The sequence below is a fragment of the Megalops cyprinoides genome, chromosome 22 (assembly GCF_013368585.1).
Source record: "Megalops cyprinoides isolate fMegCyp1 chromosome 22, fMegCyp1.pri, whole genome shotgun sequence".
NCBI classification, from domain to species: Eukaryota; Metazoa; Chordata; class Actinopteri; order Elopiformes; family Megalopidae; genus Megalops; species Megalops cyprinoides.
Genome location: NC_050604.1, coordinates 16,595,805 through 16,716,011, shown reverse-complemented (window position 1 = coordinate 16,716,011; position 120,207 = coordinate 16,595,805). Strand labels below are relative to the sequence as shown.

Below are 120,207 nucleotides of genomic sequence, written 5' to 3'. Positions count from 1 at the left end.
GTCAGCTCCTCTCGCTTCCACGACCGAACTGAACAAGCTCTTTTTGTAGACATTTATCTGAATTCAGAAACATTCTTCATTGCGTTTAAGTTTTATTAATGTCGTCTTTGTTGTTGTTGTTTTTTTTTTCTTTTGGTCCTATTCAATGGCGTCTTATATTTTACCAAAGGTATTTAACACTTGTTTTGTTTGCCATGCCAACATTGTGATTTTGTTTGTCTCTTGTTCTTTGTTACCTGCTCTTTGTAAGGAAAAACTTGGAAAAGCCAAATCATATGGATGAAAGGGAAATGAGAGACATCTGAGCGCTTTTGTTTTTGAAGCCCCCACAAGCCTACACTTCTGCTGTTGGTCAGAAACATTAAGAGTGATGTCAGAAAGCATTGTGTTATAAGTCTGGCATTTTAAAAGTAACACTTCACTCACATGGCATAGCGACAAATAAAGCCACACTGGACCTTAAACAGAAAGTGCTATTTAAATAACATATACTGGAGCAAAGACCCCATTTTCATATTTTCAAGTGATCTGAAATTTCTGCTAGTAAGAACTGACACAACATGAAATGAAAAATGGAACCTCACAAATAATTCTGTAGCTTGATGTATTACACCAAAAATGGTGTGTTCTTTTCTGTGTAAGAGTAGAGTGTGGAGACTAGACAGTTGAGTTGACAGTCTGTACCATCAGAATTAATATTTTTCCATTCTTTAAGCATTGTCTTGGCACAAATGATGGTTTGAAAGCCATTTGATTTTGGTTCCATTAAAGGTGAAAGTGGTCATAGTTATTTCCTCACCGATATCAATATTTTTTAATATAATATCCACACTGTTGCCTACAGTAATTATAGTTATTTTTTAACTGCAGTCATATCACAATATAATGAGTCTACATTTAATGTCATTTAAGTATCTACTTTCAATCTTCACAGGTGTAAGGTGAACCTCAAATCATTTAGTGCGGTACTGGGTCTTACAGAAATCTTTTTAGATAATTTTCTGGTTGCCATTAAACTGCAGAATCATTTAATGCAGATTCTTTGCAAATGAATCTGAAACTAAATTAATTTGTTTCAAAATTAGATGTTATTTGTCATGCAATATTCACCTCATATTTCATGTCTGTTAGTATATGATTTGACAATGTTATCATAACTCATATTAAAAGGAAAATGAACTCGATAGGGAACTGGCCTGTAACCCATTATACTTTCTTCAGAAATGATTCAGACTTGTTAGAATTTTTGTGCTCTGAAAACATCAATAAAATACTTTAGCTTCAACGTCCATTTCATGGTGTGCTTTTGAAAATGTCTGTATTTATGAAAATCATTTCACAATCAAATCATCATCAAGGTATTTTTCAAACGTAACTTACTGGAAAATGCAGTAAATTGTAAAAAATGAGGCAAGAATTTTGTATTATGTATTGTATGTATACAGTACATAGAGTACAACTGCAATAATCTCTGATTGAGGTTTATTTGTGCACTCTGACTGAGGGTTACCATTCACTTACCATTCACCTAAATGCCCACGCACTCTCGTCCAAGTAGATTGTTTGCACAGACTCAAGAGGATATAGTAGTATACATCTTTAATGTAATTCAAAATTTGAAATTACTGCCTACCTACTGTGTCAGGTAGGTGCCAAAAATGTATTTGTTGAAAAATGGAACTGTCACAATCCTACCAGGGATCAGCGGTACCTTTTACCTTGAAACAATTTTATCCATGACCTGTTTTTTTCCAGAGGAAATTTTTGTATTTTAACAGTAATGCGTGTATCTGGAGAATGCAAAGGCAAGTATGTGTCTTTAAACACCAATCCATCTCTCTAGAGAGGTACTGGAATTGTTCTTAATATTCTTTAATATTCAAAAATAGAGGGCCATTTGAAATAGGATGGTATATGCAAGTTTTCAAGAATTAATAAAAGCAAAACAGATAGCTGTGACTGCTAACTAATGAACTAGTTTAAAGTCCAATGGTCCTACAATTGAATAGTGGTAATATTACCCTGTACAGCAACAAGCCAGGTGTTCTCATGAATAACACACAAATTATATTTCATTTTCCACAAAAAGCTTTGATAATTGGTCAATGTCTTCACTGGGTAGAGCTGTAAAAGAGCACACATGTTTGTGTGTTTACTCATTTGCTATGCACGTATTATTTTTACCTTTCTTCTACATGGTAAAAGATTACAAAACCACTGATAAAATTATGCAGAATTGGTTTTGGCAGCACCAGCGTGTTAATTGTTTACCCACATGTTAAAAGTTTTATAACTGTCATGCAACGGGTTGTGAAAGTTATCTAAAGGGCTTCCCCTGATACCAGCGACAGCGGGAATCCAGTGACACCACCTGGCAGGAGGAACAGGCCCACAAACAAAAACTGAATGCCAAATAACATACACAATGCTAAATTTTCATCTCGTGTAGCGATAAACTCTTGATTAGGATGGGCTAGTATAATTTTTTGGTAGATAAACAGCCTCTGAAAATATGATGTCCCCTTGTACTCACTTTGTGACCAAAACTATTCAATATATATAATGAAACATTTATTATAAACAGGTAAGATATACCTACTGTACAAATGCCAAATATCAATGTTTGTCATTATATTTAAGAAAAGAAACCAAAAGGAAAGAAAAGAAAAGCAGAGTTTGTCTGAAGTAGCAAATAAGTAGTACTTTAACTCCCTGTTTTTTTCCCTAGGTACCCCTCTGATTACATGCTGTGTGGTACATTTGCTGTAATCACCCCAGTACTCAAAAGGTTAGGACTGGGTTGTGGTTTGGGCTTCATCCAATAATCTGTCTGCGATCTTTCCATGGTAAGTGCAATAAGAGCGTAACAAGCATCTGTCAGCCCCAGAATGTGATGGTAATGTGGAATAGAACTGTAAACTCTGCTATTCTAGCTTGTATACCAGAACGTTTCTATGGTGTTACCACCAGTTACATTGTAAAATACACAGGATTTATGCACATAATAATTCTGAACCCAGCTGGTACTTATTGGCAGTAAAAACCATTTGAAAGTACATCAAAATGTTTTATATTAGATATTTTCTGGGCAAGCCAGATATGTGACATTAATTGTCCCACAAATTTCCTCTGATTCTGTACTTACACCTAACCATCCAAACAATATAAATATGAATGATTCCAAATGAAAAAGGAATATATCATCTAAAAAGAACACAGCTTAATACACTTTTCAAGTTAGTTTAACCTTTGCATTGCAGTTTTTTTTTTTTTTTTTGCCTAAAATCGATTCTGTGCTTAAGATCTGGAATTGTATTTCACTTGAAAATCGTAAAGTTAAAGAAAACAAATGATATTTCAAAACCTTAATAAAATTCACAAGTTAAAACAAAGCTTCTGTGCTGTTGCTGCTTTGAAATAAGCATGATTATGGTTCCTGACGCTTTAGCCACAATCCTTATTAGGACACTAAAACCTGTCTTAAAGGTATACATATATTCTGTTGGAGGGAATGGAAGTATGGCCAGGAAATGGAAATATGGTCTTCTATGTGGCAGCATTTTACTATATGACTCTCCTCATGGCCCTGATGTGACCTGAAAAGGGCTGAGAAATGACCTTCTCTTTTCCGCGTTTCCTAAGAGAACCTAAAGAAACTATGAATTTTGAGAATACGTTCTGGCTTCATCTGGTGGTAAGAGAGGTGACCTCTTATTCCCAGAAAACCATTACATATATAATTTTATCATCTGTTTCTATAATTTAATAATTCAGAAAAAATGTTTTGTATCATACAACAGCAATCACTTTCCTGCCACTGGACCCACTTGGTGAATTACACGGTACATGTGGTGTGGTTTCCAGGAACTGACTGCATTAGCAGACAATTAAATGTCTCAGGGTTAGTGTCACAAATCGAATGGCTTCTCTGCAGAACTCCACAGAGCATTACATATAAATTAAAGCAGTGGATAGGTGTCCTTACTCTGTGAAATATTTATGCATTTTTTTTTGCACAGCATTGAGACAGCAACCACATATTTTGCTCGTGCTGGGAAGCATATTAACCACCCAGTGAGAGAGCTCAGCTACAAGATAGAAGAGGAATCTTCCTGGTGTTTTTCAAGAAATCCAAGAGTTTTTCTTTTGTCTTTTGTGATTGGTTTTTTGATTGCTCTAGTTTGTTTTTTATTGTTTACTTGGTGGTGTTTTCAAAGGCCTACTAAAAGATACTAAAAGATGCTTTAAGTAATAATCATTAGTGGTAGGAATGCCAAGTTTGTGGATATAATTCAGCGATCTTAATTTTTAAATACTTTTGACCATGACCTTCCTTTGGACCAAGTGAGGGCCTAAGGACTCAGAAACTCCTCACAGGTGATATCACAGAGGCTGAGACCAGCATGACAATGCATAGAATACTACACAATACATCCATTTCAGTGTGAACCTTAACATGAAGCATCATTACAATTTCACCCAAGAGGAAAAACCGGTTGAATAAATGAGAGATTGTGTGAACAGACACCTATTCTATTGTCCGGCCGTACCTGTGTCAATGCAGGTGCCCTCCCCCCATTCACCACAGCAGCCAGCCAGAGCATGTCCTCCAGCTGTTCTCCACTTGCCAACAGTCGCTGTGGTCCAGTTTAGTATGCTACAGTGGAAGCAACTAGAAGAGAAACAACCCAGATAATTCTCTTTGTTTCCTCTCCAGTGTTCATATATAAACCACCTTTGTTTTCTTCAACACTAAATAAAACAAAGTTAGGGAATTTTTATGTTGGCGGTGCCTAAGCTTTTAACAGGCTACCCACGACTTAGTATGTGCTTGGTATGTCCAGCTGAACCCATTCCCTGGGTTCATTTTCAAACTGCAACTTTTTCCATAGGCATTTCAAGCTTCAGTGAGATATACACGTTGAATGATATTTTAAAATTAAACTTTGAATGATTTTCAGCGAATCCTGGGTGCTTTTTCAAGTACGCTTCGTCTGCCACAGGGGAATGGACAATAAATAAACCAGACACGTACACCCATCCTCAATATTCATGATATTCATGATATGGGCATGTGTTAATTGGATTTTGAACTGCAGTATGAAGTAATACTTAAAAGGAATATAGTCTAAAATGGATTCCTGTAAAGTACTATCCCAAAAAACCTATGCATATCTCACATTTCTCTAGCAATGAGTGAAGTGAGATATAAACAACCTTGGGTCTCTAATTCATTAAGTGAAGAGAGCTGGATGAAAATTACACACATCAGTAGACATATAGGACATTGTTCAGCGAGTGTGACTCTCTTAGCGTAAAAACTCATTTCCCTGCATAACTTACTGTAACACATTGCCAATTTTATATTTAATGCTATTTTCAAAACACAGCAAACAAAACAAAGATGTGATAAGACAACCAAATGAAGTAGCCTTTGTCTTGAAAACAAAGAGTGACTCAGCTTTGAAAACAAAGGACAAGAAAACATTTTTCTCTGTTGCTTCCCTCAATTATGGAAAGCCATGCCTGAACACATCAGGGGCCATCAACAGTTTTAAGTCCCATCGGAAGACATGCTTTTAAAAAGTGTTGTTAAATCCTTTTTAAAATCTTTGCTTTATCTGCTTTTACACTTCTTGTCTTTTTTATGTGCACTTTGTATTATACTTTGTTTATGGCAATTCACTGCAATGTAAGTGCCAGTATGATATTACATCACAGTTTATCAGAGAAGTGCTCAGGAGTCTACAAACCTCTTTACATTCCTTTCCATTGTACCTGCAGATCCAAACTATCCTTTTGTTGCCAAGACTTCAAAGATGTATCTCATGTCAAATAAAGCCGTTAATCCTTGTAACAGCTTTCTAGCAACAGAAGATGAGCACAATGAAAAGATAAACTCCCTGTGATGTTTGACAGAGTGAAAGCACAACACATGGTCCGTGCAGAATTCTTTTAAAGAGAATTACCGCAGGGAGGGAGGGCTTAGGGGCTCTGGCCCTGCTGCTATGGTTAAATGGACTGACTCATGAACACAGTGTCTCCGACTCTGCAAAAAAAAAAAAAAAAAAAAACCTACAGACTACGGGTTAAAAGGGCCATATGTGTCTATTTTATGTTATACATTTAGTCTTTGGTGACTATTTGGTCTAAAGAAAACATCCCCTACATGTGATCATCCTAATTCTGTTTAATCAATTGTGAGTTTTTTTTTCTTCCAACATATCCAAATCATGATATTGTGTAAGAAATGGAGCTACTTTTCACTTGAAGTCAAGGACAATTTGCAGTTGGTTCAAGAGAAGTCCTAGTCTTTCAAATCCAGCCCCCATGTGGACGACAGAGACAGTTTCAATCTGCAGGGATTTTGTTACACCTAACACATAAATAGACCCAGTCTGCCATGGGAAGCTTATGGTTTTGTCCCATCCAAGTCTGAAGGACAGAGAAGAAATACAAATACTTTGGGGCTGTTGCTTATTTGTACACTTGCAAGGGAAGGAAATTGGCCATAAACATTAGGGCCTTGGGATTATAATGCTGTTTGCCACCATGAAATGCACTATGTGTGTACAGAAATGGCTTGAAATTGGCCAGCTTGCCAATTGAACCAGTTATGCTTGCTTGTTAAATATGTAAAAAAGTATGATGTGGGGCACAAGGTGACAAGAGGTCAATTTTTACAGTAAACTAACCCTAACCCTTTGTGACTCGAAGTATCCCCTTATCTAACAGAAACTGGCAAACTCTTTATACTTTAAGATCAGCTGATATAAACAAAAATGTGTTATTGCTTATATAAAGCCTAAAAACAGAAGTCTAAAATGTGACAATAATTCTCTCAGCATGCTTTTATTATAACCCATGATTGGAATGTTTCTTGGATGATTTGAAGGGAAAACGTAACTGTTCATAGAAGAATGATGTGTACAGACGATGCCAGATTCATATTATTCTCATAATAAGCCACTACATCAGCATGCATTTATGCATCTCTAACCATTTTACTACGCATCTTGTAACAAAATGCTCCAGCTGGTACCATTTAGGTACTAAAACAAAAATAATGTATGCGGCTTGTGTGTGTGTGTGTGTGTGTGTGTGTGTCTGTGTGTGTTTGGGTGTACATGCATGTGTGTGTGCATGTTTTCACATGCAAGTGTGCGTGCTTGCATGCATGTGTGAACACATGTGGAATGATGGAAAACTATAACACTAACAGCAGAATAATTAGTGACCTTACTGCACAATTCTTCCTTCTTGTAAATTTCCCTGTAATTTTCCAGCACTGATTCAATGTCATTTCAAAACCTATGCAATTTTTCACAAAACTAGGCCCCACCAGGTACAGAAGCAGATGTCCGTCCCATATGGCTTTAAGCGGTGGAGGTCAAAGTTTTCTTGGGTTGTAAGAATTATCCCACCAGAGTTCCCTCAGGGGCTGGACCAGTGCAATTCAGTCACTGTGACAGATGCACCCAGAAATAGTATTGACAAATCCTTTCTTTTCAGTTTATTCTCTGTTAAACACTGTCAGCTTGGACTTGCTCATTTATTCACCTACCTTGCAAAACGAAACAAAAGTCCCATTAATATTAACTAACAGCTAAATAACATATAACTGCATTAAATGCAACGGGATGCATGTTCATATGAAAACAACTTTGTTTGTTAAAACAATTAACTTTCAGTCTAACTCTCTTAGATAAGTTTTAATGTAACTCCATGCAATAAATCTCAGTGATAGCAATGTATATAACAAACAAAAATCACACCTGCATTCCAAATCTAAGTACTGCTCAGAATCAAAGATGCTGATAAAGATGCACCAATTGCAGGGTAGTGAGTAAACTCCTGTGCCTCTTCTTAGCAACAGTGATGGCAGGAGTGTTTTAGCCGCAGAGTTTACACTGCAGAGTGTTAAACTTGACACTGATGCAGTGGCAAGGATTGCCATCATCAAGCAATTACGATGTGAAATGTCCCCACAGCTTTCTCTTAAATCTTGCTCTAGGTCCCAGAGAATGAAGGCTGTGAATGAACTGCATTGAGATATTTATTAAACCTGGACAGGAGGTCCTTTCAACAAAAGTAATGTCATATTGACACAAAAGGCACTCACATATTTCCAGTTTACATGACAGCTTTGGAACACTTACCACACCGAGGAACGCCCTCTATGATAATCAACCATTTCAAATAGCTACAGGGGTAAAAAATGTCTTGAGATGCTGACACAAATCTCTGATGGCAGCAACATAGCTACCAGACCATCAAACTGCAAAATATTATGATACATCACCTCACACAAGACTGAATTAGGAAATCAAATATCAGCTTAATATTTAAGTTAAATTCAGTTATTATATTCAAAAAACATTCTATGATTCACATTAAAACCTTGTCGCTGTCATTCAAATGTTATAAGTCATCATAAGTTATCTGATGAAAAATTTACACTCAGTAGGTATACTGTTGTATCCATGGTGCATTAACATTCCACAATCCTAATAACTCACTGGTGATAAAACCATGACCCAAAATTAACTATTCCCTACCCCCTTTTCAAATTACCAGTCTATTCTTTTCGAATTGGGAACTATATTTCACATATTCATGTATCATAATGTGAGCTGAGCGTGCTCTTTCATGTCTTATTTACCATACCTACTCAAGTGCTGCTCATTTCTTTTATGTTCACTGAGTTGTCTTGTGCATAGTCACGTACATTCATCAGCAGGGCAAAGCACACAAAATGTAATTTAATGTTAGCTACCTCAGGCATGTAGCTAGCTAACAAGGTATCATGTTATTACAAATCTCCTGAATGTTGGGCGCGTTAAACTGCAATGCTAGCTAGCTCCACAGATCTCAAGAGATGCAGTACATGAGCGACAAGCGAGCGGCTAGCAAGCGTCATTTTTGCGAGTTGTTAGCTTCCAGTAGGTCTTCTACGCTTGGCTAGCTATCGGCTATGTTAGTGATAGCGTTCATTAAATAGCTAGCTAACAACCTGTAATTATTAATAAAATGTAGATGAACCTCTACACATATCCTCAGGTTAAGTGTTTTTTGTACTTTTACATCTCAACATCCCCTTTATGTTCTCCAGGCTGAATAGTACATGCAGGCGTAGGCATCGTTTACACTGGGGACACTGTGGGACATGGCCCCACCACTTTTTGAAAGCCCTTAGGTGTGAACACATTGAACCCGTCGTTGTCCCCAGCACTTTTCAAAACAAACTGACACCCCTGCATGCAGGTGTAATGTAGGAATGTTCATCCTCTGGGTCCTTAGTGGTGGCTTTAATATCAAAAAAAGTTCTTTGAAATTTGAAATTAAACTTCACTGTTCACTATCAAATTCACTATCAACAAGGCCTCCATATCCGACAAATACGCTTTTGCTAGAAGCCAGTGTTATGTCCTAGAGTTCTGGTTTGGAGGGTGATCAATTCCTTGTAATTACATACAGTATTATGGCAAAAATATATTTTGAAGCGAAAAATCATACAATAGCTAACATCAAGTCATTATTAAAGCAAACAACACAAAAGTCTGTAAGATGCTAGGATCACTGAGATTATACTCATCAATTTTCATTGAACTGCAAAAAACAACAGGTTGAATATTGGTCAATCAAACAAGCCAGCATACTTGAATTTACTTTGCATATAATACTTAACATCTATAATTTATAAGATATACACATTTTATACTTGCAATAAAGAAGAAGAAGGAAATAAAGAAGAAGATCGGGTTGAGTGCTGGTGTAGCAAGCTGGTGTGCAATAGCAATGGTCATAACTGAGGGTTGATAGTTACTTGTCACGTAAGGGCTGAAAATAAGATTTACGTCACTGTTTAATAAATGTAAATGTAAATGTTTTTTCAGCTCATGCAGTTCTTGGTGGGCCCTACTTTACATTCGGAGCCCTAATTAAGAACCCCTGTTTTGATGGAAAACTATGCTATAATGAAGGGTAGTAACGAGGGGCTGTCCGTGTTCACCTAATTATGACAGATGTTGAAAAGCTTTACAGCAATTTCAAATTTACAAGCCTCCTGTAAACGATATGAGCTTGAAAACAATTTGAGTGGAAAACTTTAATAGAGACTGAGGCATGGAGATTTATACAAAATTAATCATTTAATTTGCCAGGTGTACCTGAGCATTTACTGTTAACATTGGAGTGTATGCATTTTTTATATGGCACAAAATACAATGTCTGTAATTTCTTTCATAAACTTGGTTTATGTCGTGTGTGAACATATTTAGCCTCAAGTTTAATATATCTCCATGAGAATTCTGGGAAACCGTGGCAGTGAATCCTTTCTGCTGCTGTTGTCTGTCTGCTTTATGCATGGACAAAAATCCATCAAGCCTGAATATACTTCTAAACCAAGCACCAAAACAAGGGAAGTGTCATTGTCCACCAGCACTGACACAAGTTACAAGGCCTACACAAGTTAAAGCTTTAATTACAGACATCAGGAGGAATATCAGCTTGACTATGTTTATAGAAAGCCTGATCTCTGACTCTGAAAGCAACAAGCTTGCACAAAGCCATTAATTTTGGTCCCTCATGCTTGTGCTTGCTTTCAGGCAAAGAGGTGGTTCAAGCCAAGCAGTTTATGAATCTTTTCCGTCTAAACTGGTTGATTGTAAAATTACAGACAACATGTAAGACACTACTCATTGCAAGTCAGCAGTTTGCAAAATATGGTTTACATGTCAAATCACCAGTGGACTGGCCCAAAATCTGCATTTTGCTATGCGGTTACTCACACATAGACACACAACAGCCAGGGTTGGTTTACCTTTTAATAGGGAAAGTACAAGAAATCAGGAAACCAGCAAAGTCTGACGACATGCAGTGATGTTATTTTAATGGACTGAGTCAGTAAAGTTTCCAGCCATATTGAAATTAGTTTCTGAGGTATTACAATTAAGTGGCCATGTAAATAAAATGCCATTCTTGTGAATTCACACATCTGATATTGGCACTGTAAACAAATGAGTCACAAGATTGCTTTAAATTGCCTGTGTTGTCATTTACTTTCATAATAATCTTAACTTTTCCACTTCTGTAGCATATATGTTTGAAATCTGTAAATGGGGGAGACATCTCCATAGCATATCTGGCCATATGCAATTCAACATTCAGTATCTGCTTAGACAAAAGGCCTAAACTCCTTGATATTGTGATAACTAACACAATAGAACCATTAATATTGTATGGCAGCTATGTAAATTCATCTTGCATAGATTTATGTGGGAATAGATCAAGATGAACAGTGAAAATTTAGTCAAGTCTCATTCTATGCTAATAAAATCAACATTTGTGTCGTTATCAATTAGGCCAATGCATAATTATTTGCACAGACATTACATGGGTAAAGTAACCAAAGTGAATTAGCTGGATTATGTTTTATAGGAAGTTAACTGTGCATTGTCTAATTTTTTGGAGTATTTTTTAGTGGTAAATGAAAATAATAAACTAAAATAATAAATAACACAGCTAAAAAGAATAACAAAAAAACCTAAATGAATGCTTGTGACAAGAAAGGAAAGTGCAATAAAATTTAATCGTTACTCGTCACAGTGATGTGCTACATTGTCACATGTTACAGAGGTAGCATGGATTATGATAAGTGATGTGTACAAAGAAGTTCGTGATATCAAAGTTTCACACATTGCTGAATTGTTCGACGCTGAGAATATTTCATCTGTGTTTGTTGTTTCTGATCCGGTGTCATAAGGTGAGATAGTGACAGTTGTCTGCTGTTTGTGTTTGTCTTTATGGCTCCCCATTGCTGTCCTGAGCTTTTGATAGTGATACGCATCTTAAAACAATGTCTTTGGAGCTTCACTGCACATGTAAAGCCACTCTAATATAGTACAGAAATGACTAATCATTGCATGTCATGAGGTCACCTTGGTCTTTTTACTCTGACTCTAGAATCGTGATACAACTGACATAGACATATGGCTCTGTTTTATTGCCATTCAGTTTCTGTAAATAGCTCTCACTGCATTGATGAAAGTTGAAAGAGTTAAATCTCAAAACATGTCTTACTTCAGAAGATAGCAAAAACAAGTGCTAATCTAACTAAATGATCCCTGTAGCTATCACAATACCAAGTGTTCAGCTATTTAACATGCATACTAAATCTGACTTTTTTTTTTTTTTTTGAAAAATGGACTAAACCAATCTAATTACAAAGGGGTATTGCTACATCCATACATCATACAGACACATGGAGAGGAACCCAGGCTTCTAGCTGAGAGATCGGAAACAAGAAAGCAACTACCGTGACTGCGTTCCCCCCTCTCTCCCCAGGAAAAAAGGAACCCAACATTCCACACTTCCAAAATCTGCTACCGTTGTTACAACATTACTCTCCAGTGGTCATAAGACACTGCTAGGGTTTAGGCCTTGGTACTTTGAGCTTTTTTTATTTTATTTTTTTTTTTAAGAGCTCACGGACCAATTTAAAGACAATGTTTTGAAGAAAAGGAAGTCTCTGAAAGTCTTGGCTGAGGATTTAGGCCTCCTGGAATGTTGGCTCAGTCACTGACCACAGGGGCAGACCGCCGCATCAGGCTATTTATCTCCTCTTTTGTCACATCCGTCAGGACTGTCAGCTGGAGTGACAAACCAGAAAAGGAACATCCTGTAATTGTAATTGTCCGTCAAGCCAAAAATGGTGTGTGTGCGTATGTGCGTGCGTGCGTGTGTGTGTGCGTGTGTGCGTGTGTGCATGCCTGCGTGCGTAGGTGTGGGTCGTTACATACAGATGTACTTTGTAATAAGTTGAACATTGTGCTCAGAGGCAAATATATTTTGGCTTTACATTTAACTGTTTCTGTGTGTAACAAGCAATGTTCTACTGAAAATGCATTGAGGAAATGCCTGGCTGTGACTAACAAAAGCTACGCTGTGAGTCACAAAAGCCACACTTGCCTTAGACATTAGTAAGGCCACCACCACTGTGCTGAATTTCAATGGAAAATATCTCTAATACTGTAACATTTTCTATTCCATTCGGGATGAGCCAAGACAGGTGTTACTGAGCAACACTCAGCAAAAAAAAAAGAAAACAAAAAACTAAACACAGTGTCAGAGTTAGTGCTGCAGCTGTGGGGTATGTAATTTGATAGATCTATGTGCTTGCATTCTAGGACTCATAATGCAATCATTTCAAAGATCATGTGTAAAGTGGTTTGTCAAAATACAAATGACAATTGTTTACATATGGGGAAACATGTTTTTTTTTCTTTATGCATACACAAAGTGATTTGTTTTCTGATGATGGATGATCTATCACAGTTACAGATGATATACACAGGAAGGGAAATGTCACTATCAACCATTGGCAGAAAAAAATTGATTAATGTAATTAATCAATTTTACAATGGTAATTCCATTTCAGTTCCAGTAAAACTAGATAAAATTTGAAAATCTGAATAAAGTCCTAAGTTGAGCCTATAGGTTAAGCATTAAGCATGTGTGTGTGTGTGTGTGTGTGTGTGTGTGTGTGTGTGTGTGTGTGTGTGTGATGTCAGCTCTGTTAATGCATTTACATCCATGGCAGATTTTATTTTAGTTTATGAGCACTGTGTCTGCTTTGCCAATGAGATTCCCCTGTCTCTCATCTGATGGAAAAAAGCAGGGAGTAGGCCGTGACTGCTGCTGGTGCAAGCTAGCAGAACTCATGGTTGAAATGTGTGTGTCTTTTTCTCTTAGTGAATCATCAATCAGAATATTTTTCTATGCTGCAAGCACTATATGCCCATTATATGTCAAATTATGCATTATAAAAATGATAGGTACAAATAAAATTAAATTTTCTGGTCATAAAGTTTACAAAAATTGCAATATTGCAACTGATTCTATAATTATGTTATGCAAATGATATTGTGAAAAACCAAAACGAAGTTTGACCAGTTAGATCGGGTCATGACTGGGCTTTGCAAATGACCGACTCCACTCACCTGGCTTTTTATCAATAGTGTACTGCTCCGTGGACCAGTGAAGGAAACTCAGGCCTGTGGAATGGTGCGGTGCAATGGAGGGACACAGAAATGAACAGTAGAGAGGGTGAGGTAGACAGCAGGGAGAATGATCAACATTAATCATGATGCTTAATATTAGTTACACCCATGTTTAGCAGGATATATAACCAAATCGTTTCGGCCAATGGGTGGTTCCCTTTAGGTGTAACCACTCTAACATAGCTGAGACGGATGTGCTCCAGTTACAAATAACTAGTTAGCCCCAGGTGCGAGGAGAAGGGGTGACATCATGGATACTCTGCAACGGCAGAACTCTTTCAAGGGGTGACCAGAGGTAACAACACCTACTACTAATACTAAGTCTTCCTTGAAACCCACCAGGGGAGCAGATTTCATATTCCAATTTATTCAGTGTGTCATTTTACGCTTTTAATATAAAACTTTGTGTGAAACCTTTTTCACCCCCACAGTGGTTGGTATCGATTAAAAAAAAAAAGAAGTACCAATCAGACATTGCAGTTTTGCCCTGACAGGGGCACAGCAATCTGACAGTACTCCATGGCTTCTACTCCAGTTCAGCTCTCAGCATTGTTTGATTTATTTTTTTTTTATCTTTGAAGTTTCTTTCTGACCTTCAAGATCAAACATACCAATTTGAAAAGTAGTGGAATTACAAAACACTTACAAATATAAAGAGTAATCTCGTGGGCATCCTTTGATGTCCACCTCTAAAACCCCTGACATTTCAGGCTATTGTTTATACAATCGACCTATCATGGGGTGACTGGATCCGTGGAGTATTTGCCCTGGTGAAGCAAGCTTTAAAATAGCTGTCTGTGAAAACATTCCACAGCTGATTGCGCTATCAAAATAGCAGACTCACAGTGAGCCAAAAGTAGGATTTCCATTCGGAGAGGACAATCAAAGCAGTAGACCTCCGTTTGTTGTTCATACTGCATGATTTGGCGGGTTATCAATAGCTGAATTTCTGTTTACATTTTAGTTCCTCAATGACCTACAAAATAAGTATAAAAACTGCTTTCCATTTGACAGAGCTTCTTTTGGTTGTGCCTGTTTTTTTTTTTTTTTGCTTTCACGTGTTCTTCTGTCATAAAGCTATGCATTAAAAATGGAGCTTACAGAAGTTTCCCAACAGTTCACGAAAGGCCTATTGCTCCACAAGATATGGGGTAAAGCCATGTCTGACAGTGCTGAATTTGAACAAAAACCTGTAAAAGCTATTGCACATCAAGTTCTACCTTATATCTCCAGTCTGAAAGAAACCAATAAAACTGATCACCAGGACGTGAATATCTGAAGATTTACCGGGATCAACTTTTCATTGTCTCTCATGGGAGGGAAAAAACTTTGATGCTATGTTCAAAGATTTGTCTAAAGTCTCTTGCTGGAACATCTATAGATGAAGGTTTTGTTCCGTCACACATTTGGCAGTGTACTGATACTGGAGGGCTCTGATGGTCTCTGGGTCTCCATCTGTTTGTCACTCCACAGACTGAGGCCTCCACCGGGCGCCCCCCCCCCCCCCCCGCCCTGACCCCCGATGTGCCGTATCTGGCAGTAACTAAGAGATACTCTCTTCTGCCTCATGGTACCAGGCTCTTAACTCAATTTCTGGACTGAAATCGTCTGGGCAAACAGCTGTTTGGAGCTAAATCAATTACGTCTGGGTGTATAATCCATACCATGTTGAAAAAGAAGTTATTGGCAGAATATGAGATGGAAATACAGAGATGACATATGACATGAAGGCAATGTGAGATACTAAGTATTACAGCAGAGTCATTTTATAATGTCAGATTATAATTGGGTTCTGTGTGCACAGTACCATGAGAGAACATGATGTATGTTGTTCTTCAGGTTAATTTCTATGCAGTATGTGTATGCTAAAGCATTTTTGTGCTACTGGTTTTATTTGTACTGATGCTGTCTGTCTTGTTGATTTTGTGATTGTTTTAATATAGCTTGCAGTGATGACTTTGTATGTTACTCTGCATTAACATCTACCAAATGGTAACAAACAGTAAAAAAAAAATACAACTAACCAAACTAACCGTTTTACTTTTCAAATAAAAAAGCAGCATCTAAAAATATAAATATTCACAACACACACTCCATGCTGCTTAGAACATATAAAGGGGAAATATTTGTTTGCATATTTAATTATGTTATTTTTAATTATACATATGCTTATTGTTCAAGCATATGTTCAAATAAAAATGTAAACTTAACATAAAATCATACATTATTCCTACAGACAAACAGGAGTGTTTCTTTTCTAGATTGGATTTTTTCCCGGTATAAATAAATGAGAGGTAGATGAAAATATGCATATTTTATGATGTGACTGATCTGGGTTAACAGCCACCCTGGTCATTTGTATTCTGCAGTGGATCACATGTGACCTCTGCTGTATAGGAAAATTCCCTCCGGATGCTAACAAGTCCCATTAGTTTATAAAAAGGTCATTTCAGCCACCAATTTTGCCCACTCACAGTGATGGATCACACACATTTATGCAGCTCAGGAATTCCAAATTGCTGAAAAGTCGCGAGGGTTTTATTCATTTTTAAATGATGATGACAGCAAGGGAAAAAAATGTTGGTTCTATCTAAAATAAATTTAGTCTTTAAAGTATTATTTATTCAGTGATAACAAAAAAATAACATCCTTCATTAAAATGCCACATTAGGCCATGGATGAATGGCATGATTGTGGGTTATTACTGCTGCTGATAAAGCAGTTGAAGGTTTGTTTTTATTTCCCCCTTAGTACTCTGTGTCCTTTGAGGAGAGAGCTGGCCTGGCATGACTGGCCTCTTAAATATCTGTGGTTCTGGCATCCCTTTCAGCTTTTAAAATGCCAGGGCCCGTTTGTAAACAGTCTTACCAAATGTACACATTAGTTTCCTCAGATTTCCTTCACCCCATTAATAAGGGCAGAAAAGCCAGTAATCACCCACGGACTGGTATGATTCCACATATGTTTTAAATAATCTTTTTTTTTATAAAAAAAAAAAAAAAGATATTTGTGTGAAACAGGACAGCAGCTGAAGCCAGTCCTCCGGCATTTTCGTTTTGACTAAGTGTGGATGTCTTACTGCACATAACCCTCTGTAGTTTGTAATGCTTTGAAAATGAGAAAGAATGAGAGAAATGAAAAACCTCACTTCTAAGAACTGATAAGATACATTTTCCCTCTTTTGTACTGTCCTGTAATGAAGTATTTGTCTGCCCACTATATGCAGTTTTGTACGTCACTTTGGATAAAAGCGTCTGGTAAATGAGTAAATTTAAATGTAAATGTAAGTATTTTTAAATATTTTAATATTTTATATATTACACAAACCACCACAGAAAATTAATAAGCACGGATAGTCGATTAAAGGGATTAAAAATTAAAAATTTAATTTGTGATGTAATAAATCATAAAAAGAGTATATTGGGAGAAAAAATAAATCTGGTGCAAAGTGTACACAAGTTATGATACCATAGCATAAGCATTTATCCTCTTTCACAGTCCTTGTTTCAGTAGTTATAAAGCTCGACTCGAACAAAGTAAAGGCTGGCAGTTGACCTCATGCTGTATGGGATGTAAGGTCAGGTATACCAGAGGATATGACACAAAAAAAACCCTGGAACCTCTTGATTGGCTCTGAGCCAGTATGTCTTGAATGAAGTAGACTTGGATGTGGCCAAAGAAACCCCAGTATCATCTGAGACTGGGCTGTGATCCTGTCAGCCTGGATTTATGTCTTCGGTCCAGATTAGTGGATCGAAGTTCTGGCAGATAATGTTCAGTATGGTGATCCTGCTGTCAAACATTCAATCCAATAAACCCACACCGTTTTTTTGGATGGCTAAATTGTTATTCTGTTTTTGTGTTTCCCTTTAGCCCTGGGTTTTTGACGTTTGTGTGGACCATGCTTTTGGAGTCCCAGCTTGACAGGAAGAATACAAGCAGTTTGCCTAGAAACTATCTATCATCAGTAAAATCTGGAACAGCCACAATCAGAGACTTTAAATGCAAGAAATGGTCCCCTGACATCTGAGCCACTTCCAATAATAAACTGCTTATGTGTATATGTGTGCAGTGACTGGATTTATGACATTTTAATGATTTTTTTAAATGCAGAGTGACAGAGAATATTAATCTACAGCTTTAATATTCTTTTACAGTGTAGTCAGGTTTGATTTGTAAAAGTAATACAACACAAGAAAGCTCAACTTGCCCCCAAAGGATTAAGAGTCTGTATAGCATTGGTGACTGGTCAGAGAAGGCAAGAGAAGCCAAGCTTCCTCTTAAAGTTACATATTGTAACTTTTTGTTACATAATTTTAAATGCACAAATGTAAATCAGCATTGCATGTGCTTACAGCCGGCATTTTGACTTGAAATATTTGGCAAAATAGTGCCAACTACAGAACATTTTAAAAATCCCCTCTTGTGTAAATGAAGTCCTGTGAATGTACTCCTGCCCCTGGTGTCAAGAAGAGGATTTTGCAAAAAGCTTGCAAAAAGGGATGAGAATTTGGAGGAGCATGTCAGTGTAAGTGCTTAATTAAGTTTATTGGACAGGACACAGGCAGAGCATGCACTAAACAAAGGCACTTGTCCACAAGCAGGAAAAAATAGGGCAGCTCTGAAACTCTCGACTGATGCATCCTCCATGCTGGGGTGATAGGAAAAGCCTCTTAGAGGACACAGTGAGGAAAAGGATTTTTTACAATTACAGAGAGTTAGTTGAATTAGGATGATGTTCCATCTAGGCATTTGGAATCTTCAGCTGTGTTCTCTGGGTTGTCAAAAACAACCCAGAATGATTGTTGTTAATTGTTTGCTTTATCATTACAGTACCAGAGGAAATAAAGACCAATGTTGATGTAGCTCCTTCTCTTGCATGGCAGTTATATGAAAATAATGGCATTGTCTGTAACATCTAGTTTTTCCTTGGTACTGTCATTCTGGTTGTGCTTATGTGGACATCTTGAGTTCTGTGAAGCATTTCACATTGTAAGAGAGACTGATTGATTAAATTTGATCTGAATTGTAAGCAGTGAGGTTGTAGTATATTGCATATGTTGCCTAATTAATTGTTTAACTGAATAATATGCTCCCCCCATACTAACTGTTTTAGAGTGATTTTGCCCTCTGATGCCACATGCCACTGCTGTATGAATACAACACTGACCCTCTTCTGAGAGCCATTTTAGGTGATAGAGATACACACAGAATGCTTCTGAGATTTACTCACTGGTCATAATTTTTGGAATTTGCGAAACAAGGTAACAGGGAAAGTAACACCATGGGCATATTCCCTTGTAACATAATCACAATTTCTTTATAGAGTGTTTCTTTACAGTGACTGCATACTTACTTGCTTTCTGTAATAGTCTTAGTCATTTTGCTATTAACTTCCTCCAGACTGTTACAGGAAAGCACCTGCATATTTTTGCATTGTGCTGATGACGTTGGTAAATCTGACCCTGAGTACCCTGAGCATGTTGTAATTCAGCTCAATTGTACAATTACAATTAGCCAATAAAGGTTCAGACAGAATCCCAGAGGGACACACCAGAACCCAGGCACACGAGATTCTGGTATAGAGCTTTAGATGTCTGAAGTTTTTCTATGAGAAGGAAAACTGGTCAACAATGTGCTCTTCTAATTTCCAATGGTAGGGTTAGGAGGGGATAATTACCTGGTGCAATTAAAACAGAATAAGAATGCAGTGAGTGAATTAATACATAATTTTCTGTATCGTCTGAAAAAATATATAATGCTGCTGCAATATATGGCCACACAGTGTGCACTTGAAGCTGGAAAATGCTTGTGTTTTTGCACTGGTGGTATTTTTGGATAATGTTCAGTTTGGAAAAACCCAAACCCTAAAGTGGCACTTACGCACAGCCACATGTTGTTTTTGCAATCGTTTCCTGTAAAATGGCAGCAAAGCAACCACCAGCGAAACAAGTGGCTGCCAAAGCCGCATGGGAACAGAGCAAAGACGGGGGCAGGGCCGAGAGAGTGCATGCGATGGTCCACACACATCTGCAGAAGACATGACCACCCACCTCAACCGCGTCTGTAATTACATAGAGCTACGTTTCAACGTAATATCCTGAACCGCAGAGGTTCGATTCAAGAGTACATTTCAGACAAGGATGAGATGTGTTGAATGCTATTTCCACTGGGCTTGCCGAACAGTCCCAAGTCCTGCCATGATGACCCAGAAGGACTTCGGTGATGGGAGGTGAAATCATTCTTGCTGTGCAGATAAGGGGGGCATGGTCTCGCATGGAGCTTGCCAGAACCGTGTGTGACTACAGGGTCCCATTGTGCTTACAACAGGGCCACAGCCGCGTCTACTTCACAGGCATTCCAGGAACATCAAGGCTGGTAGCATAAAACAACAATAATAATCCCAAGCCACAATGCATCATCAAAAAATTTTGAAACGAGACAGCTTTAACACACCCTGAACATTTCATGCAAAACCAGAACATTGGTAAGCGTATTACTAATTATGAATACATGTATTTGAAGTGCACACATAACATTGTTTAAATGCTTATGGTTAAATTTGCCTAACTGTACATGTTTTTATTTATAGTTTTTTGGACAAGCTGGACTTACAACAGACCTTCAACTCAATGAAGCAATTACACTAAACATAATGAGTCAACGAATAAGTTGAAGAAAGTCTATCATATCAACATGGGTTGCGATTCTCCAGCTTTGCAGTTTGACCTTCACATGGTATTACTTCAGAGCATAGAATTTTGCTTTTCCTGTTTCCAGTTCTCTGACCAGGAAAAAGGATGGGGTGATTAGCACTAATGTAAAGTAAAACCATAGTTAGGCAACTAAAGACATGGTTATGCACAGGGATAGTAGCTTCCCTGCACACAAACTGTAGGTAAAGTAATGTTAAATTCATAGTGAGTGAGGCTTTTTGCCCTGGGGATAGTGCTTGAAAGGTGACTATAGTTTGCAAGATGTGAACTGTCTTTAAAGCTCTTCTTTTCCATAAATCCATACCTTTGCGACCATGTCAATTGAGATTACTTTCCAGGTGGACTGGAATGATGTATCCTGAGTTCTATGGTAGAAAAGCCCACTGTTTGGCCCTGCAAGGGCAGCCTGTAAACTCATCTGCTTCTGAATTCCTCCGGGATTCAGAACACCTTTTTATCCTGTTGTCTAGACAGTAGATTTTGCAAAATCCATCAGAAATATGAGGTAACTCAAATGCCAAATCATAAAAAGAACACTGAAGTTAGAAAGACACGAAAGAGGAGGAATGAAAGCCCAGCTTTGTCAAAATGCATTTTTGGTAATATAAATTTCAGTCATTTCTGATACCTGCATAGTCAAATGCAGCAAAGAAATATTCAGAGAAGGAAAAGGGAGTGATTGACTTTGGCAGCTGTAGTGACCCGTGGGAATAAACAGGTTAGGTATCAAAACCGCTGCTGCTCCCTCCAGAAAAGCACAGGAAAAATAGACAACTCAGAGCCTTAAAACCATATTTGAATCTTAAAATTATTTATACAGACAAAAAGAAATAAATATTTCAGATTTTAAAAATGTTGTTGGTAAAATCCCCTTTGCATGAATGTTTTTATCCCTCATTTACGTAATGTCCTATTTAATATCTAATAATGTCAACCTGGATTTTGTCCATTGTCCTCTATCGGCATGTGTTTGTTGATGCCAGTTACAGCAAATCTATTTAAAAACTTTAATGCTCTAATCTCATTCTTCAGGGAGATTGCTGACTATAACAGCATAATTATTTAATAACAAGGAGTTATGAGTGCTTTGCTGCAATTGGTTTCATGAACTTATGTCAGTTTTACACTGATATGGAAGCAAAAGTATTTCATCGTTGCTGTTGTTTTTGTTCATGGTTGCATCATTTAAAACAGACCTGACTTTTCAGAATTCTTTCTCCTAAGACCTATAGTGCAAAAATAATCAAAGAAGCAATGGGGAAATAAAATAAATGCCTGTGATACAAGTGAGAATGAAATTGTAATTGTGATATTTATCAACACACACACACACACAAATGAGATAAGGAAATTGTATAAGAAATACTAAATACTAAAAACTTGTATTTATGAATGTATTTACTTATACATGTATGGTTACTGTTAATTTTAATAATGAGCCTTAGAAGACAAAAAACAAAATAAAATGCTCACAATGAGCTTTGCTGATATGAGACTCCCTTTTCATTTCAGATTGGGATGAAGCCTGAGATTATACATGAGACATGGTCTTTTGAAAAGCACATTTTTTTTTGATCACACTGAGATCTTTTAGAAATTTCTATCAGTCATTTTTCTGAAGAGAAACACATGAGAAGAATGAGACACTATTCAATGTCACAGTGCAGCCTTTTTTGCAATCTCTAGCTGCCTTGGAGAATTACATTAGCAAACAGAAAAATCTCAATGGCGTTTTTTCCTGTCCTCTGGGCTGTTTGTTTCTTGGACTTTGGAAGTTTTGTCTTCCTTTTTTTTTTACAGTGCACAACACCAAAACAGAAGCTGGCCTATTAAAAGCTGATTACACATAATTACCATTGCTGCATGTGCCTCCACATTTGGAATGCATAAACGTTTATAATGGTTTATTTTCCACTTATATTCCACTTTGGCTTTCCATCAAACACACTGTGACTTTTTGAGGAACAACACTATTATCAATTAGCTGCCACAACCTTGGCTCTTGATATTACAAACCTGAAAACAATTATCAGTTCACTCTTAATCAGCATAACCAGATGAGGTGCTGATTAAGTGACACATTTTTTGAATTTCATTCCAGTTAAAGAATGTAATCCAGTAAACAGAATAAACATTAAATAAAATCATGAATGATCATATTTTCCAGTTGTTAGATGTAGTTTATATCTATTGTCTAATTAATAGGATTTGTCCGCTGTGTTATCGCTATACAATGGATTACACTTTACTGCCTGATAGATGCCCTCATCCATTGATGCACACTCACATTTAATAAGCATGATCCTGGCTCAAGGACATAACAGCAATTAACTGATATACCAGCATGGGTCTGTATGAATATGGGACTATGTATTCTGCTTTTTAGTCTGTATATATTATCTTCTGTTCTACATACTTGAAAAGCTGTAAATTTCGTGGTTTCATCAGCTGGCTCCATCAGGTGGCTTTGAAGTAACGTTGTATTGGTGTTTAACAGATACACAATTGTATATATATATATATATATATATATATATATATATATATATATATATATATATATATATATACACACACAACAGTATACACAATGACAATTGTTTAATTATGAACATTATATTAGGAACATTATTTGCATTGTATCAGATGCAAGTTACTAGGTTTTTTTATTTTGATATATTAAGAATTATATTGTATATGTTCAGTATATTGTTCTTCTAGATTACTCTAGATTTTTATCCTCTGCAGTACGATGAATGGCATGTCTTCCACGTTGCCAAAACTGGGGTGGAAATGTGAGTCATCGAATCTTTCCTCCAATAATTCATATGCGTGCCAAAACAGCCAAGGGCGTAAAAACAAGATTTTACAGGCCTTCAAAACTATAGCAACTGAGCTCTATCCAGAGAAACACAGCGGAGTAAAAACGTCTAATGTGTGAATCAGTTCATCATTGATGAGATATATTTCACCATTATTTATTTGAATTAGAAGTATGGGTAAAGTGACCTTGCCCTTGCAGCACAGCACCCCTCAATGAGGTTGAGATGAAGCGCGTGTCTGCATTAGCAGAACTAAATCTGTGTGCATTGTGTGCCATTTCTACTTTGACCACACCACCTTGCTGGTTTACTGCCAGATCAGCTACCCCATGGCACAGGCAGCGGATGTCAGGCAGTTGATCGATGTCTTCTCATTTGCACCAGATGGTCAGTGGCGATTTGAGGGCCAAAATCTATTTGACCGACGAGATAGTATGGACTCCAGCCATCACTGACCCCATCAGTCTCCTGCCATATAGAAGCCCCCACGTATTGCAAGAGAGCCATAATGTCTTCATCTCCTGCCTCACTCTTTGCCCTGGATTCCATTGTAGACATCTGGAAAAATTCACATGAAAGTATTTAAATGCCATTTATTTTAGGTCTCAGAAAGTCAATGAAAATCATTTCAGCATAGCTTTGACACGTTCTGTGATCAATTGAATGCATCCCAGTTCATTTAATAGAGTCTCATAATGAAAAGTCAGGTTCAGTTTCTCAGGTTATTACCAAGACTGGCGGGGCATCAACAGTGTTTTATCGCCTGCAGCTACCTCAGTCAAGGAAAAGTTACACAACTGCTTGGATGATATACAATATGATTCAAACTTTTTTTTATCATTATTTCTGATGCACCTTGAATCTCATACTAGGAAGACAGTAGTCAAAGAAAACTGTAATAAAATAATCAATTCAGATGCTTCAAATTAATTTTGTACACACCATATATTATGTGTAATTTGTGTAATTTTGCTTTCATACATATATGAATGTGGAAAATATGTTCCAATGTATAGTAAATGTTCTGGGATATATCAGGGATACTGTATCATGCTAATGAAAATAAATGTCAGAAAATAACTGTGAGTTTGAACAACTGCATAGAACTGAGGGACCTTATTAGAATCAAAGTCACTTGGCTTCTAGTCCTAAGAGAGATTCTGTTACACACTTAGGTATCAACATCCTAATAAGCTCATAAAAAGAGCAAGAGTCTTCATAAAAATACAATTTAAAAAGCCATAAAAGGAAGCAATAAATGGATGTCAATAAATCAATAGCAATCTGTAGAGGGGACCACAGGGCCTGTGTTGTGATCATGAATATATCAGAGGCTGTTTCATTCTACACATGTTTTATCTTCAGCAGCAACATTGGGGTGACCTCTAGTACATTACAAACTGACATTGAGTCTTCCAGTTTAACCCCTTTTCTCATGTAGTGCCAAGAGGCTTCCAATGGATTTTGCCACATTATTGCCAATTATTTAGTCGTTTGCTTTATAGCTACACATATCCTGTGTGCAGTGGATACGCACTGTATAGTTGCTTAGGTGCTGCTCTCAACAGTGCTGCTATTGAAATGTTGTTTTGGGAGAACACACCATCATGACATTGTGCAAAGACGTGAATCTTCTATTTTTCAGAAATATTTTTTTCTGAAAAAGAATACTTTGTATGAAATTCTTCTATATGAAACAACAGTGTGCTCTCCCGTTACACAGTTGTAAATATATGGCCAACCTGGTAAGAAATATGCTATGAACTACACTGAAATTACACAAAAAAAAGTTTCATTTTGTTTTGCAAATGGTTGCCAATAATGGCAAATACAATTTGAGGTGAATTAGAATATATTGGTTGAGTCTCTGCTGCATTGTAATCTGCACTACCTCATGCAGGAAATGACATCACTCCAAGACAAACATAAGAGAAGAGAGGGCTTCCAGAAGGAAATCCAGGACACAGCTATGCTTCCTCTTAGAGAGGGATCTATCTCTATTGTGTATCTGTGGGTTACCAGACAAATTAACAGAACTGTGATACATTAACTTATTATGCATTCATACACAGTCAGTCACAAACTGCTTAACCTATTGTCAATATTAAGGCTTGTAAAAGAATCACAACATATTACTAATGGAACCTGGAGTATGCTGCAAATATCTATGCTTTCTATGCTTTTGTAAGTCAGCGTCAAGCATTAGACATTCATTTTGGGAAAAATACATTGAGGTGAATTCAATTACTATGCAGCATTCAGCCTTACAGGTACTCAGTTATTGGCATTTCCAATTATTACAATCTATAGTACATTATTCCTTCTGACAAGATCATATCTTCAGCTGATCTCTTGTCTGGGAGTGGCAATAAAAAAAGAAAACAAATAACCGAGCCCTGAAACCAGACCAATAATATATTGTGTTATATGGTTTGACCTTGCCTTCTCCATGTCCCTGCAATAGCTGAGGCAAGCTGAGGTGTGTAAAAAAAAAAATAAAAAATTCTTAAAACTGCATTTCTTTGAATCAGCACTTTAGGGCATTTAGGATCCATACAAGCGTCTGCAACTGTGCATTTCCTAAGGCAACAAAGAAACATTACTGTATTACTGTGGAGCCCTGGTCAGTTCGAAATTTAGCTTATCATGTTGTTAAATCCCAGTGTCTCTCTCAGAGTTTAAGGCACTGCAGTTATCCCAAGGCCACTGGGGAGTTGTCACCTACCCAGCTCCACAGTGCCAGATGGGCATTTCTTCGAATGACTTTCTTACCACAGAAAATCCTTTGTGTTACCGTGCAGTCCCCTGAGTCACAGCAGACTTTTTTTGGAGGGGACTTGGTGTCCTTCAGTAAGTTAAGAAAGACTGTTATCCTTGTTTCAAATGCTGGCAGTGGAATTTTTCCAAGCGGTAGACCTTCTCCAGTCATCTCCAACGGGAAGCCCGAGCGGACAGGTTTCAATTTGTCGCGAGGACGTCTTTGATGGGACACAGCCAGTAAGTCCTCACAAGAGATCCCCGGGCGTAACCTGAAGATCCGACCTGGCAACACAGACCCCCTCTCGTCCAGACAGCCCCGCTGCAAGGTGAAAGGCAGGGGCTGCTAGTGTTTCAGCCTCACTGAGAGTGAAGGAGGCGCTGGGCCCTAACTCTGAGCAATGAAATGCCCGGAAGATACTGATCATCTGCCTGACATTTAACCGCAAAAAAAAATAAAAAAAACCCTCAGGCTTAAGTGCTGAGAACTTCATTATTTGTACTGAACAGTCTAGACATATAATATTTTTGGATATATATTCTGAGTGGGCTGTTGTTTATGATTAGAGTTTTCTAAGAATCTCCCAGTTGTTGCAACATTTTATTGTATTTATTAGACAGCAGTTTAACAGGAGAAATCCCATTGGGTATACCAATACTGTTTAACTAACCTTTAAAAAATGAACTAGAATTCATACTTGTAGTAAATATTTATAACTGTATGTTCAACTGTATATATTTGTTTTTTAATTTAATATCATTTCAATGTTGCAGTCTAAATAATTTTGGTATATCATATGTCAGCTGTCGGTGTCCCCATTTTACAGGCAGAAAATCATGGTCTAATTTACTGTTGAAATCCTCTGTTCAGTTTTGTTTGGATAAGATTCGTGTTTATGAAGAGAGAAAAAAGTATTTTTGCATATATAAAATAAAATGGCTTTGTAAACTGGATCGAACATGGTTAACACATTCCAGTTCCTATGGAAGAAGAGGTAGGGAGAGGTAGGGAGAAATCTGCACTCTTTTCAAAAGTGTAACAATAAGGCAGGCACTGATGACCCAGGAACCATCATTTTCGCATTCTGTGTAAGACCCTATCCAGGGAGTTTACCACAACAAGGAGAAAATGTGATGACATACTTTAAAGATTCAGGATGAGTCTGTTTATCATAAATTTATTGTTATAACTGTTCTATAATACTCAAATTTCCCCACGCTGGCCTTTAAACACAGGGGAAGGAAATAGCTGACTGGCAATTTTGAACTGATGGTCATCATGCATCTTGTAGGTCCCTTGAACCTAGATTGGTTATTAATAAATCTGAATGAGATCAAATTTCTTATTCATTAACATCAACACAGGAACTCAGCTCGGCCATGAGCCTCAGAAACCCTGTTCTTTGGAAGTGAAAATTCACATCTACTTCGGAAAAAAAATACTTAACTATGAACTAGAGCAAGATAAGGAGAAAAGCAATGAGAATGTATGATATCTTCACTGGACCACTGTTTTAGCCTGTAACATAATTGATTGGCCCCAGTGCAAATATTTTTTCTGCCCCCCAACCCACCCCACCTGCACGGACACACACACACACACACACAACCACTCCAGACAATTGCAAAGCAGACAATTGCTATGTCACCATGGAGAGTGTTATACAGAGGGTGGGAAGGTGGTTTATATAGCTATCACAATTACAAGTAATTTTAGTGATATTGTTGAATGGTTACTTTGAAGACTGCATGAAACGGTCAGAGTGCGAGAGTGCACCTACAATAGTAAAGCAGCAAAAAATCGCCTTCCTACATGGGCCCCTGACAGCTTCTGGGCCCCGGTGCGCTGCACTGGTTGCACCATCGATATTTACGCCAGTGGTATTAGCATACAGTAGGCCGGTGAAGTGGGTGTAGCGTGTGGCATGAGCTAGCAAACCCAGGGATGGAACGTCTCTGACAGGTGCGCGGAGGGCATAATGAGCCTGGCCTCTCTGTCTGCCTCATTGTGCTGGATCAGCTGAAAGAGCGCACCTCCATTGACAGCCTGGATAATGAACACTTTAACTGAGCCATTTCCACAGGGAGAAGCAGAAGTGGCCAATTATCTAATTATATCCTCCCGTCTTACTTCTAAACGAGGGGACGGTCAAGGGCGTTGCATGAGACCTCCGGATGTATGGTCAGCAAGTGAATAAACGGTAGATGAAATCTGAAGTGAATCGATACATGCATGATTGGAATTTAAGCCACGCTTTTCAGGGTGACACAAAGATGGTGATGTACAACCTAAGGGTTTATGAGGACTGTTCATTAATGAAAGAATATGGAAATATGTCAGATCTTCAAATACTGCTGATAACACGTTGCAAAGCAATCTTGTTTAGCAAAATACAGCAATAGTAAACAGACTTACAACACTGAAGCTGGTCCCCAACAGAAAAGAATTATAAAAAGTATGTGTCGCAATTCACCTCAGTGCAGTATGTTTTCTAAAGATCTACTGCACTGTAGGTCTGTATTTCTGCTTTCATGAGTTTCATTCTGGGAATGTGGATCTGAGACATCCCTGTAACCAGCAGAAATGACTCTTTTTTTTCTTTCAGCCATCTGACAGGAGTTGGTCATAAAAGGACATCTGTAGGTTCAGGCAACATTGAGCACCGCCATCCTGAGTAATCCTCTGAGATTCATACATCTATCCATGGCAAACTTAACAAAAAGTAACTTCAAAAACTAATATTTGTGTGTGTGTGTGTGCGTGCGCATCGGTGTGTCTGCTATGTCATAAAGCATGCCCTAATATGAGTGCTGTTAATAATGACTTGTATTTGATTATATTTGTAATTATCAGCATAATTGTGCCTAAGGAGCCATTAATAACATGCAATTAACCTTCATGAATGTTTGAATTATGTTTTAATATGCATAAAAGTGTAAATATTTCTCTAACAGAGATTATGACCCAGACCTTTCCTCCTCTTTCTGACTTACTCTATCAAAATATTTTTACTATCATTTTCTGTGACTTTTATAAAGTAACTTTACAAGCACTCATTCCTGAATAATTGTTATTGCTTTATATTATATCATTGCTTTGCATATTTATTTAATGTATATAATTTATATTGTATCAATAAACAGAATAATTATTGTGTATTAGCTACTGATAAGCTCTCATGAATCCCAAATAAATGCCACCTTACCGTAGAATGGGGGAATAATGCATGTTCATGTCCATGTAAGAGTAGTACAATGATTAAGGGGGTGTGATTGTGAAAGCAATTTTTGGGATGACACCATGAACTATGCACTGCTGCCTTACTCTTCATTGCATAAATTGGTTCGGTAAATATATATTTTCATATAATTGGGCCAAATGTAAAATGTCAGCCGTGTACTTTGGGCTGGATAAGGGCACCAGCTACACAAATAATTTGGATGGAAATCAATGACATGATGAAATAATTACCAGCTAAGCTCTGATGTACTGCACTGAGTCTTCACATTTTGGAGGGTGGTAATTCGCTATGATATTATGCTGATAAAGGTCTTGGCATTCAGGAATTATGAGCATAACAACCTGCTTTGTGCTGGTTCTCTTCCTTGTCCATGTGAAAGTACAATGCTGATCACTGTGGCGGGATGATTGTGTATGTGTAGGTGAAATCTCTTGCAACTGAGATTGTAGCTCTTTCTGTGGGAAAAAAAAATCCACCTGAAAATCAATCCTTACGAAGTGATGAGCCATCTAGAAAGCTTATCTTTGCACAAATAACACAGTCAGGCTTAGCCTGAGGTTATTGGTCAGTGTAGAAAACTCTGCAACAGACAAAGTCAGACTGGCCAAACTGCAAAACCCTGATATTACTGAGACAGTGGAATGTCATATGATACATCATGTAAGATGATACAAGTTTACATGTACACTATTGAAGAAAGTATGAATTGTTTTGCCTCAGGCTTACTAAGACTGCCTAAGATGATGGAATGATAACAAAAATAAATACAAATCATTTAAATTATCGTTCAGTCATTGAATTATGTGTCAGTGGAAAAAGTACCAGGAAAAGTATGCTTGTTTTACATAATAGAATCTCTTCAATCTGAATCATCCAGTGAGTATCACCTCTAGAATAACAGCACTGATGTGAAGATAAAGGTAAGAGATGCCTGAAAGGTATTACAGGCTACCGGCATATCTGTGAATGGAAAATGTGGTGCAGAATGCCAGACTCACTGCGCTTGACTGGGTGTGTTCTGAGGCTGTGAGGCCGCCCTCCCACCTTTGGCCCTGACCGAGGGATGAATGCGCACATGTGTTCCGAGAGCATCAAAGACAGTGCGGACAGACAGGAGGGCCGTGGCATAATAGCGCAGTGGATAAAGTCTTTATCAAAGGGATAATTGCCTTTTGATCTTCAACAGGGCCTGTTCTATTCTCCTCTCCACAATGCCAGCGTGTGCTGTTTACATTTCACAAAGGCTCACCATAGGGGTTTTAAGTTCTTCCTCCTCGCTTGTCCCATGCGAAGGAGACATCACTAAAGAATGAACTTTTTTGATTTTTGTAATGAATCCAGCAACAGTTCTCAAGGTTCGTCAACAAAAAAGACACCACACCTTTCCCCAAATGACTTTGAATGATCCTTACATCCAAACACGTGTTGTAAATATTACTGCATCCAACATAATTAGCCTGTCAACTCCTTTATGGCTATTAAAACAGACCAAGCTCTTTCTGATGTTCCATGCCATTTGGTTTGCTTGGGGCTAATCTATTAAAAGAATCATTTATACCTGCTACAATTTATTTCATTAAATCAAGTTAAACAACAGGAATTCATGATGTCAGGGAGCAATATAATATAGCGAACACGTCAGTGTCCAATTTGCCAGGCCACGACTTTATGGCCTTGCTGAACTCAGCCCAGTTGCACATTACCTCACTACTGGAACACTGGGTCACATTCACCACAGGTAAGTCCCCTACAGCAAGGGGACTTGAACTCCTAATACCATCTCTGTGTCACACAGTCTGAGGCCTGTTACACGCATTACGGTTTACTGTGAGCTAACCTGACACACATTACGAGAGGGCTGCTTCAGAATCTGAGGGAGAGACGCTGACACACTCGACTAGTTTTGAAATCAGAGCCATACGGTGCTGTCTACTTGTTACTGATGCTCCCCTACAGAGTTATAAAGCATAACTTAGGGCATATAGGGCAGTTTTTTTGTTACATATTTTGACACATTACTTAGTTGAATATTGAATGGTTATTTGTCATTGTCTATTGGCAGCCTCAAGCCTCAACACGAGTTGTGGTAAACACATAGCAAAATCGGAAGGGCCACTGAAAGAGTTAAATTGTAATGTGATGTGTGTTAGGCATTAGTACACTGTGTCTCTCTGAGGTGGCTGTGTCTCTGAAGTGGCTTTGTTTATCTGAAGTGGCTGTGTCTCTCTTAGAAAGCTACACTTATCTAAGGACACTATGCATCTCAGAAGGCTGCGTCTATCTGATAGGGCTATATCTCCCTGGGGTGGCTGTGTTTCTCTGAGAAAGCTGTGTTTATCGGAGGAGACTGTGTCTATCTAAGAAGGCTCTGTCTATGTGCTAAGGCTATGTCTCTAAGAAAGCTGTGTTTATCTGAGGTGACTGTGTCTCTATAAGGACATAGTATCTGAGAGGGCCAAGATCATGGTTAATATCAGATCTGATCACTGAAATATTATAACAGCTTTGTGACACCTCCTGAATGTGTTTGATGGATGAGCACTCTTTCTCAGTAACTCCTTCTCTGGGTCCAAGATGATGACTGTTCAAAGGACATGAAAAAGTCACCTCTTACACTCCTTATGCAATACTCAGTAGACTCCAAATCAGTGAAGCATGTGTCATCACTCTAGAAAGAATATTCCTTCCTCATCTGAAACAGGTGAATGTAAGAGAATATTGACACAGAATGTATTAATTAATCAAAAGAGGGATTTGGCTGTCAATACCGCCTCCATATATTTGACTTAAAAATAAGCAATGAATCATCAACGAGAAGGTCAAAGACATACTGTAGGCTGTGTTTCTGGGCAGGACTGAGTGTATCTTTATTTTTTTTCTCTATTATATTGTTATGGCACAACATCATGAATTTCAGAGAGCAAGAGCTATTAATCTCACTTAGTTCTCAAGGACACTTCTTGCAGTAAGTGAACATCAGCACACTTCACCTCACGCACACACACACACACACACACACACACCTCAGATAAACACAGCACCTGTTGTCTACAGTCATACCTTGTCTAGACAGGCTGACCCTTCACAGACACTGCACAGAAAAGCACAACGTTTGTCCTCCTTGAAATAAGCATTTCCCTCAACTCTTTATAAGCATCAGTCTTGCGCTCACTGTAGCTTTTACCCTGCAGAGCTGTGACGGTCCCTGTTATATTTTGACCATGCTTCATGCCTTTAATAATCTTTCATTATCAAGCCATGGTGCTTTGGGGATCAGGTGTCAACAGCATGTGGGATTGATCTCTGAACCTGTCAAACACCAGAGATTAGCCATGTTCATGCTGGGTTTAGCCCCCTGCGTTAAGCGCATAGGAAGCAGGGAAAAATATACCCCGAGAAACAATACAGACCACATACCGAGGACACAGAATAAATGGACTATACTGCCACCCAGAGGACTCAAGTGAGACAAGCCCATATGTGTTTATTTATTTATATGTGTATGTTCATTTTTTCTGCAGCCATTTTGTGCCGCATTGTTGCTTTTTTAAAACTAAACCCGATGCAAATATTTTTCAGCAAGAGAGACAATTAGCTGGCACAGGAATACATCAGACAGAAGACAAAAACGCTCTTAAATTAAGAGTAAAATATGCTTGATTCAGAGTCCTTTTCAGAGGCCTGATTATAAATCCATTTAGTGAACAATCAGCCAACAATCAGTTCCCATGTCCATTATAATCTGCAGAAAATCGCTGTCTTTTTCTCGAGCAGGAAAAGAAGTTGACCGACGGCTTACAACTGATTACAATCAGATTTGTGTTATGGTATACGCTGTCCAGGTGACCTCTGTCTTTCAGGGCCAGGTGCTGAGATCTTTCAGCTGACAGAAGTGACATGCGTTGAGTGTTTCATGTTAGAAACAAAGGGGGGCAGGGAGGGGGAGGATGCGTCTGTTCAACCGCCAGCATTTTCACAGATGAAAAAGGTCCCTCCAGGGGAACAAGTGAGACTTCCTTAAGGGCAGGGAGGGAGGAAACTGCCAGCTTCCTTTGAGCCATGCTGTATAACAGCACATATGACTGCGCTGAGCTGAGCAGCAACAACCAGGATCCCACCCCCGCCACTCTAAAGATTTATGGAAATGCTGTCATACACCCAAGTAAGGCATGAATCAAGCAAAATCTCAACACAAAGACTTTTCCAGAATATTTCTAACATGAACTATAAACTTTCTTCAGCCATGAAAAGCCGAGCAATATTTTAACATTGTCCCCCACACCAACACCCTAAAAGAACAGGTTTAGCCCTGTATCAAGACTTGCTAATGTGCCCTTATTTTCCCCACCTGCGTGCACAGACTTCATCTGTAACCCAGCACAACACTGTTCTTGTTTCATCAGTGTGTCTTAAACCAGGGCTCCCTTTTCTTTGTATATGGGAGGAAAGGATTACAAAATTTCCCTTTGTTACAGGTACAACACAGATATGATTCTGTTTTAATCTACCTTGAATTCACTTAAATCTAATTCCCTCAGAAGTGCCCTTTCTCTTTGTCTTCTCGTATAAAATAACCATATTTTGAGGTGTACGCATTGGCCGTGTTAATATATGGAAATGGATCTCTCAAAACAGGGCAGAAAACAACAGATGGTGTTTACTTGGAGGCCCCCCTTTCTCTTCTCCAGAATATCTTTATGATGTATCACACACCTGTAACAAGTCATCTTTATGATTCAAGTATTCTTCTTTTAGAGGCATCTGTTTGGCAGCTTACTGCACAGCCTTGCATCAATGTTATTCTTTACATAAAGTAAACCTGTCATGCAATGTAAATTTTGTTAGATTTTCTTTCCTGTGGGATTAACTTGTTGTCCATGAGTAACTGTATGGAGATGAAGGACTCATAGGTTTTGTAAAGTACTTGTAAAAAAAAAAAAAACGTGTACTTTTGAAAAGTTTCTCATGACCACATAGTGTGCAGATAACATAATGGTCAGTACAACTTCAAGAAGGGACACTGCTTTTTCTTTACGGTGTACTAAAAAGTACAAGGCAGTAGAAAGCCTTTACTTTAAATGCACAGGCTAAAATAAATTAGGATATGTGTGTTTGTGTGTATTTTTCCTCGTTGCAATGCACTGTTTTCTACGTTACCATTACATTTTATATCAGTTAATTGAAATGTACCTCAGTCCATTGTGGTTTGTATAGGGATGCCTCGGAGATCTCAGACTGTATTTCCCAGAAAAACAAACAATAAAGGAATAAATAAACCCCTGAAACATACCAACGCAGGAAGTGTCACTTAGCAACTGACCTCTTTCTGAAAACATGGCTGAGAGCCAACAAAACATGCAGTTAATAAACGTAATTCAACAAAAATAATAATTCTCAAATGACTCCAGTAATTAAAAAGACATGTATTAGTTGACAGCATTTAAATGTAAAGAAATCAGGTCTACCTCAGTCTCTGGCATAAGATGGAGTCCTGTGTTGTGAGGACCCCAGTGGAGCTGCTCAAGAGGAAGGGGCCAGTTCTGCCTGCAGGATGAGAACACTGGAACCCAAGGAGAAAAAAGTCATCAGATAAATCCCAGGACAGAGATCTGTAGGACAGGGGAGACGGGGAGCGGGAGGCAAAGGGAAAGACGGAGGTGCGGGTTTGTGAATATCTAATGCAACCTGAGGAGGAGGGTTAGTCAGCTCGTATACATACATCATTTGTTAGTTTCACTTGGTTTGGGGAGTATACTAATATGGATACTGAAATCGTCTGTCCTTGTGCCACACTGGCACAGTGTGGCCTGAGAAGACCAGACTTTAGCATTAAAGGCCCAAATTGGTCCCGTCTGAAGATACCCACAGTAGTAGTTGAGGTTGATGGAAAGTCAGTCATAACTCTACATGCAGCCTGACTCACTGTACAAATAAAGTCACTTATTCTATTAAACATCCAATAACTCACTGCATTGTATTATAGTTAACTATTAATGTGAGTTGTGCATACTTAGAATATGAAATTCTGTGAACGTTCCTGTAACATTTCATGGATGTTGTCATTCTGGGCAAGTCAAAGAGATTGTCAATAAAAGTGTGCCATAACTGTTTTTGAAAAAGAACAGGCACTGTTTTATAAACATGAGTCAGAGACACATCTGCCTCATACCTTACTGTCAGGCAGCTTTGTGGAAGGACTGGCTCTCCAAGAGTGGGCTGAAGGTGACACTTAAAGGGTCCTGGGATCCGTCAGCTGTAGCAGTACCGCTAACAGTCACAGGCTGTCACGTGTACCCATTTCCACAGGCAATCCACACAGAGAGCCAGCACAATCCTGCCACCTCAAGGCTCAGAGGGAATGAGGGACTTTCCCTGAGAGCCTGGACCCTGAAACTGAGCAGCAGCCATCCCAGAATCTACTTGGAGCATCTCACACAGAGTCTTGTCAGCTTCACTGCACCCACTTCACTCCTGCTGCAGTAAGATGCTGGGGGGGGGGTTCCTGGCAACACTCCAAAAAACATCTTCTGCGATAAACAACAAGGTGCTGATAACTTTTTGCTGGCTGTTGCTGCAGGAGACACAAAGCAACGAGGCCGTTGGCCTGGTAAAGGAGCTGCTGTCTGTGTTTTTTTTCCCTCCTATATTTGCGTCCTATATTTGCGCGTGCTGCGGTACAAGCGACAGCTTCAGCCAAAAACTGGGTTATAGGTCCCTCTGCAACCGAGTGCATAAATATTTCTTTGTAACGCTGTGCTGGACTGCTTGTCCTCTGTCCTCAGCACAGGATTGGATACTGCGCGCAAGTGTAGACCTTTGGTATGGATGTTCTCAAAGAAGCCCACAGTATATAAAACAAGTCAAACTGAAAAATAGTCAACATAATAAGCTAAGGCAGTTTAGCCACTCCATGCACCGTGTCATTAATAAGTCGTGACCAGATCCGTTGAGATGATGTTAAAACATATTACTGTTCAAGGGGATCTAATCAAAATGATATATTTAATTTTCTATCCTTTCAAAAAAAGACTGGAATATACTGAGGTGCACTGAACAATTTACATATACCACATTTTTGTAGCCCAGGAGAAAAATGAATTCATCAAATTACTTGGGAATTTTGAGGGGATTTGAAGGATTTTAAAAAAAGTACTGAACATATTTTTTTTTTTTTTTAAATTTCACTCTTAATGTTTATTTTGTTCCCTCAGAGGATCCTGAAAAACTTTGATGATTTCCACCAGGATGGTTCATACTTTAAAGGAGTAAACATCACGTCCTGGCAGAATGAGGATCTGCACACATTTCAAAACAGCCCTGCTCCTCAGAGGTTTTCCAGAACACTCTGGGCCCTGTGTTGTTTAAGAGGTGGTATTGCAGCTTTTAAACACGGATGCAAAACCCTAGGGCTGTTATCAAACGGCGTGTCCAAATACATTTTAATGTCCTAATGGCACAAATGCTTGTGGTGCAAGCGCACAAAAGCTGGAATTACTATTTATCCGTAACTGCAAATGAAAGATTAAAGACAAAGCAAAACAGTTGTGTTTAAGTAGAAAATGATCTTATACTGGACTTTTATGCATAATATTTTTACTTTAGCTGTATTTGTGTGGAAGTGATCTGTGTGAGGAAAGATCTGAAATCACAACAGACTGCTGTTACTGTCCACCCATTATGTGTGTGATGTCATCATCAGCAAAGCCTGCCAAGTGTCCTAATTATGTTCTATATCATTGCCGTTTTAATATTTATTCATTTGGCAATTGCTCTTGTCCAAAGCAAGTTAGAGTCACCATGGCAAGAGGCATACAAAAGTGTATATCATAAGAGCTGCAGACTAATCAGCAACAGATAGTAAGTAAAGCATGTCACTAAAAAAGGGTCAGCAGCAATATAAGCATGTAGCCAATCCAACAACTCTGTAATGCAGCTTTCAAACACAGGTGCAACTTTAAAAAGCTCATAAACAAGTAAAACTTTTTTATTATTATTTCATAGCATAGTAGCCAGTTAAAGGTGAAGAGGGGTGACACATGGGTATGTCAGTCAGACAACTGCGCTCTGAATGAGCTGAAGCCTTCTGGCCTGGTGGTACTGGCAGGGAGTTTAAGAAGTCCAGATAGGATAGTGCAAGGGCCTGGACCACACATTTGGTCAAGTAAATGGTGAGAAGTAGTCAGGTGATGTTGATGAATCTACTGGATTGGATTACTGACAGGATGTTCTCTGCAAAGGAAAACGTCATTATGATGCCCGATATGCATTGGTGAATGGAGAAAGAGCTGAATATCATTGTCATAAAATCCATGGCAATGATATCCACGCCCATCAGTGTCGTGAATATAACTGCCATGACAGTGAAGAGAAGAAGAGAACAGAAGCGATAATGGAACCACTTTGTTCATATAAAGTGGGTACAGGGTGAGGACATGGACTGAGCCCAGGGGGACTCATTGTGGGACACTGAGGCAACAGTGGACAATGTCTACAACTGTGTCCTCCAAGAATGCAGAGTCATCAGCAGAGAGGGGAGGAAGGCATGGCAGGAAGGAAACAGGAGAGAAGAGTTTGCATTGGTTAGTAAAAGCAGCTTCAATTCTTTGCCGGTAAAGGCATCTATATGTAACGCATAGCATGTAACCTGTAGAGATGTGAATAACTCTAAATTGTGAACTTTAACATTATATTACATTAGATTTCCCCAACATTAAAGTAATTTTAATAGGCCAAGAAAAGGCTCAGATGAAAAGTGCCTACTTTTCAGTAAACTTAACAGAAACTCAATCAGAATATAATACATTTTACTGCTGAGCTCAGGATTTCAAGAGCAAAGACACAAATGTTCATTTGTCTATAAAGAATTTATCGGCAGATAGACTCCTCCGAATGGCAAAACTGCAGAGCAAACAAATCTTCCGCAATTAGGGCCAGCCATGCAGAAAATCTTCTGGAATTTTCTATCCGTTTTTTAAAAGTCGGGAAGGCTCTAAATTAGCAAGATGACAGTGGAGCATGCGATGGGGAATAGCCCGCTTTATTCATGAGGGGGGTCAGCACTATCTAATTTAACCTGTGGAAAATGAACGAGGCTCAATGTATTATCGCTTATCTCAAATGCCTTCTCCCTCGGGTTGAGTAGAACTGAAATTGTGCAAGGCAAATACAGATGTATGTACAAGCACATATGAAAACATGAGTTATGCCTGAAGTCTGCTTAAATGCCAAGTTGGGATCCAATGGAAAGAAATGGAAACTGAAAATCTGAAAGTCTAAAGATTAACTGATGCACATAATCATTCTTTGTTCTTTAGCAGTTGGCATTGTTTTTTACTATAAAGAATATGTTTCTTCCTGCCTTTTTCAGATATTACTGTACATTTTGCCTCGAGATACTGTAATACTTTCTTCACTTGTAAGATAAGTGTCAGATATTGTTCTTGAAAATACCCGCCTAGTTTAATCACTGACACTGAACAGAGCATTGTAAGTGTTATTTTTGGTTCTAGAGAAATTCCTTTTCTATCAAACTAAAGGTTTGCACCATATTGCATTTTACCTCAAGCTGCAGGCAAATATTTGTCTTCCTCTGCTGTGCTTTGAGTTTAAATACATGTCTGCTTTCTTTGATTTCACCTTGTGCTTTTGCTTGAATGCAGTATGTGAACTATGCTCTCTTTATCCTCAGAAGGTTATTGTACCATTCTGATGCATAAAATAGTTTAAAAATGGTTTATAATTTTTGAAAGAGTAATTGAATGCAATTGTGAAGAAGCTGACTAACACTTCTCCCATAAAACTAGCCAAAAAGAGCAAAGGTTAAAAGAAACAACTTATTTTAAAACCAAACAAAGACAAAGAAACCAGCCTACACACCCCAACAGCAGGAACAGAATCAGCCTCCCCCCTGCTCACCAGCCACACCTGTATTTAATCAGCCTTCACTTAGTCAGGTGTGACTTGTTAACCAATAGGCTGCTTCCCATACAAATTACCAACATGTGCACACAATTAACATTTAGTTTCTAGGGCGAGGTGAAGGCTCCCCTTCACAGTAATATTTATGTATATCTAGGTCCAATGATGTGCAATTCAGAAAACAAACATTATCTATATATTTGAGCCAGTGCACAAATGAATCAGTGTTTTCATAAAAAATGACAGAAGGAAACAAAGAAATGAAACTATGTAGTGAAATAATATTGGCACAATACAAGTTCTAAAATCTTCAAGTTGCATTAGAAATCAAGTCACTCCATTATGAGAAGGCTTATTGTGCCATCCAGTGGTTGAATACAGACATATACTGATAAAATATTCTTAATTAATTAATTTGAAAAGGATAGAGCAGTAAATATCATTTATATTTACCCTTGCCCTAACAGTAAGTTCTTTACTCTGGCTAACCTTTTTTTTTTTTTTGCTGTGTCCATGAAGATTTAGCCCATTGTTTGTGACTTCTTATTTCATATTTTAATTTGAGGAAACATTGAGGGGTCTTATTTAAGACTGTGCATTTCCTTGTATGTTATTACTTGTTTGCCGTTCAAGTTAGTGAAGAATTATATACTGTCCTGTATTGCTCATTGGGCATAAAATTCAAATGCACTCATTTTATCTCTTTACTTTCCACATAGTGACCGATAAAATTGTTATATTATGAGAAGTATGCCTGCATTTGTTTTTTTTCTCATTTGGAAGTAACATTCCTGCTTTGAACCATTCTTGCTTTGGACCATGCACTCATATGTTTTCCGGTTTATTTCTGATTTTGTAAAACCATAACCATAATGCTGCTATGGAAACACAACTTGTTGCTTAGCAACAGCACCTCAAAAAAAAAAAAAAAGTGTACCTCTACAACTGGCCAGTCAGCAGCTCCCACCTTTTACTTTATGCAAAAGCTACATGGAGAACTGCAACATCACTAGCATTCCATGAAAATAATACTGCTTATCTTCAAAGTCATTAACAGCACAATTAATTGTGGACCAGGGGCCTGTTGAGGTGTATAAGCAGTAAATATGCTGAACACAGACAGACAGGAGGGGCGTGTGTCGCGGTCTGGGGTTTGTTTTGTTGACCTCTTGTGTGCTGGACTTTGCACTGCATGCTTGTGGCTCATGGGGCTGCCACAAAAAGTTACTTTTTGTGTAGTTTATAGCTATATTTACACAGGAAAAAAAAATGGGTGGCCCCTGAATTAAACAGCACCATTCTTCTCTGCAAAGAGAAACATAAAGGTGGATGGAACTGAAATTGTAATTTAAATTTTCATGAGGACTAGAAATGCATCCAGGGTACCACCCTGAAGAACATAATCTTCAGAGAGTTGCTCAGGATGCATTAGAAGAAAATGAAAAACAAATTTCAAACATAATATATCAAGAGGATGATGTAATACTTTTTAATTGCTGAGAGTAATGTAATAACTATCAGAAGACAAAGAACATCCCAAGCAGACAGCGCATATGAAATTGAAATACCCGGGTTTTTGTTGTTGTTTTTCAAAGAAGACTTGCTGCCTTTTAAATAAAACCTATGCGAAAGATGCCCTTTTCCGCTAGTACTGTGTAAAGAGTGTACAACAATGTAGGAAAACGCGTGAAAAGTTTTGCCCCCTGTAATGCTAATTTGAGTCGACAATGATTTCCGGTTCAGCTGGCATTTTCATCTGAATAAATATAGCAGATGGCTGAGCAGATGTCACACACACAGCAAAGGCTTAAGGTGGTTAAGCCTGGTCAGAAACTCATCTTCCGTACAGTACATTTTAGAAATCGGATAAAATGATCTCATTGTATTATACGTGAATGTACTAACCTCACACGCACTGGAAAGGAAGCTAAAACCCAAATATAGGACAAATCGGTGGGGGATGATTTGGTAACAGCACAACAGGTTTTGAATTGAATTCCCAAAAAAAAAAAAAAAAAACAGGTTTACGACTGTTTTGATTTTTTTTTTTTTTACCCCACATCCATTTGATAGCATTGTTGAGACGGCTCTAAAACTCAGATTTGAGGGGTTTAGTGTCCCATGAGGATTTTACAGTGTGCTCAACACAAATGATTTTCCCTCATATAACATCTGGCTGTCTGACACAAACGATGGCTTAAAAGGCTTCTGAAGTGTCTTTGATCATGTTTGCTCATCTGAAGTTACTACTGTGCATTAGCTGTGTTGGCTGCATGTGCCTGTCGAATTACAGATTATCTAGTTATCCATCCTTGCGCTATCGTTGCTGTGTTTTCTATGGCAGTCCTGTATTACTTACATGTAAATTCTGTTTAATAACTTTGCAGCTGTTTCCCGACTTATACCACGTGAATGACTCTCAGTGTTCAGAGAAACGGTGAGACATTCAATATCTGCAGCAATACTTAAAAAGAACGATTTCCATATTCTAAATTAATAATAAAAAATATTATCATAATCGAAAGGAAGCTTATAACAGAACATTACTGCAATATATTGCCATGCATGTGGTCTTCGGAAAAAATAGTATTGATCAAGATTGGCATGACAATTTGTTATTAGATCTAGAAAGGCAGACTTACCTTAGGACCTGACAGGTGTTAACTGTGGTATTAGGGTGTTCTTATAATGAGCGTTCCAAATAATGAAACTTCTCAATGCATTTCTGTGGATCTTTGATACGTTTGTCGCAGTAGGTTTAATAACACATTTAATGCAATCCAACCTCCTCTGTGCATGTTGTAGAAATTTTTCTTATGTTGGTTTGCGTCTTATATTCTGTCGCTTGATTTTTTTTTCCACACTTGTTGGTGCTGCACTTTATCGCTTGAGTCTGCGGGTGGCAGTATTTCTCACTGGCAATAATTTGCTGAACGACCGAAAAATTGTAATATCATTACGTTTGGTTTATGCATGCTTTTTTTCTGCACTTCAGCCATGTCACAGATTAACATATTTTGCCATAGTCTGGTTTGTAAATGCTTGGCTTGCACTGTTTACATGATAGGATAAGATATGATATGATATGATATGATATGATATGATATGACATGACATGACATGACATGATACGAGCGAGAGGGCTAACCAGCACAGTAAACAGGAATATCATCAGTCAGCAACATGTTAATTGTCCAAAAACGAGACAATTATCGCCAATTTAGTCAACAGAATAATATGGCTACCAGGTCCACTCTATCACTATATATATATATATATATATATATCAGAGAGTAAAATAAGCAAATATATATATTTTTCCTCTGTCCCTCTCTCCCCCTGCCCCCTCTCTCTCCACCCACCAAAACTCTTCACATCTGCCCACAATAATTGGCGTGACCGATAATAGACGTGAGACTTGTCCCTGACAAATCAAGAATTATTAAACTATATTACAGCTCTATGAATATGTGGGGGAGGTGTGGGCTCACTTGCAGGGCCAGACCAAGACGTTACACTATGATATGATTTGATTAATTGATATGAAGTGTCACTTACTTTAACAAACATCCGTCTTGGCTTTCAGCAGCATTGGGATGCCCCAATCACTGAGACAGCTCCTGGATCGGCAAGTCGCTCCCGCTGCCATTTTTAACAACAGCCTCTGCCATTTAAAATACATGCAAGTATTGTCATTTCCCTCCTTTCCGCTGTGTGGGTGTGCTGTATGAGTAGAGGGGTAGCTTAATTACAGGCCGGTTTTTTTCAGAAGGAATGACAGTGATCACAGTAGCATCACCTCATTAATGTATGTGCTGGATTTGACATGAAATGGCAAGAGCCAATAGGGCTGTGAAAAGCCGTTAGAGAGGGACCAGTGTTGTTCAGGTCTGTCGTGAATAGTCATTCAGTACGACTCTGATCAAGTTGATGTTGAATCAGACCGGGAGAGTTCAGTGTTTGAAAGGTCACCGTCAGAAAACGAAGGACTAAAAGTTAACGTTCAGCCAGAAAAGGTAATCATTAATGCATACTGAACTTTTGTACATTATGATCTTTTTCTATGAATCAATCATGAAAAATAGACTGGTGACACATTGTATTAAAGTCTAGAAATAACAAAGTAACATAGTATGACAAAACAATATTAAGGTTTGTCTGAGACTCTCCTAAACAAGACATGACTCAATTTTACAAGTTAGTTTAGGGGAAGCAGTGAAAAACATTAACTAATGGTTAATAATGTAAATCGATGTTGAATAGACATTCAGAAGTTTATTTACAAGAGATGTGCATTGTTTACTTTAGGACAGGTATTGTTGTATGAGTAATTTAACAATATCAGTAAACTTAAATTGGATCCTCCGTATTTAAGGTAGTAGTCATAGTCCTGTCACAGTAAAGCATTTACTGCAAAATGTCATAGCCTTGCTATTAAATGCATCATATCAACTTGTCACATAAGCATACAGCAGTTTGGCATAGGGACATAGCCATACTGGAAAACTGAGCAGATACTTCCAGAACTATGGGTGCATTGGATGTCTTTCTCTGGTTTATGTGATGTTCCAAACCCATTGCTAGGGAACTATATTAATCCGGGTACGTGACTCTACGTGACTATATTAAAACTGGAGATTTTGAATGCTTATGTTAAAGTCTGAGTTCATTGATCCTTTGAAAGATCACATGAGGTTAGTTTCTAGAACAAGATGCACTCTCCGCTTACACAAGAGGCAAAATTCCAGACTGTCAGGCAGTTCTGGCAAAAAGCGTATTATGCTTACAGGAGCCAAGTAAAACACCATTTAGCCCTGACGGGAGCTAGATATTTTGTTTGTGTTTTTATCTTCAGCCTAATGTCACATGACAAATACGTGGGTGTGTGTATGTATGTGGGCAGGGGGATGGGTTGTGTGGGGGTGGGCAGGTACTATTTCTATGTACTCTTTTCTTTTAATATTTCCATTCCATTAATACTTCCATAATCTACCCATTAATCAAATAAAAGAAAAAATAATGAACATTTTTTTATGAACTGATAGGAGTGATATTTTCTGACTGTGTACAACTTTATAGGTCAAATAGTTTGCAGTCAGTTTCTGCTGTTTATTATTGACTTGAGTGATTGCAGTTAAGCACATTGGTTAAGGTTACAGTGATGTTCCACTTCAAACCAATGACACCCAGGTCAAAGAGTCCTGTAGAACGGTAGTATTTACTTTTTACATCTTCTTGAACCAACAGACTAAGATTAGGACACAATCTATATAGTATTATGTTAACTAGGACAACGAAAGTCCAGCACATAATACCCAATGATACCTCAGCTTTTGTTCAAGTTTCAGATACAGATTTTCAGATACAGCATTTCAGATACACATACATTTCAGTAGCATACAGATAACGTATGCAACCAAAATGTATTTGCACTGTTGTTGGAAGTATTGAATTTACTGTCTATCTCTTTACCTATTTCACAGTATATATATGTATATGTGTATGTTTCCTGGAGACATGTAGTATCAGTCTTTGACAAACAACTTTTTACAATGAAATGTATATTAATGTTTTAAACATTTAATCTCAGATATTCTGTCAAAAAAAAAAACTTCTTGCATCATATACAGTTATTGCATGTAATGGGGGCTTCTCGTATTGTGGCACACATTTGATAGTAATTAATGGACCCAATCCAAATTTGTGAAAATCAAGGGGAAAGTGATGAATAATCTATGTGCATATGGTAAGAATAAAAATGATATAACATTTTCATAATGCAACTCAGCATAAAGAAAATATAACAAATTACAATGATGAAAGACACAAAAGAATTCATGACAAACATTTTATTAACAGACATTCTACAGTGAATAAGATTCTGTTGGTACAGAGACTGAATGGTCCACAGCATATTGCAGATAATACAGCTAACCTTTACATTACAAATACAACTTAAATATACATTACAATGTATATGGATACATTGTAATGAGCATTGAACACGGATGAGTGTATTTACAAACGAATACAGTATATGTGTATGTGTCATATCTCAAATTAACGTTTAAATAATGTTCGTATAAACACTATATACACACGCTACTTGAGGTTTCTTTGTTACAAGTATTACTTTGTAAGACTTAACTCCTGCTAGGTATCAGTCCCAAACCTCCCACCAAATCCAGTGGGTTACAAAAGCAGGCTTTAGCAAAACATATTCTCATATAGTCTGGCTCCATCAGACAACAGACTGACGACAACAGATGCCCTGCCATCTTTCCCTACTGCTGCGTAGGTATGCTATTTTTTCATCACATTCTAATGATGTGGGGATCCAAGAAGAGGTTGGATCACAGTTATGGATCAGACAACCACCCAGCCGAAACACATTTTCTGCACTGACGTTTCCTGACTGGATTGGCTGTCCGGCTTGCCCTGATCAAATGGAGTTGCCATATCGACACGGTTTGAATACTGCTGCTGGGTGTGTCCTGCCCCACCCTTCGCTGTGCTAGTCGGAGTCTTCGCTGCTGCAGTAGGAACTGTCACAGCACTCTGCGGTGTAGGGGAACTTGTGGATATTGGGGTTCAGTTTGGGGACCCAGGCACGTGGAACCAGAAAGGTGGCCAGGTTGAACAGATCGACAAAGACCTTGTAACGGTCACTAAATACACACATACAAAGAAAAGAAAAGAAAAAAAAATGGTTAAATGATTATAAAGATACCCGTTTGCTCTGAAGATGGAAATGCACCCCTGGATAAAATGGCCTCAGTAAAAAGGTGCTGCATCCCTGGACCAGCTCACCTGACAGTGGAGCGCAGGTAGTGATACCCAGATGATCCCCCAGTCCCAGCTTTGCTGCCAATCATGCGGTGCACCATGCAGACATGGTTGTCTGTTACAGAGAGGTGAAGCATTAATTCATACATTCAGATCTCTGCTTTCTTGCTACGTCTTCTCTTGCCAGATCAGAGATCAGAGTATTTCATTGGGTCGTTAATGAAGGCAAGACCGGGGGTTATCAGTGAAGGCTTACATCTCCATTTTGTCATGAGGGTGTCTATGTCCATCAGGGAGGTCAGAAGCTGGAACGGGACCTGGAATCGGGGCTCCTCTCTGGTGTACAAGACGAGACAGGTGTGACATTGAGTTCTGAAATATCCCAGAGTGAAAACTAGAGGATGAAAAGTAGAAGCATCCTACCTGTAAAAGTAGATCATCAGTGCTCCTTGCAGAGCCTTATAGGAGAGCCTCCTATCACCTGGAAGGAGAAGGAAATATCCATGACACTGTCTTTGTATTTTTGAGCTACAGACACACGCCTCTTAGCATCCAATTGGACGATGTTCGTTTGCATATACATCTGTAGTCCCATAAGGTTATAATAAAGTTTAAAAATCCTGATCGCAGAACGGGATGTAGCAGACGTAACCGGACGTGGTGAAGGCAACGCTTCCCACACGCAACACGTGTATCTCATGTTAGATACTACTGCCGGAAATGCACACTGCATTACATCACATTTATTTATTTGCTTAGCTGGCATCCTCACACAGGGTGATTCACATTCTCAATATTACCCCTTTAAACAACCAAATATTTACTGTGGCAATTCCGGTTAAATACTTTGCTGAAAGGAACAAGGGGTTCAAACGCGTAACCCCTCCCCAAGGCCCTCAGAATTACATCACACAAAATCCATGTCTGTGCTGGTGATATTGATAAAACTATGGTGCTTTTTTGCCTTGAGGAGTCTGCCCTGATGTTGGAGACATGTGGGTATCTGACTATTGCCATAGTAACATGACCGTGGAGCAGATGCTGACCTTTACTTAAAAGATGATCATGCCGTTTTTCATCAAATAAGGACGCAAAGAGCTCTTTCTGCTTGTTGAGATCTTCCATCATTTCTTGCTTTTCCTCAGACTCTGGTTTTTGCTGTCAAGAGTCCATGGAACATGGGTCATTAATTTTCAGTACAGCTTGCCTTTAACAAAAAAGGATAGTGGCTTAAGAGGACTAACAGTCTGTACTGGCGGGTAATGAATTTTACAAAGAATATGTACCTCAATTTTCTCCATTTCTAGCTTAAAACCTGCTTCCACATTTGCTTGAAGTTTCCCCCAAAAGTTGAACCCATCTTTTTCAAGTCCAGGAGTTCTCTCCAACCATTTCTGAAAGAGATGAAATAAGACAAATATGAATGTGGTTAGTGTTTAAGCAGGTTACAGACTTCCTGTTGATTGATATCTTAATCACACATTGGACATATTTCCGAAAGAGAAAACACTGGCTGTAAGTGAGCTATATATTTTTTTTTTTCTGGACAAAATGACAACACTGCTGAAGATGTAGCATCATAGTTCCATGAGACGACATGACAATTTGACAATTTTGACAAAAAGGGGAGCATCAAAGACAAACCCAAAATAAGGTGTTAATTGGTGGAGCCTGGCCTAAATTCTTCACCTTGAATATGCTCAATATTAATGAGAATTCATTGTCTGCCTCAAAAGAATTTATTTTTAAGAGAACAGAGTGTTAATGATTAAAATGATTACACCTAGTTAAATCTTTTGAAACACTGACTGGAAATAATCAAAAGGCTTAATTCCCCGCAGCAGGTGAGTTGTTGATATACCTAAGGGCTGTGACCTTTATCAATCTCTCTCAGCCCTGGTCTTGGGGACCCTCCATACATGCTGGTTTTGCCTCCCAGCTGAGCTCTCTTACTGAGCTCTTAGGATTGACCAAAGTCTTAACTGAATGATGATCTGGATTTTAGATTGCTTTTAGATTGCTTAATTCAACGTATATTAACCCATTTCCTGGAGACACATAGTATCAATCTTTGAATACATCGATCTGTTTTTAGGTTCACAAAGCACTCATTCCCATTCCTGGGTAAATATAAGGTAAATATACAGTGAATCAATACAGTAACCCATAAAAATGTACCTATGGTTTTTCCATGAGAATAAGAACAAGAGGGAATGTGCCTTTGGAGGGCACACAATGTAATCTTCTTCCATTGTTTGTCCTGGCTATAAAAATATGTCTCCCATAGCTAGTTATTAGAAGCCTGGAATTAAGCATGTGCAGTACCTCCACCAGCTGAAGCAGTGTAGGCTCCTGCTCAGACCTCAGGAGAACCTCACTCTCCTGACCCTGGAAATTGTCTCTGTAGTGCCGTCGATTGTAGGGCACCCTCTGACACTCGGCAACGCCAATCTTGTTCTCTAGCAGGCGGAACTGAAGACTCTGGAACCCAGAGGCTGGGGAAAGGTAACCTCTGCACAAAGGAACACAAAGAAACCATGAGAACGTCCGAACCACTGATAGAATACACTTTTATTTACTTGAAACCAGTGAACTCTGTGTGATTAAAGAAGATCTCAGGGAAAGTATTTGGACGTAATAAATGCAGGCCTAATCAGTGGCCCTTGCAAAGTAGATTTGTAAATGTTTGGCATGTCCTGCCATATCTCCACCTTGAATTATTTTCATGAATTACACCAGCTGAAATTTTCATGAATTACACATACAGTACCAGTTTGGACACAACTGATTAAGACAATGGGAAACACACATTCAAATAAATTTTGATCTAAAAACAAAAAGTCATATCTTAAAAAAATGTAGACATCGGGATATATGGAGACAACTGTGGGGTGCACTGAGGTCGGTACCCCTAAGCACCCCCATAACACTGGGCCTTCACTTTGGAAAATAGTAAAAATAAATTAAAACCCTTCTATGACTAGGTGTGCCCAAACCTTTGACTGGTACTGTATCTCAAACTGGAATAATTTCTTACAGTAATAATTTTATAATTCTTATAATTTTCCACTTAAGGTGTAATTCAAGTGAGTGTCCAGTGCGTCTCATTCTCAAGATTCCACAAAATCTCACCTGAAGTCAAAAAAGTCTAAGGCAGACATGGTCTCGAGGACTGAAAACTGATCAACGAGGAGCCTTAAGATCATAGTGATTCTGTGGATTCTGGTCACAACCTTCAGCATGTTCCGTTCATCTCGAACCTGAAGAGACATTGCCATTCATTTGCTGCACTGTTTGGACAGTCATTACTTCAACAGTTTGTCTTATTTCAAGCACTGTTCCAAATGACAAGCGAGTTAAGTGTCTGTTTTTCAGGACCAATTATATTTCTAGAGATATATCCTAAAATCCAGAGGACTAAATGCATAGGCTCAAAACGGCCTTTTGATTTTAAATTTATGTTAAGTGAATTTTTGTTTTTACTTGAAATCAGAAATCCATTTAAATTAAACAATGTTTGTATTGTTTGAGAGCAACCTCAAAATCTTTTAGTGAAGAAATCACTCACGTGGCCATTGATGAAAATATCTCTCACTGAATCCAATTCCCACAGTATCTGCTTGAACCATAGTTCATAAGCTGAAATCATAAAAATACATTTCAAAATCTTTCTTCTGTATTAATTGGACATTAACATAAAAACAAGCATTTCTTCCATATGTCACAACATTCTGTAATATTAAAATTTATGAGATACTGACATTTTCACATATGAGTTTCCATTCTTATGTTGTACAGTATATTGACACATACCTGTAACATGCAGTGTACGATTACATTGAAAATATAAATTGGTCATATTTCAGGCTTCATAACTTCTCACTGACACCATACTGTACTTCCTCATTGCACTTCACAGTGCAGCACTTTAGGTTGGAATCTTGTTGCGGATAAAGCGCAAATTAAGCTTCTTCCTTTTCCCATACTCTCACTATGATGACGTCTGGCTTACCTTGATGGGTGATGATAAAAAGGTGTTCATCATGGATCTTGTTTTTCTTCAGCTCGCTCTGCAGCACCTGAGCATTCAGCACCTTGTCCAGCTGTGAATCAAAGAGCCATTCCCTTTCATCTTCCCACTCATTCTCAAAGCCACTTTGCTTGTGCATCAGATGTTTTCCTTGGACATAGATTTTACCGGACAAAGAGTGCTGAATGCTTCACAGTACTATTTATACACCAGGTATTGCTGTCACAGTTATTGCTATGCTAGAGTATTTGTTGTGGTAGCTGCCACTGAATGAAATGGTATTTACTTGTAGGTATTCCCCGTAGATGATTCCGCCCTTGCTAGCTTTGTTGATCCCTCTCTGGGAATCATCCTCGTCTTCCTTCAGAAGCAGCTTGCTTGGGAAAAATCTATTTTTTGTAAGAGCAAAGCAGTCATGTAAAAGCTTAATGCATAAAACAACAAATTGTCAAAACACTTTCACACAAATCAGTATGATAGATAATTTTTAATGATGAGCTGTGTTTTACATGATTGTAAATGTATTTATATTAATATGTTCCGTGCAAAAAAAAAAAGGCTCAAAGCATAAAGCTGGTTTCAGGGGGAGACATACATACTTGTGTTTCTGTCCAAGAAATGGGCATCCACTCATGGTTCATCAAATGCTTGCAGCAACAATTTCTGAGATTTATTTTTCACTGACGTGTTTCTTAGGAGACTGAAACAATCACTGCACGTGGATTATTTAAGGGTTCCCCTCATCCAATCAGAGACGTTGTTTCATGGTCCAGCCCACCTACATTATCTTTGCCAAATGTGCTCTGTGTGTACCTTTTGGGGGCAGATCACACTTTGTTGGTCTTATCAGAGGAAAGTGCACTGGCAGTCAGTTGAATCATGCCAAGGTGAAAAAAAAGGTTTGTACACATTTATCAGACATAAAGGACCAATATCCCATTTCAAAAATAAGTGAATTGTCATTGTATCCTGACCCTTCTTGGCCTTTCACACGAGTACAAAGCATGCTGCCCCTCACCTGCTATCCTTTCCAAAACTACCCTGTACAATCAACACAGGACACTGTTCTGGAATATAGAACACTACTCTAGAATGCACTTCACTATTCTAGAATGTTAAGAAGAGCACCATTCTAGAAAATTTCCCTGATTCAGCATTAATCAAACTCTTCCTATTAAGTCTTTGTGTACATGAGGTCAAGGTAATTTTTTACATTCGCAAGCCACGTTTCTTCCATTTGCATGAGCTCCACACAAGATAAAAACAATTACATGTAAACATTTCCTTTCATTTGACTGTCCTAGCTGACAGATTACCCATGTATAATTATTATAGAATTACAACGATAGTGAGTATATTTACCAATATTTTGAAATATGAAATACTATTCTGTGAGGGATGATTGGGGAATTTCTACTTAATCCCCCAAAGCAAAGAGTGATCGCATAACGTGATAGATTTCCATTTGCTAAGATGAACAAAATAAGAACCAGAAATTCTATACATCCACATTACTAATAAAAAAGGCAGTTTGTGGTTCTGGGACTGACTATACATGCATATTTCCTAATGATTCCTATTAATTCCTTAACGTTCATTCCTCATATTTCATAGTGATTCCTTACCTTGTATTCCACACTCACTTGAAGAAATTACCAATTCATATGAGAGATTATTACATAGCAGCACACATTTAGTTTCTGTGTTACGTAACAATAAATGCTACAATTACATTGTTTGTTGCCAGACCATTGAAAAGTAACACTCTCTGATTCTGTTATACGATATCACTCATTTCATTGGCTCTCCTGAGAGAAATTATGTAAAAACAAATCAAATCAAAACAAAAATACAGATTCAGTTGGACGCTGTGTACTTAGTTGGTCACGAGTAAAAAAACCTTTAAACATTTGAAGTTCAGTTAACAAGTAAACTTATTTAAACACAACAAAACAAACCAGTGTGTATTAGATACACAGACAATGATGAGATCATGTGGTTCTCAGAAACTGCACTTTGCAACATGACCTTGACATCTGTCAGAGTGGCATGATATTTGCAGCGTGTGCATATTGACATAGACATGGAAAAAGAGTAGATCCTAAAGGCTTGGACATGTGACCTGCTGTATAGTGGCTCTTCTCATTCAGTGCTCCACTGCTCCCATACTCAACATAGGTTAATCTTAAAGCATATGTATTTTTATATGTTTAAGTGTCAGCATGCTGTTCCATGGTAGATTTGCGTTAATATACTATAACATAAGATGAAGTATAGAAATTATTCTACACACTCTGTTTGGAAAATGGAAAAGACAGAAATGTGATTACAAGTACATTTCTCAATATTGCTTCCGTTTGGCTTTTCTGTTTGAATTATAAAAGTTCTTGAAAACCCTTGGATCTTTATTTCCGTAAAGCCATAGAACAGTTATGGGAAATTGTCAAATAGCCCATTGTCCTTGAAAAGTCATGGAACATGGCCAAGCTTTATTCAAAATAGCACAAACACTTATTTTACTGCAAGCAAAATATATCCACCTGACAGGAGGGTGTGAAATCTAGGAGAAAGTTCAAATTAATGATTACCCCATTATAAAGTAATGGGGTAATGATTACCCCATTATCACAAATCCACGGCTAATATACCAGCATATAATGTTACCGTTTTACATCCTTAAATGAGTATAGAGAGCACGACATTAGTAAAGGGGATTGACATGTTCACTGTGTTTCCATTGACTGAGAGAGCATTCAGTTCTACAGGTCAGCCATAAGAGGGAGACAAAATATCAGGCTAATCTTCATAGCCCAAGCAAAGCCCTTACCTCATGGTTCAGCACTGCGAAGCTGCACTGTGATTTTCCCGCTTCTAGCTCTGGAACAGAGGCAAGAGTAGGTTTGAAGAGATACATATTTCTTCCTAATCACAGAAATCAGATTTCCTGCAGTCATATAAATCGAGTACAATGAGTAAAAATATGTAGGACAGCTGCAGCAACAATATCTGAATGTACGAAATTATCATTCTGATTTTGATGATGCATTTTGATTCCACGTGATTCATGACTCCTAGAACGTAGGTATTCGAGGTATTCATGGTACCAGGGCGTAATTTGTTTTTATATATTGTATAGTGCGCAGTTGCAACTTTAGGAAGCTCACACTGTGGTGTTACTGAGCCTTACTGAAAACACTTCAGCATCTGACGTATCGCTCTGAATGATGGCTGTCATTTAGTACATTTACATTTAGTTGCTTAGCAGATGGTTTTACACAGATCAGCACAAACAGGTGACAATTTTACCCATGTTTCACTTGTAATCTGTGCATACAGCTGGATATTTACCGAGGCAATCCTGGACAATGTTTTGCTTTCAAGCTCGACTCCTTACCACTACACCACACTGCTGCCCAGTAGTAGTAGCAGGGCTAGACAGGCCTGTCTGTGAGAGGCTCAAATGTGTGCACCCTCCTCAGCCACAGAGGGGTATGCTGGAGAATCCTGATCAAAGGTATTTTTTCTGAGCTGCTGTCAATCCAAGCACATCTGTACCTGACTGAAGAAATTATGCCTAATGGAACCAGCTGATCAGCTCCTTTCTATTCTGAGTGTTCATGGCTGGATTCATGGTTGGATTGCAGCCCTTCAATGTCAAGACTGGACATCCCTGCTCTAAGGTATACTGTACATAACTATCTTATCAAACGTGTTACAAAAACCTTTTAAAATTACGGGTCAAATACACCATGATGAAAATGAATCATACACCACAGACGATTAGCGCTGAACTGTATTCAAAATTACAGACATGCTGACAATAATTTAGACTTTTAAAAGAGTTCTGTGAACAACTCAAAAGATCCTACAGGACTATATATATATATATATATATTTTTTTTTTTTTAATTTTATACACTTTCAAAGAGATAATAATGTCAGTTGCATCGTAATTTCACCTGTTAAAAAGACCCAGCTCTAACATGTTCAAAAGGAAGCTGATAAATGTCCTGCGTTTTGAGATCAATGCTGAAGAGTCACCGATCTTCATAGTTTGTGCATTGACAGATGTAATTGTCTAGGTGAGTAGAATTTAAAATTGGTTGAATCTTAGAAAATCTATCCCTAATTTAACAGAATGACAACATGAAGGCCACTACGTCTTGTTATCCTTGAGACAGCTTGAGAATTCATTTTGTTCTTATTCAGTTCTCAGTTGTTTTATGTTGCAAAATCTATTTCACTAACCATTAAACTCATCATGCTGTCAAGGAAATGGAATAGCAAGGCTTGCTTAAAATCCATCAGAGGTGTGGTCAAAGTGCGCCGTGCTTTGATTTGACAGTCTCAGTCCTCTTTCATGTGCTCATTTTTGCCTGTTCAAAACTAGAAGTGGCTAGAAATGTTTTATTTGATTTGGATTCCTCAATAAATTCACCCTGCAAGGGGATCTTAGGGGAAGCAAGTTAACAAGGACCACAGATGGCCTCTTTCAATTAACTGTTAGACAATAGCTCTCTGAGCTGCCTGGAAGAGAACAAACCCTTTGCCTCTGAGAAACTAAACTCCAGAGAAAAGAGTTACGTTGCAACTAACTTTCAGAGCACCAAAGTAAGCACAGTGTCCTACGACCTTACATTGTCAGTTCTAAGTAGTAATAGTAGTAGTAATTTTCAGTTCTTGTAACTTCCTAACTGATGTCTCCTGTACTGTAATTGAAAACCAAGAAACATGCAGAAAGACATTATCACCAAATGAACAGGCAGGGAGCCAGTTAGATAAAACTACATGAGAGGTGGACATAGATGCAGCACTGCAACCAAAGGACTTAAGATACAACCTCACATACTCTTATACAACAGACCACATGAGGAACAAAATCAGAATATATAATGGATAGCTTGTCCAGCAACTCCAGGCAATGTTTTGAGTATGTACTTAATTCCAGAAGTGTTTAAGTATTCATAATGCAACATGCAGTATAAATACTTTTCCTATTAAAGGGCAGGAGAGTCATGAAAGCACTTAACTTCAGGCATTTGCGCTGAGCACGCATTAAGCCCTACAGATCAGGGATCACTGATTTGAATCTGTGAATGTCAAAAGTTGACAGTGACCAAGCGTTCACAATGGGACAGAATTGTGGATGGGTGGGTTTACGTCGGGCCAGGGTTCCTCAGTTCCCCGCTCATCAGCACCTCTCAGCAGTTCGTGAGGCACCTATCGGTTGCTAAATTTTCATCAGTGATGACACAATCCTTGTCAGTATCAGTGCTCCTGTAGAGAATTATGAGAATGGTAGGGTGTAAAAGCTGTTGGCCTGGAGTGAGTGTGTTACAAGACTGTGCAGTTCTTCAGTGCTTTCTGCACAAGAACAGCCTCTACCAAACCTGTCTAAGAGTTTGTGGAACTCATTAAATCCATATTTGTTCTGCTTCCACACAAAAATAGATTGATTTGGAGTATTACCGTGCATATGTGAAAACTGGCAATTGGACAATCACATGTGCATCAAGACTGCAGCGGTTTTAGTTCACAGAAATTCACCCTTACTGGAGTTAATACAAAAAAGAAAAAAAAAAAGATAAGCTTCTTATAACATATAGGGGAAGCAAAGGAAATTCAGGGACCATAGCAACCCTAACTATTTACATTTGGGTGACAGCACACTGTAGCTGAAGTACTTTTTTTTTCTTTTTCTTGTGAGTACTTGCAAACCCTAAGAGAGGTCAGTGTAAGGTACCGCACCATCTGTCTGAAGACGGTAGTGCCAGGTGCCAAACTGTTGGTGCAAATGACCTAAGCAGAAATTCAGCTGCTGTGATGGGTTTCGGGACATTTAAGGCATACAGCTGTGATCACTCTGAGACACCCAGCAAAACTAACAGCAAAGCTTATAACATTATAATGATGGCAAAGCTAACAGACGTTAAAATGAGTGGGGTTACAATAGTTTCTAAAAGCCCTTTATACACCTGCTCTAAATCGCTAAATACAATATATCCTACAGTAAGATCACGGTCAATTTAACCAACATTAACTTTCCATTGCTTTAAAACATAAAAGTCCTCTATGAAAATCCTTTAAAAGTCCTTGTAATTTTCCTGTATATGGACCTTTCGCTTCAAATTATATTCCTGTGACTGTAGTAGAGCAAATCTGAAGTAAAAACTCACAGCTAAAGGATGTGCCAGAATGTGAAACATTCTGGCTATGTCGCGTTTGGAAAATCAAAGGTAATTATGGAGAAAACTGCCAGTTGTTTAATGCATTGCATTGCCACACTAAACACAATCAGGCTATCTGATCTAAGCTACAATTAATTTTTTGTAGTTCTTAAGACAGCCAGACTGAATATTATGGCATGATAATCTACCAATGTGGTTTAATCATGCTGCCGTGTCCTAACATTTATTTTCAATGTAATCACAGTCAATCTTGGGCAGTGTGTGTAGGTAATGAGTCATTTGGTTTGCCGAAAAAATCGAACTTTATCAAAGTTGGATCCTTGTCCACGCCGTGTTTATGTACGTCGTGAGCCGATGTGTGCCTGTAAAATATTACACTTGTAAATAAATCAAACAAAAATAGAAAGTTTGATTATCTTATGAGTGAGTGCTAAGGAGCGCGGCCAATGCGGAGGGAGGGTAAAAATAGCAAAGCGATTTCAGAAGTTTTAAAGTCAGCCACACTCCATCAAAGCTTGGTCCCAGGCTCGGCCAGATGTCTGAACTCGTCAGTGATTGCCTCTTGTTATCGTGCAGAAGTGCTCTCTCCTCCGCTTCCATCTCCGCGCACCATTACAGCAGAACACGATTATTCTTCTTCAGTCAGGCATGTATCCTCACCACGCACACATGCATGTACATACACACACTGATGAAAGAGAGTCGTGAGAGATTTCAAGGGTAAGCACAAAGGCAAAGGTTGAATGACCTCGTGCAACACTGCTGATGGGAGGCTGCTGATGGGAGGCCCAAAAGTCAAACGTTGCACAATTCTTTGACTTCACCTCTGTACAGCCCCCTGTAACCCTATGCACACCAAGGCATTTTGTCTCTTCAACTGATACCTGCTCTGTTCATACGCTTTCAAGGTTACTGAGGGATTTAAATGAAAGCAGATGTTTATCTCTGAGGATGTCTCCAGTTGGATTGCTTCTAGAATTACAGAGGGTTGAGGGTAATTTTTTTGTGTTGAAGATGCATTCACGGGGATCTTGACTTACTCTACACTTCACAAGAAAAATCGCCACTTAACAAGCACATCGACTGCATTGGGCTTTAAACAGTTCGGCTTCAAAGCAACAACCACAGTCTTCTATGTGTTAGACTTTATTTGTGAGGAAAAGTTATCTGCTCCCTCGACGTACAAAACTACATGGTATTCTGTGAGGCACTTGGCACATTTACATCTGGGGCACACGTTAAAACGAACAGTGACACTAATGATCACTTACACTGCCGGACTACAAAGTGTCCGCAGAGACACTTTTTTACTGGCTCCGTTTTTCTGATGTGTCTGTAAAGTACTACTTCTCATTATCTTATTCACAACAGCACTAATGATGAAATTATATTTCTTATATATATGGATATAAATTACTTTATATATAAATTATGTATATATTTTTTTCAATTATCAGTGGACCCAGATCTAACAGTTGGTGCACCTCACTTAAGAACAGCATTGACTGTGTTCACTATTTAACCCGCACAGGTGAATTAACAGCAGCACAAATATGGTGACAACATTATTATCTCATAATTATATATGTGAAAACTTTAGTAATTGTAGGTACGGCTCTATTAAGGTGATCAGCGTGTGCTTACATTTTACCAAAAAAAATATCAACATTTCAAACACAATACAGAAACAGAAAATACAAAGGGTAGCTTTGAATGAGTTAGGAATTTCATAAATTGCAGTTATTATGCTTCATTATAATACTATTCTTTCATTCTAATAAGACATTAATCAAAATTATTATTAACCCCATATTCATAGTTTACAGGTAGACATAGAGTGCTACATAAAAAATGCAAAGTGTGTGTAAACGTTTTTTCAGGTGAAAACTTATGTTTCATAAATATGGATTTATACACAACAAGGGACAAGACATACAACTGTCTATTTAACACTGTGATTACGCTGCCATACATGTAACACATTTTCTTATGTGTTTTAGGTGACTAATTCAAACACACATAGCTCTTGTACTGTAAAGAAATCTGAAAGGTGGTCTCTGACCCATTAAAGAGATACTTTTCATTTCAATATCAATCATTTACTAATAGTATGTGTCTCATTGCATATTTACCATAAAGCAAATGCTACCGGTAAGTTCTGGAGTGACCTTGAATGAGTGTGAATTTCAAATAACATTCACAGTTCAGTTTATGCTCTGGTGCGGTGCTCCCAGTCACACGTCACTTTCAGAGGTTTTCCTTGAAAGAAACCACACCTTCATTGGCTCTTTTTTGCCCTTCATGGCGACAGGTCCTCGATATTCCAGGTGGAACTGAGGGTCCGCATTCTCAGCTGACTGCAAACACCTGGAGAACAAGGCAGGGCAAGTCATTTGGTGACACCTTATCCACAACATTCCTGCTGCAACCACTACTGCAGCCATTATTACCTGGACCCTGGCGCGTAATTCTGGTTGAGTAAATCTCCCAATAATCCCAGTGCATGCTAGATAACAACTGCAAGCAGACTAATGTGGTAACATTTTGTTGCTAATAAATATTTTTTGTTTTATTCAATCAATTCTAACACACGGAGCATATGAATTTCAAATAATGCCAGAATCGAACATTTGTTGTTTATCTCTTAGTTCTACATCCTGCATTCACCACAGTTTATTACAAAAAATATTGTTTTACTAAATACGCAAAAATAAGATTTGCACAAAACGAAATCAGAAAATACACAAAATCCATCATCAGTAACCAGGATCTAAAATCAAGCACACAAAATATAACTGACAGATATATTCCTTCACCTGTAGGTATACTCTGAGACGTTTATCTTTCCCTTTTCTCCTGTAGTTTCCGTCCGACTTGTCAGGTTGACCGTGTTTCCAAACAGGCAGTAACGAGGCATCCTCTGACCTATGACCCCCGTCACCACCTCTCCTGTGTGGATCCCAATGGTTATCTAGAAAAGATTGATTTGATAAAATGGATACTGATGGGAGTTGTTCTGAAAATACCATACTGCATCTGTGACAGCTTTCTGAAAGTACAACACAGGAGACAAACTGTAAATGTATGCCATGACGCTATCTAATTTGTCCTATGGACATACCGTATGATAGGTAAACAATAAAAAGAAGAGAACATAAAGAATAAACGCTATGCAATGACATTAAATAATGTCACATTTTAAATATCTCCCTCTTGTTTCAGCACAGTCCCGTGCTAGTGAGTGGCTTCTGCAAAGTTCAATGTGATTTCTAGAACATTCCGGTTATAGTCTGGGTTTGTTTTGTTGAGTGCAGGATGCACTGTGATGTCAGTCCCCTCCAGCAATCTCCTGGCCACCCTGCAACGACTCGGCTCGCTCTGTGCTCGCTGGGTTAAAACGATCCGTCTACTTTGATAGAACTGGGTTACGCTCTCCTGCAACGGATCGTCATGTCCACTGCTGCCAATGGTAATTATCGAGACTGTGCTCTTTAAAGCCATGATAATAAGACCCCCGCATGACACGATGAGAGAGGCAGAACAGCAGAGGAGTGGCAAAGCTTTAAAATACAATGTTAATTATCTTATATAATGTTATTAATGTCAATTACTCCACTCAATCAATGGAGCTGAAGCCTCTGTAATGTGCTCATCCATCTCGCCTATTCACCATCCAAGTGTGTCATTCAGTCCCTGCCTGACTGAAATGTTTTTCTTAGAAATGCGTTTCTTTTCTGGTGTTTTCCTGAACCACAAAATAGAGTTTGTTAAAAAAAAAAGCGTAGAATAAAGAGGCAGAGGGAGCAAGGCACTACGTGTTCGGTACAGAGCTAATGGAGGTGGTATTTTTAAACGCCGGACAGTAAGATGATTTGAAGTAGCTCCTGCTGCCAAACTGTGCTGGCTGTGCCATCTGCCTGATAAACACGCCTTTGGTATGCAGACCCGGTTTTTCCAGCGCTCCATCTCCAGCAGTCACTGGCACAATAACAAACTCCGTCCCTCGGTTTAAACAAAAGCACGCTGTTCAAGATCAACTCCACAACAGCTTATTCTCGCAAATTAGGGTTTCACGTCTATTTTGGGTTGAGCGGGGGCATCTATGCAGTTTTTAATTTACCACTACTGTACTGATGTGTATTGAATTGGCTTGATTAATTAGACCCCTAGAATGGAAAAAATGTGACGTGGAAGCGCCTTATAATATGTTCAAATCTAATGAATGTTCGGAGGCTTATGCTTTTTAAACTAAGTCATACAGACTTTGTAGAAAGCTGCTCATATTACGTCATTAATGTTTACTTGGTTTTGAATTTGTCTGGATTACATGGAAACGACTGGCTACAGCAAGCAAAATCTTTGGAAAACTACTACGATTAATAACATATTAGTTACTATCATCCATTAATTGACAGATTTATATATTAATAGAGTACTGTTCCCAGCAAAGAGATGAAGACGAACCTAATATTTCACAGTAGTAAAAACTTTCAGCTTGTTTTTAGATTTTTATTTAGTGTTTTTAGATTCATGCAGATTGTTTCTATCTAATCTAGTAGGAGCTTTGATTGCGTCACTGGCCTGGTGTAGAGAGCTCTGCAGCTAAAATGCCACACCAGTCACTTTTAACATAATCATTTCCTTTTAAACTTTCAGTTTCTCTTTCTTTATAAAATGTCAGACTAAAATTGTATTGTGGTTATTTTGGGAGCGCTCCATTGTGAACTGCCAGAAATATTGTATTAGGTCTGTACAGCAAATGTCATTAAGACTGCCCTCTAATGCAACAAGGCAACAATGCACTGTAAACTAGATCTACAGAAACACTTACAAACACTGTAAAATCAGATGTCAGATGTGTGTTAAGTGTGTTTCAACAGAAGAAACATTTTCACTAGCAATTATATTTTTTCCTACCGTTTTGTATGTCTCTCAATATGCCAAGCACATTTGTATATGTGTTAGAAATAGGGCTGGGCGGTATATCGACTTTTTAAGGTATGTCGATATATTTTAAAACGAGATATAGGATGAGATAATACAGTGTATATCGATATAGTTTGATGTTGCACTACATAACCTGTTTATTCCGTAAAGCCGTGCCAGTGTTTGCATCTCCCCTCTCTCACGCTAGGCTTCCACACAGCGAAACACCTCGAGAATTTCGCCCTACGACTTTTCGCTCCAGGGGCGTGGTCGTGAAAACAGCAAGCAGTTTGGCTATCCTGTTAGTAGCAAGTGTATTTGTGGTGTGGTGACGTAGCTGGCTGGCAAGCTAGCTACCTATTGTAACAAGCGATTCAGCTAGCTTGTGAAGGAAACCAGTCAATTGTGATGAAATGGCATAGACATTGAGTTGTGTATGCTCTCCACCAATTTAATTACCTACCGTTTTTTGCTGTTCATGTTCTGAATACAATGATTTGATTAAGCCAATTAAATTATGTTGTGCACATTGGTATGTTGTACAACAACACCGTGAATAAAATTACGTATAAAATTCTCGTATGTGCTTTTGCTATCACCCACTATAGCCTAACTCCTGCTTTAAAACATAAATACAAAATAAAAAACAAAAATACTGAGATATGATTTTTTTTTCCATATCGCCCAGCCCTAGTTAGAAATACTTTTCTTTGGAAAACACATATGGTTTTTTATTCACCTGTTGTAACAGGTAGCTTGCAACACAGCTTACACCTTACAACTGCTGACAACTGACTACTCAGTTAGATAAATCTGTATTCCATACTCACACACACCCATTCAAAGCTCAGTGCAAAAATGGTCACATTGACCATTTTCTCTGTTCCAGCTGATGAACACAAGAAAAATGTGAACACTAAGAGAATGATATCATCCTTACTGGGCATATTAACGACTGGGCCAACACCGATTTTTAACTGATACAGTTTGTAGTAGGGCACTTTTGATCTGGACTCCTATTTTAAGGCTGAATTTAGTGTAGCCACGATACCACATGAGTACAGCACAGTATCTAGGTCAATATGCTTTTACTGTGAGTTGACAACAAGACCAAGAGAGATCAATGCGTTTTTGTCTGCCAGCCTGAGAGCTGCTTCACTCGTCATATTTATAGTGTGTTTTTTTCCACAAGTGTGCACATGCACCATGCATATAGCTATGGGCCCACACAGTTAAGTTAAAACGTGCACAGAAAGTGAAACCCATGCTGCTTTTAAACAGCTGTCACGCAGAAAATCCTCTATGCTTGCATTAATCCATTTCTCTATAGTCTAAGCTCAAGTGAAGGGAACCACTGTGCTGTCAACATACAGAATTTTCTAAACCGTTCTAAAATCCGAGTAAATGAGATCATCACTTGCTCACCTGTACCGGCTCCTCGTCCACCTTCACCTGACCAGCTATCTCCATCATGTCCAGAGCCAGGTGGCAAATGGACTGGGCGTGGTGGGTGCAGGGCTCTGGGAGGCCACTGACAGTCATGTACTTGTCTCCAACTGTCTCCACCTGTTAGAAGGAGAGGACGGGTTATCGTACTACCTGGATTGAAATCTGAGTCTAGGAAAGGCTGGGCTGCAGTGACCAATAACCGGTGCTGTGAATTCAACTGACTGGTCTGCGAGAGAGTTTGGTGTGAAGAAAAATGATCGTTTTATATTATTTCACTGGACACCTTTACTGTGTTTATCTTGGAAGGGAAAAGAAATGTGACGTTAATTTTCTTCAATAGCTATAGCCGTGTAAAAATCTCCTTTAAATAGGAGATGACCTTGCTGCAAGGTCAGTCTAATTCTTGCCAGAGATGAAAAAATGTGGCCCCTGGACCTCTGTGGAGAATTCTGAAGCTAGCTGATAAACAGCCTCTAAAATCCCTGATAAATTATTAAGTTCTAAAAAGAATTTTCCAGATGCATGAGTAGAGAAAAAAAAAAAATCCCTTCGCTGGAATTTCCAAAGGTCTACTGGAATAGGAATGATATATTACCTCTGCCTTATCTAGTTTGAAAATGCTGGCACGATTAAGGCAGCGCCTTTTAGCCGTCGTCCTGGAGAGCCACAGTGCCTTCAAGGCCACTCAGTGCTTACTCTCGAAAGCTGCTGAGCCTGCAAAGCTACAACCCTGATACTGGATGGAAAGCAGTGTTTGCACACTTTTGTTCCAGGCTGGATATTAACCATCTGAGTGTAACAGCACTGTTATTAAAAAAAAAACTCCTACTATTATCCATTTAAATACAGTAAGGCCCTCACGGATACTTTCTGACCTTTACAATTGTAATAAAGTCTCCTCATGTAAGTACGCACGTGATGCTATTAGCTACCTTTTTTTTGTTTGAATTGATTAAAACTGATTGAGCTGATCAAAACTGACAGGCTGCTACGTCAAAGAAAGAAAGACCAAAAAAGTATTTTAATCCATGCACAGCTTGAGAGAGCTATCATTTCCTTTAATCACCTGGCAACCTGTGTCTCTCGTGACAGTTAACTTCAAATTCCAGTTCACTTAGGGTCGTGCCATTGCTGCTAGCTTCTGCACCATCCGGCACAAACAGTCAAGTCTTTTCAGGGAGAGCTGGAGCTGTGGACCACCCACTCATCGCAGACGTAAGATAAATTTTACCTCTGCGGGTGACGCTTTGTTGAAATTAATGGGATTTAGTAAAGCATGCCTGACTGCTTAAAAGCGCATTCCTGTTTGAAAGCCCACTATGTAAATCTTGCTGTATAACTACAATAAAATACCAACAGAGTAAAGTTCTCTCTTGTTAACTACCCTGAATAAACAACCTGAAATAAAGCCTATAAACGTGAAACAGAACAAGTCACCTCTGGAGCAACAACCTGCTAAAACGTAGGGGTGCAATGCAATGCATCATAAAATCGCACAAGCACATGCAGAGAGAGAGAGTGGCCTATTGCCCCCTCTCCCCCTCTTACCTTGTAAACATAAGGATTCCTGCGGGAGTCGGTCAGGATGTCGAACCTGGTGTACACGTCGTTCAGCAGATTCACGATTTTGATGGCGCCCTCCGCGGAGGCGTGCTTGCTGCAGAAAGCGTTGAAGCCCACGATCCCGCTGAAGAGGATGGTCACGTTGTCGTAGCGTTTCGCCGGGACCGGCCGCTTATGCCGCAGCTCGTTAGCGACGGACGGGGGCAGAACAGAGTACAACAACCTGGGGAAAGAGAGAAGGGGCGCACACGCACACACTAAAATATCTTGTTGCCATGTTGTTTTTATTCAAAGGGTCTCTCATGTTTCCTCTCACGACCGTTTTGTTGTCAGACAGGACAAATGTATTATTCTGGAAGTGTTACACGCCTCTGCTCTGGTTTTACAGTGACATAAAGGCCCCCAATTTGCCCACTTCATTAATGCAAACGTAACAGTCAAGAGCAGGTCGAAACTGGTGGGGCAGCACAATTGTACAAGTGGCGCAGACAGCAGGGTCAGCAGCAAGTGGGCTGTTTTAATGAGTGGGAGGTGTGAGGAAGGTGTGACTGTGTACTGCCCAATTAGAGCAAAGACACATCACCTTTAAAACTGTGCTTCCCCTTGTGCCACAGCACAACAGTATTCTCCCAATTACGTACAGCAGTGACTGAGAAAAGGTTCAGAGGGGGGGCAGACAGCATATTTGGTTACTGCCTGCATTTAGTTCAGTTCGAAAACAGCCAACAGACAATGCTGTGATTATTGTTGTTAAATTGAATTAAATATTAGTGTTCATCAGTAGATGCCTTTGCCACATGTCTGGTACTTTATTGCCACATTTCTGGTACTGTAGAGTTATTTTAAACCAAACGCCCCCTATAAAATCTTCGGGGCAGACACTACACCGGGCTCACTGCCACATCTCAGGTGGTGACAACGCAAGTGCAAAAATGCCCAATTTCTTGGGCCCAGAATATTCTAAATACCACTGCACCCAAAATATTCTCAACCATGGCACAAACTGTCTGACCACCACGCATCACCCTCCTACACTGGGCAAAGCACTAGCGCTATCAGGATGAAAATCTCACTACTGTTGTCAATTTAGCAGGCTGCAGTCCTGACGTCAAATGACAGTAAATGTTACATTAAATTTTCTTTTCAGGCGCTCTTATTCAAAGCAACTTACATAGCTTACAATTTTTGCATGTCATCCATTTCATTTATACAGCTCACCATTTACTGATGCAATTCAGGTTGAGCACCTTGCCTGAGGTTATATCAGTAGAGGCCAGCTCAAACCAGCAACCTTTGAGTTAAAAGCCTTGCTCCCTACCACTACACTGCACTGGCAATGTATCCAAACTGCAGCACATTTTTTGCAGTATCAAAATCAGGTCCTAAATCTTCTGCAAGCCAAAAAAAAAAAAATCCTGTTTTGTTTTCTCCATTTTCTGATTGGCTAGTGTGCAAGCTTCATTTGACTGGCCTTTTCCTCGACTTTAAATATTACATTTGGAAGGCTGTTGTGGCTTACACAACACAGGCCGTCCCTACACTATCTGCTAATATATTCAGACACAGACACAGAGGTCCATCCAAAAGGTGACATAAAATAGGCTCAGTGCAACTGTGCCTTTTTGGTTGCAAGCCGCAAATGCAGAAGGTGCCGTTGCCACGGCAACCGTCTTGAGTATGACTTTATGCCAAACGCAAAATGTTCTAAATAATGCATCAGCATCAGTAGGACAGGACACAAGGCAAGCAGAATTACTTTTGTCGTACTTTAATTTTGCATCACTTACCAGAAAATTTAAGAAAAAACAAAGGCTTGAATCTTCCATCTAGCATGTGCTGTTTTATCATACAAAAAAAGAAGTATTGGTGTATATCGAAGTCTAACTGTGACACATTGGTTCAATAAAAATGCTAAGCTGTTTGCCATTTTCTTTCAGTAACAAATTTAAGGCAGTACTGCATTTGTTTAATTTCCATGGACTTCCATTTGTCCTAAGCTCATCCTGATTAGGACAAAATTTTTACATTATTTCTGCACTCAGGCATAGTTTTAATGTGATGTCTACAGCAGACAAATACAGTATAAAACAGATGGAGAAGATGCAATATTCTATTTTGTATACGATTGATAAGCTTCTTATCTCTTCTCTTCAGCAGATAGATGCACACAATGAAGACGAATGTTCAGAAAATCTGCTCTAAGAAGCAACAAGCCAGCATTATAAATTATATAAAGCAAAGAAACCTAACATGGTTCCAGAGACATTACCCAAGACCATTTCAGTTTTTCCTAGCATAAATATCATGCTCACCTCCATTACTCATTAGGCTAGCTGCTTCCTCAGTCCTAAGAAGTAGGATGAGAGACATACTCCGTGCAACCAATAGAAAATGAAGATTTTAAATCAAGTGTACTGATCAAATTTATACCATGGCTTCAACAAATAATAGATTTTGATTGGCTGAGTGGGTGTGCGGGTGTGAACTGATTTCCAACAACACAGCAGAAACATGCTAATACACAACTATAACACCCATTCTAGCAGAAATGGACTATTTACAGTTCAAAATCAATATAAAACCATGCCTTATAATGTCAACAGACTGACATTTACTAGAAAAATTAAACAGTGACATTATCAGGAAAGCATCTGCAGATAACTATCGACTGCCAAAAGTAAGTGGCTGTTTAATAATTTCATTCAACCTACACTGCTCCAATAGTCCTCAGCTGACACAGCCTGCCTAGAAAAAGCAAGCAAGCATGTCATCTCAAGGTGAAAAAGAAAAAATAATTACAAATAAACAAATTAAAGAAGAAAGCCCTGAAGCTGACTAGCAAGCAAGCAGAAGAACAGGAAGAAAAAACAAGAACAAAATACCAGTGACTTAGCACTTATACAAATAACAATGTCAGAAGTCCATTCCAATAGAGTAAAAAACCATTTCTTTTATTCAAAGCACATCAGAGTGAACTCACTCTGATGCAAAATGGCTGCCAGACTTCTGCCTTATCTGGGTGACAGGAAAAAAAAAAAACAAATAATCTTTCAAATGAATTTTAATAAAAATTAAATTAATAAATCCCACTCACAAAATGCCAGAATGACTGTCATTAACATCCAGACTGCTTAGTTAAAAGTCCAAAAGACCATTTAGAATGTTGCCATCTCACACTGAGGCAAGGCGGCTACTAACGCTTTTTTTCCTCTTCTTACTGGTGATGCAGTCTGTAATGATAGCTAATTTAGCAAGAACAGCAGGAAAAGTGGCACCCCTAAGCTAATATGGACAAGTTCCGAAAAAGAAAGACCCCGCCATCTTCTCCTGAGCCATCACCATCACCGCGACCACGCTGCTGCGGCCCTGAGCGGCTTTATGCCATTTTATGCAAAGCAACAGGAGCTGAGCACTAGAGCTTGTTATTACACACTGAAGTCAGGTGGTTTTCCTGTGGGAATGTTTTGAAGTTACAAACTCAGGGAAGAATTAAAAACCTATACAAAGAATACGCAGAGCTCACCACAAATGATGAATGGTGTTCAGAACTGGCCTACTTGGCGGACATTTTTAAGCATGTCGATGAACTAAACACGGGAATTCAAGGCAGAGCGGAACATCTTCTCTCAACCACAGACAAACTGCAAGTATTACAATCCAAGATCACCCTGCGGTGCTCTGATGTAGAACAGGGCACAATGAAAATGTTTCCCCTGGCCAATGCACACTTAAACGGCGAACTGTGTGACCTTATCTCTCACATCTGAAAATCCCTGAGGAGAAGTTTAACTTACATTCCATCAGTGTCTAATGCACTGTTTGACTGGGTCCGTGACCCACGGAGTTCATCTGTAATGGAAAGTGCAAAGGAAGTGCCATTGCCATCTGGAGAGCAACTCACAGAACTGAGGGGAGACCACGCGTTGAAAATGACATTTGATGACACGTCTTTGGACAGATTAGGCTGACGGTTGCAAAGGAGTTCCAGTATAACCACAAGCAGCGCCCTTGCAGTTCTCTTACCCTTTTCCATGACCTATTTGTGCAAACTCAGCTTTTGAGGACTGAAATACAGTACAAAAAGGGCAAATACAGAGAACAACTGAGACTGGGGGAGCAGGAGCTCCATGTCTCTCCATTCCTGCCAGAACACCTGCACTGTGCTCATCACCACAAGTATTCTGTGTGTGTCTGTGTGTGTGTGTGTGTGTGTGTGCGTGTGTGTGTATGTGGGGAGGGTTTTAAATGATTTTTTTTTTACTTTTTAATGCTTTTGAGAAAGTGGTGTGCTGAGATTTTGTCTTTTTTGGAAGGTTTGCCAATTTAAGATGCTGGAATGTAACAAAACACAAATATATAACAACATACAGCTGCACTGCAACAACGCAGCTCCTTTTGTTTGCTGTCTGAAACTCAGAGTCACTTTACCTTTAAGTACACTGCGACACACACATACGCACAAATAGCTCAAAAGCAGCGGCTCTTTTAGCAGCCTTAGTGGCTTTAGTGGCAGTGGCTTGGTAACACTTGACTGCTGTAGAGATGAGTTGCAGCAAAGCCCCTTCAGAACGGTGGGAGATGGAGGGGGATGGAGGGGGATGGAGTGGGATAGTGGGGGGTGGGGGGACAGGGTGGGATGGGGTCGCGTGAGGGTGGGGTGCAGGTTCGGCAGGGCACCTGTCGGTCTTCTTCTTCTCGTCCTCCAGGGCGCGAAGCGTGTGCTGCAGCCGGTCGGTGAGGATCTCCAGCTCCTGCGTCAGCTTGTACTCCTCGCGGAATTGCTCTCCCAGCAGCACCAGGTCCCGCGTGGCGTCGTGCAGCGGGATGTCGCTCAGGTACAGCCCCCTCCGGGTCAGGTCGTCCAGGTTCATCACGCTGACGCACATACATACGCGTGTACACATACGCACACACACACACACACACACACGCGCGCGGGTGAGACGTGAGCTACTGAATGGCTTGAGTGAATGCCTCACTGATGTGAGAAAGAATGAAAAATGAAAACGGACAAAGAATATTTTCTCTAATTCGGGCACGGACAGCTAATTAGCTGTGCGCGGTATACTTCAAAAAAGGCATCTAAGGTACATCAGCTGAAAGCCTGTGTGCCACAATTTTGTGAGCTTCTGCTGAAAAACACATCCTTTGAATCAACCACTAGAAACGTCTGCCTACATGCAATGGCCACCATACGGCTGGTGAATGTGAATTTATAAGTGACACAGGGCTTCTGTCGTCTCTCACACTCTTACCTCGGAGAGCACAGGAAGAGGACATTCTCCGCCTCTGGCAGGTAGATCATCTGACCCTTCAGCCTCAAACAGCTGATCTCAGTCCCCGTCAGCTCATCCTCGCTCTCAGACGTCTCCACGTTCAACAGGCCTTCCTACCACACAGGCCAGAGAGCCAGTGTGAGGGCCGTGACTGAGGAGCAGAGCTACGGCACCACGGAAACGGACAACGGGTACACCCACAGCAACATAAAGTGGGCAGTAACACATCTACAGTACCATGGAAGCGTGCAATAATGTATTTACAATACCATGGAAATGAGCAATTATACCTCTACAATACCATGGAAAGGCGCAATAATACACCTATAGTACCATGGAAGCATACAGTAATATATTTACAATACCATGGAAATGTGCAATAATACATCTACATACCATGAAAATGAGTAATGATACATCGACAGTAGTAGAATCACAAAAGGAAGGGATGAAACCGTATCGAGTATCAAAATGAGATAACAGGCGCAGTACCAAAAACACACAGTGATATAGGAAGTTTTTACTATGCTTCACTTTTTTTCTAAGGTTTTTTTTTGCCCGTTTTATCTTTTGATACCTTGCTCCGCAGCACGAAGACCGTGTTGATGTGAGAGAGGATCCCGTGGAAGCTGAAGTCGATGTGGGGGCGAACCAGAGAGAACACTGACGGCAGACTGCAGGCCCCAGGCTGGAGCTGAGACATAGGGGAGCAACGGTCAATTAGTGATGTCATTCATTCGTATCGCTCCTGCAAGATCACTTCTACTGTTCACTGTGTTCATTAAGATTACAGGTTGGCTTTGTGCTGCTGTCCATCACTTCAGACCAATTATGCGTTGAATTGGAGGTGAGTCTGACCAGCTTTGAATATGCTCTCAGTATTGCTTTTTCAGACACAGCAGTATGTGCCAGATTGCCACCAGGCTAAAGGATTTTCATCCATTTCCTTTCTGTACTTTTGCTGTTATACCTATCGTCCTAAATACTAAATCTTTATTTATCAGTTAATACACTAGCAGCATTAAACATGAATAATTCTACATTCTGAATATGGAGCTGAATATGGAGTTCCTCCTGCATGCAGAGAAACCCATAGGATCAGTAGTGCGGATGGAATACCCATTAATATTCTGCTATGGATGGTGGCCTCCTTCCCTGAATTCCTCATCATTATGGGTAGGTTTCAGGAATTGCAACTGACAATTAGTGTGATGAAAGCTGAGTATGACATCCAATGATAACACAGTTACTGATAGGCCAGATAAGCAGCCTAAACAAACAGATACACCACCCTATAACTTAAGAAGGTCACACAGGGACACACTTGCACACATACACACAAATGCACATAAAACACACGAGCACACACATATGCATACACAATTACACAGATACACACACAAATGTGCATATACAAATACACAGATACACGCACAAATGTGCATACACAGAAAAGCACACATGCACATATGCAAGCAAACACACAGGCACACAGATGCACAAACACATACACATACACACACACACACACACACACACCTGAGGCAGCACGCGGAAGATGGCGTTCCCACACTGCGTGAGCACCAGGTCTCGGTCAAACATGAGGTGGAAAGGGAAGGCCTTGCAGAAGGTGTAGGGGCTGATCCTGGTCTCCTGAGTCCCGTTCTCCTCAAAGCCATCCAGGTCCTCATAGAATGCCTCCTCCTCAGAGTCCTTCTCTTCGATCAGAAACTTGATGTGATCGCACTCCTCACTCTTGTGCTGGATGACCTGGCAGTGACAGACCACCGGAGGAGGCATGAGGAATCCTCAGAGGTTTACAGGAAATCCTTCTTACTCAAACAATAGGACCATCCATCACCATTTTATAAGGTCAAGGTGCTTTACTTGTAAGAGAAGAAATAAATAAGACAAGCCAGATTTTGTCTCTCACTAAGAACACCATGAACTGTTGCCATTACCTGAACCGACGGAGCTCCAGCAATGGAACGTTTAGATCAACAATGCAGGGATAGAACTTACACACTGTTTCCTTTTGCAGACAATTATCCATCATTTACCAAATTATGCTAGCTTGGATGGAAAACAGCCATCAGTCATTCAAACTGACAAGAAAACGAAAAGAAAATCTAATGTGCCTCAAACTCCAAGTCTGTCCTACATGGCTTCTGGTAACACTCAAGCCTCCATTGACCTATTATGTGTTTTTCTTTCTCTATCCACCTTGTTTCCTCTGTAGCCTACCCATGTACTGGAGTGAAAAGAGAATGGCCCATTCTTTTTTGTAGTGGGTCAGGTTCAGAACAGACAGTGCACAAAAGTGTTATATTACTTGTATAGTAGTATGTGAAATAAGTTGCAAAAACAGCTTGACAACTTACATTTCAGCAGAAATGTTTTTAAAGTGGCAATGAGAAAGGTAGGGGTTATGGAAACTGAATGGACTTGACGTTGTGATAGCATATAACTATTTAACAAAAACCCACAGGCAGAAAGGACTGCATCGGTGGCAATGGCAATACCGGAAATCTATTTGACAAGCTTTGACATTTTACACAGCTATCACTCATAAACATTTTTTGTTAATTTTTAATCCTTTATTCACCCTTCATTCATTAAATAGCATTGTTGCTTTTTGAAACTACCTGCTTGTCCTCTTAGTAACAACATTCTAATTTTAATTTTTCAAATACACTTAATATTACAAAACAACAATCAAGTCTCAAAATTCTAAATTACCATTTTAAAGAAATAGTGGGGAATACAATTCCATCTTGACGGATCATTTTAAACCCTGTCTGTCCTTTGGATGCCTTAAAATTTCTGTTCTGAAAGGCTGACACAGTGTCTACAGACAAACACTCCAACAAAGCACGATGAGCCTGACACCAGATGCAAAATCCACCCTGACATGTGTTCTGCAGAACATACAGGTCGTACAGAAAAGCAATGATATACTACAGTCTTACACTGAAACAACGAGGGTACAAGATGCCAGGTGTACTCAAAGGCTTTGAATATTTGTTCTCTCCTAGTCACCAAATATCAAGTATGTACTATTTTGACTCACTATCCCAATGCGTCTTATCTTAATCACGGCTATGGAAAAGCTTAAAAAAAGATTAAGGACTTTGCTGTTCTCTCTGAACACAGAACTGACTTACATCCTGTCTCCAAAATCATGAGCTTTCCATGACTGTAGCATTTACCATTATAAAGCACATTGGTTTCTGTTCATAGACCCCCCTGCATTCTGACGTTGTGCTGTGCTAACTTAACATGGATTACATTAGGTAAATGACACAGAGCCCCACTGAAAGGTATAAAGCCGCTGTGTGAGGATAAGGAGCGGATCTGAGAAACACAGAGATGCTGTCCAGTGGGGGAGCGCGCGGGGCACTTTCGAGCGCTGACGTCAAACCGCAGTCTCCTCACACAGTCTCCATGGCAACGCAGGCTAACATTTGGATAAATCATGTGTCACATTTGGAAGGAAAGCAAATCCTGCTCTTTCACGTCGTGCTTACTCAGAGAAACAGACCGCATTTTCAGGGAGAAGACGAGGCTTCACAGGAGAGGTAGCCTCTGAAATAACGCAAAGAATGTAACCTTGGCCCCAGCACTGAGCCAGGGATTATGTGTGATGTGACCATTCTTTCTTTATTGCTACATGGTGAATCATTACAAAAACAACACATAAAAGAATTACAATTATGTAACGCCTGAACGTAACAGTTAAAATTACACAAACCATCTAATAATTGTGGTTAGGCAACAGCTGGAACACTGTAGATCTTTGCCAGGTAAAACTTTAGATTTAAACTTACTAGTATTATTATCTTTTAAAGTCTGTCAACAGATGTCAACACTGTCAGTGGATGTGGAAAACTGGGAATCTTTCAAGAGAAAAATAATCTTTCTCATTTAAAAACAGAAAAAGAATTTCCTAGTTGGAGAGATGAATTTATTCATACTGTAACTAGTTATGAGATGAAATGCACATAGTCCAGCACCACAGAAAACATGGAAATGAAACTAAGAAGTACCAATAGGTCACTATTTTGAACAGAGTAATTGATACAGTCAATGTGAATGACAAGACTATGAAGACACTGCCATAGAATCACATGAGATTAACATAAATATAAACGGCTGACAGCAATAAAAAAAAGTTTACCCTTGCTCTAAAGCTATATGCACCAAAGTGTGTAATAACATTTTTTGTTTGGTATAAAAATTTATTATTGTGAGAGCTAGCCTGTCCGTGTAATTCAAATTCCATAGTGCAGAGACTGCAGCTCTATAAATAGCCATGAGATTCCCAGCCTCTGGCCCTTGGCCCCTTCAAAAGACTCCCGAGTGGAGATTCATTTAATAACATCGCTCGAGGGTGTAGCGGGGAGGGGGAGGGGGGTGCAAGAGACCTGCAAACAAATCCAATTACAACTATAAACAAGGGAAATAAGAGACCAACCTTCATTTCTATTTCTGTCCCATGGATCTGCTGGGCCACGGTTTTTATAATTCCAATCACAATGTCCTGCAGGCCCTCGCGCTCCGAGTAGTAGTGTAGGATGAGGTTATTGCCCTTCTCCGCATCCGTGCACCTGAAGGACGGAGCCCTCATGCCGGGGTAAATGGTGCCCAGGTGGTCGTGTAGAGCATCCAGGTTCTAAAAGATGGAGATGGAGCAAACAGCTTTTTGAGTCCTCTATATCAAGGGCCTCTAGCCTTGAACAGGATTCAGTGACACATTCATGCCCTTTAAGGACAATGGGGAAAAATGTGTTTCTGATTTTTCCAAATTTAATACTAACTTTTGTTAGGTTTAAAACTTCCAGAATGGGGCTCCAGGATTCCAGTTGGAAAGGCAATTTTCTTTCCAATTGCATTCCCCCCATTTCAGCTCTCTGGTATGATTCAAAAGATTGTCAGAGTGGGATGAGCCTACTGCCTGGATTTGATTCCGGCTGTGTCATACGCCTACAATGAATAGTAGCCCAAAGTAGAGGAACAAACTGGCTTCATTTTGCTGGGGGAGCAGCTGGTAGGGTCTCCTCATCTCACCACTCTAAGGCACCCTCTGAGTTGCTCAGAAGTAGCACCTCCCCACCAATTGGAGCCTACTTCACTGTAGTTTACTTGTAGTGTGAAAAACACCCATAAAATAAATGTGTCAGACAATTGCATTCCTCCCGTTTCAACTCTCCTGTATGACTGAAACTATTTGAAAAGACTTTGGTGAGTTTAGAAGAATGTTACATAAATTGGGAAAAAAATGAACAAAACTACCAGAAAGTAAAAACAGAATTTGAAATATCAATATTTGACCTAATTTATTGCCAGTCACCAGGACAATTCCAGTTATACTTTTTGAAAGTTTTGGGAAGCAGACCTATACAAGTACAAATCATCCATTGTAGTAGCATACCATATTTATATTTCATCATTTTGTTTGTAGTTTTATTAAGAATTGTTTAATAAATGTTTACACCCATGGGATGAAAAATACATAATGTTCATTTCAACTTGGAAGAGAAACAGCAATGAATACAAAGCCACATACTTGTAGGAACTCTCGGACATTGGATCCTAACACACGCAGAATGGTGTCATAGCCAGATTCCTGGCAGAATTCAAAGAACATCTTTCCAAACATCTGCAGGATGTCACCAGCATCAATCTCTATTAAGGGATTCCAAAACAAATAAATAAAGAAAGGTTAATCATAAGTAAATAACCAAACACCCTACTGTATAAAAAAGTCCACCACCACATTACTGTTTTGAACTTTGTATAATTACACATATTGATTGTCAATATTATGTCACACGAGTATTAAGTGCTACAGTGCAACAAATATGTATGGTGAAAATACCCAAATGCTTTGACCAAAAGAAAAACAAAGCTTCACTCAGTTTAAATGTCCACTCACTTAGTACTTTACTGGCAGCGGCCACAAGGTCATATGTTTTGGCGTCTTCATAGATGATTCTGACCAGAAACTGGCCCTCCACATCCAACTGAGCTTCCCTCCTGAAAACATCAAAGAAAAAAATCCAGCTCACTTACGAACATCACTGGCACTGTGGCCTGTTTTCCCATGTTGTTGTGAATGAAAAGATTGTGCATTTTTCTATTCACCTGATCTTCTATCCAACTCAGTTCTCAATATGAATGCAGGTGCTGGCAAAAATAATATAACGCAGTGCAGAATGATATTAAAACACTAGTATGAAGACTCCATTTATCTTTGACCTCAAAAACAGCGTGCGGGTAACATTATTTTCTGTATATTATTTTTGCAATGCACCTGACCTAACAAACTTAGGACACTAACATAACTTTTTCCATTTTTGTCTTGTTAGCTACATACAAAATTGAATCATAATTAGCATATGCAATGCAAAAATAGTACAATGTGCTGACAGCACTGGATAAAGCATAACTCTAGAGAATGTGGTAGAATAAACCTAATTTGTCCAATGAAGATTGCTGCAGCAGATGTAACTTTTGATCTATCTGACCCGATGACACGGTTGAACTACAAATACAATATTGATTTTTCTAGGCTGGCTAGCAACAGCATTCCTCTGGCAGAGGATTGCACCTGAGTAAATGAATCCAGAAAAAGTAAACATGTAGTATTCATTTTTCAATGGCACGTAGCCCTTAAAGAGCCATGAACACCAAAACTAAAACGAGCCTGAGTAACAATGCCATTAATCAGCCAGAGTAACATTTACGCTCCAGTAGTTCTTCTGAGGTGACGGCACACAGACTACTCAAAACATGTTTATATAAGGAGAGCTGTGGCTGTGTTCTTAAAAGCGCTAGGTAAAGTCAAGTCTGGGATGTGAAAAGATGTAAAAGAAGTAAAATAAACTCAGCTCTTACTGAACGTTTGTGCACTTACTAAAAGGCCTTGTTTAAACAACTCTAAAACACAATGGGCCTCTTCTTGAATTTTGTGGAAACAACGTACTCTCAGAAACTATCCACAATAGCACATTTTGTTTATACTAGCCCTGACTCGGCTACGCCTCACAGAGGCCTGGGTTATTGTTCCATTTGCATATAGTTCAGATATACTGCCAGGACACACCTGTCTCTCCTGCCTCATTTCCCAATATGATACATATTCAAAGCCAACTAGAAGCATGACTGCTTTATTATAGCATGGAAAGAAGAATTTGGGATGTTTTCATTTCTACATGCCTTCCATAAACAGAGCACTAGTCTTTGCATTTTTTTTCACTGAATTACTGCAAGAAACAAAAAAAAAAACAGCTACTGAACATTCCCGCATGCCTTAGGAGAAGGATGAAGCTACCCTCTCAGTTTCCACTGTTCATTTTCAAACTAGATTAATCCACTTGGACAAATATAAATAGTTCACATGCACAGAATAAAAAAAAGTATAAACAGGACTTGAAAAGAACTAAGCATTATGTATGTGCTATTCTCTTGTGCTTTAGTAACACTTGGAGGGTAGGGGAGAAGTGAGGGACATTTGACCTCCTGTGGTCTTTAACATCTCTGAGCAGACATCAGCTGCACCTACTGCTGGCCATTGCCTAAAACTAGCAGTGAACTACAATGTTACAATACACGGAGTGGGAAAAGAAGGAGCAGCTGGTTGCACACACTGAAACAGATAATTGAAGAGGAGGGGTCTCACGTGCTTCTTCTGAAAAAAAAAATGCTATTTTGTGATTCCAAAAGAATATTAAGATGTTTGAAGAGAAACTCTTAAAGAAAAGAAAAGAAGAAAGTATATAAAGGTCTTTTTTGGGGGGGGGGGGTGACGGGGGTTCTCTGAAATATAATGTTCATATTTGTGAAAGCGTTTTACATATAAATCCAACAGTTAAACTACCGATAGCAACTGATTACCATGAAAAATGACAACATTCTGTACATTACGTTTTGCATGTATCAATGTTATTCTGAGCTCATTCACTTCAGACTAAATAAAACACCGGGTCAACCACTTTAAAAAGAAATTCAGACAATGATGTGTTTGTTGTTTGCTGCATTAGAGACACGTCATTTTCAACAGGGTTTTGAAACTCACTTGATGTCTTCCCAGACTTCAGGGCCATAATTTCTGAGTACCAGAAGTTCCAGGGCGTGATTGACAAAACCATACTGCAAAATTAATAAGAGACATGTAGGATAAATAAGGATAAACAACACATTTGGGGACGAAATATTTTTAATGGCTGTGCGTGGATGTGAGAGGGAAGAGGTACGATGGAGCAAGGAGAAAATAGCATCCAGTCGGTAAGCTACGGTTCACATAAAGACATCTTCTAATGCATCCTAGCACAGACAAGTCTCAACCTTAATATTTATGATATTCACTAAATGGTTTACTGTACACAATACTGTACATAAGGATGAAATATATCTTAACAGAGACGATGTATGTTCGTATCACGCGTATCGCTGATAAGTTACCATTGCGGGGTACGTCTGCAAAATGAACACTGCCGCGCATTAGATACAAGCTTAAGTAACTACGATGCTGCGTTGCGAAATGCAATACGAGGATCTTACATACCATGTTTTAAAAACGAATAATTCTCCTTGATTCCCTTTAGCTGCAAGACGATGCCAAAATGCTAAAAACACCGCCAAAGCTCGTCCCTGCTACAAGGGGTACCACTCGCCTTGCAAATATTTCTGCCGTGATTGGCGTCATTTCCCTACAATGGCTGCTCAAGGACGCATAAATGCACTTGGTCGGCAACCAATGAGAGAAACAAGGAGGAGCGTGCAACACTAGATAACGTTGTAAACAGTATGATTAATGTCGACCTTTTTATGTGTATTATTGTGCACATGGGAATAAATTATGTATGTCAAGAACGTAAAATTAATTAAAATTCAGACTGGCATAAATCTCTAAGTCAAAATTCAAGTATATAAGAATGAGATCCGTAAGGAAAAGGTATGTACCTGACGCAAACTGTGACTGTTTTAAGTTTTTGATAAATACATGCTTTCCAAAGCAAGGATATGAGCATTATTGGCTGAGCTATAGAGCTACTGAGTCTGGCTTATGAAGTCAGACCAGCTCCACCTGTGAGGTACGGGAGGTTGAGGCAGAATTATCCCTCTACGTTTTCCCACAAATCACTCTGTTCTGCTTATCTTTTCCAAATTTGACTATGAAAAAATGGATATCCTCTTTGGAGAGGAAAAAAGCACAGGGATGCCTGTAGTGATCACTGATGCACTAACCAACAGCAAAACTGCTATGAAATAGAATATTGTGCACTCTCTGATGAGGGAAGGGCTAACAAATGTCACAGCACCCACTGGAATCCTGTTTTGTTAGACTGTATGCTCCATGCTGTACTTATTATGTCATATCCTATTGCAGATTTTAAATTAGAGAGAGATACCTCATAATGCAACAGGCTATTTTTGGCAGAATTTGAACTGATTTTAGAAAGAAGACACCTGTTTATGTGATGCTTAGGATAAGATGGTTTCATCAAGGAATGTTATACAGTTATGCTTCAGAGGTTATTCCTAATTCAGACAGCATTCAGATATTCTGCTGTACTTCCCTTTGGCAATCAGTTAGTGGAATTTGCTTCAGGGGGAAATAATTTGTTTTCACCTATTTTCTCTGTCTTTTGTCTCATTTATTTATTTATAAGTTTATAGATAGTATAAAGTGGACAAAAATAGATTGATATAGTTGTAAAAGAGAACTAAAATATTTACATAAAGTGCCTCCCGAACAATGGCTCAGTTCAGTCACAGATGGCTGCACTTTTGTTTGATTTATTTCCTGTTAACTTCCTGTTGGAGACAGAGCAGTCATACAGTATGTCATCGTTAGAGTTCACATGAAGTTCTGGATGTTCTGCTGAACTGGTTTTGGATGTATGAAGGGCTTATAGCACACCCTAGACATACAGTCCATTTGTGGTTATGGGTGTATCAGTACAGCTACATTAAATACTTAGAATACCATCACAGCTTATAAACAAGTGTGGGTGTCCTTAACACCAAAATTGGTGACATTCCAGACGTGAAGTACAACATCTTAAATATTGTGCAAAGTATTTTATATTATAACAACTAAACTCTAACCCATGACTCCAACTAATAACCTCACATAACCCTTATTTTATAAACCTGCTTGAATGATCAGATGGTATTTGTCCTAGTCTACCATTGTACCAGTGTTATCAGTGTGTAACTAAGTAGCATTACGAATTAGCAGTCAGCAAACACAATGTATTCAAAACGAGAGATTGTGAAGGTTAAATTTCTGAAAATGACATTGTTTTGCAGTGTCATAGGAGTTTAACAACCTGATGGTTTGTGCTGATTACACTGTATTCCTGCAGCTGACTCCAATCTACCAGAACAGATAAATCTCTGACCATTATTCTCCCAAAATCAGTGTGCATTTCACCACATATTTCATTAGTGTATTTGTGGTACAGATGATGCCTACAAACATGTTTTTAGAGAGGATCCTGAAACAAAATGTTGTTGCTGCTCGCTGAGGTTATATTGCTATATTAGCATTCTCTTTTATCTTTTGGTTAGGAGCTTAGTTAGCTAGTTAGCTTGCTAGCTAACTGTCAGGCACAACCAAGATGGCCATCTTCAATTTTGTGCAAAGGACAGAGGGTTGTAGCCAATTGGCATCAGTGAACAGATGGAGTCATCAGCAGCAAATTATATAAATTGGGGGGAACAGAATATTTTGATGATGTAATTTTGGATGTGAAATTAAAATGGAGAGTAATAACATATGGAGGAAATTGGAAAAAGGTCCAAATTTCTGTATTTATTGTGTTGCTGAAGGTGATTGTATCCAAATTCTATATGTGAGGTGAATGAGGTGGCATAGAAATTAATGTTTGTAGTATGTCAGAACTCAGAGTCATTGTGGTTATTTCTGTGGGAACCCCCCAAAAGAGGTATATTGTAGATATTGAGTATGCCCTGCCAATTCATAAGTTGTTGTATTGCATACCTGCCACCCCGATCCCAGTGAAAACAAGAGAGTAAAGCTTTAGATATAGAATATTTAACTAAATTATACATAACATAAACTTAAAAAGCATCATAAGCTTTTTTCTATAGCCCTGTGTCTCCCACAAAGGGTTTAGGCTCCTAATTATTTTTGTTGTTTTTTCATATACTTCCCTCAAAGCCTTCTTCTGAGTCACTCTCAGACATGAGAGACAGTTATTCAGAAGTAAATACATAATGGGAATGACTTGTGTGAGTATATCAAATATTAATCTGTCAGGGATATGTAAATTACTGTACACCAAAATACAACTAGCTGCTGACATTAGGCATGAGTCATGTGTTGTCCTCAATGACACACATTCTGGTGTGGTCATTTTTTGAACAACCTCTACATGATAATTTTAGCATAGTTTTTAATTTGTGGTCCTCAAAATTACTGTAAAATGATAGGAGCAAGTGTTTATATAGATATGGAAAGTCTAAAACTACCACTTCACCACCACTGGGATATACGAAAACTACATATGAAAATAGTTAATAAATCATAAAGCCTAGATATTTGGACTTAGATTTATCATTATCTACCCCAACAAGTTTGTGTGGATTCAAGAAATCATATGGATTTTGGTTGAATTTACAGAAATCACAACCATGATTAAGCAACCCATATTTTTCTTTATCATAGTTTCTGTAGTTTCCAATGAATTGTATACAGTGAAGTGTACATAGTGTGCGTAAAACAGTGAACAGTGAACCCAAAGTACTCTTCAAGGTTAGACACACACAGCCAACATACATTTAATCACAATTTTTATTGCAGTTCTCTTATAATGCAAAAATAATAACTAAAATACATGTTTGTTGGGATGAAAGGTTTATTTGCTGTGGTCTAGTTAAGTGGTAGTATCAGCATAAAATCCACTGTGCAAGATTAGAAGTATAGTATGTGTCATGGCGTGAATCAAATAGCGTACAATGGCAGCTTAAAAATAGGTTGTTTCCCCCATTTAGCAAATTAACATCATGATTATTACAATTTCCATTACCACATCAATAGATGTACAATAACTATGTAAAACACTGCTTCGTATGCCCATTGAGTAATTGTTCCCCTGTAAGGTGTATATCTCCATGTCAATGTTCTTCTGTTTCAATCATTTGCAGTGCTGCTGGTGCGTTGATCAAACGCTTCCAAGAAGTAACAGATACCGGGAATGTCTGAAGGGAAGTTTGGTGGCAGATCCTGTCTGGTCCTGGGGATGAACCTAAACTCTGGTTGACCTTTTAACAGTCTGAGGGAAAAAAAAGCAAAAATATAGATTTTTTTTATTACAGGCACAATTTTTAATTGATATTAATAGCCCAATAATATTAGACAAGACCATTCCTGTCCTGTGGGGTGGTATTTATCATTGAAGTTCTAGATCTTAGGGACAGCCACATAAAAGACTTTTCGGATATAAAGACTGTTTGGATATAAAAAAGCATACCATGTTAAACTTCTTTAATATCTTCACTCTGGTTCAAGGTTTGAAATAAATCACAGAGGCTAGCCCCATTTTCCCAAGGGTATTGACACAGATAAATTCTGAAAAGGTGACGCACAGTTCATGCTTTCCAAAACATTCTAACAGTGCGCTGCATGGTGACAACGCAAGTGATATACATGTAGTTCTTCTTCTGAAAAGTATTTTATTACCCTAACCTGTGCGTGGTAGGGCTGATGTTGATTCTTCCCGGAACACTGCAAGACTCAAACTTATTTGCCAGTGTAACATTATTACCAAAGAGGCAGTACCGAGGCATTTGGACTCCCACCACACCAGCAAGCACAGAGCCAGAATGGAGTCCTATCCGCATCTGATAATAAAAAAGCATTCCACTTATTACAACGTATTAGACAAAAACATGTCAAAACATCAAACTGCGAGCATTAACAACTGAAACAGTACAATAAGGGGTTAATAGGGGTCAGTAGATATGCTAGGAGTGTGCTGTCTCCTTTGGTCAGTTTTTTTGCAACCTGATTAAAAAGTGAAAGCGTTACTAGGTAGGGGTCTACACAACGTTAAAGCAAATCTGAATAAATCGTATTCACATTGTGAAAACGACAGCACATCAGCAGGACAATATTGTTCTCATGTTCTCATGCCTTCTAAGGTTCTCAGCTCAACTGTGTCCTGGCACTGGTCCATCCCAGATAAAACACATAGTGTGAACAGTGTTGATTTACAATAAAAATTCCATTTGTGACATTTGAGCTGTCACAAACTGTCGATTCCTCGCAAAAAAATGGACATGCCTCCTTGCACTTTCCTTTTCTCATAATTTATCGGCTGGGCAGACATCCTTCCCACAGTGCCTGACATGGCTTACATTTTTTCATCTCCTCCATTTATGCAGCTGGATATACACTAAAGCCACTCAAGCTAAATAAGTTGCTTAAGGGTGAAATAGCAGTGCCAAACTCTGGATTGAAGCCTGCAACCATGTGGTGACACAGCAAGTCCTTTACCTCCTTGCCTTAGAGTTTTAGTGAAAAGAACGGTGTGGGTCCTTTTCACTAAACTCTGAGGTATATACCAGCCATTTTTAAATATGGCCACCATATCTCAGGAATCAGGTTCCAAATGAAAAAGACATTTATATTCATCTTGCCTGGATTCCTTAATGTCTCTGTGGAGAATTATCAGCAGGACAATATGATTTGCTAATTTATGTTGATATTTTCATAGCTCCGAGATGCTCCCCACAGGTCCTGAAAACTGCTATTGACAGTCACAGCATGTCCGCTCCATCTCAGTTTCCTGATTTTGCCAAAGGTAACAATGCAGAACTGTTCCTTTGAAACATCTCTGCATAATGCTGAGCAATCTCTGCGCACACAGCAGCATAATTTAAATGAGAATGAGAATTTATGCAGCTCAGGGATATTCTTTCCATGATTATTTTTAACCTTCATACATTACATTTTATGAAATTACACAGCTTCAAGCAGACTGGGTGCAATGATTATGACATCATTTTAAAAAATGTAAATACCCTATATTACTCATGACATAATATGGTGAATTTCTTGGAAGTGTTTCATTACTGTTGGCCATGGCATTCTATAACAGGATGCTCTGCTACATATCCATTCTGATGTAATATCCAGTGATACCGCTGATGATTGCATATGATCACATCACTGGATAGTGACAGCACTTCTTCCATTCACCAGATGTTCTCCAGTTATGGTAACACAGCAATAAACAGCATTCATTACATACATACTGCTGCATAATTCAGCAGTTGACATTCCTCTTTATTGCTACACCCTGCTGACAAAACCTATTTTTCCACCTGCAAAATATAACTGAAAAACATTTTAGTTTAGTAAAAAAAGGTCTGAGGTCCTCTGTTGCTTAATTAGAAAAGAAAACAGATTGTTTGCTATAGAATATGAAAGTGAGTAGTAATTGATCATTGTTATTAGCATGGCTAAATGGTCTTCTTCAGACTCTTAACTGTGGTGTTTTTAGTTCCTTACAGATCTTGTCTTTCTCTTAACATACAAATATGAAAGTCATAAAATTTGTATCTGAATTCTAAACACAGGCCTAGCCGCAATCTATCCACAGTACACAGTGTTATGAAACTGCACATTTTGTTGCAGAAATGTCTTGAGCTAACAGGTCAGGACTGTAATACCCACTATGGCCATCATGTTCTCTAATACTTCTTCCATTCATCAAGATGCTGTTAGAGCAAATCAACAGACAACAGTTACTACATCAGCATGAAAACTTAATTTAACAAACCTACCCACCACCTCTTTCTCTTCAAGTAAAATTTAACACGTACTAAACACAGCACCTAAATACAATCTAACCACAGCATCCTTAAATTCAAATGATGAGCTCGTGGAAGTGTTACAATCAACACAAATCAAAAAAGGGATCATTTCAGCAAGCTGATAATGTTGGTCAGTGAATAAAAGTAAGTCACCCTTGCCCAAATTTTGTCACTGAAAGTTAAGGACAAAGTGCATGGGGGTTTGATCAGAGGCCATGTTGTGTGTTTATAATTATTTTTTAATGGTTTTCTTTGCCAGCGCTGTGCAGCAGTATGATTGGAGGAGGAATTGTGGTACTGACCCTGATTGGCTCCCCAGTGGGGGTCGTGACCTCGTCTGACATCTCCATCATCTTCAGCGCCATCAGTGCGATCTGAGTCGCGTGAGTCTCGCTCTCCTTGTGCAGCCCGCCGGCCACGCAGTACGCATCCCCGATCGTCTCCAACTGAAACCCAGCCAGAGGGACGCGATCCATGACATACCGTGACACATCCGTCTCCTTTTCGCATCACCTCCTTCCTTCCTCCCTTTGCATCACTGAGGGGTGAGACTGAGGCGTGCACATACTGCAATCAATGACTGTCACATCCAAAACGAGCAGGTGATTTACCGAAAGGAGGATGTTTTTCTCTTTCAGTTACGAAAAAATGCCTAACTTAAACACCATTTATAAACAAGAGCACAGCTGACAGGCGTTTGGCTAAGAAGTCAGAGCTATTTTTAGACCCAGCTGTGAATGTTCCACAGAAGGGAAATGCTGCAGAATCCCAAACTGACCCCCGTGTGCTCTGACTATAATATCACACTCTATGAGAGATTAAATGCAGTGGTTGTAAGCTGTTAATCTCAAGCGACAGACTCAATATGGTTTTTTTGCATCTTTTATCTGACTGCTGCAGTGGCCTGAAATAACGCCAGTTTAGTCAGGGCCAATCATTCAGATACAATCTGCACATTTTTAACAGCAACTAGCTGTCTAAAAAATGGAGAATTTCTACATTTTTAAGAGCACTTGAAATCACTGAAGGCACTCAAATATTTTGCACACCAAGGTTACCATAAGCCTTATATTTGTCTCTCAAAACTTCTCCAAAACTAAAAGCAGTCTGCTCTGAGCCAATGATACCTCCTCCAATTTGCTAAAGGAACCTTTTAATTCTAGTACAGTACATAAATATATTGGTACACTGCAACAGAGGTTCAGGTACTTCAGATAAGGAAGGCTGAAAATGTACTTTAAAATCACTTTTTGTCCTGTTTTTTCCTGTTCCTGTTGATTTTGTTGCATGATTAACATGATTAACAGCAATCACTATTTAACAGCTCAAAAGTCTCATTCCCCCTGAATACATGGGATCTTATGATGGTGTGTTATGTTTTTCTAATCTTTTTTATGTCACATTACAAGTATAATTATAAAAAAATATTTTCAACCTTCTATATCTCAAGGTCACACAAGCACCCGCAGGCACATTATTTTATTTTTGTCATCATTTCCTGAAGGATGGTTCTGCCTCTACTCATTTTATAAAGATATAAAAGCCATATGTTGCTCTTTAAATATATTGGTGCTCTTTTAATGCATGCAATTACATGCATGTAGATAATATTAAGTTCTAAACATTTAGTACTTGGTATTGGGTTACTCAATGTTGCAATTTCATATTACATATTACAGTGTTTCTAAAACTCAAGCCACAATGAATTCCAACATTTCAGCTCCACAAAAAAAAATCAAAATAGCTCTTACCTCAGACATTTCATGGCATTTCATTACATTTCTATGTTTTGGTTTAAATAAAGTATCTTTGTATATATTGTATATATGGATGTATAATAATATGTATATGTTATTATGTTATAATGCATGGCTACTGTATGCATTGTTTTATTTACAGTAGATGTCAGCAGCAGGACTGCACACCTTATATACGTCCAGGACTCCGCAGTGGTGGTCGAACCTGGTGTAGAGCTCACTCAGCATGGTGACCACCTGCATGGGTGTGCACAGCCCGCACACGGCCGTGAAGCCCACGATGTCGGAGAACAGCATGGTGACGTTTTCGAACTTCTTGGCCTGGACATGCTGGCCCTGCCACAGCTGCTGGGCCACCGCCCGGGGGAATATGGTGAAGAGCAGGTCCACGGTCTTCTTCTTCTCCTCTTCCAGGGCCTGGTGGGCCTGCTCCAGGGCACCCTTCAGCTTCCCCAGCCTCTTCTTCAGCCCATCCTGGGCCTTGGCCTGCTCGCCCACCAGGACCACGTCCCGCAGGGCGTTGTGGATCGGGATGTCGGAGAGATAGAGGCCCCGCCCCGTCAGCTCCTCCAGCTTGTCCACGCACGGGGAGCCCAGGAACAGCACACTGTTTGACTCGGAAATGAAGATCATTTGCCCCTTCAGGTCCATGAGCTTGAGGAGGGAATGACAAGCAGCAAGTTAAATTCAGAAAAGAATCGCATTTGTTTCTCAAACCTCAAAAGCGTTCACTATTCAAGTAGTAGACTCAGAAAAAGTTAAAAAATTTGCAACACAATCACTGAAAACTTTGGAAAAACACCAATTATGTGTGTATATATCAACATAAGCCACACTATGAATATTAGCACATACATCTCCAAGTCTGCCTTAACATTTTAACAGACCCCCGCCTCATTCAGTACAACAAACAAACCTTACATTACTACGTATTACCAGTTGATACAGCTGTGTTCTTGCTAAAGCAACTACTATTATGACCATTATTTAAGGTTACAACAGCAGTATCCTACCCAAATTGATCATAATTTCAATATCTTGACCAATACTCCACACTGCAAGAATATTTTAAAAGGATACACATTTAACTAACATGACTGAATATACTGTATTAGGTTTAGAAATCAACAAGTAGATAGAATAGCATTGTCTCCTCTTTAGGCATGTCATTCACTTACACTATAAAAAAGCTGTTCCTGTAATGCACTCCTGAACTCTGAGCACCATGCTGATCGGACAGGCATATAAAACTAGGAGTCACCCAGTGCACACACTGTCTGACAGTTTGCCCCCGGCTAACATCTCAATCGTACTATTTCTGCACAAAGGAGTCTGCTCTTTAATTGGTTTAAGTCTTAGGCCTAGATTTGATCAAACTGCCATGTGCTTGTCCCTAACTATCCAGAATGAATTTAAGCCAATGTAATTTTTTTTGTTTGGTTCTTATATAACAAGACATTGCAGTTGATAAAATAAAAAACAGAACAACGTGAGAAATGGAAATCGGCACAAGAGGTTGCAAGCACTTTCATTTGCTTCAATGCCAAAAGATATACTAAACATATTGACATACTATTTGTTTATTTATTAATCTAGCAAATAAAAATCTGTGTGACATAATAGCACCGTCATACCTGCAAGAGCTGAAGACAAAGTAAATGTTAGTGCAGGTACTAAAGGTTATGCAACTGACATGTTAAGGGAAAAACAGACACATCTGCATTTAGTCTTACAGTCACAATGCGCAACATGGCATATTTTAACTCACATATCAGATAATGTTATTTTTTGAGCATGTTTGCAGTATGTAATGCCCATAACAAGTAACAAATCAGGATAAACCAAACATAATTAACGTATATTCATCTTGAGCATTAAGCGTTATGAGAGTACCAGAAAATGAGAACTGGCTGAGTATATTATTTTCTGCAAGATATTTCTCATTCCATGTCACACCTAAGGAAAGTTGCTCTAGATAAGTGTCTGCTAAATCACTATAATATAAAAACATGTAACATCTCAGTTTTTAACCTTTATTTAAAATGTTAATGATATATATGCACATCCTATTTCAACATCTCACTGTGACAATAAGTAGTAGTATGAGCTGCTCTAACAGACATATTAGCCATAACATTAGAGCACTGCCTCTAAAATAGTAATACACACATCCTCATACATTCATATGTTTCAAACAAATTCATGATATCTGGCCTGGGAGATGAGAAGAGAGAGAGAGAGCCTTGATAAAGCATATGTGACCATGACATTACTGCTTTATGAAGCATCCACTAATAGCTGATGTGCTTTGATGTGCTTCATAATGTGGCAGAGTCATACTCTTGAATGTTTAGTTATGCCTTATGAAGGTATTAGGAGTTTGCAAAGTCTCTAAAAATACAGTATGCTACTTGGACTTGATGTTAGGGACCAAATACAAATGGTTAGATGAAATCATGATGTTAAATATACAGTATATTCAGCTATATGTATATAAATGACACATACAAAGAAGCAGTACCTGTACAGTAATAGAATTGTACAGATAAGGAAATGTTTTAAGTCTTACATTTAGTGTAGCCCACATTCAATCCAACCACAGTGTACTTTCACTTGACATTATATTTAAGCCAATGTCATGCAATAAACACTTGAATGTATTTAAATTTGTAACTCAGTGTTGAGGACACAACACATTGCCATTTCAATAAATCTGGATCTCGGGCTAAATGTAACAGCGTGAATTATGAAATGCTTTACAGCTAATATTTAGTATTTGTAAAACTAATCCACTGTATAGCAAAATCAATTCTATATAGTCATAAAAACTCTAGAACCGAATCATTTCTATAATAGCATTAAAAAGTAAACTTTGAAGAATCAAGCACTTACAAGAATCAGTTTGGACTCAGATACAATATTTAGCACTATACTCAAAGGAGCACATTGGTACATTGTTACTGAAAAAATCCACTGGAATTTAAATACAGAAAACAACTCATCTGTAATTGCAACTCGAAAAAAAATATTTGTGGAAAAAATTTGCAGTCGAGCTAAAATCCTGAATGTCATTCAACATGGCATGAAAAAGAAAGACACTCATTACCAATGAAAAACATTGCCTGCTTGAGTCTCATGATAATCTTAATAACAATTAAAGAAATGCCACAGAGACGGGGCACTCCACATCTTAAAATGTCTAAGATTACATATTACAGATAAGTGAGGCACAACAGTGCTAGTCATCATGGAGAACCTCAAATATGAGTCAAATTTTTATTAATATTTAGTTTATTTCAAGGCATTGACTGTAATACGAAATTGTAGCTTGAACAATGCAAGCATTTTGCAAGGTTTCCTTCAAACAATGATCGTAAATCCGATTTTCCGTAGAGGATTGTATAAGAATTCGGAATACTTCAAATATGCTTTGTTCCCTATTTGAGGACCTTCGTTAGGGTCATTTCTTAATTTATTAAAAGACAAAACACTGTTTAAAGCATACACATCCAGTTTTCCCCTTCATTAGGAACTCAGCATTTAAGAATCATTTGTCTATTTGTCTAAGAATCAAATCATCCTAAATCGATGTGATTCTTATAGACAGAGTGCACTGCATCATTGAAAGGTGTGTCCTTCTGTGGAATATTATCAATAAACAGATGGGTTGCTTTTAATATGTACGCCACAGAGTCAATTGTTCCATCAATTGTCAATGAATCTACATTCCTGAAGATTTTAGGATTCCAGAGCAACCGGCAGCAGACTGACACCTTGTGTTTCGGGTTCTCACCTAAACATGGATCCGATTCATTATGTGTGGGATGAAGGCAATACACCTGCAGACCTCCACTCTCCACCAACGTCATAAACCACGAGCAGGAATAAACAATCTGCACAGTACTGTATGTCAAATATCAGGGCACCAAAGCATATTTACACTGTTACTTACGGCTACATGACTAACAGCCTGTCTACGTGTGGTTAAAAAAAAGTTCACTTCAACATGTGGGAGCAGTGCTACTCCCGTCTGGTCCATGATGGGTTGTAATCTCTGCAGGATTTCGTTCCATCCTGGTCCTGAGCCAGCTGAATCAACTGATCGGTGTCTTGGTTTAACCCATCCAGTTTCCCTCTTGTGTTCTATGGTTGACAGAGGGTAAACAGAGCTGGAAAATCAGCTGGACTGCAGCCCTCAAGGACAGGAGTTGAGTGGTACGGTGTGAGTGTGATGGGTGAACGGTTCCTATTGTTTTGACATTCGGCTCTACTCTCATCCTGGATAATGTTTACCTCTTCCTGCAGATGTGCGTTCTGCTGGAAATTCTGATTGATAGTATGGCATGCAACTCTGTTTTAATTCAAGCTCTATTTTTATCCAGCCTGAAACAATTCCTGCACAAAATCACATCACAAATCTGATTTAGCCATGTAGGAAGAGGACAGCAGACAAATACATGAAGAAAGAAGAAAGGAGCAAACCTTTTTTTTCTCAGTGTTGCCATCCGCAGGTGTTGCTCCCTGCTTAATTCGTAAAATGAACTGTGTGTTCAGCATGGTTAAGATCCCCTGGAAGGTGCTCCTGATCTGTGGGGATATGATCAGGAAATGCTCCTCAAAGTGTGGCCGTCTCTGGACATCTCTGCGGAGCAACCTTCTCCTCAAACCATCGCCGATTTGCAACAGGCTCATGTCCTGGTCGAACATGATGTGGAACGGGAAAGTGGAGTAGAAGAAGGACATGGGTATGCCCGCCGCGGACTGCGTCTTCAGCGGGCTGGGGGTCAGCCGCCGGGTGTCCGTCACCTGTACGGAGTAGAGCAGGTGGGGCTGGCCGCGGGCCTGCAGGCTGCTCTCCTTGCTGCATGACTGCTCCATCACCACCTCCACATGGGTCTTATACAGCACCCTGGCAGCCGCTTTGATTATTCCCGGGAAGAAAAGTTCCGTCGCTTGGTGGGGATTGAAGTAGTACACAGTCAGGAGGCCCGGGTCTTTATCCAAGCAGAGCACAGAGGCTTCCTTTACACAGCCCGACCCGTCTGGGCTCAGTGGCGTGCTTTGTTTTAAAAGGACGTTGAAGCTGTTCAGGAAGTCGTGGAGCGCCCCCCCGACTACGCCCAAAATATGTCCGTCCTCCTCATAGCATGTTTTGAATATCTCAACCCCGAGCAACACTTTCAACGTATCCATCGGTATGCCTGGAATGGTTGAAAATATCATTTCCTTTTCATTCTCATACTACACAATCACATTTTGGCTGTAATGTCTGCAGTATATATTTTTGTTTTCATACTAAACTTGTTTTTACCTGATTTCTTAGAGTAATTCTTCATGACCTCCTTTATGTCCTCTGCATTTCTGAAGCTCATTTCTTGACAAACATCTGCACAGACTGCTGCAGGGCTGCTGGCACAAACACCACAATATATATAGCAATGCACATAATAGTAATACAGGCATGTGTTGTAAGGATCTGTAGGCTGTAATACGGGACATTTGGTTTCTTTGAGCAATATTAATCCTTTTGTCACCATGGCCTCTGTGTTGTGTCAAATGGATTGGTGGTATGTAGTTGAGAATTCTGGGATAATTGCATCATGGCCAAGTATCATTGTTCCAGAAAGGGCCATGTAGTGTAACTCACATTTAAAGCAATAGGGGGCATGTTCCATGTTGATGTCTCATATGTGTGTTGACATTACACCATAGCTTTTTCTCTGTGTCTGTAGCAGGTTGATATAAATTTTCATTAAATGAATTATGCTTAATGTACAGTACATTGTGTCATAGACTGCAGGGTTAATAAGATCCAGTGGTGGGTCACGTTTTTGATGTACAAAAATTTACTCTAGTTCTCCATCTGGTGTCACTCAGGATTTTTTTTAATGTTTCACCACATGGATAATTTTGCTTTGGATCTATGTTCATTTGTTTGATGTTTCCAGTTGAAAGTGAAGTTTATCTAAGCTAGTAGTGTGTCTACAATAGCTGAGAAAAAAAAACAAAAAACAAAACTGTTATACATACATACAACATCACCATCTCATCATCTTATATTTTGTTATTTCTGTATATTCTCAGGTAATATCTATATTTTAGAGAAATGCAAAATTTGAGAAATGTTCATTGAATTTTTTTTCATTTTGATATAAAAATAATTATTTGAATTTCCAGTATATTGTGTGAATGTTTTGTTCTTACAGTTTTTTTTCCAAATGTAATTATTTAATATGGTTAATAACATATTTGTTTTGTAATCCCTGTTTTACGCAGTAATATGACTGAATAAGGCCTCTGCTAAAATACATATGAAATGATAACAGGAAGAAGAGAGAAGAAAAAGAGGAAGAAACTTTTTTCTGCCCCAGTGTTTTTATGAATAGTTCTAAAAGAAACCATTTCATACAGTAACATACCTCGGTATTTCCATTTCTAAATATTAGACACTAAAACATACAGTAATTAAAAAGGGAATTTCTATTTGGAAATGTATTAAGTTCACACTATAGATTCCAAATAAGCCACTCTGGGGTGACACCAAGAGAACCCAGGAAAATGGTTTTATATATTGCCTTTAGTGGTGCTATATATGAAGCAGGGGAAATTATCCTTACCAGTTCTATACAGAACCATTAATATTTGGAGTGTACATATAACAAAGGAGAAAAAAACCCTTTTTCATCTCAAGAACGATGCTGCCTGTATCAAGTGCGAAATGGAACACAACAAGGTTTTTCTAGTTTTCATGCAGTTTTCATATTGTTTATCAGAGGCTAACAGCAATTATAACGCAAAACGCATTGTGCATAAAGGGACAAATGTTAATAGATATGCTACGCAGAACTCTTCCCTCCCTGGCAAAATGGGATCATACTAGGTATTATCCAACACTTTTCTCCTTCAGTTTTTTTTTTTCGTTTACTGTCAGTAAATGCTGCTTTTCAATAAACCAACTAATGCTAGAATACAGACTAATGGTAAAAGGTGTATTACATCTATCTTCATGGCCACTGCTCCGTATTGCAGGCGGGGGAGGGGTTATCCAAAACGCTTTTAAGCTTACTGTTTCAAAATTCAATCTGACGAATAAGGCAAAGCCCACCCTGTAAACCTGTCTTCATGTGTATCAGTGTTATTTTCTTAATGCTGCATTAATGCTTTAAATAATTGTACCAATTACCTTCACAATTGTTATCAAAGTGCATTTAGAATAATGTAAAGAGTTTTCTGACATTCTTACCACATCGTGTCTAATTTATGCTGCTTCATCATTCTTAAGAAAGCAGTACGCAGCCTCTGAAACTGCAAATACCAAAGTATGCAAGTTAGTAAAAATTTGCTCAATACAAATCGGTAAAACAATATTTGATTGTGAGTAAATCAGATGAAATACGTCGTTTTATCCACTTAATTGACAGTGCACACTGTCGAACAAACAGCAGACTAAACACAGACAGGCGCTATTTTAAATTCAGACAGCGATTTACTCCGCATCAGCGTCTCACTCAAAACAGTGATGACAGAAGACTATGCAATATTTTAGAGAGAATGTTTTATGTCAGTAAAACACAAGGTTTATTTACCTCTGGGCACACTAATTTGCGAATGCTCTCTCCTAATGTATGCAGATTAACTTTGCTTCTGCTCGTCTTTCGCTGAGGTACGATCCCCGGTAGAGAGCCGCACATCTCATTTGATATAGGCAACGTGTCCCCTGGAAGATCACTGGTGCTTGCACATTCCACGGAGTCCCCTTGTTCCTCTTTTTGCACCACCATGGAGAATGGGCATTCTCCACGAATTTTTAGTTCCTTTAGTTTTGCGCAAAACATTATGAGTGCGCGCGTGTCCTCACGTTCAAGCACAAATGTCTATTTGGTCCACCAAAAACTCTTGTCCCAGGCGTGACACAGAGCATTCCCACACAAAGTGATGTCAATCGAAATTGTAAAACACATGGATGAATCCAACGTGCACGACACCTGCATTCCTTCTCTTTTAGGTGAATGATTTGTTTTAATGATTAGTACTCCGCTCACAATCAAATACAACATCCATAGTAATCTCAAGGGCAAATGATGAGTGAAGCGCTTGAAACATTGTCCAATGACAATCGAAAGGACATACACATCCTGGCCAATCAATGCAGTCGTAGGCTGGACGTTCCTAAAATACATATAAAAGCCATGTACTCACAAGCATTGAACCGAAAAATAGTTGGAAGATGATGTGAAAGAAATACGGTTACGCGCGAATCGTTCCAGGCATGCAGCAGTGAGCATAAAGGTGGATGCGTTATTTGGCATACCGTTCACACACGCACAATTTAAAATTTCAGTGATCAGCGTTTTGATTATAATATATTTAGTTCCTGACAAATTATTTGCACATTGTTGTTACGGATTGCAGGGCATGTGTCCAAATGTCCGCGTTGTTATCGTGAAATAGTGAAGACGGTAGAGGGTTGTCCAAGTCTCTGCGAAGCCGCTGTGGAGTAGTTTTTTTTTTCGGCAGTTGATTATTTGCAGTTGGCCAATGACTTCGAAACGCTGACTGACTGCAGATTCGTTTTTGAACATTCTGAGCGTTCAGCTGTACGGTGAAAGCCTTTTAAATGAGCTCATTTATTTCATGCTCCGATGAGCACAATCAAATTACGTCCCGAGCGCTGCCCGCCCAGGTCCTCTTATATTGAGGCGGTATGGACACAGACTTTGGAACACAGGTGCAAAGATAGAAGGTCAAACTTCAGTCTCGTGTCATAATCAAAATTACTCTTGTATTCAGCATTACCCAGAGTAGGAGCTGGAAATAGTGAAAGGGCATTTCATTATCACTCCTTTCTTCCATGGAGTTCATTAAATACAATACAGCGGCAAGAGTTCATTCCATTGAAGGATTTTAAAAGTGTGAAAATAATACATTTCTACTTACTGCACAAATTATTATTGATAGGCGCATATTGCCCCCTTATTTTTATTTTTATTTTTTTGTTTGTTTTGTGATTTTCACAAGGTATGTCATTCAGTAGGTTGAATCACCTGTGCCCAATTACTTCTTCATCTAATGAGGTTATGTATGAATTGCTCATGTGTCTTGCAGTGGGATCATTAAGGGGAGATATTATGAGCACAGTTTATTTGGCCATTTGTTGCTGTAGGGGTGTTACTAGACCTTCCTTGTGGGAAAAGGGGAATAATGAGTAAATGGAGAAGTTGGGAGAAGAGTTTGAAAATAATGACTTTCAAATTTGGTGCTGACCAACTTAGTCTTCCCAGAAAAACGTTCTGCTGCTTTCATTAAAACCACCATTTTTGTTGGTATGAAATAAAGTCTCAAGCTGTTCTCATATTTCCATCAACCTTTATATCGTTGATACATTTTAAATCCAACACAGCATGCTGTAGGAGAAGGTTTTATCATTTACTATGATGACACCGATGATACGTGAAAGGAGCAGTAAATTAATGAAGAACAAAATTAAGGTCCCATTGAGCTGAAAAACAATATTCCACAAAATGTTTCTGTATTCAAAGGGAGATAGAAAGGCTGACATCATTGACAAGATTATCATGACAAAGGTCTCCCAAAATGTCAATTCATCTTTTCATTCTCAAATGTCCTGGACATAAGCTGATTAAAAAAGGGTCATAACAAATTAAATGACCTTCCCAGGCCTCCAAGAGATGGGACAGAGGGATTTTGGAATTCTGTTGCTGTGGCAACGACACAGAAATCTGGATTTTGTCGGAGGGAATGAGAGAGAATCTTAAAAGCAAAATCTGAGAGCAAGCTGCATGCTTCTCCATTGATATTCATTACTGTGTGCTCTCCGCATAGGCTGCTAAAAAATGGATTCCATCGTGCTTGTGTCTGTCACCCGCACACTGTGAACTAGGGTGTGTCTAAAGAGTGCAGATATCTGGCCAACAGACTGAACTGCGACTTTAGAGGGATTTATTACTGAAACACTTCTCGTCTTTTTAGGGCCTTTACTGTAAAAAAGACAGATGACATATGGTCACCCTATTTTTAACAATAGCTTCTCAAATGTTATTGTTTATTTAAAAAGAAGGATTAGATTAGCTTTAATTTACGTACATTTCTCATTCTTAATTCAGACTATCGGCCATTAATTTGTCAGGTGTATCAAATGTCTTTGGCAATCTATCTCTGAGATAATATGTCATTAATAGGGTCCATGTGAGGTTTATTGAGCAATGTTCATTAGGCTAAAAGAATCATCTTCAAGTCTTTTTATGGCATTTATGTCCCCATCATCAAAGAGAATTTGTGTGTGTGGTTTTTCTCAAGATAAAATTCTCAGATCTTTTTATTGTGTTATCTGCTCATGCCCAAAGAAGGCACTGTACCATAGAGTAGCTGAAATGAATGCCACAAATATAACCCAAACAGTCTGTACAAGGCAATGCACAAAAATCTAAAACAGACAGCCTGTGGTTAGTCGGTAAAGGTCCTGACCTAATTTAAAGGCCAGTAAATATGAGATCTAATAATGTCTGTGAATAATAATGGCAGCAAAATGATTTTACACTAGTGCTGAAATAGCTATTGGTGGAAGAATGCCACAACATGTATACTTAACATACAGCATATACTGAGGGTCTAAGTCTGCAAAGATTTTAGCCACATCATGCAACCAGTGCATTTGGCAGGAAATATTTTGCTTTTTTTTCATTATCTTATTTTCTGCACAAGGACAACATGGCTCTTCACGTCTGTATAGTCAGCTCACTCTGTAGCCCATAATGGGACTCACCACCAGGATAATTACATCTGAGTGCGTTTCCCAATGGGCATCACTGTCACCACCCAGCCCGACACAATTTCCCAGATTTGCTGATAGTGACAGAAAGTGTGGGAGGAGTAAAGTTAAATAAAGAAAGGGGGAAAGCCTTGCATCCCAGCTGTGTGTCAGCGCGGACACGACATCCGATGACAGCAGTTCTCTAAACTGAGACAATGTATGTTTAAAGGTCAAGCTATCAAAAACAGTAGGGTGATTCACCCATTCGGTCAGCCTTCATGAGACGTTACTCATTACATGCAAACAGTGCTTCTCCCTGCAATTAAGGGCAGTCTGTGCTTACATATCTACTTTTTCACCAGCTGTCACCGGTTGTCACCAGCAGTAAGTAAAGTTAGAGCAGGGTGAAGTGTGAATTAACCTACTGCCAGACCCCAAACTAAACTGACCAAAACAGACCCATGCATGAATATTGTACATAATGTTTCCCTAACATTTACAAAATTGTATAGAGTTCCATTATTCCTCACACCTTTGGTAAAAAAAAAAATGGAAATTTTTACAGAACATTTACAAGCAAGATATTGATCCAGGACATCTAGTCCAGCCCGAAAAGACTCTCAGACATCTTACATCAGATTCCAATACCATTCAAGCCATTTAGAAGGTATTTCTGAAAGTGATCAGAGAGACAGTATATTTGTTGTAACAAGGACTGAAATATTTACTGCTTAGAAATAGTTTTGGCATTATTTGGCATCATGAGAAAACTGAAAACCTGCTACTGCAATATTACAGTAGGTTTGCTCTAACAGATTACTCACCTTTCTGAAAAAATATCTACTTTTCTGGCACAGATAATTATGTATTAAGGCCGAGATTTAATCTAACCTCAATGCACTTTATCTTTAACTATGAGTATGAGTTTAACCAAGTTTTTTAATCATTATTCTTACCCAACATGTTTTGTTAACTTCAGTGATCACTGAATTCATTATGTTGTGAAAGGACAAAAAAGGTTATGATTGCTTAAATGTGTCTCTCAAAGTAGTGAAAAAGTGCATTACACTTAGATAGAATCTAGGCCAGAGTCTACACAGAATTAAAAATGAATAAAGCAAGCAAGCATGGGATATATATGTGTGCCAGAATCTCTATTAAATAAATTGCACTTTACTAAAGTTGTGTATAATTTAAACAACTTGGAACAGAATTTGAATTGGTCAAAGTCCAACTCCCATCCAACTCATCTGCTTCCATCTCTGGGGGGAAGGGGGGCTTGGGCGAGGGGTCCACAGCTAAAAGACAGACTCAGTTGGTGACTCACTGAGCTGAGTCCACAGAGCGAAAACTGTGTTCACACCACATAATGGAAAATGAAATGGCCTGTTCACGGGAACAGCTTTGCTCTGGAAGAAAAAAAATCTCTCAACACAAGCGTTTTTCAAATGTGAATCTCTATTGATTGAACTACCCTTGCCATTATTAGATTCGTAAGTCAATGTCATGATACGTGATCTAAACAAATTACAAAGATAATGCGTATGATTACAATACGTGACACCTCAGCAGGTTACTCTGAAAACCATGGGCCATTCTGACCTTCAGGGTTTATTAAGCATTAGTCTCTAGGGCTAAATAACAGCTTTGACAAGATGCAGTCACCCAGCGCTTGTTGTGCATACATCACCAGCATGCTGCAGTACTGTGAATTAACCCTGTCTGCAACCTTGTCTTCTGCGGTTTAAAGCCCTTGAATCACTCACACTCTATATCAGCATTAAATCTGAACATTAAGGAGTGAGGATTTAAAGTAGTGGAGGAAATGTTCTTTTGAATGCCCCGTCTTCCCATGGATAGTTACAGCACATAGCATGTTAACACAAGATGAACATCACAGAGGGATTAATGAGCAAAAATTGATATTAATCCTGCTGAGAATTGTGAACACACTTGCACTTTGTGAATGGTAGAACACTCATTAGCACTCAACAGGGGCATTAAAAGATCGCAGTAACAATTTCAGGGAAAGCTACTGCTTAACAGCTCCTCAGTGGATTGTGATAAAAGATGCTGAGTGTAAGGAGACAATTGTTTAAAACCTAAATTTTAATGCCATAGCTATATGAGAAAGAGCATAATATTTTAACAGCCTGCTCAGTATAACATGCTGTCATATATGAATAAAAATAAAAACACTCATATTGACACCATCATACAGTGTAGTGTGCTTTTGACTTTAAACAGCCACAACAGGGACTGATCACTCAGCCCCCCACCACCCCACCACCTCATTTTATTGTTTAATTTATGCTCGGAGAATGAGACAGAATCATTGGTGAGGGTTGTGATGTGGTTGCTTTTGGAGCAATGTTCATATTCAGAAATGCTGATCCAGAGCACACTGTTGGGAGTACAATGTAATTGGAATTTCTTGCAACACAATGCCATAGCAACGGTCCAGAAAACAGGTGGTCCCCAGGGGAAAAACCTTCCATTTCCTCTGTCCTGAAGACTGCAGTCCTGCTTGTGAATGTTGATTAAAATGCTTAATTTCATCAGCTCCCATGATTCTCATCCAGTTGTTTTTGTGTTTATAAGTACCTGCTGCTTGACTGCAAATGTTTTTATCCAAGACAGTACGATGATGTCAGAACAATGTACTGCACAGAACAATGCAATATGCTTCACTGCACATGCATGTAAAAGTTGCTCTATTGAAAAAAATTAATTTGCAGGTTTTAGAGGTGCTCATATAGCCTGAAAGTGAAAAATGCTGTACCTCTAGTGATAAATCAAGGCTGGCATGTAGTCTTAACACAATATAAACCTCAAGTAATGGGAAATGTTTTTTAGATAAAAGTACATTTTATTAATGATTAATCAGTGATTATGTTAGCTGATATTTTATGAAAATATTATTTGAAATGAAATAACTCTAAAACATATTATAAGATACACTACTTATGATCAACAATAAATTCTTTATGAAGCCATATAAAGAAATTGGACATGAGTACTGTATTTGAGTATGTATATCTTATGCCCACAATTTCACACTGTCCTTTCAACATAACTCTTTAAGTGTCAACAATATATGGAATACCTACAGATTCATTGTTGCAACCAGGTTGCAAATTGTGAAGTTATGATCTTGCCCAATGGCCACATATTGAGAGATTGGTGAACTTAACACAACACGATCCCTGTTTTTCATAAATCGCCACACACAATATTTCTGCAAGACATGTTATCCAGTGAGATGCAATTCTTTAAAAGAAACACAAGTAATGTCTTGTAATGGCAAGTAATGGCAAGCTTAAAGTGATGTTTAATAACAGGGACCATCTCTTTGATTTGACTGGGTCCAGAGGAAAAGCAATAGCTAAACACAGCACTAAGTGTACATTGCCCCCCCCCCCCCCCCCCTCCATTCTTCTCCCTCTGTTAAAACCTCGGTCAGATCCACAAGGGAATGACGCATCTGAAAAGTACCCGGTTGTCTGCCAAAGACATCATGCCAAGCGCTCCATCTAAATCCTCCAAACCCTGCTCCAGCAACAGCCATTGCCCACCTGGACCTCAGCATTTCTGCCTGCCCTTTGCTATGTAGAGAGAGCCACTTTTGCTGTTATCCTCCGACTTAGACCATGTCTCTTACATGACTGTTACCGTAGTGTTTGACTGCACCTCATGGGGTACATTTTACAGGAGCTCTAACATTTTTAAGTCAGTAATAATCTGTTAAATAGATTTAAACTGCTGGTTTCAGAGAAAAAAATCAATATTGTATATATCAGTTCTGTAGAGTAAGAACATGTTCTCAAGAAGAAATGACTCTTTTTTAGCTTTCCCCTTTTTTTGCAACCCATGTTTGATTTTGCTGTGTACATTACACTTGTCTCACCATGACAACCTCTGCAGTCATGCTAACGCACTTAAGTGAGAGAAAAGAAATCCTCTGATCCACTCGCACAGAGCCAACAGCTATTTTTTACACTACAAGTCACCTAGTATACCACAGTGGAATAGGTGCCAAATGGAGGATAGGTCCCACTCCACTGATATCATCCAAACAGCTCATTGGTGGCTGAAGACTCGGAGGGGTCCTAGAGGGTGACACACTCCCAACGAGCCCACCCCCCTCCCTGGTAGAAGGAAGCCAGTTTGTTCCTTTGCAGCAGACTTATGGTTTTGAACCTCATCTGTTGGGATCGGCCTACAGTCAAGACAAGCACCCTGCAGACTGAGTCACTTTGTAGCCCAGAAATGGCTGTGTGAATAGCTGTGCTTGCCTGAGATACGCAGCCCCATTGTAGCACAAAGCACAATGCGATGGAGTGCAGGAAGTTCTTGGTCAATCTGCTTGATTATGTTTTTTTTTTTTTCTCACAGTCAGTCTAACTAACCACATTGTCACCACAGAGAGACTGAACTTTCTACAAGACAAACACTTGGATTGAGTATGTTTTCTAAGTCAAATTCCTAAAAACACAAAACAATCTGCTAAAATAAATCTTAGGCTCTTAACTTGCTGAATCTGCTAGGTTGCTTTTTCTTGAGTTTTCAAAAAAGTTTCAGGTTTCAGGTTGAGTTTTATAATTCAGACCCAGGTTCAAGACTTAGCTGTGTCATGATGCAATAACGTCTGGATACAACTGGCCTCATTCTGCCAGGGTTTGACGGGTTTTGTCAGCCAGGGTTTCCTTGTCACACTGAATCACTCAGATTATACAAGGATTCGCCTATCCTCCGCTCAGCATTTTCCCTCCTGGTGCCCTGTGGGATTTGTAGTGCAACAAATTGTTTTTGTTGGCATGCAAATGCAGTGTGACTAATCTAATGCATTACTGAAAACACAGGGCCAACTTTTAATTTATTTCCTGACCCCAGAGAGCCTGTCTGACTATGGTCAAAATCCTTGACAACATTCTTTCCACAGTCACCCTATCTGGTCATCTGGCCAAAAGCTAACTCCCCCAAACACCAGCGTGGATTTATTGTAGTTCTGTGACACTGCTCTGCCCTACTCCTCAACAACATCAGTATGACAAGTATTATTGTGTTACAGGACATGATCCAGCCAATACGAATTTTTAAAATACTCTTAATCACTACAATCTATGTATCTCATTTTCTTATCTTTCCTCTTCCAGTCCAGACATTTAATTTGTCAAATATAATAAGTATGGGCTAAAAGCACTATCCATGGGACAGTAATCACTCCATAACTTTAATAAATGGAGGGCCATCTGAGTCTTTTTGTCTCTTAGAAATTAAATGAATCCTGACAAGATAATAAAAATAAGATCAATTATACTACATGATGATGGTTTATACGGACAGTTTTTAAGACTAAAGGCAGTCTGAAAAAAAAAACGGTAAGAGCTGCTCTGTGAACAAACAGTATCTACCCAACATGCCAAGCACCACTTCCAAAAAAGGGCCACAAGTGTTTTCAGTGCCCAGCCAATGATTTGTCAGAAGATTAAGTATCAATTGATAATGTGTTGAGTTTCCAAACTTCTATTTTTGCAAAGGCCAATCATACTGCAGTGTTCAGGTAACCACACCCTTCAATAGTCACTGGATAATTAGTGGTTGAAATGAGGAATTGTGGATTGATAGTACAGCAAGGAGTTCTTAATGAAACATTTGATTGTAGACATTGTGAACATCTACAGTATTTATTGGAATTGGACTTTTTTTCTTTTAGCTTTCATGTTTGCACCCTGGTTGCATATGTGGTTGCATTTAAACCATACATGGTTACAACATTAAAAGGCAAGAACTGAGTTTAAGTAGTATTTTACCATTAGACAAATTCCTTTTCCATGTTTAAGTTGTGCCAACTTCACAAGAAGATTTTTTTCAAATGAATTTCAAATGTTCACTGCATTTACAGTAAGTTCAGAATGTCAGCCTGTGGCCTTAAAAGGCTAAACAATAAAATTCCCACCATGTCTCCTCAGCGGCTGGACTGCGTTTTAAATGAGCACAATATAGTTTGTTTACACAGAATGTCATGTCGGTCCTTGGAAACACTACATACCTAATGCCCAAATATCGGCCGGGCTCCATGACTGTAAAATATAAGAAACGACTGTCGGTTCACATCTGACATGTGTACACAGCTGTCTTCAGAATCACAAATGCAAGGAATGTTTGCCAAGTGCTTTGCATCTGGGTATATGGAAAGTCCCGTCTCAAGACAAAAGGGATGAATTCTTCACCAGAACTCTGCAAAGGAATGAAGAAAGATCAGAGTCATGTAAATCAGCGTTTCCCAAACTTCTCCCGGTCCTGCATGTTTTAGATCTCTCCCTGCTCCATCACAGCTGATTCAAATGATCACTTTGTTATTAATCAGCTTCAGGAGCTCATAACGTGTTGATCATTTGAATCACCTGTATTGGAGCAGGGAAAGATCTAAAACATGCGGGACAAAGGGTACTCCAGGAGAGCTTTGGGAAACACTGATATAAATATCAGGGACCATTACATTTTATTATGTTGGAATAATTAATGTTTTATGCTCCAGTTATTACTTATATAGTTTGTTCATTTTTTAATAACCTAGACTTTTTCACTTAAATTAACATGTATTTAAAATAAAATTAATGAAACTAATAGAAATTCTGTTTCATATTATTTATTTAATTTATTTGTTATTCTATAGTTCTATATTTTCTTGGGTAACAGATAACAGTGCAATAAAGAACATTTGAACAAGAACATATAATGCATGTTTTTTTTTTTTTTTCGATCAGAGTCAAACTGTTCAGTGAAAGGGATCAAGACAATATTGACAGCTTTATTAAAGGCAAAAATAAAACACCTTGTGCTCTTGCCTTTAGGGAAAATACTTTGTTGTGTTTTGACGGAATTTATTAACGCTTCATAGTCATGCAGCTTTTTAACACGTACATACAGATGTTTAATTTTTATCCTGAAACTAGCTTACCCACTAGGCTCAGATTGATCCTCACTGGATATACTTCAGCCCCTTAGTCCCTGTTAAACATTCTTTAGAAAGCTCCCTTTTAGCCCTATCCAACCTATCAGAATACATGTACTTTGCTTATCGACAAAATACTGACATGACCCCCCTTTGTAAGAGCACTGAATCATGTCATGCATTCCTGATGAATTGTTTTGTTGATGTCTGGCTGTTAAGACCATTAGATCTTACTTCTTAAGATGTTGACTCATCTGAGAAATGTAGGAGGGAGCTGGATTTCCAGCAATGCTAGCCATCTGAAAAGTCAAATTAACTATTGCATGCACATTTACCGGCTCATTTCTTTTAAAATAGTGTTGCTGACTCCTGCGCTTTTGAAGTGAAATCGTAATTTCCCTCTACGAGTAATACAAAAACCCCACTTGCAATAAAAACATATAAATTAGACTTACACCCTAAAGAATATCATACAGTCTATCAGAAAATTATGTTAAAAGATCTCCGATGTGTATACATTCATGTAAGGAATGTGTGTAAATTGTGGAATTTCTGTAAAAAGTGTAATTGGTGACTACCAAACGTAAATAACTCTACCTAAACATTATTTATGACTGCACTGAAATGATCATAATTTTACAATTTATAGTTATCCTAAGGCCTTTTACCTGTACTGTAAGTAAAACAGGTATTGAAGACTTGTACTTCACAACTGGGGTTCTGACCAAAAGTGTCTCCAACCATATTTAGCATTTTCTCCACCTGGAATAATACAGAAGTCACTTCTGCTGTGTATCAGGCTAGCATTTGCCACAATAGTCCTTTGAAGATAGACAGGCTGAGCATGTGGTCACTACACATATACTTTCATCGTGAGGGCCAAGAGAATGAGTGATAGGTAGACAGGCGAAAGTACAGTAGATTGAGGCTGTGCATGAAACATGATTACCGCCACAGGTCAGACGTTCTGAACCTAGCCTGAATCTCAAAATGCAGTAGATAACATGTTCATAATGCCGTGAGAGACACTGAGACACTTGATGTGGCAATCAACCAGGACTGCTGTGGGAGATGAAATTATTGCTACTGACATCTGCGGCACTGTGAGGGATATTGATATTTTGGTCAATCCCTTTCAATCCCCTTGCATCTGCTTCAATCCAAGAGACACACTGGCTAACTGTCATTGAGTTAAAGGAATTACCATGTGTAAATATCAAGTCCCATATAAAAGGATCATTATGACGCATAGAGAACAGGAGGGGATGGGGGATTGCACTGTATGATATTAGTGTTGTGAGCCCTCTAGTATTGATTTGTTCTATAATTGTACTGTTGTTATTTTTCTTCACATCATATAATGTGTTTATATTAACTATGGGTCATCATTAAAATTAAAACCCTTTGGTTCACTAAATTAAACATTTTCTAAAGCAACATGTAGGGGTGACATACCATCACATGTCTATTATAGCGCAGCAACACAAGCTCAATCACTGCCATAAGCTTTTACACTGTATAATGCTAAATAATACATTTCATTTTTAACACAATAATGTTCATCATCATTTCAGTTTCACCCTACTTCACCATCAACTTCACTAGTTTCTGAAAAAAAATTATGTATCATTTTTAATGTCATATCTCAAAGACAAAATCCATTAAGGCACTATTTCTTGGAAGCACCTATCTAAAGTCAGCCAAAGCTGATAAAAGCCGGCAGTCATTGTGCCAAGCTATGCGTTTCATTACTGAACTCAAAGCATAGTACATAAATGCACTTTCTTCCGCTCTCACATATCATTTCATTTGGCACTTGTGCTGGGCAGGAGCAGCTGCAAACAGGCAGGCTGTGAGATGTGAGATGTCACAGTTTCATCTTTAGGAGCAGCCCAGCTACTAAAGATGCTTCACCAAAGAGCTGTGACACAGGATGCAGGTACTTATGGTCCCTGCTGTGGAAAAGTAATGTGTCATGTCACTGCAGTGGAACACTTAAAAGCAAAAAAAGCAAGCCTGGCAGTCCTGTTGCATTCCAGTCAGAGTTCAATAAAACTTCTGCCAGTCTTTAATGATGAGATACCGGACCAGGACACCAAGAAATTATACAGTGCCTGTGTCTCCTGATTCATTTTAGAGGAGGATATATAAATAGACTGAAACAAAACAGGCGTAATTAAAGTAAAATAAATGGAGCTGTCCATTGAGTACTGAAATTGACAAGCTGATATTAAGTAAACTTAAGCATGCGTACCAGCCAATTATGTTCAATCATAAGGAAAATAGCCTTAATGTAAAAATTAACTGCTAATGGCATCCATATTAACTTACATCATAGACATATTGCTGGAACCCCAAAGAACCTTTAATATATATTATCTTACCTTTAGCTGCCAGCTATTCAAACTATTTGCTAACAAATCTGAAACATGTATATCAAAATGAATTCACAAGTGTCTACATTATTGAACTGTTGTATAATCTGTACTCATAAAAAAAGAAGAATTAAAAGAAAAATTGTTATGGAAGGTTACCATGAGTGGAGACAGAGATGACTCACAGCACCATTTTTATCAAGTCTGACATTAACTGGGAAAAAACAAACAGCGGTAATATATGCCAGACTTTCTGGGTAGTTGTGCTGACTGCCAGCATATGAGATCTGTTTCATATAAAACATTCATGTTTAAAAATCCGTCTGATAAAATATTTTAAAAAGGGTTACGCTAAATGTGATGTGTTTCAAGTAAGATACTTCCTACCTAAGTAAGCTTAATTAATAAAATTTCCTTAAAAGGCCTTGCATACTGCGTGGTTAGACAAACTTTTGACATGACACAACAGTGACTGTAGATTACCATTAGGCTGCACTTTGTAACGTTTTCATCTAATTTATTCCAGTGATAGCTTAGAGATCAAATGGGATTCTGTAGTATTAATGCCTCAATAATAATAATAATAATAATAGAAGAAGGGAGGACAAAAAATGTTCACGACACTTCCCAAAATCATCTTTGTCAATGCAAATGGAATTGAATAGCTTGATATACACTTTCACCTGTATCTATGGGAGGGGCAACCACAGAGATACACACACCCCCTTGGGCAGAACAGCTTGTTGGTGATATAATGGTACTGAATTTTCTATGCTTGATTCAAAAGGATGCCGCAAGAAAGCTGCATGCATACTGTACCTCATGGATAAAGACTATGGCATGCAGTGAGGTTTGTGAAAACCTCTGAACCTCCCTGACTCGTTGTTGTTATGAGTAATTGAGGCAGATTGCCCCTAAGCAAGCTGCATGGCCAGCGTATTAGTGAGGAGTTTCTGAACAGCCCACTACTGAGTATACAAATCCATCCCTCCCTTTGAGACAGAGCTTAAAAAACAAACTAATAATCTCCTAAAAGGATTTTTTTCCCTGGGTTTTAAAAGCAGACAGAGAATAAGAGGGGGCTGGCTGGAGCAGCACTGCAGTGATTGCATAACCCTAGCATTAGATCAGGGAGACAGAGGATAGGCAGTGATGCTAAAATAATTAGATAGTGTGTGTCTCCATCCATCAGCATTACTTTCAGGGCCCTTGGCTACTAACACACAGGATTAGTAGGCGGCAGTCAGCATGTGGTGAAGGAACATCAATCCCGAGAAATGACGAGTACGCAAAGCCATCTTGACGGTCACTGAATGACTCTGTCAAGGGTTCTCCCCATGCCTACTCTGTTGTTCAGTAGAGCACATGAGTATTCCTGAGGTACAAACTGAAAATTGTGATGCTGACAAAAATTACAAGGATCAGACTAGTTGTGCTTTTTAATTTACATGGTGTCATTTTATCAGATACACGACAGCCAACAGTTGAATGTTAAAGCAACATTTATGCCTTTTTGGGTAGCTTTTATGCACACTTACATCTGACAGGAGCATTGCAAGATATCATTTTGAATGTAATAGTTTATCACTCATTAGCACTTAACTGAGTATCATATGCTTTGAATTCATAATATTGCAGCACTTGACATTGTTGGGAGACATCCCTGAAATCTGGGCCAGACATACTTTCCTGCACTCTCTGCAACTGAACTGTCTGTTAGAGATGAGTGCCGTACTGCTTTAAATGTACCTCATAGACTAATAGATAGCTTTACCCGTTTGGCTTTAGACAACTGATCAGCCATCCGAAATACTCTGAGTATATGTGAAACATCTACACATTATCTGGCCTTTGTCAGATTAATATTTTCAATATTTCGTTTCAAAGGGGTAAAACGACCGCTGATGTCGCCAGTAAATGAGAGATTTTTTGAAAGACCTTTTGCTCCCCCTTGTGATTCATTTGGAATTGCTAACGTCAGCTGACTGTCATGCTAGCTGGCTAATAAACACAAACGGGTATTCGAAATAAATTATAAGTGCGACGTACACCATTCTTTTTTCATTTCATTTTATTTAAGTGCTTTACTGCCGCTATGATCTTATATTTGCCACTGGAAGAAGTTACCTGGACAAACAGGAAAAGGGGCAAATAAAGCCATACACCAAATACCCGGGTCGAATATTCGACCTAGTCCAAAACCCGGAAACAAAGCTCTGTGATAGAGGATTAGCTTCCCCCACGCTTCCGTTGTGTTTCGTCTCCTAGAAACAATCTCAGATGGCTTCTGCTGTGATGCGATAAACAAGGATGTTTCAGCTAGTGAAGTTTAACAGCTAGCAGACTAGTTAGCCAAACAGCCATGCATTTCCGAGCACATTCATCTTACTTCAGTTTTTACACATAACGCGTCTCACTTTCTTGTGACAAGGTTATTTGGTGTATTTATAACGTTATTTAATTACTTGCAGGTAGGTACAAGAAAAGAGGCACAGTTATCCAGATAATTTACCTAGCTGGCTAGTACCAGACTAGCTAACGTTAAGTATCGTATCGTCGAATGCATTGGTTAGCTAGCTAGGTATCCAGGAAAGTTACATCGGATAATATTTTCTTAACAATTTGTTTGCATGGTAGCTACAGTGCTAATTGTGTCTCGCTGTGAAACGAGCAAGCTCGGCTGCACCACGCGTTTGCTTGCTAGTTATCGCTATGCCTAGGTATGGAATGCAGTTCCCATCGTAAAATCAAATGTGTTATTTAGGAGATGTTAGTTGTTGAGTTAGTCATATTTATAGCTATTTATATTTGTGAATGTAGCTAAATAGATAGCTAAGTAACTGTAGGTAGGCAATTTTACAAATAACCATTTTGGTTAGTTGGCTAAAGAATTAACGGTTACATTTAACTGCCTAAATTGAAGTATAAGATATTAAGTAGCTAATTTTAGCTAGGTAACGTAACTCTCTAGCCACTGTAGTTTCAGACTGTAGCCAGCTAGCCATATTTTTTGCTAATCATTGGTTAAAGGAATCCTTTACTTCATTTACAGTGAGAATCCTCATTTACAGTGAGATGGCCGATGATCTTTTGGGCACAACGCTTGCATACACAAAAAGCCCCAAGACTTCGAAAAGAACTTCCTTCCAGGTACAAATGCTTTAAGGTGCAGCGTAGTGGGCCAACTGGGTCTAGATGTTGGAAGTTTGTGAAGGCGATCACCAAGCTACTACTGTCGTCCGAAAACTTGCAAAATAACGCAGCCTTGATACAGTAATTGTAAATATGTTGCTACAAAACATTTCCAATAAAGTTGTCCGCTGCAAACTTGGAAGGGATCACTCTGTAAAATTGAACAAAATGTGTTCTTAATATGCAAATGCATTAAAATACCACACTATTTCAAATGCAGTGATAACAGAATTAGTAACATTAGTAACAGAATTAATGTATCTTATAGTATCTCATTAAGTTAGATAGGTGTTGTTTCCAGTATGCGCTTAGAGGAATAGACTGACTGAATTTCTATATGTGTATTTGTCTCTCTGACAGTCAGTTTTCTGTATGTTTTTTTTTCTTTCCCAGGATGAGCTACAAGATGCTGTCTCTGCCAGAGCCCGTAAGAATAAAACTAAGGAGAAGTTCTCTTATGCTGATGACAATGATGGTAAGATTTGATTAGGTCATTGTGGGGATAAAATTGGAGTGTGTTGGCTTTTGTGATGATTCCCAAGTTTTCTATATGGTAACGGTATGGAAATGTTAAATTCAATGTATAAGCAAATATTACAACATGCTTTGAACTGATTGTTGCACATCTTATACTCTTCTGTTCCCTGCAGATGTATTTGAAGAGCTGCTTAATTTGAAAAAAAGTAAGGCAGGAAAAAAGAAAGCAATGATCAATGACTTCAAGCTGTCCGATGATGAGGATGATAAAACCGTCAAACCCAAGAAAGTATCGTTCATGAAAACAAGAAGGAAAAGCCCTCCCGCATCAGATGGTCCTTTAGATGCTGAGAAGGCTGAGGAGGCTGAAGTCAAAAACACTCTCAACAGCAGTGGGAGTGAACGGTCACAGCTGAAGTCCAGGCTGTCTCCGACCGTGAGCAGGAGTCCGTCAGAATCGTCAGTGCATCTACCAACAGAGAGCAGTGAAGACAGGCAGGAAACGGTGACTGACGGACAGAGGCAGGAAACAGCGACTGAAGGAGAGGGACAAGAGGAAGTGACCGCAGTAGAGGAGGGATTGACAGGAGGAGAGAGGAAACTGCCTGTCCCACAGCCCCGGGAACGCAGTGCTAGGAGGAGCCCTTCACCAGGTTACATCTAATCAGGATTTTCCTTTTCAGCATTAAATTTCCCATTTAGCTTCTGGTCTTTTACTTGTCATTTTTTGGCTGAGTATCCAAACATTGACAGAAACAGGCGATTATAGTAATGACCTGCTGTAGGTGATGCTGTTTTCAGATGGTGCACAGTGACCTCTTGTGGTGAAACGTTTTTTTTTCCAAATGCTGAATCATGAAAGACAAATGTGCCCTGCTGTTGAAACACCATTCATTTATATTTGCATTGACATCATATAAAAGCATGCAGTTTTCTTCCACACAGGCAGCGTCGTTGATGGTGAATTGCCAAAGCCGAGGCCACGGCGGAGGGTCCTGAAAGAGGGAAGTAACACTGAGGAGGAGAGCGTGACAGGAAGGGAAAGCCAGAGAAGCAGGCCACCCACCTCCTCTGTTTCTATACACCTGTCCTCCGCAGACGTTGCCAGCATCACGTCTTCAACCGGGGAAAGAGAGGCTTTCAGGAGCCCTAGTCGTCAAGTGAGTCTCTCAGCTCTCAGTGGTTCACCCTATCTCTGATAGGCCAGCTGCTCTGGGCTGGCCTTAAGGCCTAAAACTCTCAGTTATTATTATTTAGTTATTATTTTACAGTTCAACTAGCTATTCGTCATAGCCCTGTTCATTACAGCTAAACTAGCTGTTGATGATGACCTTGTTCTCAGCAGATAAAGTAGTTGTTGCGCTCAGTGAGTTGACCAAAAACGAGAGCTGAGCATAGGTGGGCTCACCGAATGCACAAAAAATGAGTGTTACGCACTGATATGTCACCTTGAGCTGAACTGGCTGTTGATGATGAGTGTGTGATTGCTGCTCTGCTAAGAACACTTGCCCGTGTGGTTGTGCTTCAGAGTGCTGAGGAGGACCGCTCCCTTTCGTCCAGGTTCAGCCGTTACCCATCCTCACCTGACGGACAGCTGTCAGAGTCTCTCTGCAGATCTGCAGAGGGCTTAGAGGGTAAGGGATGGAGTTCACCGTGAACTTTGAGATTTTAAAATTTGCCCCCTGAATTTTTAAAAAATTTTCCTTTCAGCCCTAAGGGGAGCTTAGATAAAAAGTGATTAATAATTGTTAGTCATTAACCTTCACTGTGTCATATGAAGCTCTGAAGTCTACATTTTATGGTGTGTTCTATTTTAGAGCGGGGTTTTCCAGAGGAAATCAAGCAGAGCAGCATTGAAGAACCTGCTTCCACATCATTTGAGGAATATCAGGTCATAAAAAGTCAGCAGCCATTATCAAATACAATGTGTATCTCTGCACTGTGTTAAGAGGGTTAAGTCTTTTTTGTCAGATTATGAGATTGATGAGGGGCTTTTAGTGGAGATATAGTAGAAAAGGTCCCAAATATTTTGGAGTTTTGAACATCTATCAAAAACATTATTGATGTTGTTGATTGTACTGTATATGTTCAGGATTACTGAAAACTATCCAAGGATTGCATTGTTCTTCAGTATTGAGGGAAGTTAAGATGAAAGGTCTTGATAAAGGCAAGGATTGTTACAGGGTCTGCAAACAACTACAGACCAGTAAACACAAGCATTATGCATTTAGCAGTAGTCTTGGAGAGGGAGTTGTTACAAGAGGCACACTGCTGTCAGTACAGAGCAGTTAGGAGTTGTACGTATGTAAGTGATATAACACTGACACTGTTTATGGTTCTTCTAGGAGACTGACGACCCAGATGGTGAGACCAGCAGACAGGAGCGTGTGATAGAAAAGTCAAGTGACAGCAGGTGAGTGTGTCCTTTTTGAGACATGCTGTCTGTCTGACCTGTAGTGTGTGTGCTTTCACTCTCTGGGCTCCTTCAAAAATAGTTTTACGTCTGTAATGTGTTGTAATTGTAAGAATGTCAATATCTGCAGTCAAAGCAGGGGGAAATATGAAAACACTTCTCAACATTTGCCAGTGATTCTTATTGATGGGGTTTTGCCCATGTCCTTGTGTTTGTTCAGACTTTCAGTTTCTGCAACCCAAATTGCAAGGTGCTCAAGCACAAGTGCCAAACCGCACCCTGCAGAGTCTAGGTACCTTGGGGCGTTGAAGGTTTTGGATCATATAAAAGGCCATATGGAATCTCAACCTGAAATGGCAGACACAGTGCGGGCTCAAGTCTACCAGGTGGGAGACAGCCTTTCACTCACACAGATTTTTTTTTTCCTGATTTACTGTAGATGTCACTGATTTTCAATGTTGCTTCAATGTTTAATTATATTCCTTATTAGTCTTCATAAAGCACAGTTTATATTTGATTACTTGCATATAAGTAAATTCTTTTGACGATTTTATGTTGCCATTGATTTGTTAAATGTCAATGTTATGTTTCTGTCTGAGATTTTTTTTGTGCTGTTTTTGGACACGTTTCTAAAAAATGTATTTACATATTTTACAGGAGTGGCTCAGAAACAAAAATGAAAAATTAAAAGATGCCATGATAGTCAAGAAGAAGCAAGAGAAAATGGTAGAGGAGAAGAAACAGGTGAGAAAGTTTAAAGTTCGGTGTACCAGAATGCATTTTCTTTTCACCAAGTAGCTGACCAGCTATTATTGTTGAAGACAGTGTTAGAAATTACATGCATCTTGCACACTTTTAATGTTTCCAATCAAATGTTATATTTGAATATATCTGTATATGAAGGACTGTGTATTTGTCATAACAAAACCTGATTAATCCACTTATTAATGGAATGACAGTGAATAATTAATCAGCTTATTCTTGTGATCAACTGACAGCCCTGTTGTGTATCTTTCTTCACCTACACCACCTGAAGGGTTGTGTGCTTTACCTCACTATGCAGTGTGGCATGACATGCTGTGTCCATTTGGAACACAAGAGATTTAAAGAGAAAAAAAAACTGAAGTGTTACAGAAGAGCTGATATTTTGACGCCAAATCTACGGATTTAAGAATTTAAGAACAGAGCTGCTGCAATATCCTGCGCCTTATTCATAATTCATCTGTCCTTGGTCTGTAACGGTTTGGAGAAATTTTTACTTCCACAGAAACCCCTTTTCACTACAATACTAATTTGTGCCAAAAAGTTTCTGAATTTCAGCAGAAGATGGAATTTGGGTAGGATCACGCTTATTCCTGTGATGTAGCTGACCCTGGAATTTTTATTTATCTGTTTATTTATTTATGCGTTTTCCTTTTATACAACTCATTTTGAACTGCCTGTTAGGCTCTTCTCTGCTGTGATAGCCTCTGCAGTCAGGCAGTGATGCAAGACGAATGCAATACTCTCAGACACTGGGCACACGAGCCAGCGGCTGTTTTTCTCACTACAAGTAACACGTTGCATCACAGTGAAATGGGCACTGTTTTGAGGAGAGGTTTACTCCGCTGATATCATCCAAGCAACTGGCAGGCACCTGAAGACAGCGTGTCTGAGAGCCAGCGAGATGAGGTGACCCTGGCCAATCTACACTCACCTCTATCCTCAGAGGAACAAAGCCAGTTTGTTTGGCGGATGTGGGCTCCTGGTCTTTGTCAGCAAATGATCCGGCCGGTTTTAAACCCAGGCAGTGGGGTTCAGCCTGCATTTGAGATGAACGCCTTGCTGGCTGAACCACCGGGGAGCCTGGAACAGTTATATCACAGAAAACGTAATTAGGATTGAATCATGACTGACCAGGTCAATTGTGTTGTACCAGTTCACTGTAGTCTGAAGCGAAATGTAGTAGTTGTGATGCAAGCCAAACCTATGTTTAAGATACCTATGTTTAAGAAGGTCATATTAGGAAGTCCACTCTGCAAATTAAGGCTTCCATCGGCCCGGCTGCACAAAGTGGGTGTGGCAGTAATGTAAATTGGAGACTCCATTCCCCACAGCTCCTAATGGTATTGTATACCCACCAATGCATTGTCAGTGACATACTTTCTGTCCATGAATCTTTCATTTATAACAAGCATCATTTCCCTGCCTTTACAGGAGGAACTTGAGAGAAAAGAGCACGCCAAGGCCTCCTTTGTAGCTTGGAATGAGAAGAAGACTGAAGTATTAAAAGCAAAAATCAAAGAAAAGCAGGAAGTGGTCAAGAAGCAACAAGAGGAAGTAGATGAAAAACTAAAGAAGAAGGAAACAGCCCAGCAGGCAGGCTTTGATTTTTTTTTCATACAACTTAATTTTTTTTTTTGTTGTTTTGTTTGTTTTTTCCCCCCTTGTGCATGGATTGATGAGGTTACCAGTCTATCTGATTTGTGGTGGGTTTCATATGATTATGTTTCTTAATGATCTTAATTGTTAAATCAGGGGAACAGTTCAAATTTCCCGTAAAGCTTGAAATGGTGCTTTATGCTTTTGAAGAGTTCTGCAAATAAGGACTGAAAAAACAATAGTTTGCATGGTTCACCGGTGTGAAAATATTTGGTACAATGTAGGTATTTCTGAATTAAGCAATATTTTTTGTTAATTAATTATTAATTATTATTTATTAATTGGTTTAGTTTTTGTAGAACTGCTTAAGCTTGAAGGTACTGGAGATGCATTTGTCACAGTGAATTAACCCATGTATAAAGTCTAATATCCTCTGCAGGTTTTTGAAGGATGGAAGAAAACGCAAGATGAGTATCTTAAAGAGAGACAAAGAAAACAAAAACTGGCAGAACACAAACTGCAGCAGAAAAAAGAGAGGGAGGCTGAGGAGAGAAAAAAAGACTGCAGTAGCTCTTTTTCAAAATGGTAAGTTTGGAATGGAGATCTGCTGCAGGGCACATATCAGGTGTAAATTTTATGCCTGAAACCACCCTGGACATAAGACAAGAACCCAAGCTAGATGAACATGCTTCTTTTTTTACCAAACCCAACCAGAGCACATAATATTAATTTTAAATTTACATAAATGGTCCTGCCTGTTTGTCACTGACAAATGTTATGTGTTTGTGTATGCATGTCACATAAAAATAGACTGAAAATATGCACAGAGGGGAATATTACACAAATGACGCTAGTTGTGCTGTGCAGAAAACATTTAGAGAACGTGAATTTCATTAATAAGTTACATTTCACTCATTGTTTAGGAGAGAAACAAAGGAGGAGGCCATCCAAGAGAAATTAAGGAAGGCACGCAGAGAGGAAAAGATCAAAGAAGAGGAGGAGAAATATATGAAAGAAGAAAAGGGTAAAATGGCTTTAGAGATGTATGAAAAATGGCTGGTAAGTACACAAAGGGTGACTCCATCTTCCCATTCTGTGGTTTGTCTTTCATTTTTAATTAACAGGATTGTTACTATTTTTATGATTTTGACATATTTCACTTATTTGCAGTGAATGTCCAACTCATAAACCCGTTCTTACACATTAAAGACAAACCACAAACGGGTGATTGAATCAGGCCCTTAAAATATGCAATGTTGGAAATCATTCAAAAAGCTATCAGAAAATTTTGATGACAAATAGTAAGGTTGGAATACATTATCTGGTCTGTGCACCCGTCCTTTACTTTCATACTGTGTTGCCATTGGACTACCTTTTCCCCTACAATCTCATTGTATTTTTTACCATTTGCATATTCAATCTTTGGTTAGTACTCTTTTTCAATCCTCCTTATAATTATCAAAAAGTTATAAAAAGACTTGCATGCTCTTCATTACTTTTACAGACACTGGACTGGAATTAAACATTAAATTATTGATCACTGTTCTGTTGCAAATGGTAATGTTCTCTGGGTACTGTTGAGTTTGATTGTAGAGTACGTGTTTGGAATTCATTTGTCACATGTTTAATCCTGGCAGACAGCAAGATGGTATTATTAGTGGGTCTGTGCTCTATAATGGCTTTTCCGATAATGAACAAAAGGACCAATTCATCTTAACACATTCAATGAGCATGCCAAAAAAGTAACGTTCCTGTTGTTTATTTCCTCTTGAGACTGCTATGGAATACGTGGAATTTCTGAAAGGTTTAACAGTGTTCCACACTGAACTTTACCTGTAATCATGCTTCTTAAATATTCTTAAATATTCAAAGCCAAAGTCTTTGTGCATCTATGTCCACTGCTTCATATACAAACACAACTGCAACCACAGAATGGAATTAAAAATAAGAATATGTTGTAAATACCATGGTCACTTATATGGCCAGATACCTTGTTTGGTATCAACCAAATCTGTGAGAAAAAAAAAAATCTACTACTTATGTTCTGAATAGAGGGGGTATCATCACAAACGCTCATCTGGGTAATTTTTTTGGACCCTAAGTTGAAAAATGTTATGCTTTTTTTTTTCTCTTTCTTTCCTCAAAGATAAGGAAAGAGCGGCAGGAAAGACGGGAAAGGAAACAAAGACGCATACAAGCAATTCTTCAAGACGAACCCCCTCCCCCCTGGAGCCCCCCCAACAAAACTGTGCCCTTTGGAAGATAGTCAAAGCTACAGTATTTCTCATCTTAGTCACATATTTATTTTTCAGCTTCAAGATCAATATTCATAGCAACTGAAACTAACTGTAATTTTAAACCCGATTGTACTATTCAGATGAAACAAATCTTTGAATGTTGTTGTTCTTTTTTTAATGTAGAGCACACTACTATTTTTGCAGAAATACATTTTCATCCTACGATTTTTACCGTTGTCATGTTGAGTTCTTCCAGCGTGTACTGACTTATCACCCGAGGCTAGAGCTGCCATGTGGTCCTGTTTGCAGTCAGTGTGCCACATGCAAGTCTGCATTTCTGAACTCCAGAGGCTAATTGGGATATTTATATTCTTGCCTCTAAAACCACTTCAGCATAGCTGAAAAGATGGAAAATGTGCTGTAATTGAGGTGGCTCATTTGCATCTTGTCAAACATCTATCTGGGTCAGTCAGTGTCAATCATACAGAGCTTGCATTAGAAAATGTACATTTTCCTTCCCTACATTTTCTACATGAAGACCAAGTTTATGCTGGAAGTGGAGATCATCCCTTATGAACAATATTAGGATGCAGCTCTCGCTGCAGAGATTTTAAGGATCTATGAAATTATTCATTCCCTTGGATTCAATCAAAACTCTGAAGTTGATTTAGAGAAGTTCTAATCAATAAAAAAAAACCCTCCCATATGCATCCAGCCAGGTTTTTATTATTATTGAATGTTGATTTCTCTGAAGATGATTCAGGGGTTTTGATTGAGTCCAGAGCATAGTCTGGCAGTGGCCCCATAAATGTTTTTGTATAGCCAGGAACACAAAAACCTTATCAGTCACTCACCTTGTCTAAAGGCATCACGCACTAAGTCTGCTAGTAATGTTGAGCAGTGAGATCATTGCGCTACACTATGAACGTATTGTATGTCTTTAATTAGTTGACATTTGTTATGATTGCTTAAAAATGACATTCAATGTCAGCATTAGTTTATGTTTGGAATTGCGTGGATGTTTAAATATTTTAGATTGGAGCTATATTCAATTAATTCATAATGTTTCAAAATTAATAATCTTGTTTTGGTGTTCATCCACATAATTACCTATTGGTATATGAATGGGTTGAGAGAATGGGTATTGTATTTATGTTAAATTAATGATGTAATAACTTTTCCCCACTGCTAGTATAGCAAGCGCTTTCAATATCCATGCCTCATCTCTGACATCAGCACAGTAACATTGCAATGAATTTGAATTGAAAACATTTGACTGAAGAATAAAACTTCAATTAATGTGTGCAGTACATTAACTTCAGTAAAAGCACTCTGCAAATTCCCATTCCTGGAGAGAAGTGGCTCTTAAAATAGTAATCTCAGAGTTTATGATGCATATTCCAGAGAAATCAGTTTTAAAATAATATCTAAGATCATACTTTATAAAAAAGAATAGCCTTCCATCAGTTGCTTTGGCTGGCAGACAGAACTGCTGATCTTGATGCTGTGGTGCATGAGTGCCCTTAAGCCAAAGAACATCAGACAAGCCTCATTACTTGCATGGTTTTACAGTAGCTGCAGATTGTCTGAAAACTGTTGCCAATATAGCAACATGGCAGACTTCACAAGGTGAAGCAGTTGAAATGTAAAGGATGCTTTTCCCCCTACGTCTGTACCATTCACTGGCCATCCATGGACCATGGTCTGTGTGCTTTACATTGTTGCAAGATGCCACGGCATCTTGCCATGCCACAGCATGTCTGCACTGGACGAGTGGCAGATGAAAGCCTAGATGAGGTTGGGTCATCACAAATGCAGTCATCACAAATTGACACACATAATGAAACCCAGTAAAAAGAAAGGGTTGGACTGAACTACTGATCCAAAGCTTGTTTAAAAGTCCTGAATAAACATGCAGACAAGAGAAGTGAACTTTGCTTTCACCTTCAGAAGGAAAAGTGTGTATGTGGGGCTTGAATTGTAACCGTGGGTTTGTAGGTTTGGATCCCAGGTGGAACACTGCTATTCTATCCTTGAGAAAGGTGCATGGTATATACTCGACTTTGTGTATAAGTCATTACACTGAACTCGGGTATCTTGATTACTGTTCCTGTTGAGCATTTCAATTGAAAATCCCTCTTCATATTTCTTAGTGTTGCTCTAGGCCTAGAGCGATGATTATGGGAATGTTGTCTTTATGCTAGTCCTAGCAAGTTAACCAGATTTACATCAAAGGAAACCACTCATGTCCTTCAGTCATAGTTAATATTAATGTATTTTGATATAATAAATATTCTGATCAGCTTTTCCAAAAGGTGGAGTTGCATGAAAGAAAACTGAGCCCAAGACTGATGTGTTGCAGAGTAGAATAAAGTAAAATAAAGAAACTCAAACACCAGAATATTGTTACCATGTGTTGTATGACATGTGACCTCCATCTGTTCTTTTTACAAAAAGCAGGATTAGCGTGGGAAGACAGGAGTGTGCCCATTAGCTATTTCCATTCAACAACCAGTTTGTGTTTGTGCTCGTTTGCTTTGAAATAGGCACTTCGGTAAATGAGACAGTTATAACACAGAACATGAAAAGAGAATGCCAGTATTCTCCTCACTTTCATATTGAAATCAGCGCCCACAGAACTGTTAATATATTGCGCTATTCTGCATTGATCTCTGCCTTGATCTGCAGTGCCCTGGGGACTTGCGTTCGACACTCCACCCACATACAAAGGTCGATTCACTTAACTACTTCGCCCAGGTGTAAAACAGTAGTGTCACATGCAGAATTTGAACCTGCAACCTTCTTTTAGCAGTCTCTAACCAACCTTCTCCAAATAACCCCTGTTGCTATACTTCTGATGACTGGTCGAGGAAGGCAGAGTAGATGTTTCTGTCTGCTTCAGTGAGCATCACCACTCAGAGTTCATGTCACAGCCAATGCCAAAGCTGTCCTTGGGATGAGGTGTTAAGATGAGGTCGTGACAGACTATGAATGTTAGATCACATGATTCCGTAGCGCTTGTTGTAAAGAGAAGGGTATTCCAAGGAGAACACAGGGAATGGAGAACACATGTGGATAGCCAC

General features: G+C 38.9%; 4 protein-coding genes across 6 annotated transcripts; 1 reads left to right on the top strand and 3 right to left on the bottom strand.

The window, feature by feature from the left end:
* Positions 1 to 45,411: 45,411 nt before the first annotated feature.
* On the bottom strand, positions 45,412 to 51,017 carry LOC118769767 (tryptophan 2,3-dioxygenase B-like). The gene is made up of 12 exons (XM_036517068.1): positions 50,931 to 51,017; positions 50,618 to 50,720; positions 50,314 to 50,404; positions 49,870 to 49,940; positions 49,434 to 49,561; positions 48,627 to 48,813; positions 47,588 to 47,695; positions 47,348 to 47,459; positions 46,725 to 46,782; positions 46,558 to 46,637; positions 46,326 to 46,416; positions 45,412 to 46,183 (listed from the first exon to the last, which is right to left on the bottom strand). The coding sequence occupies exons 1-12, from the start codon at positions 50,963 to 50,965 to the stop codon at positions 46,030 to 46,032; spliced, it is 1,218 nt and encodes a 405-aa protein (XP_036372961.1). The 5' UTR covers positions 50,966 to 51,017; the 3' UTR covers positions 45,412 to 46,029.
* A 7,366-nt stretch (positions 51,018 to 58,383) lies between these two features.
* On the bottom strand, positions 58,384 to 78,461 carry gucy1b1 (guanylate cyclase 1 soluble subunit beta 1). Its single transcript, XM_036517012.1, has 13 exons — positions 78,300 to 78,461; positions 77,811 to 77,884; positions 75,669 to 75,769; positions 75,300 to 75,418; positions 74,208 to 74,405; positions 71,273 to 71,503; positions 70,311 to 70,427; positions 69,713 to 69,846; positions 69,135 to 69,332; positions 64,443 to 64,680; positions 62,871 to 63,011; positions 59,336 to 59,490; positions 58,384 to 58,886 (listed from the first exon to the last, which is right to left on the bottom strand). The coding sequence occupies exons 1-13, from the start codon at positions 78,300 to 78,302 to the stop codon at positions 58,754 to 58,756; spliced, it is 1,842 nt and encodes a 613-aa protein (XP_036372905.1). The 5' UTR covers positions 78,303 to 78,461; the 3' UTR covers positions 58,384 to 58,753.
* Positions 78,462 to 81,612: 3,151 nt separating this feature from the next.
* On the bottom strand, positions 81,613 to 94,379 carry gucy1a1 (guanylate cyclase 1 soluble subunit alpha 1). The gene is made up of 8 exons (XM_036517011.1): positions 93,927 to 94,379; positions 93,584 to 93,645; positions 91,652 to 91,746; positions 90,823 to 91,541; positions 86,509 to 86,994; positions 84,886 to 85,029; positions 82,452 to 82,606; positions 81,613 to 82,038 (listed from the first exon to the last, which is right to left on the bottom strand). Exons 1-8 carry the CDS (start codon positions 94,173 to 94,175, stop codon positions 81,897 to 81,899), a joined length of 2,052 nt encoding a protein of 683 aa, XP_036372904.1. The 5' UTR covers positions 94,176 to 94,379; the 3' UTR covers positions 81,613 to 81,896.
* Positions 94,380 to 108,713: 14,334 nt separating this feature from the next.
* Positions 108,714 to 117,246, top strand: map9 (microtubule-associated protein 9). 3 transcript variants are annotated; one of them, XM_036517077.1, is made up of 14 exons: positions 108,714 to 108,915; positions 109,516 to 109,594; positions 110,030 to 110,111; positions 110,287 to 110,766; positions 111,059 to 111,273; positions 111,642 to 111,747; positions 111,931 to 112,004; positions 112,459 to 112,526; positions 112,747 to 112,912; positions 113,184 to 113,270; positions 114,723 to 114,884; positions 115,327 to 115,472; positions 115,811 to 115,946; positions 117,034 to 117,246. In XM_036517077.1, the coding sequence occupies exons 2-14, from the start codon at positions 109,520 to 109,522 to the stop codon at positions 117,151 to 117,153; spliced, it is 1,917 nt and encodes a 638-aa protein (XP_036372970.1). In that variant the 5' UTR covers positions 108,714 to 108,915; positions 109,516 to 109,519; the 3' UTR covers positions 117,154 to 117,246. The 3 variants fall into 3 exon arrangements, with proteins under 3 accessions (XP_036372970.1, XP_036372968.1, XP_036372969.1); XM_036517075.1 differs by having other exon boundaries at positions 109,497 to 109,594; XM_036517076.1 differs by lacking the exon at positions 108,714 to 108,915 and adding an exon at positions 109,074 to 109,164 and having other exon boundaries at positions 109,497 to 109,594.
* The last annotated feature ends 2,961 nt before the right edge of the window (positions 117,247 to 120,207 follow it).

Bases quoted from the DNA above. Each gene is read 5' to 3' on its own strand.
- map9 (XM_036517077.1), top strand. From the start codon at position 109,520: ATGGCCGATGATCTTTTGGGCACAACGCTTGCATACACAAAAAGCCCC. The intron at 109,595-110,029 runs GTACAAATGCTT...TTTCTTTCCCAG, and splicing joins CGAAAAGAACTTCCTTCCAG to GATGAGCTACAAGATGCTGT. The intron at 112,527-112,746 runs GTGAGTGTGTCC...GTGTTTGTTCAG, and splicing joins GAAAAGTCAAGTGACAGCAG to ACTTTCAGTTTCTGCAACCC.
- LOC118769767 (XM_036517068.1), bottom strand. From the start codon at position 50,965: ATGAGTGGATGCCCATTTCTTGGACAGAAACACAA. The intron at 46,417-46,557 runs GTAAGCCTTCAC...TCTCTGTAACAG, and splicing joins CCTCATGACAAAATGGAGAT to ACAACCATGTCTGCATGGTG. The intron at 46,184-46,325 runs GTGAGCTGGTCC...GTGTGTATTTAG, and splicing joins TACCTGCGCTCCACTGTCAG to TGACCGTTACAAGGTCTTTG.
- gucy1a1 (XM_036517011.1), bottom strand. From the start codon at position 94,175: ATGTTTTGCGCAAAACTAAAGGAACTAAAAATTCGTGGAGAATGCCCA. The intron at 93,646-93,926 runs GTAAATAAACCT...TGGTATTTGCAG, and splicing joins GCAAATTAGTGTGCCCAGAG to TTTCAGAGGCTGCGTACTGC. The intron at 91,542-91,651 runs GTAAAAACAAGT...CAACCATTCCAG, and splicing joins GAATTACTCTAAGAAATCAG to GCATACCGATGGATACGTTG.
- gucy1b1 (XM_036517012.1), bottom strand. The intron at 75,770-77,810 runs GTGAGTTTCAAA...TGATGTTTTCAG, and splicing joins GAAGTCTGGGAAGACATCAA to GAGGGAAGCTCAGTTGGATG. The intron at 75,419-75,668 runs GTGAGTGGACAT...ATCCCTTAATAG, and splicing joins CGCTGCCAGTAAAGTACTAA to AGATTGATGCTGGTGACATC.